The sequence below is a fragment of the Zootoca vivipara genome, chromosome 5 (assembly GCF_963506605.1).
Source record: "Zootoca vivipara chromosome 5, rZooViv1.1, whole genome shotgun sequence".
In the NCBI taxonomy this organism is placed as follows: domain Eukaryota; kingdom Metazoa; phylum Chordata; class Lepidosauria; order Squamata; family Lacertidae; genus Zootoca; species Zootoca vivipara.
In genome coordinates, this window is record NC_083280.1 from 4,419,739 (window position 1) to 4,553,675 (window position 133,937).

Consider the following 133,937-nt stretch of genomic DNA (forward strand, 5'->3'; position numbering starts at 1 on the left):
CATGTCACAACTACATTGTGTATTATTTATTACAACTATATTTATACCATGCCACTCAAGATACAATCCTTTCAAAGCAGCTTACAAGAATCATTCAAATACATTTAGTGGTTTTTAAAAAGGCTTTCCTACAGGATAATTGGTGGTAGTGGTAAGAGAAAGTCCAGCTGGATAGGCACTTGAGATTATGTTTACTAACCAATTCACACTTCGTGTGTAGCAATCTAATAAAAAAGCCAGATCAACAACAATAGTTTATTTGTATGCCACCCATCTGACTGTGTTGCCCCAGCCACTCTGGGCAGCTCCCAACAAAAAATAGTAAAAACTCAATAAGACATGACACACTAAAAAGAAAAACCTCTCAACTCAACCATGACTACAGCTGCAGTTATTGCCCACCAAGAAAATTGCCATGCAAAAGCATAGTAGTGGCATGAGGGATAAAGTAGCTGTGAATTGCTGAACAGCAAAAGATTACTAGTTAGGGCTTCTGTGAAGATTTTTCGTCCTTAAGCTCCGCTTTCCACCCCTAAAGTAACTCACAGTGAAATACTGTATGCACGTAGACTTGGCACTTCAGGCCATGCTTACACGGGAACTCTAAACAATTGTAACAGTATCTAAATGTAGATGTGTTAAAGGTCATCTACTCTGTATGTGACAGGTGAAGCTGTCACAAAGAAAGTCCTTGAAATTAGCGGGCATGGCTGCAGAACTGAGCTACTCGGGACAGAAATTCCATCCTGTCATGTGAATTAGACTTGTTTTATATATACAGTCATACCTCGGTTTAAGTACACTTTGGTTTGAGTACAGTACTTTCAGTTTAAGTACTCCCTGGACCCGTCTGGAACGGATTAATCCACTTTCCATTACTTTCAATGGGAAAGTTCGCTTCAGGTTAAGTACAAACTTCTGGAACCAATTGTGTACTTAAACCGAAGTACCACTGTATTTTTAGGTGTATATATTATTAATTTTCCAACAAAAAATAACAACAATACGTATTCAAACATAAAGAAAAAGAAAAGAGTTGACTTCCCCTTAGTCCCTTCCCTGGTTCCATTGTTTATCATACTGTATGCCCATTTTTAAATTAAAAAGTGATTGAAATTACTTAATTGTCCATTCATAATGTTCTTAAAAGGGACACGGGTGGTTCTGTGGTCTAAAGCACTGAGCCTCTTGGACTTGCCGATCAGAAGGTCGGCAGTTCGAATCCCCACGATGGGGTGAGCTCCCGTTGCTCGGTCCCAGCTCCTGCCAACCTAGCAGTTCAAAAGCATGCTAAAAAGTGCAAGTAGATTAATAGGTACCGCTCTGGTGGGGAGTTAAACGGCGTTTCTGTGCACTGCTCTGGTTTCGGTGTTCCATTTCGTCAGAAGCGGCTTAGTCATGCCGGCCACATGACCTGGAAAACTGTGGACAAACGCCGGCTCCCTTGGCCTCTAAAGCGAGATGAGCACCACAACCCGAGAGTCCTAAGCGACTGGACTTAACTGTCATGTCCTTTTAATGTCCTTACAAGTACTTGAATTAGACTTGTAATTAATTCCTGAGTTGCATCTTGTTTACAAAAGGTGCAGCTTTTAAGTTGAGATGGCACTTGAATGGCTTCAGTGGTTGCCTGGTGTCCTGGGGCATCTCTGGTAATGGGTGCTAGCTAGGGCCACTGCTTGTGGTAGCTGCCAGCATGTCCTCTTTCTGCAGGAAGAGCAGCACTGACAATGGGTAACAGGTGGTAAGTGAGCCGAGTAGCCATGTTGGAAAGCTACCTACTAGCTGGTGTTTATAAATGCCATTTCCTAAAACTATCTGGCTCAATAACGATAGAATGGAGTGCAGTACACCTGTATATCAAAGTGTTGCAGATAATCTGTCCATGTGGTTGTAGAGGCCTCTAGTGGTGACTGCAGCTTTTAGTTTTGATGGGAAGAGCTCTTGTGCCTTATACAGTAGATGTGGCCTTTACTGTCCTAATGAAGATCTTGCTTTGCTAAAATGTCTTCAAACATCTGTGTTTCAGTTACGTACCTGAAGGAGTGACCAGCTATGGATCATGCTAGGAAAGCAATATTTAACATGGTAAGGATGATCAAACTGCATTATCAGGTTTACTCAAATAATAAAAATACCCTGGCCAAAACCTTGATGCACCACTTAGTCCCTGTCTTTACATGTAGCTTGGTCTGCAAAAGCTGTTACAGCATGCAGAATTGGACCTGAGTGGCATTCTTAATTCTGGCCTCCCAGGTGGTGCTAAGATGTAGTTCCCACCATTCCTGATGATTGGCCATGCAGGCTAGAGATAATGGGGACAGGAGGGCCACTGGCTATCCACCCCACTTTAAGTCACAAAGAACTGTAGATAGCCAGTTGTTCAATGGAAACAAGTATTTGTGCCTGTACATGCCTGAAGTAGCTCTTCAACTGCTGAGCTTATGTCTAAGCCCTCCCATATACAGTGGTACCTCTGCTTACGAATAACTCTACTTACGAATGTTTCTACTTACGAATGGAGTTCCGTCCGCCATCTTGGATGCGGTTTAGATAGGATTTTTTCTACTTACGAATTTTTAGATAGGGTTGCTTCTACTTACGAATTTTTTCTCCCAATGCATTCCTATGGGATTCGACGTACAAATTTTTTCGACTTACAAATGTGCATTTGGAACGCATTAAATTTGTAAGTAGAGGTACCACTGTACTGCAATTACTATCCATGGGGCTGCCCTTGGTGGCAGCCTGGGAAATATGGTACATTTAGTACGCAGAGCAGTAACTGAGGCATGGGTTAATTATGACCACAGTTATGAATTAGCAGAGTCATGTCTATGTAAAAGCCTTGGACTGATTATGTCATGTTTGTTAATCTAATAAACCCAGATAGGTTGATGTTCTACAGCAGCTAATTTAAGAACCAAAAATACTGCATGCTGCCCTACCCCCAGAGACCTTGCTTTGGATGTCATGTTTTATATATTTCTGCCTCCTTTTCTTGATCCAGTCAAGATATACAGTAGGGAAAGAACAGCCAAACTTACTTTTCCTATTCATATGTACCAGATTTTATTCCAATCTCAGATATTCAATTACAGTGGTACCTCGCAAGACAAATGCCTCGCACAATGAAAAACTTGCAAGACGAAAGGGGTATGTGATTTTTTGGGTGACTCACAAGACAAATTTTTCTATGGCAGCACTTGGCAAGATGAATTTTTTTGCAATCCCCCCCCTCCCATTCCTATGGGAAACTGCGCTTCGCAAGACGAAATTATCGCAATATGAAACAACTCACGGAACGAATTAATTTCATCTTGCGAGGCACCACTGTATTACAAATAATTTGCAGCAAGGCTATTATATTATCAGAGTGCAGCAAAAGCAATCTTGAAAAGATCAGCAAACTTGTTAGGGCATAATTTTTTGTGAACTACATTCCTTTTCATCAGATGCTTCTGATGAAGTCAACCACAGCCTGCAAACTCTTAGGCCATAATAAATGTGTTAGACTTTAAAATGCCATAAAGCTGTTTTACACTCCGAAGTTCTAATAGGGTGAGTGGAATTAAAGTCCTCTCTTGGTGTTATCAGTACCAACAAATAAGCTTGACTTTTTGGAGAAGGGGACGACAGAGGATGAGATGGTTGGACAGTGTTCTCAAAGCCACCAACATGAGTCTCACCAAACTGCGGGAGGCAGTGGAAGACAGTGCCTGGCATGCTCTGGTCCATGGGGTCACAAAGAGTCGGACACAACTAAACAACAACATCATCTCTGATGGATTCTTTTTTCTATCTAGTTTGGAGGAGAGCCCCTCTCATACACCCGCTTCAGTCTGTCTCGACAGCCAGATGGAGACAACAGTCACGTGGAAATGAAACTGTCTGCTGAAGATGAGGAAGGTATTGAAAATGGAGGAATTGACCATCTTCATACCCGACCAATAAAACCAAGGAACAACAATCGACACCTCTGCTGTGTACTTACTGGGGCAGTTCTCCTTTTCCTTATAGGTAAGATGAATAGGTGAGAAGTACGGAGGAATTTGTTCTTTTTGTATTTTCCAAGGCACACTAAATAATGCATTCCCTCCGGTAGCACAATTCAGCAGTGTTTCCTACAAATAAACTTGGTGTATTAAAAGTTAAAATGGTGCCAGATGGGTATTAGATCTTCTAGGAAGGCTTTACTTATGGACATATACAGTAGCATCTGCATTACAGGAAAATAAAGAAAAAATGATACAACAATGGTATCAAACCACAGGAATATTCATAGACTTTAAAAAATCCACCCTGATCTCTGCTGGAATTGTAAAAAAAGTAAGAGGGGAATTTTATCCATTGGTGATCATGCTAGAAGTTCCTCTGAATTTTGAATTTCTTGCATTTGCATATGTAAAGCCAGCATCTATTCATCAACTATTTTAATTTTACAAAGTCTGGAATGCTATAGAGTGGTACCTTGGTTTTCAAACTTAATCTGTTCCAGAAGTCCATTCCAAAAGCAAGGTGTTCTTTCCCACAGAAAGTAATGCAAAAAGGATTAAGCCATTCCATACTCTTAAAAACAACCCCTTAAACAGCAATTTAACATGAATTTTCCTATTTAATGAGACCAGTGATTCATAAAATGAAAGCAGTATACAATGTACTGCAGTCACACAGTCAATCAGTAGCTGAACTGGGTTCCACACAATCACACACACACACACACAAAAAGCCACAAAAGGCAAAATAAATAGCGAAAACAGACCTCAGCATAACACTCAAAACGGAAGTGTGGCACTCAAATCGTCAGCATAATACTCAAAACAGAAGTATTATGCTGAAGTATTGGTGTATCTGAAGAAGTGTGCATGCACACGAAAGCTCATACCAAAATAAAAACTTAGTTGGTCTTTAAGGTGCTACTGAAGGAATTTTTTTATTTTACTCAAAACAGAAGTGTAACACTCAATGGAGCATGTTTGGCTTCTGAAAAGTTTGCAAATGGGAACACTTCCAGGTTTGCAGTGTTTGGGTTCCAAGTTGCTTCTCAAATGCCTTGGTACTCAAACAAGGTACCACTGTATTTGTAAAAAGCATATTGCATTTTATTTTGTATTGGCTTTTGATTTGTAAACCACCTTGAGGTGTATTTTTTTTTAAAAGAAAGGTGGTATATAAACAAAGTTCAATGAATAAATCTACACAAACAGGATTCTTAATTGGCTACCTGAGTTTCCGTGGAAGGATACAGGCAATGAAAAAATGTGAAGATGGTGTTGAACCATGCCATGGCTATCAATGTGCACCTGAACCTGAGGAACCGGCACCAGAACCTGTGCTATACTGGGGTGACCTCAAAAGCAAGTTGTCAGACAGGCTGCGCTCTACAAGTTTCATCAATAGAATCGGGTAAGCTTCTTTAGAAACCTCAAAAATCCTTTCTGAAAGAGCATTTCAGTAGACTCAAAATGATGGCTGGCTGCAATGCTTGGCTTCAGGAAACATAACTTGACTGGAATACCTCTGTGTTCAGGTCAGTCTTTTCTGATGCTGGCAGTCCAGGAGATGAGAACCTAGCCAATATCATTCATCAAGAGTTTGAGAAAATCAAGTTGGATAAAGTCTGGAATGATGAGCACTACGTCAGGCTGCAGAACCCAGGGTATGTGCTTCTTCAGTTCTTCAATACCAGAGCTCCTCTGGTCAGTCTCAAATATAAGAGCTGATTCTATATGAAGTTGTCAACAAGGTGTCTGCAGTATAACTTAGCTGGCAGATCTTCTGAGAATTAACCCAATGTGGAAAACCAAAATACAGGAAGTGAATATTCATATATTAGAAAAGGAGAACAGACTTCCTGTCTAGTAAGGTCCAGGTTCAAATTGATCTTAAGGCTGTGATTTCTGCTGTTGTTCTCCTGGTCCTAGGGTAGTGGTCACAGGGTTAGCTGTAACCAGTAAAAACTAGCACAGGCTTGCATTTCAAAGCTCCCCAAAGACTGATGGTCCAGGATATGTGCAGCCCTTAGTTGTGTAACTGGGACTAAAAACATTTTAAAATTCTGTGTTAACGCTTTGATTGACTGCTGTTATTCTTTCTTAGATCTAATGTAGTTTCCCTGGAACAGCCAAGTGAAACTTTGGAGACTCCTCAAGCTTATGTAGCATACAGTGAAAGTGCGGTGGTTTCTGTAAGTTGGCTTGGCTTGTTAGGTACCTGAAGTTCTGCTTTCAACATAGTGGCATGCTAGTTTGTACATTAAGTAAAACTTGCTTTGGCCAGTAAGCTGGTTTGCGATGGTCTAGATCAGGCATCCCCAACCTTTGGCCCTCCAGATGTTTTGGACTACAATTCCTATCATCCCTGACCACTGGTCCTGTTACCTAGGGATCATGTGAATTGTAGGCCAAAACATATGGAGGGCCGCAAGTTGGGGATGCCTGGTCCAGACCCATGCCTCCCAACATGGGGCACACGCCCTACAGGGGGACAATTTGATTTTTAAGGAGGGCAATTTGAGAAGGAATTATTTACAGTTAATGGCCTTTTAGGCTTCCTCCACGTGAGCCGTTCACTTTTTGAATAAGAAGAATTATATGTCATTTGTGTGGGGGGGATCAGGATTTTAGAGATGCTTAGGTGGGGCATGGCCAAAAAACCGGTTTGGGAACCACTGATCTAGAGTTAACTCAGTGTGTTACCTGGAAACAAAACTTCATCATTAATGTTGCCTATATAAGTCAATGGGCACGTGTAGCATGTAGGACACTAGTCCTAACTGTCCCATCCCTTCTCACGTCAAGAAGTGGATACAATCAAGGAAGGTCTCCAGGCCTTAGGAAATATTCCAAGCACACTGTTACTTTCTGTTGGGCCAGGGGTTGGACCTTATGCTCTGCTTAGACAGTTGGTATGGCTACATTTTCTCAGTCATGCTGCCTGAGATGCTTTAAGATCTCTAGGGTTGAAACAGGAACCGTTCTGCAGCATAGCTCAGGAAGGTCTCTCTAATGTGAAATCTTGTGGTCTGCTTGAAAGGAGATGCAGCAAGATTAGTTTGTCACTTAATTGCTCTTTTATAGGGAAAACCTGTTTATGCCAACTATGGGCGCAACGAAGACTTCTATCAACTGCTGCAGAAAAATGTCAACTTGACTGGAACAGTGATCCTTATGAGAGCTGGAAAAATTGCTTTTTCTGAAAAAGTAAGTTTTATGCTTTTAAGACAGGACCAGTAAAGATGCTGCATGATAAAGGAATTTGTAGGGACCCTGTGGTGGCTCTTCCAGTTCCCTGTTCAACTCCCATCTCTTTTGCATGTGTCACGAATGCTCAGGACTCACGAGCTGGCACTGTCTCCAGAATGGACATGCAACAGACACCATCCCCTGAGCCAAATTGAACTCTATGATCTATCTGGTGCTTCCCAGGTCATTCTTGTGCTCTGCAAAAAAATAGTCTGGCCACTACTCGATAAAAGCTTATGTGCTACTGTGGCTGTGAATGGACAAAAGCATGGGAAAATGACATATGGTGGGCTGTAGATCTTTTATAGATACTGGGCAATGGTCACAGTGGAATGGCTCCACTAATTTCCAGTTCCATTTAATACTTTACTGTTTTCTTTGGCACAAACATGCTAGTAAATGTGCTAAACGCTTCCTCCTAGGTGGCAAATGCCAAGAAAATGGGTGCTGTAGGAGTCTTGATATACCCAGATCCAGATGACTATGCGGAACTTGGAGACCAGACTTCCCAATTTGGACATGTGAGTGGTTTCCTATACCTCCTTGGGTGAATGTGGGTGCCTCTCCTGCAGGCCTCCTAGATGGATTCTGGAGCCTGCCTAGCACAGCAAATGAAAGACAAAGACAAATAGCTTCCTCTTGAGCAAACAGCGGCACAATCCCACCCTTTTAACTTGTGAATGCCCTGAAATAGACCTGTTTGAGCTGCTTTTTGGTCTCCATTTTTCATATAATTCTTGGATTTTGCCTTGGCAGGCTCACCTTGGGACAGGAGACCCTTTTACTCCTGGATTTCCGTCTTTCAACCATACTCAGTTTCCCCCAGTTGAATCCTCAGGCCTCCCACGCATTCCAGTACAAACCATTTCAAGCTCTGCTGCAGAAAAACTATTCAGGTAAGCATACTCTCCCCTCCCCTCAAGTTGAGCTAATGATAGAGTCAGTACCCTTTCTCAAGAGCCACTGTTACCAGATTGAGGATGATATGCAGTTTTAAAAAACCCAAATCGGAGCTGCTAGAAAAAAAACCCCTCACCTTCAAAAACAGATGGAAGTTTACTGGATTAAAGCTGCTATAATGCCTGGGAAAAATGTGTTTGGCTGGCACCTGAATGATAGCAATGCCACATATTCCTGGCTAGGAATTCCTACAACATAGTAGCATTTGGGGGAGAGGGACAGCCTCTGCCCTGACAAGTTACTCCTTGCACTCTGCTAGGCAGAAGCTGTAATGCTCTATAGCTGGTTGGAAGTAGGTGCCTCCCTATATTCCAAAGCTGCTGACTGTGTTGTGAGGAAGCTTTGTGCTTTCTAGGAGCTATCTCCAGTAGAAATAAACAGTTTGTTAGGCCCAGTAAAGCTGCTTGCTGAATTCCTTTTGTGATTTAAATCGCCAGGAGTCTGGAATTTGGTTTTTAGGACTGCCATTTCAGGAGGACCTTGGTAGGAGGCACTGTGTGCTTCCAATAACTAGTTTTCTCTCTCTTCAGCTCTATGAATGTGCCAGACTATCCAAATTCATGGAAAGGAAGACTTCGTACTTACAAGCTTCGGTCCGATTCTCATGGAAGAAGTGTGACGCTGCAGGTGAACAATGAGCTTGTGGAAAAGAAAATCCTAAACATCTTCGGTGTGATCAAAGGCTTTGAGGATCAAGGTAAAAGCTTTGCCAATCTGTTGTAGATGTAAAAGGGAAGGATTGGTGTCCCTTAGTTCATTACTTACCATTTCACGATTCAGATCTCCATGGCATTGGGAGGGACCTTGATGGGCATTCGGCCCACTCCCTACTCTGCAAATGATCTACAGAGATGCTGTGTGGGCAGCATGCCAAACTGCTTTCCCAGCCTGTGTTCAATAACAGAGCACGTTCCAGACTCGCAGGATGATGATACCTGTAATGGAAATACTGCAAGATGACTAACATGAAGCAGCCTAGCAAGATGATTCATTGAATGCATACTGTTTGGTAGTGAAATAACTGACTAAGACATTGCAGTTTGGTGCTGTTGAGCAGAAGAAGGTTGTGCTGCATAATATACTAGGATAAAGGCATAGGCTAGTCCCCAAGTCTGCAGCTGACTTAGTTGCAACACTGGTGTGCACCATAACACGGTGTGTGTTAAACATACCCTTAGACCTCTATCAGAATCTCAGGATGGAGAACTAACAGTTGATCCCTGCCTTGCAGATCGGTATGTAGTCATTGGAGCCCAGCGTGATTCCTGGGGGCCTGGAGCCGTAAAGGCTGGTGTAGGAACCGCCCTGCTTCTACAGCTTGCCAAAACACTCTCTGACATCGTGAGAATTGGTAAGGAGATTGGTACTGAGTGTCTACAAAAGGGATTCTTAGGCATGAATATAGAGCTGGATACAGCAGTTGTCCCCTCTCCTCTTTGCAGATGGGTACAAGCCCCGCCGGAGTATTGTATTTGCCAGTTGGAGTGCTGGAGCCTTTGGAGCTGTCGGTGCCACAGAATGGCTGGAGGTAAGTTCGGCTCCAGTGTATTGGTCATTTCAGAACAGCCAGATCATGCAAATAGCTAATTGCTGCTGTTTCCTTACTCTCTTCAGGGCTATTCCTCGTCTCTCCACATGAAGGCGGTTGCGTATATCAACTTGGATGCAGCAGTTTGGGGTAATGGACATTAAAGATTGCATGTGATAGAGGGCGTTCCCTGTAAATTTAATACTGTAAATATGATTTGATGATTGATGGATAATATAAACTGGATAAATGTGAACAACAGATGTGTCCAAAACAATCTTAAGAAGGGTGAGTGTGTTTGTGTTACACATAAAAAATAAACGATCCTGGTCATTTTCTAGACCAGATTGAATCAAAAGACTGAAGGCACTAAACTCTTGGTTTCTTTTGCTCTTTGGACTAAAAACACACTTTGAGGCTAAACTTCCCTTGGAGATCTTTGCCACTTTGATTTACTGAAATTCAGCCAATTGGGGTGGAGGCTGTGGCCTTTAACTGTTCCCTAGAACCAACTTGCATAAGAGCCTAAAAAGAGTGCTGGATCAGGTCAGTGTCCCATTTAATCCAGAATCCTGTTCTTGCATTTTCTCCCATGTAGAGAAAATGCAGGTGGGAAAGACAATGGAAGTTGTAAGATGAAAACCTACAAATGCTCTTGCTACAACCACATTATTATGGGAGCATCATGCAAAAATCCTATGGGACATGAAGCTTGTCCCTTACAGTCATATCAGAGTTGCACCCTCCTTTCTTCCTTAAGGTATTAGTTGAGAAGCATTTAGTGTCCTTGTTTCTTAGTTTTTTGCAAAAAGGAAAAAACTCAGCTTTCTTGCACCTGAGGTGTCTAACTAGTGCTTGCAGGTAAACACCTCCTCTCCACCCCAAAGGCTGATAATGATGATGTACTTTGTTGAAATTAAAATGGAAGTGAGGATGTATAGCCACAGTCCATAGCTTGCAATGCAGATCATCAGTCCATCTCAGTAGGCCTTGAACTAATACTTTTAAATTGTACTTCACAGGCTCAAAGGACTTCAGGTTCTCTGCCAGCCCCATGTTGAAAAGGTTGTTGGAAGATGCAGTCTCAGGAGTGAGTATCGTCTCTTGAAAGTTGCAGGCAGTGACCTGGAGAAGCTGAACCATAAACTTGGTACTGTGGCCATGTTCTGTTTCCCTGCACAGAGGGTCTTGATCAAAAGCTTGAGAAACACTCCACAGTTATATGTATGAGTCTTGCTACCTCAAGCTCTTTTATGGCAAAAGTGGCGGGGAATATCTGTTGACAACAATGCATCCTTCGGAATTTTGCAGAACACTAGAGTCTTCAGACGAAGGGGTGGAAGACTGTACTTTATCTGGGGAAGGTTTTATTGAAATGTGCATCTTTTATTCACTTTTAGATTACTGTGTCGTCAACTGATCTTCGTTCCACTTTGGCCAGAAAAGAGTAAGTATTATTACAGAAGGGTGGCTGGAGTGGGAAATCCTTTTGGTCCTGATAGTATAACGACCTGTAGTAGCTGCTCTGTTCCATCTGCAGCAGATGGGCATCAGTTTTGCTTCTTCTGCCCATCTCCAAGGCTGCCTTGAGATCTGTCAATTTAAATCATCAGAACATTGGTCTTACCTTGCCAGTGCTTTTTCTTGGGCAACGGGGCAGGCATGTGACAGTAACTTGGTTGTCGAACGCTTTGGTACTTGTACATTTCGGCTCCCGAATGATTGAAACCTGGAAGTGAATGTTCTGGTTTTTTAACTGTTTTTGGAAGCCAAACGTCCGATGCGGCTTCCACAATTGTTTCTGGTGTGCCTGCGCAATCGGAAGCCATGCCTTGGTTTCCGAACGTTTTGGAAGTCAGACTTCCGGACGCATTCTGTTCAAAAACTAGGGTACGACTGTACAAACTTTTGCAGCCCAAAAAGCGAGAAATATGCTCTTACCAAGAGCTAGAAATGTGCTCTCAGCAAAATCTGAACTGTGTGCCATGTGCATCATTCTGTTTGGTTTTTCTAACCTCTGTTGAAGTAAATGACTCTTCAATGCTGAGCACAGCAGCTGAAAACTACTCCTTTTGCAGGGTCCCGTTTCGTATTGATGACGCAGCCTTTCCTTTTCTGTCCTACTCGGGGATACCATCTATTTCGTTCCACTTCTGTGATGATGTAAGTTGGTTAATGCTGTTCTGCTTTCCTGGCCCCAAGCTCATCTATGTGCTACCTCTTGAACATTATCTAATAGCCACAGCAGGGCACAATACCTACTCTTGGGAGAAATTGACTGGAGCAGTCAATTATGCAGAAGGCCCATTCAGATTTTAAAATGTAAGCCAAATCATGGAGGCAGGTTGCAACCACCTCCTGAATTTGACCCTTCACTGGTTTGCATCCTAGGCCCCATTTGTAAGAGCCACCCTGAGGAATTGGGAAGAAAAATCATTGTTCGGTACTTTGTGACACGCCATTGGACCTAATAAAAATACCCTGCCCCTACAGCTTTTCTTTTACTTCTAATTGACAAGAACCTGCCATTTTCTGTCTTCTGAATGTGGAAGACTTGCTAGGACAATGTGAAGTATTTCAAATGGATGAGAGAAACCATTTGGGAAGTGTGGAGCACCAGGCAAAGAATCTTACTCTGTTTACTTCTTGCAGGATGGGAAAGAGTATCCCTTCCTTGACACCCAATTAGACAATCTGGGCAACCTGTTGACGAGTTTAAGCTCCTCCGCTGCACTGGAAAATACAATGCGCAAAGCAGCTGAAATCGCTGGTCGTATAGCTCTGAGGATGACGCATGACCACGAACTGTACCTGGACTATGAGAGCTACAATAACAAGCTGCGTGACCTTATAGGGAAGATAGTTCCATACCGGAAAGAGATGCAGGTAGTGCAAAATACCAAGAGGTGCTGGGGAAGCGGGGCTTTGTTTCAGGTTTGCATTGCCGTGCCTGGTCTTGCGGCAGCGCTTGTGGTGTTCACAGTGGTTTCTTGCAGTGTAAATGCTTCTGGCACTCGGTAGGGTTAATGTAGAGAAATGTCTATAGGGATAGGTGTTCATTTGTAGTGGATCAGTGGGGACCACTAACAGTAGGTTGTATTGTGTACTTGGGCTCTAACAGGAGAGCTGCTATTCAGGACTCTAGCCTGGATTAAGGCCCTTGTAGTGTTCAGCACAGGAGGGGAGGATTCCTAAAGGAGCATAAGGGAGAAAATTGTTCTTTTACCACCCATTTCAAATATTGCATAAAAGACTTGCCTGCTGTCTTTGCTTGCAGAATATGGGCTTGGGCCAACAGTGGCTGATGGTTGCCCGTGGAGACTTCAATCGAGCTACAAGCACCCTGGCACAAGATATCAGAAACACCGACCTCACCAACAAGGCTGCTTGTCGTGCTTTGAATGACAGGATCATGAAAGTGAGTTGTTTCCCTTCCTCCCCAAAGGGGTGAGAATCTTAAGGGAGCCTTTTCTGAGAGATTTTGTAAACCCTGGGGGAGTGAATAGCAGAAGACCCTGGTGACCTGTTGGAATCTGATCAATCCCCTGTGCAAATTACAATGACAAGGCTAAAAGCCCGAATCCATGATAACCATAAGCTAGGAGGTAGTCAACTCTGTACATGGTCCCTCTGCTCTAATCAGCTAGTAGTCTAGAATCCATAAATATTGGTCATCTTTCTTTACTATGTTGTAGCTTTGTCTTGTGTCTAGAGTCACTTTGAACTGTGTGGGAGAGGAGTTTTCCCCTTGCCCAGGGACTCTGGAGAAAGCTGCTCTGCTGGGAGAAGGAGATGTCTGAAGATTCTGCTGGGGCTCCGCGTACTCTGCTGGTTTCCACATGTCACCAGCAATTCAGAGTTTCCACCTGTCAGGGTTGCCTAATCCCAGAGCTCTCTTTCACTTGTGTTTCTCTCTCTCTCTCTCCTCTTAAGGTGGAGTACAACTTCCTCTCCCCATACGTCTCTCCAAAAGACACTCCTCTCCGGCACATCTTCTTTGGTTCTGGCTCCCATACTCTCCAGGTGATGCTGGACCACTTGGGTCTCTTGAAGACAAACAGGAGTGCCTTCAATGAAGATGTGTTCAGGAACCAGCTTGCTCTGGCAACCTGGACAATCCAGAGTGCTGCTAATGCCCTTTCTGGTGACATCTGGAACACAGACAATGAGTTCTGAAAAGGTTGAAAGCTAAAATTAATTCTCAAGTACAGCAACAGGGAAACCCCTTCCTTTTCAACCAGTAGCACATAACAAAGTCCCCTTAGGCCTTCAGAGGATTTTTAGTTGTCCAGGCTGAAACTTGAGCAATTCCAAGCAAGTTAAAATGTCCTGACCCAGAGAACATAGATGTATGTAGGTTCACCTTTTAAAATGTGCTGGCCTCTCTAACCCAAAATTTGAGAGGGCTGATCTTGGGCTGAGTAAAGCATTTCTTCCAAGGGTTGCACACAAAGCAACCACAGCATTGAACTCATAAGAATTGTAAGGGCTCCTGGATTCTTATGAATTCAACCTGACCTCCCAGACTCCTCTAAAGCAAAGTTGCCATGTGACTTGTGAGCCTAAAAGCTCCCATGTCTTATAATCCTATTAGGAAGTCTCTCCCCTGGGTACAGAAGCTCTTCCATAGACCCCTTGGCCTCTGGGATACAGCCAATACACCTTGACATAAGATCTGTCTAGCAAGGAATGAAAATGAAAACTTTCGCCTTCCCAATAGGAATTGAGAGAGTCCCAGGTGAAACACTCCTGTGACTTGCTTCTTTCCGTACTAAGGAAGGTCAAGCCAAAGAAATGAAGGCTATTGTACCTTGAGTGGTCCTGTGGTACTATTAAAAAAGTTAAATGACAACCGTTCCTCCTACGAGGAGACTGGTTGTACCCAAGCCCTTGCTGAGAGGCCTTTTCAGTAAACGAGAAGTCTCTTGACCTAGTCTTAACTTGCAGCACTTGTTTGAGAGACTGACTCTGCAGACTTGGTATCGAGGTATTTATTTATTTATTTATCAGTGGCAGTGTTCACTATAAATGGTATTTGTTTTTTCTACAGAATATAATTATCGGAAGCAGTGACTTCCATAATTATGACAGTTATACTGTCGTTTTTGATAAAGCAGCATCTGCTAGTACAATCCAACCATGATAGCTGGAATTTTTGCCACCAAACCTTCAGTGGTCTGCAACAGCACCATCCCTTCGGAAGATTATTTGGGATTCTGGGGGGTAGAGACTTTGTTTCATCTCTTGGATCATGCAGTCCAAGCAGGTGAGGGGAAGTCCCGGGAAGTGTTTCTCTTGCTTTTCACTCTCAGAAGATAGAGCGAAAGCTGTGAGATGCACCTTCTGCCGGATCCTTTCAATGAAAAGCTTCCTTTGACTGGGTGCAACCAGTATGTGATGGGGATTTCCTTGTGCTTCAGTAGGTCTGGAGCCCCATCATTTGGGCTTTCCATCAGTCCTCTGACTCCTGGTTGTGTTTAGGCTGATGCAAACCATTGCAGGCTTGTGTTGAGCTGTGTGAATCCAACAGCAGCTCTTATGCAAAACTTCCAGCACTGCGATGTATCATGAGAACTTGGGTCACATTATCGGGAGCAGTGTCTCCCATAATGTTAAAGAACAAGGTAGTTTTTGCCTACCACAGTGTTGTATCGGAGGCAGTGACCTCCATATGTTGCACTAAGGGTGTCTTAATTATCGGGGACAGTGTTTCCCATAATTTTTTTTGTAAATGCTCACCATGCAATAACACCTGCAGAGCATGATCGTTAGTATCTAACATGTATATTCAAACATCTGCAACAGTCTGTCTTTGTCTGGTCTCACTTTGTGCTGGATGCAATAACTACTTTAGTGGCTCTTGCCACACTGTGAGCAAGGCCAGGGTAGTAATTGGCTGCCACAATTAGTTTTATATTGCTGAGAACCTTGGAGACGACTGAGCAGTGGGCTTTTGCTGACTCTTGGTGAAGCCTGACCCTTCTTTCTCCTTCTTTTTTGCTCACATCTACTTCTAAGACTTCAAGAAATGGCTGGATGAATGTATATAAGAGTTGCTTATGGCTATAAAGAAATTTGTGTTAAAATGTGGGTGTCAGTTGGGAATGCTTCAAGAGCTTGAGTGGATGAATTCTGATCAGTTTCCTGCACTGAAATAACTGAATCTACTGTGATTGTTGCACTTCACTTTTTTTTTTACTTTGCTTCTGGTACAAAAACCTGGTTCAAACATCTGTGGGAACATCCCTTTAGATATTCCTCAACAGAGAAACAAGTTGCGTATTCTGGCTCTCCAAAAACTCAGGCTGATAAAGATGCTTTCTATACCTATTCATAAGTGCTGCTTTTAAGGTTCTTTGCTTAAATGAGCAGCTTCCACACACCGGGATTTCATGCTTTGTGCTGGAGAAAGCTTGATGAGCTGGGCACAAGGATGGAAAGTCATGTGTTCTTGTAAAATCTCTTCCACGTTGTAATTCTGTTTACCCCAACTTTACCCAGCTTGGTAGTGCAGCTCCAGGGACTCATGGGGATTGTAGTTTAAAAAAAAAACAGCTGGAGAGCACCACCAGGTTGGTTAAAGCTGGTGTAGATAAAAGTCAATTACATTTCAAACCTTTTGTGTGTGAGTGAAAAAAATCTAGCTTGGTAATTTCCCATGCGTGGTTTTCTTCCCTCCGTTTCATGAGGCCTGTGAATGCTGGGTCATCAAAGTAGTGGCGGTCTTCCCATAGCGCTGCATGCATCTTGGGTGGGTAATAAAGCATAGGCATAGTTACTGGGGGGAAAATTGGACTGAATCTCAACTATATAAGCTATGTGTATCTCTGAAATTTGTGTTTTGTGCTGTTGTGCTATGAGATTATTTAGAGTTGGGGGTTGTAATCTTGGTGTTATGGCTGATGAGAACTGCAAGATGACTGTCAATAAAGAACAAGGAAGACTTGACTGTGAAGTGGTTTCTTAAGCTACATTAGTGGACATGTAGGTTCCTGGGAAGCTGCTAATTAACGGCCTGTTCTATGGCCTGCCCAGAAATAAAAAGTGCAGACTACATTTTGAGTGTGCTTGATATCCCTACCAGTTAGTTACCGGTAGTTTGATTAAGAGTTTCCTGTCTAGCCCAAAATGTACTAATGTCAGAAGCATTGTGAACCAGAGAATGCCATTTCAAAGCCATTTCAGTTCCATTTTTATCCGAGTAGAGTCCACGTATGAAAAGGCATAACCTCACTGCATGTTACAAACTTGCATTTACAAGCCATACCAACTCCATTATGTAACGGCCAATTGTCAGGGGCTCATCCTTGCATAGATTCCCCACCTCATAGCAGCTTAGAGAGGTTTTTGCATTGTGTACCCACCTTATTGGGGGATATATTAGCAGGACAGACACCTCAGGTTGAAAGTGGGGGAATTTCAAAATTATGTTGCGATAAAAACATGTTACTTCATTTGAAAATACCCATTGGTCAGGGCTAAGATGGCCAAGCTTGATGTATGTCATTAGGTGTGGAACAGAGGCAGCTTGGCAAAAAGGATTTTTGTTACACTCCTGCAAACCTCCAAGTCCTGCATTTTACAAGGCCCAAGCATCTGTTCAGTAGGCTGTTTTGTAACTGCAGCCAGTCAGGGCCCTGTCCTCCCAAGCTAGGCATAAAGAGGTGAGCAAGGCAGGGGCAGGTCTCCCAGGACTGAAAGCCAAGATGCTTTCCAAATTATCCATCCTGGAGAGGAAGGCATGTGAGTTACTCATGTGCCCCTGGGAGCAAGGCACTAACTAGCCAAATTTTTCGGGCCTGTATGTGGGCTGAGTGTGTCTAAGCAAGCTAAGAAGATGCTCCTGGCAAGCGAAGTGTTTGGCAGACCCACCTTCTCAAGGCAGTGCCATGATCAGGCAGAGAAGGACAGGCCCAGTCTTGCACAACTGGAGCAGCTCTTGCTATAAAAGGAGCTGTGATCCTGTCCTGAGCCGGCTGTGTCTCTCGCACACCACCACCACCAGCAGCACAGACTGCACGTACGGTGCAGCAGCACAGAGCTATCTCCAGCCTCGTAGAGCCCCTTCTGGCGGATTTAGGGTAGTTGCTGCCCAATGTGCCAAGCCAGATCGCTCCTTTGTGGCTTGCTCCGAATCTGAGACCCGACAGGCTAGATCACAGGCCGTGGAGATGTCAACGGACTCCTTAGGGCTGTAGGGAAGCCTGAGGCAACGTACGTTCAACTTGCAGGACTTTGGTCTGGAAGGTGAAACTAGATTTGCCCCAGCTCTCTGTTTTTACACTCAAGGGGGAAAGGGATTGTGAAATGTGGAATGGAAAGACACCACTTTGCCTTTCACTGCTGCTCTGCCCCACATCCTGGCGCAGCTTCTAAGCCATGCCCATATACTATTGCTATAATTTATTACTCACCCTTCCCCCTAAGGTCCCAGGGCAGGTTAGAACAATTAAAGCACAGTTCAAAACAGTATTAAAAACAGTTCAAAACAACTTACACAGGAATCGGGTGGCTCCTAATAACATACACCTCAAGCAGTAATCAGTTGTATCTTCTTCATCCTCTTGGAGCTTTGCCAGATCCACCTCTGGTGGGAGGGAGTTCCACGGTTTAGGGGTTGCCAGACCCAAACTTCTGAGGATGGTGAAACAATCCAGTGTGGTGGTGTACTGGTAGTTAGTATCAGACTAGGACCTGAGAGCCGAGGATTCAAATCTACACTTGGCTAGGAAGTTCGCTGGGTGACCTTGGGCTGATCACTGCTTCTCAGGCTAACCTACCTTGCAGGGTTGTTGGGGAAATTACATGAGTGGAAGACCAGTTGCACCACCTTGCCCTCCTTGGAGAAGAAGGTGGGATCGGAATGAATGAATGAATGAAATGAAATAACTGAGAGAGCATCCTCTGCTGATCTTAGCACCCAAGAGGATCTGTAGGGAAGGAGATAATATTTCTGGTATTTGGGGCCTGGGTCATTTAAACTCTGTGAGCACTTTAAACTGGGCCTGGAAATGAACTGGCAGCCTGTGCAGCTGTTTTAAAACTGGAATAAACCTGTGTTTATTTTTTTGCAGTAACCTTACTAAGTTGATGCCTTGCAAATGCTTTGCACTATAATTCCCACCAGCTGGCAGAGCCTCTGTATGCTGGGAGCTGTACTCCAAAATATCTGGAGGGCGCCAGTTTGGGGAAGGTTGTCTAGTCCGACGGTACTCCTGTCAGCGACTGGGTAGATACACATTTGGGTCTCACAAAGAGATGAAACTTTTAGAAGAGTTGTCCGTGGAGTGGACTAGAGGCCACCCGATCTAGGGGCTCCTGACCTAGTCAGTTTCCCAGTTGCAGAAGGTGCCTTGTACAGACGAAAGAGAAAAGAACACCATGTTCTAACACCTTTTTGTCCTGCAGATGGCACTGCAGCACTGCTCATGGGAACATTTCTCCACTTCTGGCAAAAAGTCAAGGCATTTGCCAAGGGGAATGTGTTGTTGTTATGTTTATATGCCACCTTTAACTTCCAAGTATCTCAAAGTGGTGTACATGGTTCTGTTCCTCCCCATTTCATCTTCACAACAACCTTGCGAGGTTATTTTCCAGGTGAAAATAAATTATCAGTGGATAGGTTTGCTAGTGGTGCCTTTGACCCCAAGGCGGGGGGCGGGGGAGGAAAGCCTTTTCATGCAATCTCCAACCTGCAAGGCTCTGGTGGATAACCTTTTTTCAATCTGAGGGCCTTAGTCCCTTCTGGGGAACTTTCTGGTGGCCGCATGCCGGGGGAGGGGGCAGAAAGAAAAACAGGCAGAGCAATGAACACGAAGTTTACATTTGTGAGTTTCCACACACCCCTCTCTGTTTTGCATCCAGGCAAAGAGGCATTATCAGAGTTCAATGATATTTTCCAGCCAGGCAAACATTCTCAGGGTGGGTGCAGAGCAGGTTCATTGAGGAAATGATAATACATCTATCCACAATAGTTATCTGATTTTAACTTGTTAATCATATGTACAATTTGCTGTGAACCAAAGTGATATTTTTTTTAATGAGCACTGGCATATAAATAATTTTATAAATAAAAATACAAATGCAGTGTAATGAAACAAAGTTGAACCATGCCAAGTAAAAGAGCAATAAATCAGAATATAATCTTGGCACCAGCTAACACCAGGCCTGAAACAAAAGGTTTGACCAGACAACACGAGCACATAAGGGTTATAGCCACCCAAGACTGGGAGGAGGGTGTTGTAAAAATTTGCGGAGCTACACGGTTCTAGGAATAAGTGGATCCTTGACCCAGGTAGAGTCCCGGTATCCTGGCAGGCAGACAAATTTAAGCGTCTCCTGCCCACCAAATAACAGAGACCAAACCAGGACGTACGAAGCAAGGCACTTTTATTTTCGCTGTTGCAACAGGGTCCTTCCTCTCACGCAGGAGAACAAGGAAGGAACCCCAAACAAAGGTGTCCTGCCCTTAAAAAGAAATTTGAAAATGTAAGTGTAAGTGCCACTGAGAGACATCACACAGAAGAGCTACAAAGCAGAGCTACAAAGCAGAGACAGGGAGGCCGGAGGAGGGATCTGATACCCTGATTTGCAACGCATAATGATTTAAGAGTAGGGGACAGATTTAGGATGCGGAAGAACACCTGCTGTGCCAGTTTAGCAAAAAACAAAACAAAAAACCTTTCAGCACAAGAGGAGGTGCTTTCCAGGGAATTAGACTGATTTTGCAGCCAAGCTTATGGAGCAGCAGCACCAGATTAAGTTATTGAACGAGATGGTTCAGGTTCCATCCGTACAGCAGATGCAAGTCTGGGCACAGAAATGAGATCATTCCTGCTCCGTTTTTTCCCCCCTTAGGGGGTCAGAGGCTGTTGCAATAAATGCCTCCTCTTTGTGAGAAAGTCCGTAAACAGAGGCAGAGTGCAACACTCAAGGCTTTTCAATCCGCCTGCAGTTCTATGGAAAGCCTTATGGCGTATCACTCAGGCTATGTAAACATTAGTGGCTTAAAACGCAGCACATTTGAAGTTGCATTTACAAAATGTTATGCACACTGGAGAGCGGGGTGGGGATGTCTTCACCTGATGCGTGTGGCCTGTTTGGTTTCCCCAAACCTGCAACCCTGCCAAACTCCCATTCATAAAGCTGCCATCTAGGCATGTGCGACAGCTGTCTCAAATGCACACACCTCAGCTTAACTGCCGAGGGAATGTGGCTGATGTTTTCAACTCGGAGGCAAGCCAGTTTGAAGGAAGACATACGCAACAGGAGTAATCTTCAAGCAACTCTAGGATTGATGTGGATTACGGATAATGCCATGCATACTTGGCTTCAAACACCAGGGATTGGATCACACTGGAGACAGTGCAAAAGATAATGTGCCCACAAGTCTAAGGCTGTGAAGTCTGGGATGTTTTTGTAAAAGCGAAATGGTCATGCTCCAGTGGGAAGATCACCGGCACAAGCCTAATTAAAATGAATGGGAGCTGTGCAAGAGCACACTAGTCATTCTGTTTGAGTCCCCTTCATTTCAGCCAGGACTGGAGAACTTCTGTTGGACTGTGCCAAAAGCTTCTAGTCATCATGTCTGTAGAGTTCTCTAGAAATGCCTGGAATAAAATTGGCATTATGGAGCAAGATCTTCTACATCAGGCACCCCCAAACTGCGGCTCTCCAGATGTTTTGACCTACAACCCCTATGATCCCTAGCTAACGACCAGTGGTTGGGGAAGATGGGAATTGTAGTCCAAAACATCTGGAGGGCCGAAGTTTGGGGATGCCTGTTCTAGATCAAGGGTGGGTGACCTTTGACCCTTTCAGTGATGGAGGAGCATAACCCCCCACCATTCCTGGCAATTGGCTCTTCTGGATGGGGCTGATGGGAGTCTTGAGTCCAACCACATCTAGAAGGCAAGAGGGTGGCCAATGGCTGGCTTGTTCAGTATAGGACTGTTCCCTGAGTTGGCTAGAGATGCTGCTGTTCTTCAGGAATCATCACATGTGAACTGAGACTGACTATCTACCCACCCACCTATCTATCACCTACCAACTCCCCCTCCCTAAAAACCTCCCCACCCCCACCTTGAAAACTATTCATGTTTGTGAGGTGCTAATTGAAACAGGTATCTGTGTTTATTTAGCAAGGCTGAGATATTTCCCAGGCTGCTACTGGATTGGAATTGTTTTTTTAAAAAACGTTTTAAAGATTTTATTATTATTATTGCTGTTTGCTGCCCTTAGGGTAGGGGAGCGCAAGATATAATGTATCAAGTAAATAATATAGTGCTCCATGAAAAACAAACAGCCTCTAAGCAGTTTACCTAAAATACAGTAATATAAAATATCAATTAAAAAATAGCGATTAAAAGCAAGACGTTAAAAGCCGTAGATGTAATAAAATACACAGGGCAGGAAAGGTCATCCTGGGTGAGTCGAAACTTTTGCGGTCTGACCGTTGGAGGTCGCCGTTTCACGCCTGGATGGAGAGCCCCCCCCCCTTAAGACTCTCGGCGTGTCCCAAACCCCTTCAGGTCTCCCTCAGCCTTTGAAGTCTGCATCCAAAACCCAAAAGGCCATTAGCTATTGGCGGCCAGTCAACAACTTCCTCGTCGGCATCATCCTGGGGGTGGTAGTGGGCGGGGGGCGAGTTTCCCCAAGTGCGCGTCTCGCTGGGGCCGGAGGATGCAGGGATGCAGGAACGGCTGGACCACTCCGGCCTGGCGCCGCCGCCTCCTCCTCCGGGGGCTCGCCCTTCGCCTGTCCCGACGGTCTGCGCAGTCATCGCCGCCTGTTACATAACCCGGGCAGTGAGTGACTTAATGAATGGGGGAGGTTTGCCACCCCCACCCCCCTCCTTTTGGGCACAAACTCACGTTAACCCCTTCCTTCCAGCTCTCCCCGGGTCTCCTCGGTGCGCCCTGGGCGCAGAAGAGAAGCGCAGAGGGACCCCTTGAGCGAACCCCTCTCCTTCCTCTCCCTGGCCCTCGACACCCCCTCTTTCCGTGATCGGACGCCCCTTTGCCCGCTCGCCCTGCGGCCCCCCACTTTTTTATTTCCTTTGTTTTGCAGAGCCGAGGCTCCTTTAAGGGAGGCGGCGGAGGCGGAGCGAAGCGCGAAGGGAACAAGGCGACCCACGCTCCGGGCGACTTTGGCCAGCCGAGCCGGGCCGGGTGGCGCAGAGGCCGCGGCCGGGCAGGGAGGGCGACGCTCGGGCGCGCCCGGAAAGTGAGGAAGGGGCTGCTGGCAAAGGCGATAAGGGGAAAAAGTTATTTTTTTAAAATTGGGGGTACTTTTTGGGGGGCAGGAAAGCGGGTGTTTTTCGCGGGGGAGTCTTAGAAGGGAGAGAAGGGGAGCTTGGAGGAGGAAGGAGGGCGCTTTGCAGGCGTCAAGGTAGACTAGTGAAGAGGAGGGCCGGACGGAGCGCCCGGTGGGCCGGTCGGGGAAAGGAAGAGCGGCTGGGACAGGAGGGGGTTGGGGAGACTTTGGGGCGCAGGTGACAGAGCAGGAGAGGGAGTTTGTGGGGCTGGGCTGCCGTCCGGAGAAGAAGGGGTCAAGTGTCCCAAGGTGACCATTTTTATTTTTGAGGCGGTGGGGTGAGATGGCTCCCCCTTGAGCCATCCGGCGACCGGAGGTGCGGGCCAGGCGAGGGCTTTGCTGCCAGCAGGAGGCGCTGGGACTGGGGCAGGGGGTCCAGGAGGCGTGGGGCTTGGCGGTGGGGGTCCAGGAGGAGGCTTTGGGGGCGGGGGTGCAGGAGGAAGTGCTGCGTTGTGGGGTGCAGGAGCAGAGCCAGGCCAGGGAGAGAGAACCCCTTGGGGGGTGGGCAGGGGGAGACCCTTGGCTGGGGGTCCTTGGGGCTCAGCAGGAGGAGGCCGAGGAGTGGCTGCAGAGTGGGGTGGGGGAGAGGCGGGTGAGGAGCCCCCAGGAGCCCCCGGGGCAGGTGCAGTGGGCAGGCGAGAGGCGGCTGGCAAGGGGCGCTGGAGTGCAGGAGGGGTCAGCTGGCCAGCGGCCGGAGCGCTGTGGGGTGGAAGAGGAGCACCCGCCTTGGGGGGAGCTCTGGGAGGAGGAGGAGCAGGAGGTGCTGCTTGGGGGTCCGTGTGGAGCAGGCTTGCTGGAGGAGCAAGGTCTGGGCCAGGCAGGCCAGGAGGAGGAAGGCCCGAGCCTGGGGGGCCACCAGGAGCAGGAGGGGCGGGCCGGGTTGGGCCAGGAGGTGGGCCTGTGGGGCCAGCACCAGCCCCATGGCGAGCGGGATGTGATCCCGGCACCAGGCCTTGAGCCCGGGGGGCAGGAGGTCCGGCAGGCGGTGCAGCACTCGGCCTCGCAGGAAGGGGGCTTGGGCCAGGGGGTGCAGGAGGTGGGGGGGCTGAGGCGGGGGGTGCAGGAACAGCGGCAGGAAGTGGGCGGCTTGGGCTGGGGGCTGCAGGAAGGACAAGGGAACGCGGGCAGGCGGCAGCCCCTGCAGGGCTAGGAGGGTGCTGCCAAGGAAAGCCCCCCCCCCCTCCCCGAAGATCGAAGCCAGCAGACCCTGAAAGCTCAATCAGGGCCAGTTGGAAAACTGAGGGGCTCTTCGCTTTCCCTGCCATCTGCTGCAAAGGGGGCAGAATCCATTCCCGTTGTGGCAGAGGCTGCTGAGAGGTCCTGCCTGAACAGGCTAGATGACCTGAGGGCCCCTTCCAAGTCTGTGATTGCCATCACCTTTCTCTCATCTGCAAGCCTCTTTGCGCAGCTTTCCCGAGCCTCACCGTTCCTGGCCTGCTGTGCATCCTTTCCGCTCCAAGTCCTGGAAGTTTGAACACTGTGTGTTGCAAGCCGAAGCATCGTTCTGTGTGCGTTTCCTCCTACTTCTGCATGGACTGAACCTACTGCAGGAACGTCTTCCCTGCGGAAAGAAATCCCTGCAAATTCCTAGAAGTTGCATGAAGTCTTAAGCCCTTGCAGGGCATCTCCTTGCTGCTTGTATCTGAATTGCTCCAGCAGCCTCTTTCTCCGCCAGAGATCTTGGCTCTGCAAACTCCCAGCGGTGTGCCATGCAAAAAAGAGCCTGACAGTCGAGCTGGGGGGCCTCGCAATGGGCCATAAACCTCAGCCCTGGTGTTAAGCATCCTGGCAATCTAACAGCTGCCAGTGTGTCTGCCTGCTCTGGAAGCCACAACAATGTTATCTCGCTGTTTGCTGGGCTCCTCTCTAGATTAACAGCAGCAGCTCTACCTGAGCAGCCGCCTTGGCAGCGTGCGACCACAAGAGAGCGCATTGTCCCAGCCAGTGTGCAGCAGCCAAAGCAACCGAGAGAGGTTGTCTGCGTGTGTCAACAACACTCAGCTCGGGCCTCCTGGCGTGTAAGATCAGCAGCAGCGGCAGCCGGCCAGCACAGCAAAACAGCACAGCCAGAGTGTGCACACTGCAATTTCTGGAATTTGTTCCTCTCTCTGCTGGAGAACAGATGTGGGAGCCCCATGGCAGGACAAGGAAATAAAGAGCCGCAAGAGAAGGCAGAGGCTTTGGTGGGTAAGTGAAATGCTGGTAGGAAGATTTGGGGGGGGGGCTGAATGGTGCACCCCCTGTTGTGTTGAGTTCCTTGTCTTGTCTGTTCCTGTTAGCTGCTCAGGCAACAGGCAATCTCTCACTGTGCTCTGATCTGAAGGTTGCGTCGGTCAGATCGGACTGATTTAAGCCATATCTAGAGCCTGTTGGAGGAAGTGGGCTCCTGTGGGGTGCTTTTAAATTATATTTTATGAAATGTTGGCTCCACGGTTTGCAGCACGAGCGCAAAACTGCAGACCTTGTAAACCAAATCAGGAGTGTTTGGAAATCTCTCCGAATTTCTGTGGATTATAGCAGTACAGGAGAACATCTCATGCTAACAAATAATCTGCAAGGGGGATGAACAGACTCTGTATCTCCTGCTAAACCACCACCCCACCCCACCCCGCTTCTCTTCTCTCATAAACAGTTCTGTCTTGGAACGGATAATTGTACTGCTTTGTAGAGCCAGAGTTGTGGTGTCCACAGAGGGTGTTGCATGGGTAGCAGAAAGCGGACTGGGGGGGGGGGAGTCATAGAAACATCTGAGGTGGGCACCAGGTTGGGGAAGGGGCACCAGGGTGGGCTGCTTCTGAGCAGGCTGGTAGATGAAGATGCTTGTTTCAGACCTGCCAAGAGCTGCACAAACCGGCCCCGGCCCCTGCAGAATTTGGCTTTTGGCGTGAGCTTCCGTTTGAAACTGGAATGAGAAAAAAACCCATCTTGTTGGTCCTCATTATACACAATTTAACATCAACAACATGTGGCTCCTCTGCTAAGAGAATTTTGCTGTCTCTGGTACAGGTTTGCTTTTCTTCATGAATCTTAGATTTGGGATGTGCCAAGCCCAAGTACCCTGCCTGTGTGGCATAAAATGCTGCGATTCCCCCACTGCAAGAAAGAGGTTGGACAGATAACCCTTTGGGTGTCTTCCAACTCTGCAATTTCCCCCTGAAGAGCGTGTGGCTATACCAGTAGCTCCTTGCTCTGTAGCGAAGGAGGATTCCTGGGTACTGATAGCTCTGGAGCACTCGAGCAAGCGAGCCAAACCACAGGACCAAACTAGGCGTGATTGCTCTCCACCTGCTTTCCCTGTTCTCCTCCCCAGCCGGGCAGTTTGCCTCCTTCTCTCCAGGCTCCCTTTCCAGTATAAAAAGCAGAGACTTCTCTCCCTGCTTCACTCGCGAACAGGGATGTCTTTTGACGAAGCAAAGGAGGGCTGCCTTGTCCTGTGTTTGACTGTGCAAATCTGGTTCGAGAGGCCCGTTTCAACTCTTGCGATTTGGAGGCAATCTCAAGATTTCATAGAATTCCAGAGTTGGAAGGGACCTCAAGGGTCATCTAGTCCAACCCCCTGACATGCAGGAATCTCAACGAAAGCACCCCAGCCTTTGTCTCTTTTATTTTTTTGAGAGGGAGAGAGAGTTGCCTGAACTGTATTTGCACAAAACCCCTGGCAATCAATAAAGGTCAGTAAGCCTCCAGCTCCTGCGGATTTTGGACTTTTGCATAAGCTTCAGGTTGAAATTAGAAAGGGAGAAAAAGCAAGTGGTTAGTTCTCAATGTTTTGTGCAATTAAGTTGCAACAAGAGGACGTGGCTGCTTCGCTAGGAGTCGAGAATTTTGTTGTCCCTGGTACAACAGGGTTTTCTTAGATTTGGGATGTCCCAGTTCCAGACACCCTGCTCTTGTGACTTCAAATGTAGCCCGTCAGGGTCCTCCTGCCTGTGGAGAGGTAAGTTCTGTGCTGGCTCTTACAAGGAGGGAAGGTGTGAGCTGGGAGTTGGCGTGAGCTCTTCAGAGCTGCCATGCCCTTGTAAATGGCTCGGCAGTCACGATGCCGTCCTGAGAGTTCAGTTGTGGGACGGATTAAATTCCTGCATTTAGCTCCCAGGTTGACCTAGCTGCCTGGCCTCTTGAGCTGCCCTGTGCCCTTGGTGGAAAGGGCAAAGGGAGGATTAGGACCTGTAGCTTGGCGAAGAGAGTCATAGAACTCCAGAGTTGGGGGACCCCAAGGGACATCTAGTCCAACCCCCTGTAATGCAGGAATCACAGATGGCAGATTGCCATCCAACCTCTGCTTAAAAACCCCCAAGGAAGGAGAGGCCACCACCTCTCGTGGGAGTCTGTTCCATTGCCCAACAGCTCTTATCATCAGAAAGTTCTTCATGAAGTTTAGTCTGTATCTCCTTTCTTGTAACTTGAAGCCATCGGTTCGAGTCCTACCCTTCGGGGCAGCAGAAAGCAAGCATGCTCCCAGGGTCGTCTTAAGCGTATGGAGCGCCGGGGTGCAAAGACCCGCCTGGCGCCCACCCCCCACCCTGGTTGCCCAGAGTTCTTACAGGGCAGAGCCTGCCGCAACACTCTGACCGACGGGCAAACTCTTCCCCGGACTCCAACTCTCGGGCCCCGGACTCTCGGCCTGGCGCTCCTGAGAGCCCGGCGCCCAGGTGCCCTGCATGCTGCCATGTGATAGCCCTCAAGATATTTGAAGATGTCTATCGTATCTCCTCCGAGTCTCCTCTTTCCCAAGCTAAACATATCCAGCTCCTTCAAGCGCTCCTCATAAGGCTTCGTTTCCAGACCCTTGATCATCTTAGTCGCCCTCCTCTGCACATGTTCCAGCTTGTCAACATCCTTCTTAAATTGTGGTGCCCAGAACTGGACACAGTACAGTATTCCAGGTGTGGTCTGACCAAGGCAGAATAGAGTGGGGCTATGACTTCCCTTGATCTGGACACTGGACTTCGGTTGATGCAGCCTAGAATAGCATTAGCCTCTTTTGCTGCTGCATCACACTGTTGACTCACGTTCAGCTTGTGGTCCACCAAGACCCCTAGATCCTTTTCACACCTTCTTCTGTCTCCCATCCTATATTTGTGCACCTGGTTCTTCCTGCCTAAGTGCAGAACCTGGCATGTGTCTATTTGAATTCATTTTGTTACTTGTGGCCCAGTTTTGCAATCTTTTAAGGTCATCCAGATCCTATCTTCCCAGGTTTAAATTAGCCAACCCTCCCAGTTTGGTGTCGTCTGCAAATCTGATGGGCTTCCCCTGAATTCCTTCAGTTATATAACAATGTCGAACAGCACCCAGCACCCTGCGGCGCCCCACCTGTCGCTTTCTCCCCAGAATGATGAAGACCCCTTGCTGAGCACGCTTTGACCGGATTCTTCTCTTTCTGTAGAAGAACAAGCCTTAAAGAGGCCTCCTAGCCCGATCACAGGTCCTTTATAAGACCAGTGGTAACAGTTGGCCCTGGAGAATGTTAACCCCTCTCCATTTTACCCGTGGACTGCCATCTGTCCAGATTTTAATTTGCTCTGAACTAATTTTAAGAGATAAAGGGGCCCCTGACCATCAGGTCCAGTCGTGTCCGACTCTGGGGTTGCGGCGCTCATCTCGCTCTATAGGCCGAGGGAGCCAGCGTTTGTCTGCAGACAGCTTCCGGGTCATGTGGCCAGCATGACTAAGCCGCTTCTGGTGAACCAGAGCAGCGCATGGAAACGCTGTTTACCTTCCCGCCGGAGCGGTCCCTATTTATCTACTTGCACTTTGATGTGCTTTTGAACTGCTAGGTGGACAGGAGCTGGGACTGAGCAACGGGAGCTCACCCCCTTGCAGGGATTCGAACCACCGATCTTCTGATCAGCAAGCCCTAGACTCTGTGGTTTAACCCACAGCGCCACTTGGGTCCCCAATTTTAAGATGTATTTTAGTTAATTCATTGCCTGTTTTTATGTTCTTATATTCTTTGTATACTGTGAGTTTTATGATGTTTGCTGCCCTGCGCCCGGCTCTGGCCAGGGAGGACAGGGTACAAATAAAAATATTATAATAATAATAATAATAATAATAATAATAATAATAATAATAATTAGGGTTCAGATGGTCAACCAGCTACAAATCCTCCTAAAAGGAACATTGCCTGAATTTTACCAGCCTCCCTGCAAGAATATCATAGGGGACTTTGTCGCACGTATTGGTTTCCAGACCTGTTTGCTGGTTTGTGCTGGAATCCCATCCGTGAATTAGTGAGAAGCCTGGAAGTGGCTCTCCTTCCTCGGAGGTTTTTAAGCAGAGCTCGGATGGCCGCCTGCCACGAGCTGAGATTCCTTGCCTTGCAGGGGGTTGGGCTGGATGACCCTTGGGGGTCCCTTCCAAGCCTACAACTCTATGATTCTAAGCCTGGAGTTCAGTGGACCTGCTCCCCCCCCCCCCCGCGCGCAGCAATGTGCTTTGGCTTCATGCAAGCCCACATCCCACCCAACGTGGCGCCACTGGAACATGTTGTGTGGGGAGGGGGGCATATGGTTCCTGTTGATCAGAGCCCTTCTGTTCTCCTGGGTCTCCAGATGTTGTGCAGATGGTGCCCCAAAGCATTTCCTCCCTTTGTTTCCCCTTCCGCCCTCTGGGCCACATCCAGGCTGGCAGTTGGAGGCGGCTGTGCCTGAGAAAGTGCTGAGCGGCTTTGGTGAGCCTCCCTAATCTGACCCAGGAGGAGGCAGATGCTGGCAGGGGGAGCTTCTCATTTCGGGGGTCCAGAAATGGCGTAAAGTGGGAGGTTTTTTGGGTGCCGTTCTGCCAAGGAAAAGTGCAACGCAGGAGGAGCTGTCAGGGCAGAGTGTCCCAGTTAAGCCCTGCAAAGCCAGAACTTGTCTGTTGGCGTTCAACACAAGATTGTGGCGTGGATTGCGATCTGTGCAAGACCATGCCATATCATAGAAAGAGACCACAAGGGCCATCCAGTCCAACCCCCTGCCAAGCAGGAAACACCATCAAAGCATTCTTGACATATGCCTGTCAAGCCTCTGCTTAAAGACCTCCAAAGAAGGAGACTCCACCCCACTCCTTGGTAGCAAATTCCATTGCCGAACAGCTCTTACTGTCAGGAAGTTCTTCCTAATGTTTAGGTGGAATCTTCTTTCTTGTAGTTTGAATCCATTGCTCCGTGTCCGCTTCTCTGGAGCAGCAGAAAACAACCTTTCTCCCTCCTCTATATGGCATCCTTTTATATATTTGAACATGGTTATCATATCACCCATTAACCTTCTCTTCTCCAGGCTAAACATACCCAGCTCCCTAAGCCGTTCCTCATAAGGCATCGTTTCCAGGCCTTTGACCATTTTGGTTGCCCTCCTCTGGACACGGTCCAGCTTATCAGTATCCTTCTTGAACTGTGGTGCCCAGAACTGGACAGAACTACTCCAGGTGAGGTCTGACCAGAGCGGAATACAGTGGTACTATTACTTCCCTTGATCTAGATGCTATACTCCTATTGATGCAGCCCAGAATTGCATTGGCTTTTTTAGCTGCTGCATCACACTGCTGACTCATGTCAAGTCTGTGGTCTACCAAGACTCCTAGATCCTTTTCACATGTACTGCTCTCATTTGCTGCCCTCGGCATAATTCCCGAAGGCCTTGCAAGAATGTAAGAAGTGCCTTTTGGATCAGGCCTTTGGCCCACCCAAGAGGGCTAGGAATGACAACAACAACAACAACAACAACAACAACAACAACAACAGAATTTGTACCCTGCCCTCCCTGACAAAGGAGTCCAGGGCAGCAAGAATGGAAAGGCTCTTTTCCAACGGCGCTAGAGAGCCGTGGCTCGTTGGAGGAGACCAACCAGGTGTTGCCCTCCAGGTGTAGATGGGCATCCGCCAGGATGGCCAATGGTGAAGGGCGAAGGGAGATGCAGCTGAACAACATCCGGCTGGCACCAGGGAAGGCTGGTGCAGGTGATATTGGGACCGGGGGTTGAGTTCTGTTTTGTGACTCCTAACACATTACCTTGGAATTAATGTTATTATTTATTCAGTTTATATACCGCCCTTTATCCAAAGATACCAGAGCGTTGCATGACATTACGAACATATTACAGAGCATCAATAATAAAAATGTAATAAAAAGCATACCGGTAGTAGCGGACTGAATAATAATAATAATAATAATAATAATAATAATAATAATAATAGAATTGTAATAACAGCCCCCCACCAGCTTTAACAGGCCATAGATTATTCAATAGCCAAAGGCCTGGATAAAGAGGAATGGTTTTGCCTGGCGCCTAAAGTCATGTAATGATGGCACCAGGCAAGCTTCTCTGGGGAGAGCATTCCACAGCCAGGGAGCCACCACTGAAAAGGCCCCATTCTTGTGTTGCCACTCTCTGAAACACTCTGGGATGGGGGTCATTGAGAAGGGCCCCAGATAACAAGTGCAGGATCTGGGTCGGTTCGTATGGGGAGGAGCAGTCCTTAAGGTACAGTATTGAGATCCTGAGCATTTTATTCCCTATGATGCTGTGAGCCACTCGTTGAATTGAAATATTATTATTATTATTATTATTATTATTATTATTATTATTATTTATACCCCGCCCATCTGGCTGGGTTTCCCCCACCACTCTGGGCGGCTTCCAACAAATAGCAAAATACATTAAAATATCACAGATTAAAAACTTCCCTAAACAGGGCTGCCTTTGGGTGTTTTCTAAATGTCAGGTAGTTGTTTATCTCCCTGACCTCCGATGGAAGGGCGTTCCACAGGGCGGGCGCCACTACCGAGAAGGCCCTCTACCTGGTTCCCTGTAGCTTTGCTTCTCGCAGTGAGGGAACCGCCAGAAGGCCCTGGGCACTGGATCTCAGTGTCCGGGCTAAACGATGGGGGTGGAGACGCTCCTTCAGGTATACAGGACCGAGGCCATTTAGGGCTTTAAAGGTCAGCACCAACACTTTGAATTGTGCTCGGAAATGTACTAGGAGCCAATGTGGTCCCGGCGGCCACTCCCAGTCACTAGTCTAGCTGCCGCATTCTGGATTAATTGCAGTTTCCGGGTTACCTTCAAAGGTAGCCCCACGTAGAGCGCATTGCAGTAGTCCAAGCGGGAGATAACCAGAGCATGCACCAGTCTGGTGAGACAGTCCGCGGGCAGGGAGGGTCTCAGCCTGCGTACCAGATGGAGCTGATAGACAGCCGCCCTGGACACAGAATTATTAATAAAGTGTTAATAAAATCCTTTATTGTCACTTGTGCAACTTGTATACAGTGAGATTACACAGCCATGGAAAGGGGCAAAACAAAGAATCGTTGATGGCACTCTTCTGAAGAGCCTGAGTTAGCCTTCCCCAACCTGGTGCCCTCCCGAAGCCCCTGCGCCATGGCTGCCATCCTCCTGAGCCTTATCTTCTGCTGAGCCCATTGTGTCCAGGGCCCCCGCCTGACCCAGATGCCTCGAAAAGAAACAATCAGCGAGGGAGGAAAAGGCCCTGACGATAATGGCATTTGGTTGTTCTCTTTCTGTTCTGCTAATCCCTCTCTCCCACTCTCTGCTGATAAGCAAAGTTGCAGGAGGCAGTGATGGGGGCTTGGGGGTCACCTGTGGGGGATCTGGTGCATTGGCTGTGCTGGGGAAGGGTCGTGGCTCACTGGCAGAGGGTCCCAGGTTCAAATCAGGGTTAGAAATCAGCCAGGCGCCAGGAGGCGTTTTGCGACTGGCACAGGTCCAATTGCGGCCGCATGGAAACCTCTGGATGCCGGGTTGGCGACTGGGGAAAGCAAAAAGAGAAGCATCTGGAATATTTTCCTTGAAGCTTGAATTTGGATTGTATCATTTGATGTTTTAATGGGTGCTAAACTGCTTTGAAATTTTTCCCTTCAAATATAAAACGGTATAAAAATGAGATTGATAATAATAATCTCCATTGACAAAAAAAGGATGCCTAGACATTCCATTGTGGCAACCGTAACGTAGGTTTAAGGTGCTATTTGGCTGGGTTTTATATATATGAGTTTCTAGCACTGGGTTCACTCCCTGGTAGAGCTGGGAGAGACTTTTGTTTGAAATCCCAGAGAGCTGCTGCCAGTCAGCGTAGACAGTACTGAGCTAGATGGGCCAATAATCTGACTCAGTATTAGGCAGCTTTCAATGTTCCTATGAATTAGCATTCACTCACTTTTCTCCTGCCTGAGGCCTTGCCCTCAATCCCACCTTGTTCCTCCAAGGAGCTCAAGGCGGCCTGCAAGGTTCTCCTCCACCCTGTTTTATTCTCACAACAACCCTGTAAGGCAGGCCAGACTGAAAAGCAGTGACTGGCCCCCAAGGTCACATAGTGAGTTTCATGGCGGAGTGGGGATTTGAACTCTGATCTTCCAGGTTCTAGTCTGACACTCTAACCACTGGGCAACACGGGCTCTTGATTTGTAGAGGGCTACCGCACCTGCTGAATTTCTGCCTGCAATGCTGAACGTACAACAGAGAACTTAAGAAGAGCCTGCTGGATCAGGCCAGTGGCCCATCTAGTGTAGCAGCCTGTTCTCACAGTGGCCGAGCAGACGTCCATTGAAAATGTGTTCGGGTGGGGGGGAATTATTAGGTTGTTTTTGTTTGCATTTGCATTTTTGTATTTTATGTTGTGATTTTACAGAATCTTGTGAACCGCCCTGAGACCTGCGGGTATAGGGTAGCATACTACTACTACTACTACTGTTGTTGTTGTTGTTGTTTAGTCGTCTAGTTGTGTTCGACTCTTCGTGACCCCATGGACCAGAGCACACCAGGCACTCCTGTCTTCCACTGCCTCCCGCAGTTTGGTCAAACTCATGTTGGTAGCTTCGAGAACACTGTCCCACCATCTCTTCCTCTGGCGTCCCCTTCTCCTTGTGCCCTCCATCTTTCCCAACATCAAGGTCTTTTCCAAGTATTCTTCTCTTCTCATGAGGTGGCCAAAGTCTTGGAGCCTCAGCTTCACGATCTGTCCTTCCAGTGAGCACTCAGGGCTGATTTCCTTCAGAATGGAGAGGTTTGATCTTCTTGCAGTCCATGGGACTCTCAAGAGTCTCCTCCAGCACCATAATTCAAAAGCATCAATTCTTCGGCGATCAGCCTTCTTTATGGTCCAGCTCTCACTTCCATACATCACTACTGGGAAAACCATAGCTTTAACTATACGGACCTTTGTCGGCAAGGTGATGTCTCTGCTTTTTGTCTCTACTACTGTGGGCAAGAATCCCGTCGAAGAAATGGAGTGGCCCTCATAGTCAACAAAAGAGTGGCAAAAGCTGTAATGGGATGCAATCTCAAAAATGACAGAATGATCTCGATACGAATCCAAGGCAGACCTTTTAACATCGCAGTAATCCAAGTTTATGCACCAACTTCCGGTGCTGAAGAAAGTGAAATTGACCAATTCTATGAAGACTTGCAACACCTTCTAGAAATGACTACTACTACTACTACTACTACTAATAATAATAATAATGGGAAACCCGCAAGCAGGACCAAAGCACATGAACAACTCTCCCCTCCTGTGGTTTCCATAAACCAGCATTCAGAAGCATTGCTGCATTTAGAGCCACCATGACTAACAGCCTTCAATAGCCCCCCCCCCTCCTCCTCCTCTGTGAATCTGTCTAATCCTCTTTTAAAGCCATCTAGGTTGGTGGCCATCACTGTCTCCTGCAGGAGGGAGTTTCATAGTTTGACTCTGTTCTGCATGGAGAAGTCCTTCCTTTCACCTGTCCCGAATCTTCCAGCATCCAGCTTCATGAGCTGTCCCTGAGCTGTAGAGTTAGGAGAGAGGGAGAAAAAGTTTTCTGTATCCGAGGTTGGCGGAGGCTGGGCTAGGGAGCAGAGGTGGAGGAGCCCTGCCCTGGGAATAGCTGTTTTTTTGCTGGGTGTTGTTCGGAGCGGAGTGTTTTTCTGTGCTCTGGGGACCAGCCCTCCCAAAATGTTCCCAAGCAGAGCGACTGGCAGGCTGGCCGGAGGAGGAAGGGGATGGAGCGACAGGGCGTGGGAAATCTGCCCTCCTGCAGGTCCGGGTTGCTCTACTCACAAGAAATTACACAGCAGCATCCCCCCCCCCATTAGCAACAATAACTCTGTTGTTCTTTGCAGGCCAAGGAAGCATGGCTTTTCCCTGTTCCCTTTAGCTGTAGTAGCTGTAGCCGGGTGTGCGGGGGTGGGGGTGGGATCCTGGCCTTGTCTTGCTGGGGAAGACAGTCACTAGGCTGTGGCTGGGCATCTGTGTGACTAGGATCAGGCCACCCAAATGTCGGAGCAGCTCCACTACGAGGAACACTTGCAGTATTTGGGCCCTTGCAATGCAGTGAAATGGTTTTCAACCGGCAAAAATGCAAGTTCCGCAGACCAGAGTGGCACATATCCTAGAATCACAGAATTGTAGAGTTGGAAGGGACCCCGGGGGTCATCTAGCCCAACCCCCCTGCAATGCAGGAATCTCAATACACAGGTCCCCCCCATCCAATTTGAAATCAGACCGGACCCTGGTGGTCTGCAGCATGGCTCTGGATTTGTAGTTGAAGATGGAACATCTATAGTCACGTTGATTTTTCACTGTATTTTATTTTTATGCCTTATATTGTATGCTTACTGAATTGCAATTTGAAATCTATAGCATGTGAATTTGAATACAATATATAGAAAATAAAAGGAACAAAGAAAATACAATTTTAAAAATCATACTGCGCCCAGCCAGCACATTACAGTTGCTACAACAGGCACAAAAATCCCTAATCAGTCTACCAAGACTCTCAGCAACCTTCAAGTGGCCCATGAGAAAAGGTTTTGGAAGCACTGCTTTAGAGTGTTCAGGGAAGTTTTTAATGTTTGAAGTTTTATTCTGTTTTTAGTCCTCTGTTGGGAGCTGCCCAGAGTGGCTTGGGAAACCCAGCCAGATGGGCGGGGTATAAATAATAATAATAATAATAATAATAATAATAATAATAATAAAACTTATTATTATTATTATTATAGCTTTAATTGCAGGAATCACAACTAAAGCATCTCTTACAGGTGGCCATTTGCCATGGGAGGGGAAAACAGGGACCAACTATCTGTGTAGAAAATAGAAACCAAGACTAGGGAAGAATTCTTGGGGAAGGAGAAAACTGAGGACTAGAAGCTTTCAAGTGTCACAGAGCACGGCAGATAGTCAGGCCTCCGACTCTCTAATTTTATTAAATACAAAACCCCATATTTTGCTGAAGCCTCTTCTTGTTCTGTCTCAAACACTTGCAGCTCCAGACAGGAAATCTCTGGTGACTGACAGCTGTCTTCTCCATTCCCTTGCAGTTTGGGTGTGACTCACCTCCATGGACCACCCTGTGACGACTGGGATCCTGGGATCCTCTGCCTGAGGGAGACCCTAACCGTCTGAAGCAGCTGGGTGCTTAGATGGCCCCCTCTCAGTAGATCTCCTGCTCCAGGTCGTTCCTCTCTTGAGGGAGAAGAAGCAAGCCCTAAGGGAAGGTGGAGAATCAAAGGACTGACTCTTCTCTTCCAGAGCCTCCTGGAGAGAAAGCAAGCACTGGGATTGGGAGGCAGAAGATGACCCAAATAACACAGCCTCAGGTAGGTAAACAATCGTATGCGGGTTTACTCAGAAGTAAGCCTTGCTGAGCTTCATGGGGTTCTAAGTAGCTGCAAGCTTAGGCTGTCTAGCCTCGGAATGATCAGGGGTGACTTTCCAGGATGTACAATAAAGACCAGCCGGGTTTGCTCTGAAGTAGCACAGCTCAGACACAGGATTTCCGCCTCACTGAGGACCAGGAGCTTATTTCTCCCCTCCCGAGGTTTTAGCGTTTCCTCTGAGTTGAGACCATCGGACCTGGAAGTGCTAAGTCGTGTCTAGGTTTTTCTTAATAGAAAAAAATATTTCAGTGGCTTTTTTTGTGGACGGGATCGGACCGCTAAGGTTTTACTTATTTCTTGTTTTAACTGGTGAAAAAGTACATGGCCTGCTGCGTATGTTTCTGAGCATGGCATCTAACCAGGTGGAGAATTGCGCAAGTGGCTTCCTGAGTGTGCAAGCCGTTTTCAGGAAACCTGTCATTGAGGCTGGCAGAAAACGAAAGTTTAAGCAGGCTTGTGGGTGGCTTGCTCAAGACTCATTTGATCTCTGCCTGGCAGGGGTGGCATTTGAAACCTGGCCTCCCCAACTCGTAGCTCCATCTCATGGGAACTTAGGAATCATAGAACTGTAGAGTTGGAAGGGACCCCAGGGGTCATCTAGCCCAACCCCCCCAAAATGGAGGAGGTGCCTTATCTGGTACTCAGCGGCTCAGCATTGCCCACATAAATGGAGGAGACCTATTTTCGGTTTCGCGAGTCAGATGCTAATCAGGATCAGCATTATGGGCAGAATGTGACAGGTGGTTGGGACCCATGTGGCAGTCACATGCCCTCATTCTGATGCCATGTAATTGACAGGTGAGTTGCCCCGCCCACCGGTCCGAAATCCCTTGCAAATTGCGCTTGGCAACTGCTGCTCAAGAGACATTGTTTCCCATCATTTCCCAAAGCACCAAGCATGGAGCTAGCAAACCGTTTCTTTCTCTCCACCCTATGGGGAGGTGGGGACAAAGAAGGGGGCATTTTATGGGCATCGCTGCTGCGTGCAAGAGGGACCCCTCAAAAAAAGCAGGTTTCATCTCCCCGTGTTATCCACATCAGCAGAGAGAGAATAATTCCTATAAAACCCAAGATGCATGGCTTGAAAACTCACTCTTTCTCCCTGCTCAGACTCAACAGCAGCAGAAGATGGGGAGGGAGACTCTCCATTGAGTGGCCGAAGAACATCAGAAGAGCCCTTTAGCTGGATCAGGCCAATGGCCTTATTACTCCAGCATCCTGTTTTCTCAGTGGCCAACCAGATGCCCCACAGGGAAGCCCACAAGCAGGATTCGAACACAAAATCCCTGCTACAGTTTCCAGCAACCGCTATTCAAAATAATTTCCAGGGGGATGTCCTGCACTCGGTGCTCACTCCAGCTTGCCACTAGAGGGCACTATAGGAACAAACATGTGGGCACGGCTGGCGGGGGACGGATGACGACGCATGACACCTTTTTGGGGCACAGAACACAGCGATGGCCTTCTTCTTTGGCAATCCCTCGTAGCCGAGTAAGATTGTCTTCCATAAACACGATTTTAACAATGGGTCCGTAAGTGACTGTGGAGGCCAATTCTGGATCCACACGTCCTTCCACAGTGGGGACATTGGTTTCCAGGCGGGAGTTGATCACGGTGTGGATTTGCCAAGCGTGCCTTCCTCTTAGCACGTTTCTCTCTTGCGTCCTGAGTTCGAGTGTCTTCAAAGCCCATGACACCTTTGGTAAAGGCTGTTCTCCAACTGCAGCGCTCACAGGCAAGTGTTTCCCAATTGTTGGTGTTTATACTACATTTTTTTAGATTTGCCTTGAGACAGTCTTTGAACTTCTTTTGTTGACCATAAGCATTACGCTTTCCATTTTTAAGTTTGGAATAGAGTAGTTGCTTTGGAAGACAATCATCAGGCATCTGCACAACATGCCCAGTCCAACGAAGTTGATGTTGAAGAATCATTGCTTCGACACTGGTGATCCTTGCTTCTTCCAATACACTGGCATTAGTTCGCTTGTCTTCCCAAGTGATGTGTAGAATTTTTCGGAGACACCGTTGATGGAATCTTTCGAGGAGTTGGAGATGGCGTTTATAAATGGTCCATGTTTCACAAGCCAGTAAGGTTGGTAGTACAATAGCTTTGTAAACGTCCTTCCCCTCAAACACTCTGCACTTCAATCTGGAGAAAGCCACACTTGCAGAGCTCAGGCGATGCTGGATTTCAGCATCAATGTTGGCCCTTGTGGAAAGATAACTGCCAAGGTAGGAGAAGTGATCAACACTTTCCAACATCACTCCATTGAGTTGGATTTGTGGCACTGCAGAGGGGTTGTTTTGTGCTTGTTTGGATGTCGAGCAATAGGCCAAGTTTTGTAAGCTTCTGTGAAGATATTTAGGATGGTTTGGAGGTCATCAGCATACTGAAGCTCTATGACGGAAGTTACGGTAACCTTACTCTTTGCTTTTGGCCTACTCCTATTAAAGAGCTTTCCATCTGTTCGATATATGATTTCTACCCCTTCGACAAAGTGTAGGATCATGGCAGTGAAGATAATAGAGTTGGGGCGATAACACAACCCTGTTTAACATCTGATCCCACTGTGAATGGTTCGCTTTGAGAGCCATTGTTATCTGCGATTGTTGCTGTCATATTATTGTGGAGGAGCCGAAGGATCTTCACAAATTTATCTGGGCAGCCAATTTTCAGGAGGACAGTCCACAGGGCATTATGATTTACAGTGTCGAAGGCATTAGTCAGGTCAATAAACGCCATATACAGAGGTTGGTTTTGCTATCTGCATTTTTCTTGATGCTGTCGAGCAGTGAAAATCACATCTAGTGTCCCCCCAGAAGGTCTAAAACCATTTTGGGATTCAAGAAGGGTGTCCTCGTATATAGTTAGGAGATGGTTTTCTTAGATCCTTGCATCTTAGCAAAACTTGCACCCCAGTCATCCTAAGACTAGGCATTTATACGGTGCTTTGCAGCAGGTAGAGTGCCATATAAATGCTGGATATTAGGATGGGTTTTTTTAAAATTCCCTTTTAAGTGACTGCGTAGATCAGCATTTGGCTGCTTAAATCAGGGGTCAGCAAACTTTTTCAGCAGGGGGCCGGTCCACTGTCCCTCAGACCTTGTGGGGGGCCGGACTATATTTTGGAAAAAAATATGAATGAATTCCTATGCCCCATAAATAATCCAGAGATGCATTTTAAATAAAAGCACACATTCTACTCATGTAAAAACACCAGGCAGGCCCCACAAATAACCCAGAGATGCATTTTAAATAAAAGAACACATTCTACTCATGTAAAAACATGCTGATTCCTGGACCGTCTGCGGGCCGGATTTAGAAGGCAATTGGGCCGCATCCGGCCCCCGGGCCTTAGTTTGGGGACCCCTGGCTTAAATCCTGTGCAAGGGCCATAGCTCAATGGCAGAGCATCTGCTCTGCTTGCTGAAGGCCCCGGGTTCAATCCCTGGGATCTCCAGGTAAGACTGGGAGAGTCCTGCCTGAAACCCCAAAGAGCCGCTGCCAGTCAGAGTGGACAGTACTGACCTTAGGTGTGCCAATGGTGTGATGTCATATAAGGCAGCTTCCTCCCTATCAGCATTTGCTGCCAAGATATGAACCTGCCTTATACAAACTGTGAATCTCAACTGCATTTATGCCAGTGATAGGGAACCTGGTGGCCCTCAGGTGATACTCAGCTACTCCTTGCATCATCCCTGACCAATGGCCATGCTGGCTGGGGATGTTGGGAGTTGGAGTGCAACAGTGGAGTCTGCCAAACTCTCTCTATCCCCACTGGCAGCCTGTGTTGTCGGTTTTCTGGGGCAAGGTGACCCGGAATGTTTTCTGGCAGAACTCCCTATGCAAATTAGGCCCATTTTTGGATGCATTGAGTAAAGGAGGGCTGAAAGCTACGAAACGGCCGAGCTTGCGTAATATCTGTCTGCAGTTGGCACCCGTTCACCGTAATTAACGGATGAACTTACAAAACGTGAAATGAAATCGCTTGAAAATTTCCTGCCCCACTTCTCAGCTGGCAGAAACTCTCCCGGGGTTTCAGCCCTGCTGGCTGAGAGGCCTTGGACGTTAGATGCCGGGAATCTTCTGCACGCAAAGCTCTCTTTCTGAGCACCCACAGGTGAGCTGTTTATTCAGCATTCCTCCTGATTTGCGCACAACAAACGGATGCAGAGGTTAAACCATATCTGATCTTTCTTGAGCACTTGTTCTGATCCAAGCGTTGATCCTGATTTGCTTGTGCAGCGTTTACATGGAATCATAGAACTGTAGAGTTGGAAAGGGACCCCCAGAGTCATCTAGTCCAACCCCCTGCAGTGCAGGAATCATGGCTAAAGAATCCCTGATGGCCAAACAACTTCTGCTTGTAATCCTCTAAGGAAGGAGAGCCCAAAACCTCCCGAGGGAATCCGTTCCCCTGCGGGATGGATATCTTAAAAATGAGTAGGGGCTCTTCCCCACCTTCTGCTCCTAATGGCAGCTGTGAAAAAGGGGAAGAGGGTGCCCACGATGTGAGAAAGGAGGGGGAGAAGTCGAGCTGCAATCTGAGAGCATGGCTCAGGGTCGCCCAACTCGAGGCAGAACAGGCTTCTGCTGTTTGTCTGCCCAAATCCTCCCTCACTGCAGGGTTGGGGTGGCAGCGGCAGCGGAAGACATTGGATTTGGCGTATGGGAGGGATTTGCAGTGGTGAGGGTAAATATAAGAGCCTAAGAACATTAGGAGGGATGCGGGTGGCGCTGTGGTCTAAACCACAGAGCATAGGGCTTGCTGATCAGAAGTTTGGTGGTTCGAATCCCTGTTGCTCGGTCCCTGCTCCTGCAGTTTGAAAGCACATCAAAGTGCAAGTAGATAAATAGGTAACGCTCCGGCGGGAAGGTAAGTGGTGTTTCCGTGGGCTGCTCTGGTTCACCAGAAGCGGCTTAGTCATGCTGGCCACATGACCCAGAAAAACTGTCTGCGGACAAACGCCGGCTCCCTCGGCCTCTAGAGCGAGATGAGCAAGCAACCCCAGAGTCGTCCGCGACTGGACCTAACGGTCAGGGGTACCTTTACCTTTACCTTTAAGAACATTAGGAGAGACCCAATGGATCAGACCAAAGTCCCAACTAGTGGGGGACTCTGCAGCCATTAATGCTCCTATTGGGCTGGGGTTTGTGTGGAAGGAAGTCTATCCATTGTGAGGTCATTACTTTCTTCAGTAGGGCCGCTGCTTCTGCTTCTTCCTATTATTATTATTATTATTATTATTATTATTATTATTATTATTATCATCATCATCATCATCTATCTAAAATAAAAAAAATTCCTTCAGTAGCACCTTAAAGACCAACTAAGTTTTTATTTTGGTATGAGCTTTCGTGTGCATGCACACTTCGTCAGATACACTGACACAGAATCAACCAGACCCTTATTTATATTCAGAGGGTGGGGGGGTGGGAATGGGTGATGGGCTGATGGGAGTGGTAAACCTGTGGATGGCTGTTAACGACTGCTGATGACTACAATTAGTCCTGGGGGGGGGGGAAAAGCAAGGGCTTTCCCACCCACCCCCACCACCCTCTGTATATACATAAGGGACTGACTTCTGTTTCAAGTGTATCTGAAGAAGTGTGCATGCACACGAAAGCTCATACCAAAATAAAAACTTAGTTGGTCTTTAAGGTGCTACTGAAGGAATTTTTTTATTTTGCTTCGACTCAGACCAACACGGCTACCTACCTGTAACTATCTATCTATCTATCTGTCTGTCTATCTATCTGTCTATCTATCTGTCTGTCTGTCTGTCTGTCTGTCTGTCTGTCTGTCTGTCTGTCTGTCTATCTATCTATCTATCTATCTATCTATCTATCTATCTATCTATCTATCTATATCTTTTCCCCACAGGCTGCTCACACAGATTAAAACAACACCAATCAAAGACAAAAAGGTATAATAATAATAATAATAAGTTTATAATTTGTACCCCACCCATCCGTCTGGGTCGCCCACCTAAAAAGTAATTAAACTACAATAGAATTGAAATGATTTTTTTAAAAAACCCACACCACTATTGAAATATAGGTAATAAAAGCAGCACTTCCTCATCAGTAACATCTGGCAATGGTTCATCTCTCATCCGTGACCCCTCCAAAGAATTTGAGGATCAGGTGAAGTCCCAAGTCCTGGTGCAGGGTGGGCTTTTGGTGCCAGCAGCCGGCATTCCTGATGGGAGGGTCTTCCTGGTGGAGAGAACCTTCCTCCGGGTTGATCCTGAGGGATGGGAGAGGCACTGGCTTAGCCTCGGAGTGCCTGCCAGATTCTCTCTGGGATTTACGGGAGCCTCGAGGCTGCGAGTGTGCTGCACTATCCCCTTTTTCCTTCTTCGGCTTCTTAGTCTTGAGGCTGTCAGCGTGACTTTCCGAGGAAGCCAGCCACCCGGACCCCGGTGCGCCTCCCTGGTGAATGGGAGCCTGTCACTGAAACTCTGACGCCTGCTGATGAGTGAATGGTCACCTTCCTCCCTGCATGCCAGGATGGGTGAAGTCATGGTCATGTGACTGGCTGGCCAATTGGGAGAGAGGCAGCCTGGCTGCGAGAGAGGGAGGGAGGGAGGGAGGGAGGGAGGGAGGGAGGGAGACAGAGCAAAACTCCTGGCCAGATGTTTGCGATGGGCAACCAGCCACCTGAGCCTTAAGGCATCCCTCCGGAAGAGATGCAGGAGGTGAGTACCGACTCCAGGAGCCGCCCCTCATGCCCCCCCTCTGGCTCCGGGTGATGTGGGAGGCTGGCAACAGTGCCCGGGAGTTGCTGGAAGTGCGATTTCAAAGCAGCTGGGACAGGAAACTTTTGTTTTTCGAGCTCTCCGGTGGGCCCCAGGCCGCTTTCCGATGAGGTTGAAATCCCCAAGGCGACTAAATGCAGACCCTGAGACTTCATTGCCAATGGGGCAGGACTGAGAACAGACCACGGGGGCTTTCAAAAGCGGCGTTTCCTTCCTTAGTGGGAACTGGGTTGTCTTTGTATAGGTCAATAAGATCTTCCTTACATTGCATGTGTGTATTTGTTCATCAGCGCAGGGAGCAAAAGGGAGGCGTTAAAGCAACGTTTCCTTTGCTTTTAACAACAGCCGTTTTTGCTGCTCACTTGTTGTAACAAATAGGTGCTTTTTAGTGATTGGCCGCATGCTTCCAGGATCCGGAGCGGGCTTTTCTGAAGTGCAGTTTGATGCTTCAAAAATCTCGTGTGTGTGTATTTATGTAACAGGAAACAAGTGTTTTCAGTTTGAGAGGGTGGTACTTCTGTGGAAACGTGATTTGTCGCTTATTTGACCCAATTGGCCTTTTCCTTCTTTCTGCGGAAAGTTGGTCCCTTGGTGTGTAATGCATTTCTTACGCTTCAGCATCGGAAATTGCGTGCGGCCGGGGTTCCCTCATGGCACATGTGACTGACAGGTGTTTGTTTGCGCTGAGAAGGGATGAGGATTAGCAGCTCCCAACTTCTCAGCTTCTGTTTCAAAGGTTGCTTGCTCCATAGACTCACTTTGCGCCTTTCAGGACCGTGTCTCCCCATCCTCTCCTCTCCTGCCTCCCCCTCAGCCAAGTGTGTCATCATTATTATTTTATTAAACGTATTACGCGCCGTTCACCAGCTGGCTTGCCTTACAGGACTGTTGTAAGAATTAATGAAATTATGTCACTGTGAACTTAATTAGTTTTATCGATGATGAAGGGACCTCTCGCCAACAAGGATTCCCTGGGTTGCTTTCAAAACGAGAAGTGAAATAGAATCGTTTTTTTAAAGAAATATACATATTCAAATGCAGCACTTTGAACACTTGAAAGGTGTTCCAAAAATTACAACACGGTTCCTAGGTCAATTTATTAGTAAGAAAGCTGGGGAAGATCTGTCGCTCAGTGGGAAAGCTTCCTTTTCGCAAGGAGGAGGTCCCAGGTTTAATCCTTGGGATCTCCAGGTCGGGCTGGGAATGTTCCCTACGTCTGAAACCTTGGAGAGCCTCTGCTGGTGAGTGTAGACCAGTGATGGCAAACCTATGACATGCGTGTCAGACGTGACACGCCAGCCACATTGGCCCATTTGTACTCTTGTTGTTTCCCCCCCCCATTTGTTCTCCTGCTCCTCCTACAGCTTGTCTCCGCTGTTAAAACTCGGATTCTTTTTGTTATTGTTGTTGCTGGTAGCCAGAGATTGGTTTTTTAATCCTTTCTGTGCTGCTTTTTTCTGGTGCTTTGGCAGACTATGATTGGGTATAACAGCGTTCATTTTTTAACCCGTTCTGTGCTGGATTTTTTGGCGCTTTGGCAGACTATGTCGGTGCTGCGTGTTAGTTCCAACAAAGGTATTATTCGTCATTTATTTCTGTTCTCTTCCCCCCCCCAAAAAAAGCAAAACAACTTTTGCACCTCCCCAAAAAACCTCCAAAACTTTGGTCAGCAGCTCCCCCCAAAAAGCTCAACAACTCTGGGCACTTTGTGATAAATAAGAGGTTTTTGGTTTGGTTTGGTTAAATAATTAGTTTTTGGTTTATTAAATACAGTAATATATTATAAGTATACATTTTGTTATTTTAACTGTAAATATTGTGAAATTATGTTTTTCTCTCTCAAAGTGACAGACCACCCAAGTTATGCTCGGTTTTTGGGTGAATTTTGACACACCAAGCTCAAAAGGTTGCCCATCACGGGTGTAGACAGAACTGAGCTACATGGAACAATGGCCGGGCTCTGTTTAAGGCAGCTTCCTGTGTTCCTGGAGAGCCTCTGCCAGTCCGTGTAGACATTACTGAGGGACCAATGGTCTCACGTGGAGTAAGATTACATTATGCAGGCCTGCTCAGCTGTTGCTCCCATGTAAGGAGCCTCATGCCCTGTCACATGTGTGACGACAGCAGAGAGTTTTATGGCCTGTTTTGCAATGGGTACAGATGAGCAGCCCTGCCCTGTTAGGCCACAGTGCGAATACACACTTGAAGCAGATCTCCACGTGTTTGTCACGTGTGGCAATTACTCACATGAGAAGAAGCTACTGGATCAGGCCAATGGCCCATCGAGTCCGGCATCCTATCCTCACAGGAGCAGAACCAGATGCTTGTTGTGGGAAACCAGAAAGCATATAAAGTGGTACCTCGGTTTTCAAGCGTCTCCGTTGATGAACATTTTGGTTTACGAACGGCGTATATCCGGAAGTAAATGCTTCGGTTTTTGAACGCGCCTTGGAAGTCGAACATGCCCCATGGCTTCCTCTGAGTGCAGGATCCTGAGGCCTAGCTGTCAGCTACTGAGTTTTCTGTTTTTGAACATTTCAGAACTCGAACCGTCTTCCAGAACAGATTACGTTCGAAAACCGAGGTCCCACTGTAGTCGCATACAATTTCTAACACGATCATTTCACACCTGTGAAGCAAAGCTTTTAACTATTTTTTTCGTATTTCCATTTCCATGTATGTATGTTTAATACACGTATATGCCACTTCATAGTTCAACAGAAATCCCTAAGCTGCTTACAAAAAGGGGTCAAGAAATATGATGCAAATTCTGCATTCGAATAGCTGATACTCACAATTCCTCACTTTAAGTATATGGTAGGGCCTTTTCTAAGAGGGATTTTTGTCATGTCTGCAGCAACGCTGAATGATAGAATCATAGTATAGCTGGAAGGTACCCTGGGGGTCATCCAGCCCAACCCCCTGCATTGCAGGATCTCAACATGCGGTCCTCCATCCAATTCGAAACCATACCGGACCCTGCTTAGCTTTGCAAATGTGCTAACCGTTTTATGTCTCCTGGATGTGCAGTTCCCTGCCAGGGGCAGACAGTAGTGTGGAGTGCGGGGCAGGGAATATAGGAAGCAGAGGAAACTGCCTTATATATGGAGTAAGACCGTTGGTCCACCTAGCCCAGTGTTGCCAACACTGACTGGCAGCCCCTCTGCAGGTTTTTGACCTGGGTCTCCCTTATCCTCGTCTAGAGATGCCAGGAATTGGACCTGGGACCTTCCGCATGCAAAGCAGGTCCTCTTCCACTGAGCCACGGCCTCTGCAATGCTCAGTGACACCAAGGCGCAGGGTTACGATGCCTTCTGCATCATGGAACAGGATGTGGGGAGAAGTCAGCTCATGGCCTGCTTTCTTCATCCTGCTCACAAGGTGTAGTAGCTCTGGCGAGGTCACTGGCCTGGTTTGTCCTGACATCCCACAGGTCTCAGTTTCCCACTTTTGTTTGAGAAGGAGAATCTGAACTGGGGAGCCTCTGTTGAGGTCTGGGGAGGAGGGGCTGCCAACCAGAGACCGAATATTTGTTGTGGTTTAGTCAGTGGAGGCAGTGAGAGATTTTACCTTCTTGGGCTCTATGATCACTGCAGATGGTGACAGCAGTCACGAAATTAAAAGACGCCTGCTTCTTGGGAGAAAAACAATGACAAACCTAGACAGCATCTTAAAAAGCAGAGATATCACCTTGCCGACAAAGGTCCATATAGTTAAAGCTATGGTTTTCCCAGTAGTGTATGGAAGTGAGAGCCGGACCATAAAGAAGGCTGATCGCCGAAGAATTGATGCTTTTGAATTATGGTGCTGGAGGAGACTCTTGAGAGTCCCACAGACTGCAAGAAGATCAAACCCATCCATTCTGAAGGACATCAGCCCTGAGTGGTCACTGGAAGGACAGATCCTGAAGCTGAGTCTCCAATACTTTGGCCACCTCATGAGAAGAGGAGACTCCCTGGAAAAGACCTTGATGTTGGGAAAGATTGAGGGCACAAGGAGAAGGGGACGACAGAGGACGAGATGGTTGGACAGTGTTCTCGAAGCTACGAACATGAGTTTGACCAAACTGCGGGAGGCAGTGCAAGACAGGAGTGCCTGGCGTGCTCTGGTCCATGGGGTCACGAAGAGTCGGACACGACTAAACAACAACAAGTTGGTCTCCAGAGGATGGGAAGCTGAATCAATGCCCTGCAAAGAGCAGAATGGCAGAAACAGGGACACGGAAGCAAGAGCCATGGAAGAAGGAGGAAGATTAGGATTGTAGGGCAAGATGGCAGGGAACTCGTGGCTGGACCGCTGGCCATGATCGCTGGGATTGGAGTTCAACAACATATGGAAAGCCAAAGGTGACTCATCCCTGCCTTAGGTGAAACACAGCTTTAGCCCCCAACCCTACAATTCCGTGATTCTATGACTTCCAGCTTATTTATTCCACGCTGAGAAACCTCAAGTCCAGCAGAGCAATTTCACGAATGCTTTCCCCTCCCACACAAAGAAGTTCTGAGGACCGAGCTGACATTTCTCGTTTGTTTATTCCTCCACGGCCCTTGTCTGTTCCTCGTTCCTCTGGGGCTTGGGAGCCTGGAGCTGGCTGCTTTCCCGCCCCTCCATCCATCACTTCCGCCTGCCATGGCCTGGCGTGCGTCCTGGATTCCTGCTCTGCCGGTGCACTGACAGGCGTGGGTGGGCAGGGCCCCTTTCGCGCGTCTGCTGCCGCAGGACTCTTCCTGCCTCTGCCGATGAGCTGCGCTCTCTGGTATGACAGAGGAGAGCATATGGGACCTTTGAGGAGGCCCTGCATGGAACTGGAGGCACACACAGGTGTTCCCCGTGAGCACCTGGAGTCGGTGGTGCTTTGACGGCTCGAACAGATACCGCACCATGATCATCAAGGAAGGACAAATCTCTTACTGCTCTTCCAAGCGGGGAAAGAGAACTGTAGGAGCCGAGGGGATGAAGAAAGCTCTCATTGGGACTTTTTAATGCGTGATAGAAGCGTATAACATTATGAATGGCATGGTTAGGAAAAATAAAGTTTTCCTTCCTCTCTCCTACCAGTAAACATTCATGGGCATCTCATGGAGCTGGAAGGTTGGGGACAGATAAAAAGAAAAGGACTTATTCACGCAGTGCCTTGGGGAACTCCCTCCTGCAGGGGTTTGTGACGGCCCCCAACCCTGGATGGCTTTAAAAGAGGAGTAGACAAATTCATGGAGGAGAGGCGTTGTAATAATAATAATAATAATAATAATAATAATAATAATAATTTATTTATACACCGCACATTTGCCTGAGTTTCCCCAGCCACTCTGGGCAGCTTCCAACAGAACAGAACATTAAAATGCAATAATCTATTAAACATTAAAAGCTGCTAGTCACAGTGGCGATGGATGCAAGTTGCTGGAAACCAAACAAGGGGAGAGTGCTTTTGTGTTCGAATCCTGCTTGTGGGTTTCCCATTGAGGGCATCTGGTTGGCCACTGAGAGCAGGATGGGACACTGGCCTGATCCAGCAGATGCTCTTTCTCTGCTCTTACGAGTCACTCCACTGCAGATCAGGGTTGGGGAAACTGCCTCCCCCCAGATGTTTTATCAGATAGAATTATTATGGACTGTTTAGGGAGGCAGATTATTTTTCTGTTGGAAGCCGCCCAGAGTGGCTGGGGAAACCCAGCCAGATGGGCGGGGTATAAATAATAAATTTATTATTATTATTATTATTATTATTATTATTATTATTATTATTATTACACTGCCTGAGGCTTATGGGAGCCACATGTTCCTCTCTTGGACTTGGGCCCCCGTGTTCCTTAGGACCTGGTTCCTGCTTTTCCAGCTGGTGCACACAGCATGTGATGTCAGCCTCTCTTATCATAAAAGCATTTGCTGGATCAGGCCAATCTGGTCCAGCATCCTGTTCTCAGGGTATCCAGTCAGATGCCCCAAGGGGAAGATACCCTCAGGCAGGACATGAGTGTCCCAGACCATGCATGGTATGTTGGAAGTGGACAGAGATGTGTTTTTTCCTCCCTCTCTTGCAATACTAGAACCCAGTGGAGGTCATCGAAGGGAGATGACTGATGGGAGATTCAAGACAGAAGAAGACTCTTTATAGAATCAAAGAATTGTAGAGTTGGAAGGGACCACGAAGGGTCACCTGGTCCAACCCCCTGCAAGGCAGGAATCTCTGCTAAAGCATCCATGACAGATGGCCACCCAACCTCTGCTTTAAAACCTCCAAGGAAGGAGAGTCCACCACCTTAGGGAGCTGGGTATGTTTAGCCTGGAGAAGAGAAGGTTAAGGGGTGATGTGATAGCCATGTTCAAATATATGAAAGGATGTCATATAGAGGAGGGAGAAAGGTTGTTTTCTGCTGCTCCAGAGAAGCGGACACGGAGCAATGGATTCAAACTACAAGAAAGAAGATTCCACCTAAACATTAGGAAGAACTTCCTGACAGTAAGAGCTGTTTGGCAGTGGAATTTGCTACCAAGGAGTGTGGTGGAGTCTCCTTCTTTGGAGGTATTTAAGCAGAGGCTTGACAGGCATATGTCAGGAATGCTTTGATGGTGTTTCCTGCTTGGCAGGGGGTTGGACTGGATGGCCCTTGTGGTCTCTTCCAGCTCTATGATTCTATGATTCTATGACCTTCCTAATGTTTTGTCTTTGAGTCCTACCCTTGAAGCAGGAGAAAGGCTTGCTCCATCTTCCCTTGAGATATTTGAAGATGGCTCTCATATCTCATCTCAGTCTCCCCTAGGCTAAACGTACCCAGCTCATTCAACCGTTCCTCATATGGCTTGGTTTGCAGACCCTTGATCGTCTTGGTTGCCCTCCTCTGCACACCTTCCAGCTGGTCTTCTACACACACACACACACACACACACACACACGAGTTTTCTCCCCCAAGAGGCATTGATGGCCACTATTCTGGATGGCTGTAAAGCGGAGGAGACAAATTCGCAGGGGAGAATCAGGCTACCAGCAACCACTAGCCACACTCGCCATGTTCTCTGCTGTCAGAGACATGCCTGCTTCTTTGGCTTTTGCTTAAGAGGAGGATAAGGCCCTGAATGGGCCAGAGAAATGGTCCATACATTCCGTCCTCCTCCGTGGGGCCAGAGGCAGCATGCCAGGTTGGCAAAGCCTGATCTAGGCAGACGGATCCCCCTTTGTACTCCCCAACCCCCCCTGCTTTGAAGAAAGCAGCTGGCCCAGGTGGTGTGAGCCAGAAAAAGGCCCTCTCCCTCTCTGAGTCCTTGCTCATTGGCTCGCCAGGGGAAGGGGAGGGGGAGATGGAGCCACCGCAAGGGGAGGGAGGGGGGAAGAGAGCACAGCTGCAGGCAGGGGGTGTGTGGGGGCTGATCCTGGTTTCTATTCTGAGCAGCATCGCTGCCCCATCTTTTCTGTGCCACCTTGGTTTCGCACCGGGGCAGGATTTTAAGAAAGCCAGTTTCCTCCATCACCTTCCTCCTTGCCCAGTTGCCTGGAAAAAGGACGTTGCCTCTCCGACTGAATCTTCCGAATCTTCCGCCTCTTTGCTGGGAATCCTCCCTCCCTCCCTCCCTCCCTCCCACAATCCGCCACCTAGGATTAAACTCAGAGCATCACAGCATCCTCTCTGAGAGGCCTCCTTCTATCTCTCTCGCCATGGCGACGGGATGCAGGCGCAGGGAGGAGGGGGTCGGCCAGTGGGATGCCTGAGAGCTCTAGGGCTATCCTCCTGCCACCCACCTCTGGGAAGGGCTGGCTCACTCCTGACCAGAGGCTAAGATGGCCCCCTGATCCCTCGGCCAGGTGAGGCCGGGCCAGGCTCCTTGCATTCTGGGACTGCGGCACAGCACGCCTTGCTCTCAGCCAGGATCCGGCCTCCGGATTTTGCACAGCTCCACTCAGCCATGGGGGAGAAGTCGGATTATCAGCGGCTGGCGACTGGGGAGGACGAGGAGGTGGAGGGGTTCGCGGCTCCCCCAGACTCCCAGCCTCGGGCACCCAGGCCGGATCTGCTCGTGGTGCCAGGACAGAGGGTCAGTATGGCTTTGGCAAGGAAGGGGGAGTGCTGGAGGAGGGGGGTCCTATGGCAGTCCCCCACCTCAGCCCTGTGGGGTGCCAGGATCTGACGGATGGGTTGTGGGGAGTGCGAAGGTTGGGGGGGGGGTTGGTTTCCCTTTCCATTCGGCTCTGCAGGGGGGAAGCCCCAGCGCAGCTCTTATTTCTTTTCTTCCGGAAATGAAAGGGCTCCTCGTTTAGAGAATCCTCCTTATATTTGGAAGGGGTTCCAGTGCCCCCCGCCCAGCCATGTTGCAGGCTGATATCTCTCCCCCTTGCTGCCCTGTACATTTGTAGCTGTCTCCCAGGAATTACTACTATTGTGATTACTGTTGTGATATTATTATTATTATTATTATTATTATTATTATTATTATTATTATTGACTTTTAATCAGCCCTTTGCCCAATCTGGCCATTCCCCTTAAGGTCTCAGGGCGTCTCACAACCATATCGCCACATTAAAAAGCCAGCTAAATAAATTTGCAAGCCTACACAGTGCTTGTAGTGCCCTTAGCTCCGAGTCCTTCCTTAAAAGACATTTGTGAAGACTCAGCCTTAATCCCTCCCACTACTGAAGTGAAGTACTGTATGTGTAAATGCATTTACTCATATTCATCCTCTGTTATTCGCCCCTGCCTCATTTCCCGTCCTCCCCCCACTCTCTCAGTGATTCAGATTGTATTCTGAGAAGAGGGACTGGCTGTAAACCGCTCTGGGAATTGTAGCTCTGTGAGGGGGATAGAGGCCTCCTATCTAGCCTTTGCACCCTTGACAAACTACAACTCCCAAAAGTCTTTGGGGGAAGCCTGGACTGTTTAAAGTGGTATCACAGGGCCTTAAATGTGTGATGTTAGAGTGTTGGACTCGGACCTGGGAGAGCAGGGTTCGAATCCCCATTCAGACACAAAGCTCACTGGGTGATCGGGAGGCAGGCAGTGACTGTCTCTCATCCTGGCCTACCTCACAGGGCTGTTGGTGAGGATTAAATGAGGGGGGAGACTCATGCATGCCATCTCGAGTTCCTTGGAGGAGAAAGAAGTGGGATATAACTGCAATGAAATAAATAAAACGGCAATGGCATGCAGATGTGTCTTCCCCAACCTGGTGCCCTCCAGATGTTTTGGAATACATCTGGAGCACAGCTGTAGTTCAAAATGTTTGGAGGACACCAGGTCAGGAAAGACTGATATATAGACATTGATAATATTTACGCACCTTTTAAGTGGCACTCCTGTGATTGAATTACAGGATATGGTTGATAAAACAATTTCAAATCTACCTTTCACCCATATAGATCCTAATTTTATTTGCATGCCACCTTTCCGCATTTCAGACCATGCTCAAGGTGGCTCACAACATGAAAAAAGCACCCCTCCTGCAACGTAACAACATTAGTCGTAAACAAGAAATGAAACACTAACAAAATACTTTCACAGAATTTTTTTGCCATGCTTCTCCACATCACTGAGCCTTGCTTCCTTGTGCACGGCTGCATTCGGTTTTGCATCCCTTTGGCCACACATCCCTCCTCCTCTCTTGTGTTTTCGCTCCGCAGCTGAGTTTGCGGCCGCCGACTCCGGGCGGTGTGAAATCCCGCTTTTGAAAAAGAATTGGATCTGGATCCAAATTTGCCCGGGGGGATCTCTGTTCTCAGGAAAGCTTGTACGTGATTGGTTTCCCCTTGCATACTGAGCTCCAGTCTGCAATTATGCCAGGGCCATGGCAAGGGCTTTGTGACCAAGCGCATGCTTTCGTTCCAGGGGGTTGGGCTAGATGACCCTCGGGGTCCCTTCCACCCTAATCCCTGGGCTCAGCAGTTTAAACAGCTCTTGGGTAGCAGAAGCGGAACCTGATGCCCTCCGGATGTTGTTGGACTCCAACTCCCATAATTCCCAGGCAGCATGAACAATGTCTCATGGAATTATGGGTGTTGTAGTCTGGAAGGCTACAGCTCCTCTCTCCCTCTCCCTCTCCCTCTCCCTCTCCCCCCCCCCTCTCTCTCTCTCTCTCACACACACACACACACACACACACACGGCTTTAAGCCCTGGAGAGCTGCTGCCAGTCAGAGCAGGCGACACTGGTCTGGAGGGACCAGGGGCAGGTTCCTGTGCTCAATCCAAGGCCAAGGGGTCAGGCACATACCTTTGGCAATCCCGGCTGACTTAACAGAAGAACGCTGCCCCAAAGTGGACATGAGGGCTGGTTAGTCCGGATTGTATTTTTAGAAGAAGTGTAAACAGATCAAGTGGGGGGAACAGGACTGTCCAGATTCCAAAGTGGTTGCCGACCGGAGGGGAGATGGCGGTGTTGTTGATGTTCAGCAAGGGCAATGGAGAGAAAAAGTGCATTTTGGATAGGGACCGCATGCAGGTAAGTAGACATATTCCTATAAAACGGAGGATTGTCATGTTTCTCTAAGGGCCCTTTTCCCCTTTTGCTCTCAGACACCTTTTTTTTAAAAAAGAAAGCCTGCCTCACTAATCCAGATCTCGTAGATGGTCGTATTTGGGGTTGAGAGAATCCGTTCCTTCAGCTCAGATTGGTTGGTGGCAGAGGTGGCCCGGCCCTGGAGGGGGACGACGACAAGGTGGGTCAGTGGCCGGGGGGGGGGGCTCAGAAAGCAGGCACCGATATGGGCAGCAGCCTGGGACACGAATGGATCAGACCTCGGAGGCCAAACCGCCTGCTCTTCCCGTTCAGCTCCGGTTTGTGGGCATGGGAGTTTCTCACTGGTTTCTGCCCTGCCTCTGTTACTGGGAGGGAGGGTGGGTGCCGTGTTGCCCATTCTATGCTCAGCAAGTCCTGGTGGATTTGGTGGTCTCCACCAGGGGGTGTTCGCCAGGCGGTGCCGGGGGCGAGGAGGGCTGCGGCATCGAAATGTGGCTCAGCTGATTTGCTCTCCTCTTGGCGGAGACGGCCTCTGGATTCTTCGATTCTGCAATTGCGGGTTTACAAACAAGCATCTGGCTGACCCCTGTGAGAACAGGATGCTGGACTAAGGTGGGCCTCATCCAGTAGGCTTTTCTTCTGTTCTTGCCCCCGTGGATCTAGACCTAGCATTGCGTCCCGGGAGAGCTTTCCCAAACCAGCTTATCCCAGCCGCTATTGTTTTGGAGGAAACTCGTAGCACAGATTTATTTACCTAATTGTCGCAATTAGATCCCATGGAGCTCAATGGTTTTCTCCCCCCACCCCGGTCTCTATTTAACCCCCACAAAAACCCCGAGAGGTAGGTTGGGCTGAGAGGCAGTGATTGGCCCAGGGCTACACCCAGTGCGCTTCATGGCCGAGTGGGGATTTGAACCCTGGTCTTCAAGCACCTAGCGCAACACCCTGACCATTACACCACATTGCCCCTGTGGGAGCGTGAGCTTTTGTTCAAAAACGAGCAAGTTTCTAGCCCTCGTGACTGGAAGGCAGGCTTGGGAACGGGCGAGCGATGTGGGTGGGGGTGGGACTGAGTAGGCTCTCCAGGGGTCAGAGTGCAAAGCAAGGGGTTGAACTAGATGACCCTTGGGGGGCCCTTTCAACTCTACAGTTCTGTGATTCTGTGGTGGCGCTTCAGTGCCCAGGAGACTCCTGTGGTGATGTTCCTCATGGCTAGCAAAGCTAGGATGATTTGGGCCAGGAAGTAAACCTGTAAGGGGGGGAGGCCATTGGCAATGCTATAATTCCCAAGATGGGCTGTACTGGGTGCCCTCGGAGGACTTTGGCTGTGCCTGGCACAGCCTGGCAAGCATCAAACACCCCCCTGCCTGTCTCTTACGCCTTTAACGCATGCAAATCAGGTCAGCGCTAATTGTTACCGCATGTTCCATTGAACCGGCCTTATCACTTTGCAATTGTGTGCAGTGTAAGACTTGTTCATTCTCTCAGACTCTGCACATGTGCAGATTTCCCTTTGCCCATTCAGGACTGACTCCTCTGGAACAGAACCCGACCATTTCAGATTGATTGATTTCTTTGAGATTTCAAAAGCAACTCTCTAGCTCTTAAGGGTCACATTAAAGAATTGTGAGGGGAGGATCAGAGCCCGTGTCTGGAGTTGGATGTCGGACTAGGATCCGGGGGACCCAGGTTCGAATCCTCACTCGGCCATGAAATTTACTAGAGGATCTTGGGATTGTCCATCACTCTCAGCCTATCCCACCTTGCAGGGTTGCTGTGGGGATTAATTGAGGAGGAAGAGGAGGAAAACCATGCATATGAATGTATGGGATATAAATGCAATCAATAATAATAACAACAATTATGAGCAGGGGGGCAGTGCTGAGAAAGAGACTGCCTGTAGTTTGTTGCAGGATTTGTGATTTTTATTCACAAAGCGTGCCACTGCCAGCCAGCCTTAATGCTCCTGCAGAATGGCGGCAGATGCAAAAAATAGTTCATTATTGTTATATTATTCATTATTATTAGTTGTTCTGTGATCCTTTCTCAATATTAATTGCGCCATTGCCACCTGGGGGTGGGGGGCGACCCTAACCTCCACAGAAGTGGGACAACCTTCCTCTCCCCCTCCAAAACCCTTGGGGTGTGAAAAGTTACAGGATTGCAGCAGCAAGTTTCGAAACGGGCACAGATTGTTGTGTCCTGCCCGGAACTTTGGTAGGTGGAAACAGTACTGAAAGTTGTGTCGTGTCGAAAGCTGCCCTGATGAGCACAGATCATTTGGTTACTGTATTTATTTATTTATTGTGTTTTAATCCCCCCTTTCTTCTCCAGGAGCTCAATTCCCCGCCCGGCCACGAAGCTCCTTGGGTGACCTCTGGTGTTGGGTCACTGCCTCTCAGCCTCACCTACCTCACAGGGTTGTTTTATTAAATGAGGAGGGGGAGTGCTGAGTACGCCACCTTGAGCTCTTTGGAGCAAAAGGGAGCGGATGCAAATGGAGTAAATAAATCAGGTGGTCACATGGTTCTCCTGCTCCTCATTGAATCTCCACAACAGCCCTGCGAGGTAGGCCGCTGGCCTGAGAGCGTTTGACCGCCCCAAGGTCACAAAATGAGCGCCATGGCCAAGTGGGGATTTGAAACCTGGTCTCTCCCAGGTCCTGGTCCGACGGTCATAACTGCTGCACCATGTTGGCTGTCGTCATGGCTGCACGATAAAAAGGACATTTAGAGGGGACCTTAACCCTGATGATTTTTTAACAACAACCCATCCACTTCTGGCTGAAAATCTTAAACTTCTCACAAGGCTGATCCCCACCCTCCCTGCCCGATTCATTCCTGGTAGGAGCCCAAAGCAGTTTGCGGTATATCTTAGGAAAGGCAAAGAGATGGTCCATTGCCCCATCTACTTCAGTGCTGCTTGCACTGGCTGGCAGCAGCTCTCCAGGGAGTCTTTTCCTAGCTACCTGGAGATGCTGCCGTGGATTGAACCTGGGAACCTTCTGCATGCCAAGCGCATTTTCTCCCGCTGAGCGATGGGCCTTTGCGAGGACAGTTCTGCACATTTGGGGGGAAAGGGGCGAAGGTGGGGGCAAGGACTTCCTCTGCCCAGTTCCCTGCTTCTGACGCAGTTCCCCAGCCTTGTTCAGAACTGTTTGTGGGGCAGAGCCCTGCAAGAATTCTGGCTTGAATTAAGCCCCACACGGAGAATCCTTTTTCCTGACTTCTCTCAGAGGCACGGGAGGCTGCAAATAATTAGAGGGAGGGAAAACTGAGTTGTGGCACGGATTCAGGACACATGCGGGAGAGTACTTCTTTGCACGACACACTTAAACGGCGGGGTTCACTGCCACCAGATGTGGCAGCAGACTCCGGCTTGAAAATGGGATTAAACAAGTCTACAGAGGAGGAGGAGGGGAGAGGTCTGGCAACAGCTGGTAGATATAGGAAGCCTTCACATTCAGGATGAAGACATTCGATACAGAGCCAGGCCACTGGTCCATAGAGCCTATTGCAGCCTCTTCCGGCTGGCAGCATGTCTCCCAAGGGCCGCATTGCCTATGCTCTTGTAACCTCCAGCTTTGACGACTGGAGCACATTATACGTAGGGCTGCCTCTGAGGACGGTTTGGAAACATCAGCTGGTGCAACATTTAGCAGCCAAATTGTCACCAGGGCAAGACGGTTTGCACATATTATGTACTCTGATCCTGGCTCAACTGCACTGGCTACCAATTAGTTTCCAGGCCCAATTCAAAGAGCTGGTTTAGACCTATAAAGCCTTAAATGGCTCAGGACCGCAATACCTCAAGGAGCGCCTCTCCCCATATGAACTGACCCAGACCCTACAATCATTATCTGAGGTCCTTCTTTGTGTGCCTCCTCCACCAGACATCCGGAAGGCGGCAGCACGAGAACGGGGCCTTTTCTGCAGTGGCTCCCCATTTGTGGGATGCTCTCCCCAGGGAGGTTTGCCTGGCACCCTCATTATCTATTTTTAGATGCCAGGTGAAAACGTCCCTCTTCAGCCTGGATAGCTCAGTTGGTTAGGGCATGGTGCTGATAATGTCAAGGTTGCGGTTTTGATCCACGTATGGGACAACTGCAAATGTCCTGCATTGCAGGGGGGGTTGGACTAGATGATCCTCAGGGTCCCTTCCAACTCTACAATTCTATCATGACCAGGCCTTTGACTGATTAATATTCCAAGACCTTTCAAATGTGTTTGCGGGGGGGGGGGGGATTATTCCGTTTTGCTTTAACTATTTATTTTGTGCTCTTGTGAACATCTCCGAGATCTTCGGGTGACGGGCAGGGTATAAATTTAACAAAGAAATACAGTAATAAATAGAAGGCTCCACCTTCAGTTAGGGATGGATGAGGCCTCTGTCTGAAAGCTAGGGCAGTTGCTGCCAATCTCTAGGACCGGGGCGATCTCTGGCAATGGCTCTTCTGTGTGTGTGTGTGTGTGTGTGTGTGTGTTTTCGTCCCCGCTGTGCAAAGGGAAAGATGGCCCCGCCCACTCTTGTCTCTGGTCCCGCCCACCCCTGCCATGTGGCCCCTGGCAGGCTCCCCAGAAGAAAACATGGCCCTTGGGTTCTCCATATTTGGTGTAGGCACTTTTGAGTTTGATGGACCAATATCTTGGCATGATTTATTTATTTAATAAAGTATATCTACCACTTGGTTGTTTAAAAACGCCCCCAAAGCAGCTTGCAAAAAAACCAAGGCAATAAAATTATTAATGAAAGGAATTAAAATATTCCCAAAAAACCCAGAAATAAGCTAAAAGCACATCAGCGTTCTAGATACCTGGGTAGGCTTGTCGAAACAAAAATGTTTTCAGCAGGTGCCGAAAAGGGTACAGCGAAGGCGCTAGCTTGATATCAAGAGGCAGGGAGTTCCAAAGTGTAGATGTCGCCACTCTAAAAGATGGATTTCTTATGGGTGCGGAATATAAAACAGTTTCCTGCAACTCCCAGAGTTTTGAGGAGAGATCTTTGCCAGCTCTTCCGCCTGAGATTCCTTTTTAACTGAGGCTGCTTGCGATTGAACCCGAGACCCTGAGCTACGGAGAAGTAGCAGCAGAGGTTTGCTGGCTGCCTTTGCACTTTGCTTGCGATCTTCCTGGAAGCATCCGGCTGCAGCCAGTGGACCCTCCCTCCTATCTGGAACAGTGCTTCTTACATTCCTAGTACAGTTTTGGGGTCGATAAGGACTCCCTGATTCATTCTCAAACTGACTAAGGAACAGAGAAGAGGGTCAGGGGGTGGCCCTCCCTAGCTGCTTGCGGCTTGGCTCGCTGTCTCGAGTCACCTGGAGCTCTTTCCATGGCAGGCATCTGGTGGCACCTGCTGTTTTGCTTTTGGCACGCCGTGACCCGTGTTGCACTTCCTTCCCTGCAAAAGTGCAAGGCTGCAATTTGATCAGAAGCCAGCTGCAAAAATAAGCTTCCCCCTCAGTCTTTCTGCATGGCTCCCCCCCCCAACCCCCTTTTCAACAAAAATGCATACTTTTTACAAAGTGGGATGATTCAAACGGTGCTTGGTGTTTTTTGTTTTGTTTTTTACTGCCTTGAAAGTGTGGGAATTGTTCCAGGCGGATTGGTAAACAGGAAGGCAGGCCCCCGGGATCTTGCTAACCCCCCACCCGGAAAAAAAAACACCCCGAAACCTGTTGTTTCTTTCCCTCCTCACGCCTTCAGCATCCCTCTGCAGAGAAAATGTTTAGCTCCAGATCCGGCCAGCTGTTCTCCTTGGGGATGTGCTGGAAGACAAGAAAGCAGTGTTAAGGAGCCAGGGCACCGCGAAGGTCGCCCTGTTTTCCTCCTGTTTTTCTCCCCGCTTGGACGAGGGACAAGACCCTAGCGCTGGAGGAAGCTCCCTGCTCCTTCTCCTCCCCCCGCAGCCTCCCCGCCAGCCAGCTGTCAGGTGCAGAAGCTGGGAAGCCTTAAAGGAAGGGCTCTGCCCCATCCCCAGCAGGCCCAAGTGGGCTTCGGGGCAGGATGAGACCCTTCCCACATCGTTCCCTTGTGGCAGGCCTGGGAAGCAATTTTGGAGAGGAGGAGACTTCACTGTTTCCTGCAGTTCCAGGTCTCTCACATCGCCAGCGTTTTTCCAGGCCTGCCATCAAATTATCCCCAGTAAATAGTGGCTTTTGCCGCTGAGGACATTCTGCATGGCTTGGCACTTCCTTACGCTCCAGGCTCAAAATAGGTTTTTTTTTGGGTGGGGGGGTTGTACACACTGGAGTAGGAGAGGAAAAACAAACACTGACATTTTTGCATCAGCCCCAGATTCGACACCAAGGAAAGCGCTAACTGCAAATTAGGACAACGAAGCACACTTCTCCATTTTTGTCCAGTTCTGGGAATCACAGTTTATCGACAAGGTAGAACAGGCACCCCCAAACTTCGGCCCTCCAGATGTTTTGGACTACAATTCCCATCATCCCTGACCACTGGCCCTGTTAGCTAGGGATCATGGGAGTTGTAGGCCAAAACATCTGGAGGGCCGCAGTTTGGGGATGCCTGAGGTAGAATGTGTGCAGAGGAGGGCGACCGAGATGATTAAGGGCCTGGAAATGAAGCCGGTTGAGGGAACTGGGTGCGTTTGGCCTTGAGAAAAGAAGACTGGGAATTCAGATATTTGAAGATCTGATAGCCGTCCTCAGATATCTGAAGGGCAGTCACATGGAAAAGGGAGCAAGCTTGTTTTCTCCCGCTCTGGAGGGTAGGACTCAAACCAACGGATTCAGAGACGAGAAAGGAGATTCTGTCTAAACATAAGGAAGAACTTTCAGATGGTGAGAGCTGTTTGACTGTGGAGCAGACTCCCTCGAAAGGTGATGGACTCTCCTTCATTGGATGACCATCTGCCAGGGATTCTTTAGCTGTGATTCCTGCATTGCAGGGGGTTGGACTAGATGGCCCTTGGGGGTCCCTTCCATCTCCACCATTCTGTGATAATGTTGCAGGGAAACCAGGGTACCCCAGGATGCTCCCTGGCCAGCAAGGTCTGCCAGCAAGGTCTGAGCCAGACGGCTGGAGGAGGGAGAGCCTGAGAAGCGATTTGAAATCCCAGGCAGAGGCCCACAGGAAATTGCCTCTCCAGCCCACAGTTAAAGCTGACCTCTTGGCAGCCGGTCAAAGCTGCGTTCCCTGCGAATACCATAGAGTCTCTGTTCCAGGCTAGCGGGCAGGCGAGGGAGAGATTCCCTTGGGACCGGCCAGAGAGGAGGAAAGGGGAGGAGAGGATAAAGAAAACAAGCATGCGCGATTGCAGGCGCAGCGCGCACCAGACTCAACAGTGTCCTGTTGTGGAGAACGGCACAACAAGCTCTCTCTTGCCCTGGCTGCCCATAGGACCCCCAGATCCCAGACCTGTCAGGATTCGGATAACTTTTGGAGCCTGAGCTGGCTCGCTGCCTCTTCTTAGCATCGGAAGCTGAGCATGGAGATTTCAAGCAGGCCAGGACAGGCAATTTTGACATCCACGACCCTTGCTGAAGTCTCTGCTCGGTTTTTCCTGGGGGGACACCGAGGCAGCGTGGACGATGTCTGCCCCCAAAAGGTCAGACGCCTCTGCCATTGACTGCCTGGGACTGCATCAATCTCCGTCATCCACAGTGGTGGAATTCCTTCGGATTTCTCCTCGGGTGCATGCAAGTGTTCCCTGAAGCATTTTGAGGACCCTGCATTGATGGGTGCCTTTGCCCTCCAATGGAGTCAGCCTTGGTTGGAATGTGCTGCAACTCGGGTGGTTTTGGCGACTTTTGCTAGCCGCTGACAGTGCAAGGATCCTGCTGCAGCCTCTGGGAAGCCCCCCACCCCCCATTTATGTTGTGGGTCCCTTTCCAAAAGGTGCGTCGGTCATATCAAGACAGGAGGAAGGTTGGCAGAGAGATTCCTCTCTGGGTAGCAGAGATGCGCCGCTTTGAGGCTCTGCGGCGCTCCTTCCCGTTTCTGGCCCGCTTTCGCATGTACACGGTAAGAGAACGCTGCCCGTTTGCAATGAGGAAATGCCCTGCCTCCTCTCCCTTTCGGCGTTGGTCTTCCCCTGCTGCTTTTTACACAAGCGCGCAGCCTGGCTGGCTTACTAGAGCCACCTCTTTAGCAGCTTGCTCTGTAGGCGCTGTTCCGCCACACCCCGCTGTGGTCTGGGTTATGAAGGTACCAGTAGGAGTTTGGGTAGGGAACTTGCGGCCTTCCAGCAGGCAGCAGAACCAGTATTATGGGATGGCAGCAGCTGGAGTTCAGCAACACCAGGGCCCCCCAAAGGTCTAGGGACCCTCGTGAGAAAGCACCTTCCACGTAGGGTTAGTGCCAGAGACTGATGTAGAGACTGGTGCAAGCAAAACCAACCTGGGTCTGTGTATTCTCACACGTGACTGGCACAGCACATTGTATAAACCCTGCAGCAGTGGCGCACAGCAGAAAGCGTGTCAGAATCTGGACAAAAGGGACCCAACTTTTAAATCCTTTCTCGACCGTAAACTCACAGGAAAAACTCCTTGCAAGTTTTTTTCTCTGTAGACCTCAGTGCTCCTAATTTGTGTGACATCAACACAGATGCGGTGGCTCATCGCAGCCCTTCCTTTCCAGGTTCCAGCTTTTTGCTCTTCTGAATTTTGTTGGCAAAAAGGGCTCCCTTTTGCTGCATGCCAGCTTCTAAACTTCCTTCTCCGTTTGTGCTGTGAGAAGCAAATTTCAAAGCTGTAACCCTAAACAGGCTTCCCCTAAGGGAAAGACACCTCTGTGTGAACGCAAGCTAAAGGATTACATACAGCTTGCACATGGTGCTTTTGAGTGCTCAAAATGCTCCACATACATTGGCTGTGAACTTTGCTGCAACCCTGCAAGGCAGGCCACTGTCCTTAGTGCCATAATGCGGATTTTGGAGCGGTGTGATTCAGATCCAGAGCACAAGCTTTTGCATGTCTACTCAGAAGTAACTCCCACTGATTTCAGCTGGGCTTACTTCCAGGAAGGTGTACATAGGATTGCAGCCTCTGGTCCTATAGACACTTACTTGGGAGTAAGTCCAATAGAAATCACTGGGCTTTACTTCTGAGTAGACATGTCCTGGACTGCATGCTCTCTTAGCCACTGCTACCTCACCTGTTGTGGACTTGACCTGTCGGAGAGAGGGATGGAGATGTTTTCTCGCTGTATATCAATGGTGGAACAGCCAGATGGGTGGAATAATAATAATAATAATAATAATAATAATAATAATAATATCAGCTTTACATGCAGAAGGTCCCAGGTTCAGTCTCTGGGGCAGGGCTGGGGGACATCCTGTTTTGAGAACCTTAGAGAGATGCTGCCGGTCAGTGTAGACAATATCACACTAGATGGACCAATGGTCGGACTCAGCATGAAGCAGTTTCATTCCTTCCAAACAGTAGCTGCCATGTTGCAACTTTGTGTGAGCTGTGCAATGTATGATAATAATTTCTGCGGGGATAAGGAGTCCAGGGGAAGTTTGCGTACTTTGAACAGGGCCAGACAGGATTCCTATTTTATTATTATTACATTTGTATCCCATTTTCATTTCGTTTCACTTTTCATTTGTCTATTGCCTTTCCATGTTGCTAAACGCAAAGTAGTTTGCAAGCTGGAGAAGCAGCAAAGTTCACACACCGTATAACCATCTGACTCAATACAAAGAATTCATAATAAAAACATAACTTAAGAATGAACAACTCGTATCAGATAAAGTAATATTCCATTAGAACAGCACACAATACAATTAAATATTGTGAGATAATAACTGAACACAAATCCTTTCTTAACAATTACAAGAAAATAATTAGATTCAGGTAGGTAGCCGTGTTGGTCTGACGCAATCAAAATAATTTTAAAAATTAAAAAAAGTTGGTCCCCCTTAGAGACCAACTAAGTTTGTTCTGGGAAACAATTACTAAACAATAATCAACAGAAATAACAGCAACACACGATGCATAAAACGCCACAGAACAAAACTATGTGAAAGGATCAAATTGAAAAACAAAGAATCATAGAATTCTAGAGTTGGGACCCATGGGTCATCTAGTCCAACCCCCTGCAATGCAGGAACAACTCCAAGGAGTTTAAGGTGGCCTGCATATTTCTCCTCTCGTTTTTGTCCTCACAACAATCCTGTGAGGTACATTAGGCTGAGAGACAGGGACTGTCTCCAGGTGGCTCAGTGAGCTTTATGGCTGAGTGGGGATTTGAACCCGGGTCTCCAGCCCTGTCCCAATTGCACCACACTGCCTCTCAAATGGTCTCCAAACTTGAATGCTTCTTGCCCAGAAACTGGAACTCTCTCTTTCCCCCTCCTCCCTACCCCTCTTGCAAAAGGGACACCCACTTTCTCCCACTGGACGCAGCCCCATATATTTTTAGCCCAGGCTGCGCCACAGAGAATCCGTATTGTCGCGTGGCAGTTTGAAGTGGCTGCAGCCCAAGAATACCAAGGCAGCCTCTCCTTCCCCACCCCACAGGCAGTGGTGCCGCACTCTCTGTCTGGGGAGGCAGGGGAAGAAGGGGGGGGGGAGAAGAGGCAGGGAGGTTCTTGGGAAAGGCGAGCCAGGAAGGCAGGGAGGGGGCAGAGAAGCATTGGCGTGGCTGCGGGAGGCCAATGGATTGCAAACACACAGGCTGTTGCTTTTGTGGGCTGCCTTCCTTCATATCCTCCTTTTCGCTAGACTAGAGGCACCTGAGGGCTATTGCTCTTTTCAGGTGGGATTCAAGAACACGCTTGCAAATTCAGGTCCTGCCATCAAAGTGGATTTGTGGCACTTGGACTGCCACCCCCAATTGGTTTTGCAGTAAGGAAAGTTAGGCTGCTGGGATAGCTCAGTTGGCAGAGCAGGAGACTATTAATCTCAGGGTCGTGGGTTTGAGCCCCACATTGGGCGAAATATTCTTGCATTCCTGCGGGGTGGACCAGATGACCCCTGCAGTCCCTTCCAACTCTAAAATTCGAGGAGGAAATGTGTCGTGTGGCAGCGCTTGCTTTGATGCCGTCGCACCATCGAATCGGAACGGATGCGCACGGAAGAGGTCTGGAGGCAGCCGGAGATATATGCCCTATGGTCTGATCCTCATGGCTGTAAGTCCTTTCGCAGGGGCTTGTAAAATCTTTAGCACAATTGGAGTCCCAGGTAAGCGTGCGGCTGGGTGTCTGCCTTCCTAAAGGTGCCGTGGAAAGAGGTGGAACTGGAACCCAAGGCAGCCAATAGGTTCATAGGGAAAACATCTCTGCAACTGAATTATGCCTCTTTCTCCTATCCGGCTAAGTGGGGAAGAGGCTGTTTGAGCTCGTGTGCTCGGATCCTTGAAGGTTTCCTGCAAGCATCTTGGTTGGCCTCTGTGAGAACAGGATGCTGGACTAGATGGGCCATTGGCCGGATCCAGCAGACTCTTATTAATTCTCTCATGTTCTTGTGGTGTGTTTGCAGCTCTTGTCTTTGCCCCAAAGACCCTCCAGTTATGTTTGCTGCAACTAACTTAGGCTGTACATTATTATTATTATTATTATTATTATTATTATTATTATTATTATTATATTTTATTATATAAAGTAATAATCTTAAATAAATAAGAAAAAAATGTGCACCCCACCACCGAGACCATTCCATTGTAACGATCCAAGCTCCCAAAATTTCAACACCTCTTCCAATAGTTTGTCCCCTTTCTGTTTTAACAGTACAAATTCTACAAACACCCTCCATATCTCCTCAAAATCATTTCCCCTGCATATTCCCTATCTTACCTTAATGGCGCATGTTAATTTATCATTAATAGCTATATCCCCAAACCTCTTTATACCATTCTTCCATTTTATATTCCGCTTGCCCCTTCCACTTCCTGGCTACAGTGGTACCCGGGTTTACGAACCGCCCTGTTAACAAACTATTTGGTTTACGAACTCCGCAAAACCGGATGTAGGTGCTCTGGTTAGCAAACTTTTCCTCGGTCTATGAACGGAAGCCGAACGGTGGCAGGGCGCTGGCGGCAGGAGGCCTCATTAGGGATAGCGCGCCTCGGTTTAAAAACGGCTTTGGTTTAAGAACGGACTTCCGGAACGGATTAAGTTCGTAAACCGGGGTACAGTACCACTGTATTATAATTTGTGCAGCTGTCAATAAATTTGCGAGCAAGTCCTGCATAGCCTGGGAGCCTTCCACCCCATTGTAAATTGAGGATGTACATTTAAACCAGGGAGTTGGCCAAGCCCATTGAGTGCCGTGGGATTTAGTTAACATGCCCTCCATGCCTCGTGGCATCCATCTCAGCACAGCGACCGAGAATAACCTCTGTATCCTCCTTGTGTGAATGGGCCCTCCGTCTCGGGCTGCGAAGGGCTCCTCACTCCAGCAGACCAAGTGAGCACAGCTGGGATCGGAAAGCCAAACAAATGCCATTGTTGTTGCTTTCCCCTGAAATCGGGGCCAGATGTTCAACTGGGAGGGCAGTTTACCAGGGATTGGACAGCGAGCCAAGAATGGAGGGAGTAGCTCCGTTGCTCCGCTTGCAGATCAAGCCCAGATGGGGCTTTTAAAAAGCAGAGCAGAGCAGGAATCCCACAGCGGAGAATCCCGTCAAAAGGAAATGCTAACCTAGAGAAGGAAAATGCATTTGTTGTACTTATAGCATGTTTCTGGACCGGGACAATCCACATTCATTCATCCTAGAGTTTTTGTGGAATCACTGTCCCTCTTTAAAACCCGTTAGAGCAGTCTTCCCCTAACTGGAACCTCCCCAAATGTTTTGGCCCACACCTGTAGTTTATTATGATTGCTGAGAGGTGTCAGGTTTTGTGGGGCAGGCTCGGCAGCGCCCCCTCCATTTTCGCGCCCTAGGCAATGGCCTCGTCCGCCTAAATGGACGCACCGGGCCTGCCAATAAGGCACGCAAAAGAATTTGGTCCAAAAGGAGCTCCCTGCCACGGAAACACAGAAGGTCGGGGAGGATGCAAGTCTTGTCGTCACCTTGAAGAGCTAGTTTTCTGTGTGCAGGTGGATCATTCAAATGCGTACAGCTCAATCCTGCACATGTTTGCTTGGAAGCAAGTCCTGCTGAGTTCAGCGGGACAGTCGGGGCTCATTCACACTTTGGCAAACCCAGACACTCTAGGAAAACCCGATCTCACCTGCTGAATAGAAGCTTGGTTCCGCAAAATCTCTCTTTGGATTTTCCGCGCATCTGATAGGATTGCCTTACTATGTTTTTTAGTTTTTGGGAAGCTGCCCAGCACGGCGGCAGCCCAGTCTGATAGGCAGGGTACTATTATTATATTCAGTTTTATGATCTGTTTCTTTGGTTGATGTTTGGCTGTGAAGATGATCAGTGCGTAAAAAAGAACAGGATGGTGGATTGTTGCAAGGTACAGCCATGGAACGATGAGCTACTTATAAGGAAACAAGGGATACGTGTGGATCCGCCGGCCTTGGCTTGTGCAAATGCATTAAGTGTTGGCAGGGAGAGGTGTGCGCACGGAAACCTCATTGCAGAGATCCCCTCTTCCCTCCAACCTTCCGTGTGCACTGAGAGGGAAGTCTACTTGGTGTGCTCACTTGGACATCTGTAAAACACATGATCAGGGGCCTTGATAAAGCAGTTTCAGCATTTGTGTGCTCAAGCAAGCCGCTTAGCTTGCCTCCCTAGTCCCACCTCTCAAATGCACGCCATTCTCGTGTTGCTGTCACCTTCAGCCAAACAGGTTTCGCTGCCTTTTGCAAAACCTCGCAACACCCGTTTACCCGAGTCCAGTTTAACTCTATCTACATGCTGCTTTTCCATGGTAAAAATGTGCGGAGAATGTCCTGCAGTAAACATCAGCTTGTTGTCAAAATGCATCTACACCCATTGATTTGTCTCGCTGATGGGAGTGGTAAACCTGTAGATGGGTGTTAATGGCTGCTGATGGCTGCAATTAGTCCTGGGCTGAGGTGCTAAAGGAAGCTTGATCATGCATAATGAGATAAGAATCCGATATCTCTATTCATCCCAGGTGCTTCCATGGTTTTAAGCTTGGTAATGATTTCCAATTCAGCAACTTCCCTTTCCAGTCTGTTCCTGAAATTTCTCTGTAATAAAACAGCTGCTTTGAGATCTTGTATAGAATGTCCTGGGAGATTGAAGTGTTCTCCTACTGGTTTTTCAGTCTTATGGTTCCTGATGTCAGATTTATGTCCATTTATCCTTTGGCGTAGGGTTTGGCCTGTTTGTCCAATATAGAGAGCTGAAGGGCACTGTTGGCATTTGATGGCATACACAATGTTAGAAGATGAGCAATTAAATAGTCCTGAGATGGTATGTTGGATGTTGTTGGGGCCAGTAATGATGTTGTCCGGGTGTATGTGGCAGCCAAGTTGGCATCTGGGTTTATTGCAGGCTCTGGTACCAGTGTCCATGTTAAGTCTGGTGGTTGTATTATTGTGGGTGAGGAGTTGTTTAAGATTGGGTGGCTGTCTGTAGGCAATGAAAGGTCTTCCTCCCAGAGCTTGAGAAAGGGAGCTGTCATTGTCATTGGACATCAGCAGCCATTAACACCCATCTACAGGTTTACCACTCCCATCAGCCCATCTCCCATTCCCACCCACCCCTACCACCCTCTGTATATATATAGGGTCTGACACGTCTGTTTCTAGTGTATCTGAAGAAGTGTGCATGCACACGAAAGCTCATACCAAAATATAAACTTAGTTGGTCTTTAAGGTGCTACTGAAGGAATTTTTTTATTTTGCTTCGACTCAGACCAACACGGCTACCTACCTGCAACTAGTGCTGTGGAAGGGAGTTCCACTGTCTAGGAGCAGCCACCGAGAAGGCCCTGTCTTGCGTCCTCACCAAAAGTGTCTGTGAAGGTGGCAAACAGAGCCCGTAGTTCCTGGGTCTTGCCAATAAAACTCAGGAGCCAGGAAAAGATGGAGTCCAACGATTTTATTACTTTGCAAAGCAATAGGTTCAGCGAGATCACTTCCACAAAGGCTGAACCCCATCCCAGTGCCCTGTGGGGGTGGGGGTGGTGTTACTTATACTGTAGGTTTCTTACACAAAGCGTTAAAATCTCTTCCTTTCATGCATAGAAACATTCTCATTTCCTCATTCAAGGAAGCAAACTAGCTGTTGTTAATCAAAACTCATTTAGATACACTTTAGCACTCCCGCGCTTCAAGCGTAAGTATAAGCATTTGCTGACATAGCTTTAATTCACCGTGCCTGCTTGGCCTTCACATAAATACATTTTGTTACAAAAAGCTATTGCGCTTTGCATTGTGTGTGCTGTGAGCCTGCGTTTGTAGCAACTTGTGTTCTTGCGATAAGAGTAAAGGCTTTCCCAGCAGTTTCTTGAAGAGCTGTCATTTTTGAGGCCCTTGGGACAGCAGGAGTGAGAAATGGGCCTTCTTAGAAAATCTCAAAGCCTGGGCAGGCTCCTTTGGGGGAATACAGGGCTTCCGATACACCTACATTTATTATCAAAGTGTATTATAATATGAGGTAGACTTATGGGGTTCTGTGGGGGAAAATATTGAGTGGGGAAGGGTCTTTCTCAAAGGGCCGTCTTCTCATCCTGAAAACTGTCAATAATCCCCTCCTTCAGGATGGGACAGCAACCATTCGCTACTCAAATTCACCATAATAATTTTTTTAAATAACAATGTACAGTATTGAATTTCCAAATACTGTATAACAACAAAAACATCTTCAACACATTTTTAAACCATAATTTTGATTGAAAATCAACTATAATTTTTTGCTCTCTTACTTTGGTTGCTGTTTGGCTGCGAAGATACTAAGTGCGAAAATAGAAAAGGCTGGTGTATGCGGGCTCATATCAACAACCTCAGATATGCAGATGACACAACCTTGATGGCAGAAAGTGAGGAGGAATTAAAGAACCTTTTAATGAGGGTGAAAGAGGAGAGCGCAAAATATGGTCTGAAGCTCAACATCAAAAAAACCAAGATCATGGCCACTGGTCCCATCACCTCCTGGCAAATAGAAGGGGAAGAAATGGAGGCAGTGAGAGATTTTACTTTCTTGGGCTCCTTGATCACTGCAGATGGTGACAGCAGTCACGAAATTAAAAGACGCCTGCTTCTTGGGAGAAAAGCAATGACAAACCTAGACAGCATCTTAAAAAGCAGAGACATCACCTTGCCGACAAAGGTCCGTATAGTTAAAGCTATGGTTTTCCCAGTAGTGATGTATGGAAGTGAGAGCTGGACCATAAAGAAGGCTGATCGCCGAAGAATTGATGCTTTTGAATTATGGTGCTGGAGGAGACTCTTGAGAGTCCCATGGACTGCAAGAAGATCAAACCTATCCATCCTGAAGGAAAGCAGCCCTGAGTGCTCCCTGGAAGGACAGATCGTGAAGCTGAGGCTCCAATACTTTGGCCACCTCATGAGAAGAGAAGAATCCTTGGAAAAGACCCTGATGTTGGGAAAGATTGAGGGCACTAGGAGAAGGGGACGACAGAGGACAAGATGGTTGGACAGTGTTCTCGAAGCTACGAACATGAGTTTGACCAAACTACGGGAGGCAGTGGAAGACAGGAGTACCTGGCGTGCTATGGTCCATGGGGTCACGAAGAGTCGGACACGACTAAACGACTAAACAACAACAATGCGGGCTCATGCCTTGTTTCCTTATAAATAGCACCTCATTGATAGCCTCAGCCAGAAAATGGCCAGAAACCAATACTGTAGCGTGGCACAAAATTACTGTCATTTGTGCTGGTGAAGAGCTTCATAAGAATTATTTACTTCTTCAGTTATTCGGTAGTACGTATTCAGGAGAACTCTGGTGGCTCAGTTGGCAGAGCGTGAGACTCTTCAGGGGTCGGTTTGGTAGCAGCAGCGGGCATGGGAAGCTCGGAGGTCTGGGAGGGGGAGAATGCAGAAATGGTCCACCTCACAGGGTTGCTGTGAGGATGAAATGGGGAGAGGGAGAACTTAGGCCACCTGCCTCAGTTGAGAGAGGACCGTAGGGATCAACAGGATTTGTCCTGGGAGGAAGATTCCAGAGGTGTTGAATCATTTGGTGTCCCCCTAAGGATTATTTCTCCCTTCTCCCCATTTTTTTATTTTCAAAAAGGTTACTAAGAATCAATTTTATATTTATTTATGCTGTTCTTTCAAAGCATTTCTCTTCCTACTCTTCAGCCAGAAAGGCTCCAACAGTGGCTTATCTATTTGTACGAGTAGCAGCCCCTACCCTGAGGCTCGCACTCTAAAAAGACATTAAAGGAAAGAGCGATGGGGAGGGAAGAGGAATGCAAGCAAACTTGGCAGCCGATTGTTAATGTCAGCATGTGTATCTTTGTGTGTGTGTGTGTGTGTGTTATGTAAGTGTATTTGTGAACTAGTGATTAAGAGATTGGGTTATAGATCTGGAATATCTTTATCGCTATGAGCTGGCTAGGCTGCCTTAGGCTGAAATTTGAATAAGCCCCTCTGGATTCCGTGGGACATTTGTGAATAGGCGTGTATATCTGGGGTAGCCTAACCCTAACCCTAACCCTACACCCCCCAGGCCACCCTCCCTCTCGGTCCATCTTCAGTAATGGGACAAAAGTACTGCTCTACGTTACAAGGTTGTTGTAATGATTACATCATGGGAATCTGTGAAGTGCTTTGAAGACTTGGAAGCTAAGCATTTACAAGCTTGTGGAGCTGATCCTTTGCAAAAAGTGCTCTCTTAAGTGGTCTTGAGGGCCGTCCTAAATATAGTATTACTGAATGAAATTGTACCACTCTGCTTCAAAAAAAGGGGGGGGGAAAGGAATGCAAGATCTGAAAGTGTGATGGTGGGCTGGGGGTGTTTGATTACAGCATCTTTAATTCTCCGAAGGGCTGTGTGATATAGAAGTTGGACCAATGTTTTCTCTGCTGCTCCAGAGGGTGATGCCTGAACCTGAACATATTCAAATTGCAAGAATGGAGATTCCGACATTTGGAAGGGCTTCTGACACTAAGCCATTCAATTGTGGAAAGGCCTACCTTGGAAGGTGGTGAACTCATTTACGGGAAGTTGGATGGCCATCAGCCAGGGATTTTTCAGCTGGGATTCCTGCACTGCAGGGGGTTGGACTAGATGTCCCTTGGGGGTCCCTTCCATCTCTACAGCTCTGACTCTTGTTCATGTACGTCATCGTCTTTGCTTCCTCCGTGGCTCCTTGCTCCCCTCCACCTCCGCAACCCTCCCTGCGCCTTGTCTTCCCTGCCTGGCCTTTCCGGCTACCATCGCTTGTCCAGACGGTCTGCAGAGAGAGACCCCCGAAAACCACGGCTTCCTCCCGAGCAGCCCCATTTCCCACGGAGCGTGGCTCGCGGGTCTCTTCTCCCTCCACTGCGATGCGAAATCCAGACTCCTTTTGGCTGGGATTCCTTCCGGCCCCCGACTCCGCTGGCAGACTCCGGGGGACTGTGCCGCGAATGTGGAATCGTTCAGAGCGAGAACAGAAGGCCTTTCTGCGAGTCGCACGTTCCTCCGGGAGGCTGGGAAGCAGGCCAGGAGACCTATTACTGTGCATTAAGCAGGACCAGGGGCTAATGGGGTTTCGGCTGCCCTCTGGCAAAGGCCAAGCCCAAATGCGGCCCCCTCCCGTCTCTGTCCGACCCATTTGTGACAGCAGTGGGAGATGAGGAACCTTGGCTGTAATCTGGCTTCTTCCAAGCCTCCCGCAAGGGGCTTCTGGTCTTATCTGGAGGGCTGGTGCATCCTTCTCCCCCCCCCCCAGCCTCCCCCATCCCTGGACAAAGCCATGCTCTGTTTAAATCATTAATTTCCGCACAAAAAACCAGGGGTGTTTAAACTTCCAGATCGCCTTTGGATCACCGCAGTGGATGCACCAAGCAGCGCAGGAAGATGCCTTGCGTTGTGTCCACCAGACTCGGTTCTCAAACTTTCTGGGGGCCCCTGCCGCCCCGGCTTGGTCCCGTAAACACCCCCAGTGCCCCCTCCCTCGCCTATGACAAAGCATTGCTCAGAATCGTGGGTTCGCACAGCCCACGAAAGAAGATCATAACACAACAAGATTCAGTTACAGTGGCAGCTGATGGCCCATTTATCCAAAATCCAGCTAAAACTATTTATAGTTTAATTAATTTGATGGTAGCGGTGAACTGGAGGCAGGGATGCCGGCTTTTCAAAGACTTCTGGTCATTTACACCTCTGGAGCCCCTTGCCACCTCCTTGCCGCTTAGGCCCCCCCACCCCAGATAATCCCCATTGTGTACTTCCATAAAAGTTCTCTACTTTTGCGAGATCTGTTGACACCACCATAGCAGTTATTGATGAGCCTGACAGGCTGTAAGTGCCGGATTTAAAGTGTTTAGCGACAGGTTGCTTTGCTTTTGAGGACAAAATGGCAGGTCTATGATTCTATGATTTCTAACATGTTTGTGTGCGTCCCTTATAGTTTTAATCATAGAATCATAGAGTTGGAAGAGACCACAAGGGCCATCCAGTCCAACCCCCTGCCAAAGCATTCTTGACATATGCCTGTCAAGCCTCTGCTTAAAGACCTCCAAAGAAGGAGACTCCACCACACTCCTTGGTAGCAAATTCCACTGCCGAACAGCTCTTACTGTCAAGGAAGATCTTCCTAATGTTTAGGTGGAATCTTCTTTCTTGTAGTTTGAATCCATTGCTCCGTGTCCGCTTCTCTGAAGCAGCAGAAAACAATCTTTCTCCCTCCTCCATATGACATCCTTTCATATATTTGAACATGGCTATCACATCACCCCTTAACCTTCTCTTCTCCAGGCTAAACATACCCAGCTCCCTAAGCCATTCCTCATAAGGCATCGTTTCCAGGCCTTTGACCATTTTGGTTGCCCTCCTCTGGACACGTTCCAGCTCGTCAGTATCCTTCTTGTACCACAATGTACTGAATATGACATCCTCTCCTTTTTGCCCTTGATGGTAAATATTGATGGTTCACACCTAACCCGCCTGCCCAAAAGTCATAATTCTGGCTCTCCAAATTTCATGGGCCTCTGCCTGCTCCCCAGCCGAGGAGAAGTTGGAGTGACTGTTTCCTAAAACCATGACCCCCCCCACACCCTCACCTGCCTGACTTTGTTTCCTTCCGTTTCCCTGCAGAAGCTGAGCTGTGGCATGCAAGCAGATGAAGGAACAGACTGGCTCCTGGAACTGTTAACCGAGGTCCAGCTGCAGCAGTACTTTTTGCGCATCCGCGACGACCTCAACGTCACGCGCCTCTCGCACTTTGAATATGTCAAGAATGAGGATCTGGAGAAGATTGGCATGGGAAGGCCTGGTAAGTGAGTCCCCGCCACTTAATGCCGACTCAACCGGCAGCATCACGGGATCGGAAGCGAAAGGGAAGGAGGACGCTTTGGAGCAAACCCAGGTGTCCTTTTTATTGTGCGTCGGTGACGATTTGTGCTCACGGATGCTTTAGCTGAGACTCCTGCATTGCAGGGGGTGGGGCTGGATGACCCTCAGGGTCCCTTCCAACTCTACAAATCTCTGAATCTGTAAAGGTCTCAGGGTGGTTATATGAAATCCTGCTTTCAACAATTTCAAGGAGGACACACTGGTTCTCTCCAATCATTGCATGCCCCGTAACTTGCTATGGAAATCCAGTAATTTTTTGTACCACAAATGTCCAGCTTTATTTTCTGTCCCAATTTGGTTGCTCTCTAGCACCAGATGTGTGGATGATCCGGTATAGGTAAGGTAAAGGCAAAAAGGTAAAGGACCCCTGGACTTTGAGGTGACTATGAGGTGCAGCAATCATCTCACTTTTCAGGCCAAGGTTGCCGGTGTTTGTCCACAGACAGTTTTCCAGGCCATGTGGCCAGCACGGCTAAACCGCTTCTGGCGCAAAGGAACACCATGACGGAAGCCAGAGCGCACGCAAATGCCATTTACCTTCCCGCCGGAGCGATACCTATTTATCTACTTGCACCTGCGTGCTTTCAAACTGCTAGGTTGGCAGAAGCTGGGACAGAGCAACAGGAGCTCACCCCGTCGTGTGGGTTCGAACCGCCAACCTTCTGATCGGCAAGCCCAAGAGGCTCGGTGGTTTAGAGCACAGTGCTATAAACCAGCCACCAATTGTTATTATTATTTATTAAATTTGCATGCCTCCCTTCACCCGGATCTTAAAAAGCATCTTAAAAAGCAGAGGCATCACCTTGCCGACAAAGGTCCGTATAGTTACAGCTATGATTTCCCCAGTAGTGATGTATGGAAGTGAGAGCTGGACCATAAAGAAGGCTGATCGCCGAAGAATTGATGCTTTTGAATTTGGTGCGGGAGGAGACTCTTGAGAGTCCCGTGGACTGCAAGAAGATCAAACCTATCAGTTCTGAAGGAAATCAGCCCTAAGTGCTCACTGGAAGGACAGATCCTGAAGCTGAGGCTCCAAGACTTTGGCCACCTCATGAGAAGACTCGACTCCCTGGAAAAGACCCTGAAGTTGGGAAAGATGGAGGGCACAAGGAGACAGAGGGAACGACAGAGGACGAGATGGCTGGACAGTGTTCTTGAAGCTACGAACCTGAGTTTGACCAAACTGTGGGAGGCAGTGGAAGATAGGAGTGCCTGGCGTGCTCTGGTCCATGGGCTCACGGAAGAGTCGGACATGACTAAAAGACTAAACAACAACAACTTCACCCGGAAATCACAGGGTGGTTCACAACATAAAAATATAAAACAGAAACACCAAATACAGACTAAAACACAAGCAAAACAAACAAACAAACAAACAAACAAACAGATAACACCCTTCCACAGACATACTTAGAAGGTCATAGAATGTTAATGCCTGATATCAATAGCAGGGACTTCCAAAGTTAGGCAACATGGGTTATGGAACTCGTGAAGTGAAGGCAGAGAATAGGCAGAGCCAGAGGCCATGACAGGCGGAGCCACCAGTTCCCGTTTTGCACCTATCCTGCTCCCTGCTGAGTTTCACAAGGGCAAAACATAGAAAGCAGGATTGTGTATAACCGCCCCGATACCATCACGAGCATAAATCACCTTCAAATCTCCAAAGGGCTGTCACACGGAAGAGGGAGCCAAGCGTGTTTTCCGCTGCTCCAGAGGGATTCAAATTGCAGAATGGAGATTCCAACTAAACACGAGGAAGAACTTTCTGATGGTAAGAACCGTTTGACAGTGGAACGGACTCTCTTGGGGGTTGGACTAGATGCCCCTCAGGGGTCCCTTCCAACTCTCCAATTCTATGATTCTATTTTTAAAAACCCACGTCTGGAAGGCATTCTGAGGAGCACAGAACTCAGCCATGTGTAGGATTACACGTAAATGTGAAGTGTGTTATGAATTCTTATTTCCATGTATTTTTAAAACAAATGCATGACACCTTCTTGCCCCTTTTGGGGTCAATATTATAAAAAGAAGAAAATTGCCTTTATTTTGAAAGAGGCAGGCCTGAACGATGATCCCGGTCCCCTTTTACTTCTTCCCAACACTTAATAGCCACCTGCAGTTTAGAATGCCTAGCCAGGAATTTGCTGGGAAAACCTTTACGGGACAAAACGTAGGTGACACACAGGTGTATGAAATGAAGCCTTTCAGGTTTTGTGGGTTGGGTGTTATTTTAAAAAAAAATTAAATGAAAAGCAGGTCTTTTGGGAGCCTGAGTTTGAGTGGGAGAAGAGAGAAGGAGAGGAGGGGCTTAGCTCTGTCCCTGCCAGGCATTTTCTTGCTCAAAACGAACCTTCGCCCTTTCCCCACTAACTCCCCTCTAAAATAAGGTTACCAGAAGTCCCCGTTTCTCGGGGACAGTCCCCGGATTTACAAATCAGTCCCCATACAAAATCCACTGAAGTTGAAAAGTGTCCCCGGATTCATTGAAAAAAATCTGGTTACCTTACTCTAACAGGGTTCTGGATTTGTGTCTGCAAATCTGGAACCTCAGGGTTGGTTTGAGCGGAAGACTGACTGGCAGGCTAAGAACCTCCCCCCCCCCCTCCCCGAGTGGATCCGCTACTCAAAAGGAGAGTTTCCCCACACCGACTTAGCTGGTATTCATTTATGAAAAACACGCTGGGCCATGTTGCAAATGTTTGCTTGTACCGTGCGCTTTTTGCCCTGTAGTGTCTTGGAAGCTAAGTGGATTACAGGGTGTTTCAGCTACAATATTCAGTAAATCTTTGCAGAATTACCTGCCACAATGAAACATCCAGTATGGGGATGATTTCCTTGTGGGGCACATGCATGCAATGGGGATTGGGTGTGTGTGTGTGTGTGTGTGTGTGTGTGTACTTTGGGAACTGACCAGTCCTCCCCCCCCTAACTGGCTGACCCTCGCTTTTTGCTTTCACAGGTCAGAGGCGCCTCTGGGAAGCCGTCAAGAGGAGGAAGGCTGTGTGCAAGCGGAAATCTTGGATGAGCAAAGTAAGGGCAGCTATACTCACGAGGGCTAGAAACTTAGTTGTTTTTTTAAAGCTGTCTTTAAAATCCCCGCTGGATGGTTGTTTCTTAAGGACTGACTAGAGGCACATTGCTAGTCTCCCATTACCGATTTTTTAAGAAAGAAAGCTGAAATGCAACAGCAGGAGGTTGAGCTTGAAACTAGGAGACTGATCTGTCCATTTTCTAGCTTTCATCCTCTGTTTATTGGCTTATTCATTCCTTTAAAAAATGCACACCCAGCTGTGCCCCATGGGGTCTCTAAGGTGGCATATTTACAAAATGTGCAACAAAGCAGTGTGGAGTAGTGGTTAGAGCAGCAGGCTAGAGACCTGGGAGTCCAGGGTTTGAATTCCTACTCGGCCATGGTGACTCCGGGCGCCAGCTCCTGCCTCTCAGCCTAACCTGCCTCACAGGACCAATGAGGGGATTAAAATGAGGAGCAGGAGACAGACAGCCCTTCAGATATTTGAAGATGGCTACCGTGTCACCTTTGGGATCTGCGGCCAGGGGGTTGGACTAGATGGTGCTTGGGGGTCCCTTCCAGCTCTACAGTTCTGTGATTCTAGGACTGTTAAACCTTGAGCTCCTTGGGATATATATGCAATAAATAAATTACTAGTGCAAGAACAAAATGCAAAGTTGTTGTTGTTTGTTGTTGTTTAGTCGTTTAGTCGTGTCCGACTCTTCGTGACCCCATGGACCATAGCACGCCAGGCACTCCTGTCTTGCACTGCCTCCCGCAGTTTGGTCAAACTCATGTTCGTAGCTTCGAGAACACTGTCCAACCATCTCGTCCTCTGTCGTCCCCTTCTCCTTGTGCCCTCAATCTTTCCCAACATTAGGGTCTTTTCCAGGGAGTCTTCTCTTCTCATGAGGTGGCCAAAGTATTGGAGCCTCAGCTTCAGGATCTGTCCTTCCAGTGAGCACTCAGGGCTGATTTCCTTCAGAATGGAGAGGTTTGATCTTCTTGCAGTCCATGGGACTCTCAAGAGTCTCCTCCAGCACCATAATTCAAAAGCATCAATTCTTCGGCGATCAGCCTTCTTTATGCAAACTAAACCAGACTTAAAGCACCAGTAATCAAAGAAAGAAATCTGCATTAAGAGCAGATTAAAAAACTGTGCTTGTGGACAGATGCACCGAGGCCGCCACTGGCATGCAGACCTCTGTCCTCGGAAGGTTAATTTCCCAAGGCACTTTGGCTAATCGATTGCAGTTTTCAGGATTAGTTGCAAGCTCAAAATAATTAACCGCCTTCCTGCCTGCTGAACCGTCAGACGGGGAGCCAGGCGCTTTTTGTCCCTCTGGCGCCTCCCTCTGGCAGAGGCTTCATTGGGAGCAAATTTTCATCACCAGGCTGCATTGCTACTGGGGGACTGACTCTGCCACTCTGTTGTCATTGAGAGGGGGGTCCCTGCCCCCCCCACATGCACACAGACCCATGTACAAGCAGCAAGCCCGTGGTGGAAGTGATAAATAGCTGCAATTGGCCGTGATGTCTCCGAGCTCAACGGCAGCAAATTGAATTCACAGTAATTATCAGGAGAGCATTGGATTAACCTTCATGGCTGGCTTGGAGCCAGGCTTTTAACTGCTTGCAGATCATTGCAGCGAGAAGCCGCCCTTTTGCTGGAGAGGGTGGGAATCTGAAGGGGCATATCCCCTGGGATGCCTTATGAAATCAGGATCAGGCCAGAGACCCCTTTGAGGTCTAGCCTCTAGGAAGCTCCTGAGCGAGACATAGAGGCATTAACCCTGCCCAGTTCTCCCTCCATGCCCTACAGGGAGTATTCAGAGGTACCACTGGGACTGCAGCAAAATGTTGCAGCATGCAGCTCTTCTGTTAAGAGTTCCAGCCAGTCCGCTGACTCAGTTTCCCAGTATCCTGTGGCTGCCGAACATGCTTCTCCTGGTGACTTAATAGAAGCTGAAACAACCCCCGGTTAGAGGTTGTCTGTGATTAAGTGGCACATGAATAAAGGAAAACTAATTTGCCGCGGCCAGAGCCCTTTGGCTTCCATTCTTTACAGCACCCCAGGCAGGCTGGTTCCCTGATTGAATCCTGGGCACTGTGAGAATCTGTTTGGATGTTTTATGGGGAGGTAGGGATCATGAGAGAACCGTCCCTCCCACCCGGAACCTCCTGGCCAATAGGCCTCCTCTCTTGCTCAGAGACCCATTGGGTCCCTCACCAGTCCCTGAGAAGTTGGAGTGTTTGGGAATACGGCCTGACTTCCCTCTGAATCTCAGCCTATGAGATGAAGACGGGGAAGGGGCAGTCTTCTCAGGCCCTCAGCTGCCATCACCCTCATCCATCTCCCTGTGCGTGTCTAGAATCATAGAATCATAGAGTTGGAAGAGACCACAAGGGCCACCCAGTCCAACCCCCTGCCAAGCAGGAAACACCATCAAAGCATTCTTGACATATGCCTGTCAAGCCTCTGCTTAAAGACCTCCAAAGAAGGAGACTCCACCACACTCCTTGGTAGCAAATTCCACTGCCGAACAGCTCTTACTGTCAGGAAGTTCTTCCTAATGTTGAGGTGGAATCTTCTTTCTTGTAGTTTGAATCCATTGCTCCATGTCCGCTTCTCTGGAGCAGCAGAAAACAACCTTTCACCCTCTTCTATATTTTATATATTTGAACATGGCTATCATATCACCCCTTAACCTTCTCTTCTCCAGGCTAAACATACCCAGCTCCCTAAGCCATTCCTCATAGGGCATCGTTTCCAGGCCTTTGACCATTTTGGCTGCCCTCTTCTGGACTATATCTGGTCTATATCTTTCTTATTTATTTATATACTGCCCTTTGTTAAGAAAAACAAAATGTATCTCGAGGGGGTTAATGATCCTGATGTGTCTTTGTTTAATTTACTTCGGATGGTTGCATCTTGCCCTTCTTAAAAATGCATCCCAGGGCACCGTAATATAATGGCAATTTTAAAAAAATGCATTAGAGGAGAAATAAAACTCTGATCCTAAACCTCTGCTGCCTTGCGGCTATACTCATAGAATCATAGAATCATAGAGTTGGAAGAGACCTCAAGGGCCATCCAGTCCAACCCCCTGCCAAGCAGGAAACACCATCAAAGCATTCTTGACATATGCCTGTCAAGCCTCTGCTTAAAGACCTCCAAAGAAGGAGACTCCACCACACTCCTTGGCAGCAAATTCCACTGCCGAACAGCTCTTACTGCCAGGAAGTTCTTCCTAATGTTTAAGTGGAATCTTTTTTCTTGTAGTTTGAATCCATTGCTCCGTGTCCGCTTCTCTGGAGCAGCAGAAAACAATCTTTCTCCCTCCTCCATATGACATCCTTTTATATATTTGAACATGGCTATCATATCACCCCTTAACCTTCTCCTCTCCAGGCTACTCATTCGTGAGAAAGGCTTGGGGAGCAAACCCTAAGGAAAAGCCCCTTGCCGCTGTGTAAATTTTACAAAACAAATAAATAATTCCTCTCTCCTTCTGCGCAGGTCTTCAGTGGGAAGCGGCCTGACTCGGACTTCCAGCCCCTGGGGCAGTGCGGCCTGGGCAAGCAGTCCACCCCGCCCCCCCTGGAGGAGGGCCAGCAGCAGGCCTTGACCTGCCTGATCAGCGAAAAGGACCTGGTGCTCTTCGAGAAGCTGGGCGACGGCTCCTTCGGGGTGGTACGGCGAGGGGAGTGGTGCACGCCCTCCGGCAAGTTGGTAAGGGGGCCACCTTCCCCCAGACTTTCCTCCCTCTGGCTTCCTGCTGCGCTGGCCCTAATCGAGGTGCTGGGGGAGTTTAACCAGTATGGTGCTGCTGGGTAAATAGGTAAAGGACCCCTGGACGGTTAAGTCCAATCAAAGGCGACTCTGAAGTTGTGTCGCTCATCTCGCTTTTCAGGCCGAGGGAGCCGGCGTTTAGACAGCTTTCTGGGTCATGTGGCCAGCAGGACTAAACCACTTCTTGGGCTTGCTGATCAGAAGGTTGCCGGCTCGAATCCACCCGACGGGGTGAGCTCCCGTTGCTTTGCCCCAGCTCCTGCCAACCTAGCAGTTCTGAAGCACGCCAGTGCAAGGAGATAAATAGGGAAGGTAAACGGCGTTTCCGTGTTCTCTGGCTTTCATTACAGTGTCCCATTGTGCCAGAAGCGGTTTAGTCCTGCTGGCCACATAACCGAGAAAGCTGTCTCTGGACATTCGCCGGCTCCCTCGGCCTGAAAGCGAGATGAGCGTCGCAACCCTATAGTCTCCTTTGACTGGACTTAACCATCCAGGGGTCCTTTACCTTTTTTAAGGTAAAGGGACCCCTGACCATTAGGTCCAGTCGTGACCGACTCTGGGGTTGCGGCGCTCATCTCGCGTTATTAGCCGAGGGAGCCGGCGTACAGCTTCCGGGTCATGTGGCCAGCATGACAAAGCCGCTTCTGGCAAACCAGAGCAGCACATGGAAACGCCGTTTACCTTCCCGCTGTAGCGGTACCTATTTATCTACTTGCACTTTGACGTGCTTTCGAACTGCTGGGTTGGCAGGAGCTGGGACCGAGCAATGGGAGCTCACCCCGTCGCGGGGATTCGAACCGCCGGTCTTCTGATTGGCAAGCCCTAGGCTCTGTGGTTTAACCCACAGCGCCACCCGCGTCCCTACCTTTTTTACCATTGGGTAAATATTGGGGTTTGATGCACCTGTGGGTTTATCCTGGACTGGCCAATCAGGGCCGGCTCTAGATAGACCCCCGGTGGCGCAGTGAGCCAGGGCACCACCGCGCAGAAACCATGCTGCGCCCTGCGAGGGCGCCGGAGCGATCTCCGCCCCCTAGCACCAGGGCGCGCAACCTGCTCGAGACTGCCCTGCGGCCAATAGAATCCAGGCACCATCTGTCAACTGAACAGAATGTTTATGTAGGTTTTGCAAGGCTGGAGCAACACAACTTCAGCCTCTCTTGGTGGCTTCCAGCAAATTAACAGTGGGTTCTTCTTCTAATGTCATCCGCAACAACCGTGTTGGCTGCCCTCTGGGTTAAAGATTCCGCAGCAACCTCTTTGCCCAAAGCTTAACCTGGCGCTGCCCTCTCTTGCTTCCTCCGCCAGCTGAACGTGGCTGTCAAATGCCTCAAGACGGACGTGCTGAGCCAACCGGAAGCCCTTGACGACTTCATCCGCGAGGTCAACGCCATGCACTCCTTGGACCACCTGAACCTCATCCGACTCTACGGCGTGGTGCTCTCCAACCCCATGAAGATGGTGAGGACCAGGCTCCCTTCTGAAGAGGCTGAGGACTGACACCGCTTTTGGGCTCCAGCCACAGAAGGAAAGCGGTGTTTGGGGGGTGGGGCTGGTGGTGGATAATAATAATAATAATAATAATAATAATAATAATAATAATAATAATAATAATTTATTAATTATACCCCACACATCTGGCTGGGTTTCCCCAGCCACTCTGGGAAGCTCCCAACAGAATATTAAAAACACGATAAAACATCAAGCATTAAATACTTCCCTAAACAGGGCTGCCTTCAGATGTCTTCTAAAAGTCAGATAGTTCTTTATTTCCTTGACATCTGATGGGAGGGCGTTTCACAGGGCGGGTGCCACCACCGAGAAGGCCCTCTGCCTGGTTCCCTGTAACCTCACTTCTCAAAGGGAGGGAACTGCCAGAAGGCCTTCAGAGCTGGACCTCAGTGTCTGGGCTGAACGATGGGGGTGGAGACGCTCCTTGAGGTATACTGGGCTGAGACCCTTTAGGGCTTTAAAGGTCAGTACCAACACTTTGAATTGTGCTCGGAAACGTACCAGGAGCCCCCTGGTTTCCCCAGGATAGATGGGCTGGCTGCTTCTCTTTCATGTACTCTTCCTCCTCTCATCAGCCACCTTCTCCTGAGGTCCAGGGAGTTACCTGGCTCTCTACTCAGCCGCCATGCCCTTGTTCTAGCCTTCTGCAACCTAGTGGACTCTAAATGTTGCTGGACTACAATTCCCATCAGCCCCAGCTAGCATGGCCAGATGTTGCTGGGAATGATGGGAGAGCAGAAAGGGTTTTTTTTGGGGGGGTTGCCTTAAAAATACCCAAATGCAGTCTTAAGGTTTATGAGGGCACCATTAGCAGTTGTCATTGTAATCTTGCAATGTGAATTAAGTCAGGTGCCAACCTTTAATCAATTAATCGAATCGGTTTTTCATTGAACTGTGGGGAAAGATGTCTGCTTAAACCATGAGACAGAATCCCTCAGTGCCTGGAGCGAAAACCTTTGCCACACGCACAGATCTGGCCCCCAAACAGGTCCCATCGGAACCAAAGTGCCGAGTGAGCTGTGGCTAAGCTAATTTCAGTATCCAGCTAACTCGGTGTGGATCCAATCCAGTTCTCCACACATTTCAATACTGTCCTGTTCAAATTGATTACTTCATAGAATCATAGAAATGTTTGAGGGCTTTTGTGTGTGTGTGTTTGAATATTTTGTTGGAAGCCGTCCAGACTGGCAGCCCAGTCAGATGGGTGGCAGATTAATTTATGTATTTATTTATTAATAGTTGGAAGGGACCCAGAGGATCATCTAGTCCAACCCCTTTCAGTGCAGGGGCGGATTGAACACAGAACATTGCCGTTAACAGCAGCACCCTCTAACTCACTCAGAGTAATTCCTGTGGGGTTGGACTTGATGAGCCTTGGGGGTCCCTTCCCAACCCTACCGTTCTATGAATCAGTTCTGGTCTCTGTAACTGGGCAGTGGCCCTATCGCCAACCCCAAGCCGAGGGTCCCAGCCTCCGCTGTGCATGACTTCTTTCTGTCCCGCCTCCAAGGTCACAGAGCTGGCCCCTCTCGGCTCCCTGCTGGACCGGCTGCGCAAGAACCAAGGGCACTTCCTCATCGCCACCCTCTGCCACTATGCCATCCAAATCGCTCGCGGCATGGCCTACCTGGAGTCCAAGCGCTTCATCCACCGGGACCTGGCTGCCCGCAACATCCTGCTGGCCACCAACGACCTGGTCAAGATCGGCGACTTTGGGCTCATGAGGGCCTTGCCCAAGAATGATGACCATTATGTCATGCAGGAGCACCGAAAGGTGCCTTTCGCCTGGTGAGTCGCCTGCGCCCCGTCAAGGCTGGCTTAGCAGAAACCTGAGCTATAAAAAAGGCAGGATACAGTAATAGAATTATAGAATCATAGAGTTGGAAGAGACCACAAGGGCCATCCAGTCCAACCCCCTGCCAAGCAGAAAACACCATCAAAGCATTCTTGACATATGGCTGTCAAGCCTCTGCTTAAAGACCTCCAAAGAAGGAGACTCCACCACACTCCTTGGCAGCAAGTTCCACTGCCGAACAGCTCTTACTGTCAGGAAGTTCTTCCTAATGTTTAGGTGGAATCTTCTTTCTTGTAGCTTGAATCCATTGCTCCGTGTCCGCTTCTCTGGAGCAACAGAAAACAACCTTTCTCCCTCATATAGAGGATGTCATATAGACATCCTTTTATATATTTCAGGGGTGGCCAACTCTCAAGAGACTGCGATCTACTCACAAAGTTAAAAACTAGCAGTGATCTACCCCTTTTTGAAGTTCAGGTCAAAGTTGTTGAGTTTTTTCAGGGGGAAGGTAAAATGTTGAGCTTTTTTTAGGGGAGCCACAGTTGTTCAGCTTCTTTGGGGGGAGCCAATGATCTACCAGTGATCTACCACAGACGTCCAGTGATCTACCAGTAGATCATGATCTACCTGTTGGACATGCCTGATATATTTGAACATGGCTATCATATCACCCCTTAACCTTCTCTTCTCCAGGGTAAACATACCCAGCTCCCTAAGCCGTTCCTCATAAGGCATCGTTTCCAGGCCTTTGACCATTTTGGTTGAGCAGTGCAACACACACAACACGCACACACCACAAAACCCAGAAAGGAATCCATAATGAATTGAAAAAAATGTTTTAAAGTTATTTTCAAAAAAAACCAGAGTCCTTTTTGTTGAGAATAAGCCAGATGGAAATTCCCAGATGTCAGAAAAAGTTATTTAAGTATGCCACTACTACGGTCCGTGTTTTGTTAGCCCCAAAATGGAAAACGAGCCAGGTCCCAGCTAAAGAAAAATGCAGTTTAAACTGATGGAATAGGCGCAGCTTGCGGGCTTAACATACAGAATAAGAGAACAAGAAGAACATACATTTAGAGAAGATTGGAAAATGTTTATTGATTATATGGGTGAAAATTGTGTACACTTGGCAGCATTAAGATCAATTCAACAGTGTAAACAAGTTTTGATGGATGTAATAATGGAATACTGAATGGTGTTGTTCATGTGAAATATGCAGGGATTTATGATATGGACCTTTATGATATGGAAAATGAACCGTGGAAAGAGAAGAAGGGAAGTCACTGACATTTTAAGGTTGTTTAAATTAATATTCTAAATTGTAAAACAGAAAATTTAATAAATTTATATACAGAAAGGAAAACGAGGCCAGAGACTGAATTAGCAGCAAGAACCCTGCATATTTTACAAAAACTAAACCATTCAGTATTCCATTATTGCATCCATGAAAACATATTTAAACTGTTGAATATTTCTTAATGTTGCCAACGTTTTCAAGTGTACGCAGTTTCCTCCCATTTGGTCAATAGATGTTTTCCAATCTTCTTTAAATGTATGCTCTCCTCGTTCACTTATTCTGTATGTTAAGTCTGCAAGCTGTGCCATATTCTGTCAGCTTAAGTTGACATTCTTCTTTAGCTGAGACCTCGCTCGTTTTCCATTTGGGGGCTAACCACAACCCATCTCATTCTCCACCCACCATTGTGTTGAATTGCAGTTATACATGCCGCGCCCCCCCTTCAGATTGCACTCATGCGTCCTTCTCTTTCCTCCTGCCCACCTGCAAATCCAGGTGCGCCCCTGAGAGCCTCAAGACCCGCACCTTCTCGCACGCCAGCGACACCTGGATGTTTGGCGTGACGCTGTGGGAGATGTTCACCTACGGACAGGAACCTTGGATTGGCCTCAACGGGAGTCAGGTACGATCACAGAGGCCTGGTCTGCGTGGTGCCTCACCTTACCTCATGAGAAGAGAGCTGAAATTTCCTCACAAACGAGGGGGGTGTTGTTGTTTTAAAATGATGTGCGCCGGACCTCCTGCGTCACTCTCTGCATTGGCACCAAGCTCCTAGTCCTCACCGAGGAGGCTTGCCAGAAGGTCCGGTTCCGGCTTGCTCTCTCCTGAGCCCTGTTTCCTTTTCCTAGATTTTGCATAAGATTGATAAGGAGGGAGAGCGTCTGCCGCGGCCAGAAGACTGTCCCCAGGACATCTACAACGTCATGCTGCAATGCTGGGCACACAAGCCAGAAGACCGGCCCACATTTGTGGCTCTGCGTGACTTCCTCTTGGAGGTATTTGCCAGAGGTTTTGGGGGTTTTGGGGGAGGAATGCAAAATAATAGCCGCTGGGAAAATCAGTTTGTAACCTGTGCACCCAAACTAAATCACGTGTGGAGGATTGGGGAACCTTGGATGTTAGGTGAGAAAACTTGTTTTCTGCTGCTGTGGGGGGGGGGGGGGTAGCCCCAAACCAATGGCTTCAAGTTACAAGGAAGGAGATTCCGACTAAATATCAGGAAGAGCTTTCTGGTGGTAAGAGCTGTTCGATAGCAGAATGGACCCCCTCAGAAAGAAGGTGGCGGATTCTCCTTCCTTGGAGGTTTCTAAGCAGAGGTTGGATGGCCTACTGTCAGGGATGGTTTAGCGGTTCCTGCATTGCAGGGGGTTGGGCTAGATGACCACCGGGGTCCCCTCCAATTCTACAGTTCTATGATTCTACGACTCAGAAACCCTTGGAGGCATCTCTTATTTGGGTGTCCTCTGTGCTGCCACCTAGTAAGGGGGGGGGGCAACTGCCACAAGTTCTATTTTATTTTACAGTGGTACCTTGGTTCTCAAACTTAATCCATTCCAGAAGTCCATTCCAAAACCAAGGCACGCTTTCCCCTAGAAAGTAATGCAAAACAGACTAATCCGTTCCAGACTTTTAAAAACATCCCCTAAAACCGCAATTTAACATGAATTTTACTATCTAACGAGACCATTGATCCATAAAATGAAAGCAATAATCAGTGTACTGTACTATAAAATAAATAAGACAGTATTGTAGATGATAAAAATTAAAATTACTTTTTTTCCCTTACCTGCACTGATGATAGTCATTGTTTGGATGGGGGGGCTTTTATCCATTCCCGCAGTCACACAATCAATCAATCAATCAATCAGTAGCTAAACTGGCTCAAAAACAAAAACACAAAATAAATAGCAGTAACAAAAGTGCCAAACTTAATCTGTTCTGGAGGTCCAATTGACTTCCGAAATGTTTGAAAACCAAGGCGCAACTTCTGATTGGTGCAGGCGCCCCGAGAATAATAGCCGACAGCCGCATCGGACGTTCGGCTTCCAAAAAAACGTTCACAAATCACAACACTTATTTCGGGGTTTTCGGCGTTTGGGAACCAAGGTACCACTGTATTGCATTTTGTATTTTCGCATCTTTATCTCACCTTTCCCCCAAGATGGCATGCGTGGTTATCAGCCTAGTTTTATCTTCACAACAACCCTGCGAGTTCGGTTAGGGCTGAGAGACTGTGACTTGCCCAGTGAGCTCATCGGCGGCTAAGTGGAGATTCGAACTCTGGTCCCTCAGGTCCTCATCTTTGGCTGGGCGCCAGGGCAGATTCCCTCCCAGCAGATCTGCAAGCTTCTGGCTGGGTCGTCTCTTTGCCGAGCCTTCACGTCTCCCCTGCTTTCCTCCCCCAGGCTCAGCCCACTGACATGCGGGCCCTGCAAGATTTCGACGAGCCAGACAAGCTCCACATCCAGATGAACGACATCATCACGGTCATCGAGGGCAGGTAGTGTGGGGCGAGGGGAAGGCTGGGCAAACTTCAAGAGGGACCCAGGCGGGCAAATTCTGACCTCGCCTAAGAAACCTTATGACATAGCTGCCAAGTCTCCCGTATTCCCCGGGAAACCCCCGTTTTTCCAGCTGTTCCCAGCCAAAAAAACGGATTTTTTTTGTTTCCCCCCGGTTTATTCTGGCACGGCGGCCATTTTGGAACTGGGCGGAGCATGCTCAGAAGCGACTTTTGATGCTGCTCTGCCCAGTTCCAAAATGGCTGCAGCGTGACTTCTGGCGCAGCGGCCATTTTGGAACAGGGCAGAGCAGCATCAAAAGTCGCTTCTGAGCATGCTCCGCCCAGTTCCAAAATGGCGGCAGCGCTACTTCCGGTCTGCTACTTCCGGTCCAGGCCCTTATTTCTCAGGCAGGGACTTGGCAGGTATGCCTTATGAACTAAGGGCAGTGCGGCCCCATGCGCTTCTACCGAGAAAGGCAACTTATTCTGCAAGACGGTCGCCCAAATCACCCGAAGGGGGGGGACCAGCTTTGCAATGGCTTTTTCCGGAGGTTGTTGCAGGATAGCTCAGTCGGTCTCCCATGAGACTCTTGATCTCAGGGACGCGGGTTCGAGTCCCAGGCATTGGGCAGAAAATGTCCTGCATTGCAGGGGGGGTTGGACTAGATGATTCTTGGTGGTCCCTTCCAACTCTATGATTCTGGGATTCCAGCTGCCAAAAGAGTCCCTGGGAAGAGAGAGTCTGACCAGGGCATTGGCTCACTGTCTTGCCTTGGCCGAGATGCTTTGCCGTGGTCCCATCCCCACCCCGATTTTCAGAATAGGTGGCTTTGAGGGCAAGCACAGACAGAGATTGTCAAACAGCAGCAAAAACTCCTCTGATTGAAATCGCCCTGGATCATCATAAAATGTGAAGGATGGGCTCAGCATCCAGTTACATTTGGTTTCATGGCATCCAGTTACATTTGGAGTCAGGGCAGGGATCCTGGCCGACCCAGATGCTGGGTGCAAGTTTAAATAGGTTTTTAGTCTAGTGTTGCTTTAACTTTTCAAAAGCCTTACATTATCGCTGTTGACTTTTTCACATGGGTCATCTTATTGCCTTATCTTTTTTCGTAGACAGCTTTTGGGTGTGTGTGTGTGTGTGTTGTGTGTGTTGATTTACAATCAAGTGGTGCATAAATTTTATGGAATAAATAGAATGAATTAATACATAAAGCTTTGTGGGAGGGATGCTCGGAACGGCTTCGTTTGCTGAAGCTCAGCGTCGCTGGGACTATTCTCCATGTTGAGGCTGTGCGGAATTCCTTGGAGGCCTTTGGCGGAGATTGGGCAGCCATCTGCCAGGGGTTCTTAACAGTGTGATGCAGCAGCTAAAAAAGCCAATGCAATTCTGGGCTGCATCAATAGGAGTATAGCATCTAGATCAAGGGAAGTAATAGTACCACTGTATTCTGCTCTGGTCAGACCTCACCTGGAGTACTGTGTCCAGTTCTGGGCACCACAGTTCAAGAAGGATACTGACAAGCTGGAACGTGTCCAGAAGAGGGCAACCAAAATGGTCAAAGGCCTGGAAAGGATGCCTTATGAGGAACGGCTTAGGGAGCTGGGTATGTTTAGCCTGGAGAAGAGAAGGTTAAGGGGTGATATGATAGCCATGTTCAAATATATAAAAGGATGTCATATAGAGGAGGGAGAAAGATTGTTTTCTGCTGCTCCAGAGAAGCGGACACGGAGCAATGGATTCAAACTACAAGAAAGAAGATTCCACCTAAACCTTAGGAAGAACTTCCTGACAGTAAGAGCTGTTCGGCAGTGGAATTTGCTACCAAGAAGTGTGGTGGAGTCTCCTTCTTTGGAGGTCTTTAAGCAGAGGCTTGACACGCATATGTCGAGAATGCTTTGATGGTGTTTCCTGCTTGGCAGGGGGTTGGACTAGATGGCCCTTGTGGTCTCTTTCAACTCTATGATTCTATGATTCTACCTGTGATTCCTGCATTGCAGGGGGTTGGATTAGATGGCCATCAGGGGTCCCTTCCAACCCTACGAGTCTGTGACAGTGCCCTGCCCTTTGCCAGCCTGCATGCCATGCCAAAGCAGTGCCACCCGGGCTCTGGAGCGGCTGGCCTCCCTTGCCAGGGCCCCTCTCTGAGTCACTCCTTTCCCTGGAGTGTGATTTCTGCCTTGGCTTGCGTACCCTCCAGTGCTCGGCAAGCCACGTTCTCTCGCACGCCCCCGCTCTGGCTGCCACTCCCTGCCACCCACGCTCACCTGATCCTCATGCCCGCAGAGGAGACGGCACCAGCTGGCTGGCTGGCTAGCTACCCTGGGATGGCTTTCCCAGAAGATCTGGCAACCGCAGAAGGGTTTTCCGATAGAGACAATTGTCCTCCCCAGGGTGGCAGCAGCCTGGGCTGAGGAGGAGCAGGAAGGGGCGGAGGGGGCACCCCTATTCCTCTGCGTGCCAGGGGGCCCTGAAAGTGGGCATCCCAAGGGCACCTGGAAGGCCATTGTAAGGACAGGATTTTTTTTAGAGAAAAGGACAGTGAGAGAGTTGTATAAATACTATGCGGGGGGGGGGGCTTTCGATAAATTTGGATTTGAGGGGAGTGGGCCAAGGTTTTTGGGGGGAGGGACCCATCGGATTTCCATCCTCCAGGCCTCGCTTTGTGTACCAGTCCTGTCATCTCCAGATTCATAGAAGAGACCACAAGAGCCATCCAGTCCAACCCCCTGCCGAGCAGGAAACACCATCAAAGCATTCTTGACATATGCCTGTCAAGCCTCTGCTTAAAGACCTCCAAAGAAGGAGACTCCACCACACTCCTTGGTAGCAAATTTCACTGCCGAACAGCTCTTACTGTCAGGAAGTTCTTCCTAATGTTTAGGTGGAATCTTCTTTCTTGTAGTTTGAATCCATTGCTCCGTGTCCGCTTCTCTGGAGCAGCAGAAAACAACCTTTCTCCCTCCTCTATATGGCATCCTTTTATATATTTGAACATGGCTATCATATCACCCCTTAACCTTCTCTTCTCCAGGCTAAACATACCCAGCTCCCTAAGCTGTTCCTCACAAGGCATCATTTCCAGGCCTTTGACCATTTTCGTTGCCCTCTTCTGGACACGTTCCAGCTTGTCTGTATCCTTCTTGAACTGTGGTGCCCAGAACTGGACACAGTACTCCAGGTGAGGTCTGACCAGAGCAGAATACAGTGGTACTATTACTTCCCTTGATCTAGATGCTATACTCCTCTTGATGCAGCCCAGAATTGTATTGGCTTTTTTAGCTGCTGCATCACACTGCTGACTCATGTCAAGTTTGTGGTCTACCCCCTTGCGTTGCAGGGGGTTGGACTAGATGACTCTTGGGGTCCCTTCCAACTCTGCTGTTCTGTGATTCAGTGGCAAGGGTATCAGGGGGGCAGGACTAGGAATGGGTCTCTTTCTCTCCAAGGGTTTGGCAAGCTGCTAGGGCTACCTCCGCTGCCAGCTGGAGGAGATGCTCTTGGTCTGCCACCCCATCAGCCCCCACTGATGGGATTTGTGGTCCAACACATCTGCCTTGCTCAGACGCCCACCTGGAGTCCTGTGCCCAGTTCTGGGCGCCACAGTTTAAGGAGGATGTTGACAAGCTGGAAGGTGTGCAGAGGAGGGCCACCGAGACGATCAGGGTGAAGGTGCTGGGGATGTTTAGCCTAGGAAAGAGGAGACCGAGAGGAGATATGAGAGCCATCTTCAACTATCTCCAGGGCTGCCCCATGGAAGAGGGAACCAGCTTGTTTTCTCCTGCTCCAGGGGGTAGGAATCGAAAGAGAGGAGATTCCAACTGAACATCAGGAATGCCAGTGGAAGGACAAAACACAGAGGTTGGGCCCATCCCTGGAGCCCCCTTTCCTGCCCCTCTGCAGCTGGCTCCGTTGCCCAGCTGCAGGCTCTGTCCCTCTCCCCCTCCGAGCAGCGGCCGTGAGCCAGGGCGGGACAGTGTGTCTTCAGGGACCGGCTTTTGCAGCCGCCTGCCTCCCGGTGACTCTTGCTCCTGGGCTGGGCAGCCTTAATTGCAGGGAGTTGGCTCACAACCAGAGCCAGCGACGAGGGCGTAGCGCAGAGCATTACGTCATGGCCCTGCTGAGTGACAGGGCTGAGCACATAAACAGCCCTTCCTCCCCTCCTCTCTCTCACACTCGGGAGGCGGTGGTGCTGCTGGAGGTAGCGGGCAGAGACTCAGGCTTCCCTGCCGGCTGGATTTCCTCCGGCGTGGATTTCCTCCGGGGAGACCCGGCACAGGTGATGCTTCTTCCAGGGAGGGGTGCGGGGAGGGGAAACAGAGGCCGGTGGATGGAGGGAACTGCATTCCACCGCCGGAGGCAGTGAGAGCTGCTGCTCTCGCACTCGGGTCCTGCTTTGTGGTTTCCCATTGGGGCCTCTGGTTGGCCCCTTAGAGAACAGGCTGCGGGAGGAGAGCCAGGCTCTCCTCATGTTCTCAAAGGGCTCTGCATGCACAATGTTTCGCTGCCGGTTTGCCCAGCCGCCGCTTCGCTGGTGGAAATTGCTCTGCAAGGCAGCAGGTGAGCACACTTTGGAAGCAGGGGTTGCGGGTTCCAGTTCCGCCATGCCGCTTTGCTGGTGCCAGCCCTGCCTTGGCTCAACCTATCTGTTTGTTACCCCAACCCATTGCTTGGGCAGTGGGGAAATTGAGAACTAATTTGTGATGCTCAAACCAAATGCTTTAGCTGAGATTCCTGCATTCCAACGGGTTGGACTGGATGACCTTTGGGGATCCCTTCCAGCTCTGCAATTCTCTGATTCAAATGCAAGACAATCTTTGAATATATATTTTTTCTTTTAAGTGGACTTCCTTTGCATGTGGTTGGTTTAAGACATAGGAAGCTGCCTTATGCTGTGTCAGACCATTGGCCAGTATTGCCCGCACGGACTGGCAGCAGTTCTCCAGGGTTTCTTTCTCAACCCGACCTGGAGACGCCATTGGGGATTGAACCTGGGACCTTCTGCATGCAAGGCAACTGCTCTGCGCACTGATTTACAGCTCTAGGAAGCGCGAACTGCGCATGCCCCTTTGCACCCTGCCCTGGTCTCCTGCTCGCCTGCGCAGCAAATGCAGGCAAAAGTTGGCTTAAGACTGGCTGAAGTGGGGGAAATAACTAGAGGGCCAGCTCCTCTTCTATTAACTGACCTGGTGCAGAATCTGCTAGGAAGCTCACGTGCCTCTAGGTTAATTTTGGCGAGTCTTGTGGAGCGCTTCCTGTTGGTTTGCGACCCCCGGATCAGACCTCAGTCTGCTGTCTGGCTGCCCTGAAGAGGAGATGCCTCACTTCTTTTGCATTCAGTACTCGGCTGAGCCTTGGGGGCGGCACGATGGGAAGCCTTTGCTGTTTTCAGCTAACCGGAGTCCCCCCTGGAAACTTTGCCTCTGGTTGGTTCGGAATAAGCCAGGATCGAACTGGTGGTTGATAGAATTGCAGAGGACCCCAGGGGGTCATCTAGCCCAACCCCCTGGAATGCGGGAATAATGATCCTGGGTTGTACATTAACCACCATCCTGGCTTGTACATTCCACCCAGGCTCGGTTGGAAACAGAAAGGGGTGGCTTCTCATTTCCTTGCAGCCCTGCCAGAGGATGACAGATGGGTGCAAAGAGTACAGGAGTCCGAGGTTTATGCACATTAAGGCTTTTAAAAAAAAAACACCACATGGTCCAGCCTTCGTCATCTCGCCACTGAAGTCATCTTGCCTCATTTTGTCTCCTCTGACAGGCAGGGATCTCCAAACACTAACACTCTTTAATTGGAGATGCAGGGAATTGAATACTGTATATGAAGCTGCCTGTTGGGTCCATCTAGCTTAGTATTGCCTGCCCTGACTGGCAGTCTCTCTCCAGGGGTTCAAGCAGGGGGTCTTTCCCAGCACCACCTGCCAATGCTAGAGATGGAGCCTGCTCTACCACCGAACTGCGATCCGTCCATCTCTCTCACGCAAACCCCAGAGCCTCACCAAATTCTGCCTTGGTCAGAGTCCTGTTCCCAGTTCTGGGCAGCACAATTTAAGAAGGATATCGACAAACTAGATGGTGTGCAGAGGAGGGCAGCCAAGATGACCCAGGGTCTGGAAACCAAGCCTGATGAGGAACGGTTGAAGGAGCTGGGGATGTTTAGCCTGGAAGAGAGGAGACTGAGAGGAGATATGAGAGCCATATTCACATATTTCAAGGGCTTTCACATGGAAGATGGAGCAAGCTTGTTTTCTCCTGCTCTGGAGGGTAGGACTCAAACCAATGGATTCAAATGACGAGAAAGGAGATTCAGACATTAAACATTAGCAGATTTCTTTCTGACTGCAAGAGCCGTTCGAGAGTGGTATGGGCTCCCTCGGAAGATGGTGGAAACGCCTCCATTGGAGGTTTTTAAGCAGAGGTTGGATGGCCACCTGTCAGGGATGCTTTAGCTGAGATTCCTGCCTTGCAGGGGGTTGGGCTAGATGACCACCGGGATCCCTTTCTGACAATTCTGTGATTCTATGAAAACTGCTTTTAACCAGGCCTGGGTATAAAATGCAAGAGCCCTAGCCTTTTTCAGGGCTCGAATTGCCAGATGTAGAAATCAGCAGGAGACGCACAAGAGCCACTGGGTGATTAATCTGCCCAGTGTATCAGTTCTCAATTATATAATGTTCTTGGGGTCATTGTCTGCCTGACGTGTCTAAATCTGGCTGTGCTCTTAACTTCTCTTGTTCCCTCTTGTCTCGAGCTCTTATCGTTGTTGTTGCAATTTCTAATTTATCAAACGCGCTTCCTGCCCTACCTTCCAAGGAACTCCGGGTCTCCTCCTTCCCAGACCCCATCACAGGAATGTGGAATCTCCAACGGGAAGGATTATTCCTCATTCCCACTCATATCACCTGTACAGTTTAATGCAGAGGCGGGGAGCCTTTCGCCCAGCAGGTACGATGGGCACTGAGATCCTGCAACGCCTGGGCAAGCAGGTCCTCCCCTCCTGTTTTCGTGGCAGACCCCATGGCCCTGCCTGCCGAATTTGGCCCTCCTTTGAGGGAGTGACCTGCATGCAGAAGGTCAACCACTGGCACCGTTTCCAGGTAGGGCTGGGAGAGGCTCGCTGCTGCCAGTCAGTGTGGGCAACACTAGGTGGACCAATGGTCCGAGTCACTGTGTTCACATTTAAACAATGACTAGGATCTTACATTGCTTTTAGAGGAAGGGCTGTCGTTCAGAGGTGGAGCAGCTGCTTTTCATGGGAAGCAGAAGACTCCCTGCCTGCACTCCCGGAGAGCCGCTGCCAGTCAGAGCAGACAGTATTGAGGTAGATGGACCATAGGTCTGACTCAGTATAAGGCTGTTTGGCTCCGGCTATGTCGCTCTCCACTCTCTTTTCCTTCCTTGCAGCCGTGGGGAACAGGGAATGCAGTATTAGTGCCAAAGGGAGCTTATATAAGCAATAAAATAAAATAAAATAAAATAAAGAATCCAAACCTTTCAATAGCCGCCTGGGCTCTCCAGCACTGTAAATAACGAGGAGGACTGGATTACATTGGAGAGGTTGGGATTTTTCAGCTGTGGTTCCTGTGTTGCAGGGGGTCAGACTAGATGGCCCTTGGGGTCCTCTACAGCTCTATGATTTTATGATTACTGAGCAAAGCAGCAGTGAGTCTGAGCTTAAGCAGAGAGGCTTATTCAGATCCCCAGGGGAACTAAGTTCAGCATGCTCAGTCCGGCCGTTTGCTCGCGAAAGCATTCACCCTCCGCCCTCTCGTAAAATTTTGGGGCGGCACACAGCCGTGTGGAAAACGTAGAAGCCCATTTTAAAAAGCAGCACAGAACCGTGTTGGGTTGGGTGACTCTCGGGGCTGCCCCGAGCTCGGCTGCTCTCTGCTCTCTGCTCATGCGCTCATGGTGACTTGGCACACTTTTCAGGGACCCCTCCTCGCAACCTCTGTGGGCACAAATCACCCTCAGTAGCAACGTGGCTGCAAAGCTTTAAAAGTTAACTTCCTCCATGGCAGATTTCCCCCTGCCGTGGAGGGAAATAGAAAGGTTTTGAGCGTATGATCTAGTTTTAAAACTCTGCATAATCTCTTTGACATTAATGTCAATGGACCGGACTTGGTTGGTTGGTTGTTAGATATATATCCCAGGAGCTCAGGATGGGGGCTATATGTCCCTGCACCACCAACTTCCAGCTTTATCCTCACAACAACCCTATGAGGTAGGTTAGGCTGAGAGGCATTGAGCTTCCTGGCCGAGTGGGGATTTAAACCCTGGCCTGCTGGGTTCCAGCTCAGTCATCCAGCCGCTACACCAAACTGGAGATGAATGGGTTTTTCAAAAGAAGAAAAGAAACCAGACCCAATATTGATTCTAGAAATAGTTGTGTCATAGCTCATGGGGACTTATGGGAGCTGCTCAGGTGTGCAGGAGAAGTTCTCTAGCAGGCAGAAGACCATAAGACGAGCCCTGGAGCTGCAGGATCAGGCGAAAGAAGGCGCCCATCTAGTCCAGCATCCTGTTCCCACAATGGCCCAATGCTCCTAAAAAAACCTAGAAGGCTAGATAGAGTGCTTCTGGACCTGGAGGTTCAATAAGAACATCAGAAGAGCACCCTGCCCCAAATGGGAAGCCGTCCAAGTTGGTGGCCGTCACTGCCTCCTGTGGCAGGGAGTCCCACAGCTTAACACGGCTGCGGCCAGAACTCTGAGCAGGTGCTCTTCCGGCTGCTAACAGTGCAGGCTGGAGGACGGCTGTCTCCTGAAGTTACCTAGTGAGTCACCCGCTTGCAATCAGGGCTGGCTCACCCCCTTTCCTGTTTACCTTCTCGATGAGTCGTCTTTCTGTGCCAACTTATTACTCAGCGTGGAGAACGGGAGGGCGGCAGCGAGAGGTGGAGCCGGCGCCTCCTCCCTTGTGAACACAGAGCGGCAGGCCCTCCGCTCAGTTCTGGATTAACAGTCTCACACTCGGGGCACCGAAGAACTGAGCAAAGGTTTCCCAACTGTTGAAAGGCTGCTTAATCAGGCTGGATTTCATGGCACGCCGAAAGCAAAACATAGACTGTATGGCTTGCACACGCCATATAGTTAGAGCACGTTTAAAGCACCTTGAGAAGAATCCAGGGAGCTGTAGTTTATCCTCTCTCAGAGCGACAATTCCCCAAACCATTGCCAAACTACAGTTCCCAGGATTCTTTGGGTTTTGAATCACTCCAAGCCTCTTCAGGGGGGGGGAAGTTTCCAATGTATTTTGAACTTTAAAGCAGCCGCTGATATTTTCCCTACTCCATCAGTCAAATAAGAATGCATATTTCCATAGGACAGTCGTACCTTCGTTCTGGAACGCCTTGCCCCCCCCCAAAAAAGAAGAACCTGTTTTCAGAATATTCCGTGTCAGCTCACAGAAATCTTGAAAAGTGTGCCTCCCGCTTGCACCGATTCTCTTGTTCCTGCCCATTCTGGAACTTCTCCCTCGGAAGCATCAGGAAATTCCACCATGAAAGGCAGCCGATGTCACAGGGTTGCAAACCATCAATTTCTTACCGGAATGGTGACTCAGTGAATGGCTTTTTTCTCAGACTGTTTGGCTCGTTGCCACCCTTGGTTTGAGTCAGGGAGGAATTCCCCCCTGTTTCCCAGCCAGGTGGGGAAAGGGATGTAAGTCGCTCAGCGCTGGAGCATCTGTTTGGATGCAAAAAATAACCCAGGTTTGCAGCATCTCTGGGTAGGGCTGGGAAAGGCTCCCTGGAGGGCTGCTGCCAGTCATTGGTCTGACTTGTTAAAATGAAGCAGCTGCCTATATTCCTAAGGTCATGTTGGCTAGTGACTCTGTAGCGATTCTTTGAAGCCCCTCCTACCCCAGCGGGAACTTACTTAAAGCCAGGGGCTAGTTTAGAGCTTAGCAATACAGTTGCTAAGGAGTCTTGGTAGACCACAAACTTGACATGAGTCAGCAATGTGATGCAGCAGCTAAAAAAGCCAATGCAATTCTGGGCTGCATCAATAGGAGTATAGCATATAGATCAAGGGAAGTAATAGTACCACTGTATTCTGCTCTGGTCAGACCTCACCTGGAGTACTGTGTCCAGTTCTGGGCACCACAGTTCAAGAAGGATACTGACAAGCTGGAACGTGTCCAGAAGAGGGCAACGAAAATGGTCAAAGGCCTGGAAACGATGCCTTATGAGGAACGGCTTAGGGAGCTGGGTATGTTTAGCCTGGAGAAGAGAAGGTTAAGGGGGTGATATGATAGCCATGTTCAAATATATAAAAGGATGTCATATAGAGGAGGGAGAAAGGTTGTTTTCTGCTGCTCCAGAGAAGCGGACACGGAGCAATGGATTCAAACTACAAGAAAGAAGATTCCACCTAAACATTAGGAAGAACTTCCTGACAGTAAGAGCTGTTCGGCAGTGGAATTTGCTGCAAAGGAGTGTGGTGGAGTCTCCTTCTTTGGAGGTCTTTAAGCAGAGGCTTGACAGGCATATGTCAAGAATGCTTTGATGGTGTTTCCTGCTTGGCAGGGGGTTGGACTGGATGGCCCTTGTGGTCTCTTCCAACCCTACGATTCTATGATTCAGTTACAGTAGTCTGCCACCACTCCCAGTCGTGCTATTACTTAGAAGGTTTAGGGAGACTCCTTCTGCCCTTATCTGGGTTGCACAGTTTAACTCACAAATTATAACCCAAATTAACAACAAAATATCTAGTAGCGGTCGAATGGTCTGGCTCTGGATTCAGCTTCACTCATTCAAAGGCAAGTAAGACCAACCAAGAAATACTTTTCAGTATTTATTGTAACTAAAATTACTTATAAAGAGGGTGCACGTTTCTTACAAAGCATACAAATAAAAACAAAAACCTTTATTGATATTACTACTATCTAACATACTCACACATAAAAGTGCCGTCTTAAAATTAAATCACAAAGTCTCTCCCTCCGTCCCTGCACTCCCGCAAGGGGCATGGCAAACACTCTGGCAGACTTTCAGCAATCTTCTCAACTTCAGGCATTTGCTTCAACAAGGGAGGGCCATTTGCACCTCTAGACTCGAGTATACAGGTATATCCTCATTAACCCCACGAGGTATTGCGATTTTAAGCCAATGAAAGGAATACTTTAATCCAGGCATCCCCAAACTGTGACCCTCCAGATGTTTTGGCCTACAACTCCCATGATCCCTAGCTAACAGGACCAGTGGTCAGGGATGATGGGAACTGTAGTCCAAAACATTTGGAGGGCCGAAGTTTGGGGATGCCTGCTTTAATCAGTCAAGATCCAATGATTAAAGACCTAGCTCCTAATTTGGCATAGCAAAACAAGGTAATACAGCTGTGAGAATGTTAATTCACAAAGACCCTGGGATAGGAGCCCCTCCCAAATTTCCCCAGCTGTAGGGGATTTAGCTTTTAGCACCATACTCCCAGATAACATCTTCTTTCTTCCAGGCAGCAATTAATCACATCCAAGCAATTAAGGAAAACAAAGAGGGGAACTTTTCTCTTTAAAGGGGAACAAACACACACTCCTCCACCTACCAGGATTATACACCCCTGTAAGCTATGCAGGGTCAAAACCCAAGGTTTAATCCTTACCCAGAATTCCCCTCACACTACAGACTCGGTGCTATGTCCCTCTGTAATGTGTGGCTTGGCTTGCTTGCTCGAGCTTTTGCCCTGTAAGCACCACTTAAGATTGCCTTTCTTTGCACTGTGGATAGAGAAAAGCTTTCCTCCCTCTCTCCTAATACTAGAACTCGTGAGTGAAGCTGAATGTTGGGAGATTCAGGACAGGCAGCGCACAGTTAAACTATGGAACTCCCTGCCACAAGGGTCAGAGATGGCCACCAACCTGGGTGGCTTTAAAAGAGAATTGGGCCAACTCATGAAGGAGGAGAGGGCTCTTGATGGCTACTGGCCATAACGGCTATGCTCTGCTGCCAAATTTGGAGGCAGCAATGCTTCTGAATATCTTACGCTCCTCTGCTCAGGTCCTGCTTAAAAATCTCCAAGGAAGCACCACCTCTCAAGGGAAGTCCGTTCCACTGTCGAACAGCTCTTCCCATCAGAAAGTTCTTCCTGATGTTTGGTCGGAATCTCCTTTCTGTGATTCCCCATCCTATAATGTACAGGTGCTTGCTGATGCTCTGTCCCTGGGGAGAACAAACCCGACCTGCTTTCCTCCGGACCTCCTGTTGTTGTTGTTGTTGTTGTTGTTGTTGTTGTTGTTTAGTCGTGTCCGACTCTTCGTGACCCCATGGACCATAGCACGCCAGGCACTCCTGTCTTGCACTGCCTCCCGTAGTTTGGTCAAACTCATGTTCGTAGCTTCGAGAACACTGTCCAAACATCTCGTCCTCTGTCGTCCCCTTCTCCTTGTGCCCTCCATCTTTCCCAACATCAGGGTCTTTTCCAAGGATTCTTCTCTTCTCATGAGGTGGCCAACGTATTGGAGCCTCAGCTTCAGGATCTGTCCTTCCAGTGAGCACTCAGGGCTGATTTCCTTCAGAATGGAGAGGTTTGATCTTCTTGCAGTCCATGAGACTCTCAAGAGTCTCCTCCAGCACCATAATTCAAAAGCATCAATTCTTCGGCGATCAGCCTTCTTTATGGTCCAGCTCTCACTTCCATACATCACTACTGGGAAAACCATAGCTTTAACTATACGGACCTTTGTCGGCAAGGTGATGTCTCTGCTTTTTAAGATGCTGTCTAGGTTTGTCATTGCTTTTCTCCCAAGAAACAGGCGTCTTTTAATTTCGTGACTGCTGTGACCTCCTAACCTGTCCCAATTTTGTTCCCCAGGGCTGAGAATTACTGGTGGCGGGGTCAGAACAAACGGACCCTGAAGGTGGGCCAGTTCCCGCGCAACACGGTGACCTCGGTGGCAGGGCTCTCCGCCCACGACATCAGCCAGCCCCTCAAAAACAGCTTCATCCACACGGGCCATGGAGACACCAACCCACACCAGTGCTGGGGCTTCCCCGATAAGATTGACGAGTAAGAACATTGGCTCTTTTCTCTTCCACCCCCAGTTTCCTTCCCCCACTGCTGTGCGGGGGATTGCCGGAAGGACCGGCCGTAGCCTCGTGGCTGTGGGGGACGTGGCTGGTCCCAAGGTTGCCTGCCCCCTTGAACTAATGCCACTGGGGGGAAACATGCATGTTCCCACCCACAGCCGCTGGCCAAGGCTACCTGGCTTCTGGGCCAGTGGCCCAAGTCCCCTTACGGTCAAGAAATGGCCTGGGGAGCTGTTCCAGGGCAAGTTATGGGCCTGGGTAGGGCAGATGGGGGGCTGCCCCACCACGCTCAGTCTGCCCTCACCCTTGCACCTTTGTGGCTTCTGTCTTCCACCCAGTCCAGAGGGTAGCCCAGACTGCCTGCTTGCTCCTTCTCAGTCTCTGTGGGCAGGAGGATGGGAGCAAAACGAGACCGGCCTGGCTGACCTTGTCGTTGGCTCTCTGGCGCCACCTGCTGCCAGGCTCCCAACCTTCCACCCTACCAGTCCCAACGGACACCGCTTGCCACCGCTGGCAATGGAGCTTTTGGCTCAGGTGCACTCCTTCAGGGGGCTTGGTTCCTGCAAGCCATGTGGCGTGCAAGGACCAAGCCGTGGCCACAGACTAGTTGCAAATGAGTGGCACAGACCATGCACTAGTTGCAAATGAGTGGCACAGACCATCCGGGACAGAAATTTGCAACTGCATCAACTGCGACCAAGTTGTACCTTGTCCTGCTCATGTTTGGCCGGCACGCCCCCTCTCTGCAGAATTGTTGTCATTCCAATGCAGGTGTGCTCCAAATTCTGCCCACACTGTAAGGACGCCTTGCATTTTAAATCTTCAGATTGGCAATCCCGTGAGAGTTGAATCCTAAATGTCATTCGATATACATGTATTTTTTTTAAAGAATTGTTTGTCCATACTAAAGATTCTGCTGCCTGAGTGATACTCCCGCCCCCTGAAACAACAACAACTGCACACACACACACACACACACACACACACACACACAAAATGTGCTTCTAGATTCTCATATTCCCCCCCCCCTGAATTTAGATTTTGGCCATTTATTGCCAGGAAATCCAGAACTTTTCATAGTTTCAGAATGTTCAGATTCCAGTTTGACCTCTGAAAAGTCATGCTTGTTCCAACCCTGAGCCCCTCTGATGGGTCACGAGCACCGTTGCCATGGACTTTGCAGAAGTTGGGGCCTGTGGGTTATTGCTACGTGGCTTGTGCCTTTCAACAGTGTGGCGCAGCTGCAAGAAAAAGCTACTGGTATTCTAAGCTGCATCAACAGAAGTCTAGTGCCCAGATCAAGGGAAGCAATAGTCCCACTCTATTCTGCCTTGGTCAGGCCACATCTGGAGTCCTGTGTCCTGTTCTGGACACCACAATTTAAGAAGGATATTGACAAGCTGGAAGGTGTGCAGAGGAGGGCAACCAAGATGGTCAAGGGTCTGGAAACCAAGCCTTATGCGGGAGTTGGGTATGTTTAGCCTGGAGAGGGCTGAGATGTGATACGACAGTCACCTTCAAATATCACATGGAAGGTGGAGCAAGCTTGTCTTCTCCTGCTCTGGAGGGTAGGACCCGAGCCAGTGGCTTCAAGCTACAAGAAAGGAGGCTTTGACTAAACATCAGGAAGAACTTTCTGACAGTAAGAGCTGTTTGACCAGGGAACGGACTCCCTCAGAAGCTGGTGGACTCTCATTCCTTGGAGGTTTTCAAGCAGAGGTTAGATGGCCACCTGTCATGGATTCGTAAGTTAAGATGACCCTTGGGGTCCCTTCCCGCTCTACAATTCTATGACTCTAAGCCACGAATGTTGTGAGTTTGGCTTGGCCTCTCCCTCTCTTAACCAACCGCCTGCTCTTAACCAAGGCAGGCAGGCTTGTGTTGTGCCCGCTGCCAAGCCTCACACCTTGGGCTGGCAACTTTCCCATGCGTGAGCCCCCAGGACCTTCCTGCAGCTCAGAGGCAAAGGAGAGTCATGTTTACGAGTTGCGCCCTCTCTTTCCGAGGAACCGTCTCTGGGCTTAGAGTCTGTGTTTCGTCAGCTCTTGTGTGGGCGGCAGATGCAGCAGCGCGTTCAGGCTGTGCCAAGCCCGAGATGTTCCCATTGCAGCCGGCAAGGTGTACCAACACTGCCCTTGCCCTCTTGCTATGCCAGCCACACCTTGCCTGGCCTTCCCTGCTCCCCACGGCGCTGGTTGGATCGAAACTGGGGTGCCCGGCAACACCCAAAACTTGGGCTGGGTTTAACAGGACGACCCATGGAGCAGGGTGGGGCAGGTTTTTTTTTAAGTGTCCAGGAACAAACTTGGGTATAAGTGCAGCAGATTCAAACCCACCCCCCACCCCCCAGGTAGCTGTTGGCCTGGCAGAAAACTTTGCTTTTTGTCCCCTGGGCCAATTGTTTGAATTTCCCTCTAGGAGCTGTTTTTGTTAAGTATGGTTCCCGAAAGCATTCCTAAGGACAGAAGGAATATATTATTATATGCTGGAATGGCAGCGAGGATCTTGATAGCGCAAAAATGGAAGGGGGAAGAGGTACCGTCAGTGCAGGAATGGGAAGTTAAATTAATGGAATATATGAATTTGGACAAAATGATAGCCGCTATAAGGAACCTATCCAAGCAGAGAACACAGAAAGAGTGGAAACTAGTGGAGGAACACCTTAAAAAGGAGGGTATGAAAACTGACTTGGTAGTCTGCCTAGATTGAATATCGTTTAAAGAGAGAATTTAATTAAATAAGACAACGAAAGATGGATAATAAATGGATAATAAAATAAATATATTAAGAAAGCAAGGTACAAAGAGAGTCATAGGAAACGGTATGTTATCATTCGGAAGAATTTTTAATTGTTTTAATGTTTTTTGATCTTTTTTTCTTTGATCTTTTTTTTTTGTTCTGTTCTGTTCTTTTCTTCTTCTTTTTTCCTTTCCTTTTCTTTTTGCCAGATTGGAATTTATGTTGATGTTATATGCGAATTTTCTTTTCTCTTTTTGTGTTTGTTGATTGATGTACTGTATATGGAATGTTATGTTATTTTTTAAAGAAGGATAAATTTTTTAAATTTTTTTAAAAAGAATTTCCCTCTAGGAAGGCCGCTGCTATGGACATCACAGGGGGATCTGTAAGCCTTCTGTCCTGGCCTGGCTTGATGTAAGGGGGGGGGAAAGCAGTGGGAGGCAACAGCCAGGGAACCCCCTGGGGAACCCCCAAGGGAAGAAGGCCCAGAGCCCGGGCATTGGCGGCAGGATGATGACGAGTGGTCAGAGGGTAAAGAAGGAGCAGACTGGGAGGTGTCACGAGCCGGAGAGTCAACAGGGTTTAGTGAGCAGGAAGAGATGGTGGCAGAGGGCAGTCCAGACTCAGAGGCAGGAGAAGAGGGAGACAGAGTGGCGACAGGCTGCTGAAGAATCCAGGGAGCCTAACCCTCCTGCTGCGGCAAGCTCCCCTCCCTGCTGGTCTCCAAGAACCCCTGGAGAAATGAAATGGGCAGAGCAGTGGGTGTTTCTGGAGAGGAGGGTTCCTGGGAAGGTGGGCACCTTCAATCCTCGCAATTGCTGCATCAGGATCTCCCAAGAAAGAGTTGCTGAGACCACTAGGCCTGAACTGTGGTTTGTTTCCCGGAATAAAGATTTGGCTGCATTATTGTTTTGGCTGCTGACCCACACCTGACGCCAGCCCTGGTGGCTTTGGGGACAGAGACCACCATGCATTTGCATTCTGTGCAGCTGATCGTGCCTTAAGGGTTCAGAAGTTGTGGCGGTGAGACTGCCTTTTTTTAAAATCAGTGTTTCCGTTCCCAAAGTGGGCAGTACTGCCCCCTGGGGTGGGGGGTGGGGGTTGGGATTACCTAGGATGTGTAAATGACTATCAGACTGTAAGAAACTGGTATCCCTGGCTCAAGTTCGTCAGTTTTGTTGATTTAATTAAACTAAATGGCTTTAGTTGGGTTTTGAATGAATGTGCAGCTAATTGTTACTGCTTGGAATTTTGATGTTATCTTCCTGTAAACTGCTATTCTGAATCATGCTTTTTATAGGGTAGGGGGCCCTGGGGATGTATTTACGGAACCAACAGGTCCGTGGCTCTAAAAAGTCCGGGAACCACTGGTTTATACGCTTTTCTCCTTTCCGTCATTCTCTGCAGGCTCTACCTGGGCAACCCTATGGACCCTCCCGATGTCCTAGGAGTGGACTTAAATGCAGCCAGGCCCACGCAGCTCCCCGGGAGAGCGAAAAGTAAGGAGGTCCCTGTGCCCCCCAAACCCAATCCCTCACCCATCCGCTCCCCCCCCCACTCCTCTTGCCAGTGCTAGATCCTGCCCAGCTCAGCCTGAGCCTGGCATATCTGTAGTTATGGGTTTGGATGAATGCACCGTAACTACAAGACCCAGCATGCTTTTCTGTGTCATCACCCCCTGCACTGCATGCTGGGTGTTGTAGTCTCTATGTGTGATGTTGCAGCTGCACCTCAAGGAAGCCTGGCTAGCTTGAATAATTTCTCCCTTTGACACACGGTGATCCTGGAAGGTTTAAGAAGGTCTCGTGTTACCTGGAGATCAAACGGTGGTGTTGTCCTCTGGGCTTTTACTGGCTTTGCAATGGCTTCTTGGGCTTCCAATGTTTCTCCTCATTTCCCCCAAGCTTTTTGTTTTGTCTGGCTCCTCTGCTTCATAGATGTCAATTTCAGAAGGGGGCTGTTGTGGAAGTCTCTAGCGGGGGGGGGGGGGAGTTGCAGCAAGAATGTTTGAATCTGCCTTCACTTCCTGGGGGTCTTCCAGATATTTTGGCGCGAGTGGTCAGGCCCCAGGTTGGCGAAGGCAGATCTGCATCATCTAGTGTGTCATAGTGGTTAGAGTGTTGGACTAAGACCCAGGAGAACAGGGTTCAAATCCCCACTCAGCCCCATGAAGCTCAACGGGTGTAATCTTGGGTGCCAGTCAATGCCTTCTCTCAGCCTGATCTACCTCGCAGGGTTGTTGTGAGCATAAAATGGGGAGTGGGGAAGAACCCTGTGTGCCACCCTGAGCTCCTTAGAGGGAAGGGTGAAATAAACAATAGCTAAATGTAATAAACAAATGCAAGAATTAGTTACAGGTAGGTAGCCGTGTTGGTCTGAGTCGAAGCAAAATAAAAAAATTCCTTCAGTAGCACCTTAAAGACCAACTAAGTTTTTATTTTGGTATGAGCTTTCGTATGAAGTGTGCATGCACACGAAAGCTCATACCAAAATAAAAACTTAGTTGGTCTTTAAGGTGCTACTGAAGAAATGCAAGAATGTAAGTGGATAGTCTTAACCCCCTACGTTTAGAACCACTGACTATCTGCAGGCCATAGCTGCCAAGTTTTCCCTTTTCTCGCAAGGAAGCCTATTCAGCATAATGGAATTTCCCTTTTAAAAAGGGAGAACTTGGCAGCTATGCTGCAGGCTATAGTGCCAAAATATGATGCGGTTCCTCTATTCAATGGGAAGGCATGGGAAATTTGGTTGATCTTGAAATTTTTGAAAAACCAGTTCTGTGATTCCTGCCCTGGACGTCCCTTGGAAGTCCCTCCCAACTCTACAATTCTGCGATTCTTTAACCAGATGTACTCCATTTTCCTACCCCAAAACGGGTGTCAATTGCAGTGACTTCCCTGCCTTCATGGGACCGCTTTGCACAATTTGGGCATTTCCGCAATATAACCAAACTTTCACATCCCATTCCTTCCCATTCAGTCCTTTGCAGCGGTACACACCTGGATTATTTTTTACGTTTCCTCAGACTTCAGGGCGAATCCCGTGCGGCACCTGCAGCAACCGCCTCCTCTCTCCATGCACCTGGTGGCTTTAAACCAGAGGAGGAGAATTTGTGGCTCTCTGGAGGTTGTCAGACTCTTAACTGCCATCATCCCTTGTCCAATGGCCATGCTGCCTGGCGCTGATGGGAGTTGGAGTCCCACAACATTTAGGCAGTGTTTCTCAAACGTGGGTCTCCAGCTGTTGTCTGACTACAACTCCCATCATCCTTAGCTAGCAGGACCGGTGGTCAGGGATGATGGGAGTTGTAGTCCAACAACAAGTGGAGACCCAAGTTTGAGAAACGCCGGGTTCAGAACGGCTTGTCTGCACCGCCCCTCGCCTCTTCTCTAGCTGCTTCTTGCACCCCCACCACCCCTCTGCCCCACGCATGATGCTCACTGATGCTCTGCTCTCTCTCTTCTGTGGGGTCTCTCTGTTTCTCTCTCTCTCTTTCTCCTGCAGGGGAGCCACCGCCTCGGCCACCTCAGCCCTCGATCCTCCTAAAGAGTAAGTGGGGGCGCTTCTCAGGCTACCCTGCCCCCTGCGCCTGCTCTCTGTGCACTCTCTTAGCTCCTCTCTTCACAGGTACCAGGGTGTGCATGTGTGTGTGTGTGTGTGTGTGTGTGTGTGTGTGTGTGTGTGTCCCCCGGTGTGAGCTGGGAGAGCTCCCTGCCTTGCATTCAAACATCCCTGCCTGGCTGCATGTGGGGGACTCAGAGAGTTGCGCAAGCGAGAACACAGGAATACTTCTACCTAGGGAGGAATCGGCAGTGTGGCACAGCAGCAAAGAAAGCTGATGTGATTCTAGGCTGCAACTACAGAAGTCTAGTGCCAAGGGAAGCAGTAAAGGTAAAGGTAAAGGGACCCCTGACCATTAGGTCCAGTTGTGACCGACTCTGGGGTTGCGCGCTCATCTTGCATTATTGGCCGAGGGAGCCAGTGTACAGCTTCCAGGTCATGTGGCCAGCATGACAAAGCCGCTTCTGGCAAACCAGAGCAGCACATGGAAACGCCGTTTACCTTCCCGCTGTAGCGGTTCCTATTTATCTACTTGTATTTTGACGTGCTTTCGAACTGCTAGGTTGGCAGGAGCTGGGACCAAGCAACGGGAGCTCACCCCGTCACAGGGATTCGAACTGCCGACCTTCTGATCAGCAAGCCCCTAGGCTCAGTGGTTTAACCCACAGCGCCACCTAGTGCCGCTCTATTCTGCCCTGGTCAGGCCCCACCTGGAATACTGTGTCCAGTTCTGGGCACCACAATTTAAGAAGGATATTGACAAGCCGGAAGCTGTGCAGGGGGAGGGGGCACCAAGAGGATCAAGGGTCTGGAAACCAGGCCTTATGAGGAACGGTTGAAGGAGCTGGGCATGTTGAGCCTGGAGAAGCAGAGACTGAGAGGAGATATAGCCATCTTCAAATATCTCAAGGGCTGTCCTACGGAAGAGGGAGCAAGGTTCTTTTCTCCCGCTCTGGAGGGTAGGATTTGAACTAATGGCTTCAAGTTACAAGAAAGGAGGTTCAGGTTGTGGGCTTTCCTTCCTTGGAGGTTTTCAAGCAGAGGTTGGATGGCCACGTGTCAGGGATGTTTTAGCTGAGATTGCTGCATTGCAGGGGGTTGGACTAGAGATGACCCGTGGGGGCCCTTCCCAGGTGGACAAGCCCCACCTGCTCCTCACTTCCTTCTACAGCACATGCACCTTCTTGACTTAGGAAGAACTTCCTGACAGTAAGAGCTGTTCGGCAGTGGAATTTGCTACCAAGCAGTGTGGTGGAGTCTCCTTCTTTGGAGGTCTTTAAGCAGAGGCTTGACAGGCATGTGTCAAGAATGCTTTGATGGTGTTTCCTGCTTGGCAGGGGGTTGGACTGGATGGCCCTTGTGGTCTCTTCCAACTCTACAGTTCTATGATTCTATGACTCTTGGACCCACTCTTTGTCTCATCTTCTCAGTCCGCCAAAGCCTGTCTTCACGGAAAGACAGACAGACACATGCGCACACCCCTTTATCCTGCTGGGTCCCCATCCTAGCTCTGATTTCCTATGTCGTTATAAATTTGCACCATACTTTTCCATGCAGGTTTTAATTCAGTTTCTGCATTTGTTGTTGTTTAGTCGTCCAGTCGTGTCCGACTCTTCGTGACCCCATGGACCATAGCACGCCAGGTGCTGCATTAACACCCACTAAAGAATATTCCCTTCTCCCATACGCTTCGCCTAAGTGCAACCCAGTCTTTGTACGTTGTTGATGACGACTTCTCCCCAACCCAGTTCCACTTTGCTGTCTGCAGTTGGTGGAAACAGAAAACACACCGATAAGCCCAAACTTTGCAGCAGGAGTAGATCTCATGTTGCCCTCCAGGGGTTGTTAGACTACAACTCCCATCATCCCAGACCGTTGGCCATGCTGGTTAGGGCAAGTGGGAGCCATGGTACAAAATATCCTCTGGGTACCACATTTCCCAAAGTTGAGTTACGGGAAGAGGGTGAAAACCTCAGCACAGAACCTTGAGTAGAAGGAACATGAGAACGCAAGACAAGCCTGCTGGATCAGGCCAGTGGCCCATCTAGTCCAGCATCCTGCTCTTACATTAGGCAAAAAGATGCCCATTATGCAAAACTCACAAGTAGGATTCAAGCATGAGAGCAACTCTCCCCTCCCGTGGCTTCCAGCAACTGGGATTCACGAGCATTGCTGCCTCCAATTATGGAGGAAGTGCTGGGACATCATACTCATTGATAGTCTTCTCTTCCAGTAATTTGTCCAGTCTTCTTTTAAAGCCTTCTGTGTTGGTGGCCACCACTGCCTCCTGTAGCAGTGAGTTCCACAGTTTTAACTCTGCATTATGTGAAGGACTTCCTTTTATTTGACCTGGATTTTCCAACGCTCAGCTTCTCGGGGTATCCACAAGTTCTAGTGTTATGAGAGGCGGTGGGGCTGGGAGTAACCACTGCCTGAAACCCCAGAGAGCTGCTGCCAGTCAGTGTAGGTGATACTGAGCTAGATGGATCCATTCCTGCGTACCGGAGCAGAAAGCGACAGGAGCTTAGCTTAAGATGGTTTCATGGATCCACGTCCAGTCGCCAGGGCCAAAGCTTTCAAGTCCCTGCTTCCCTTTTGAGTTTAGGGGAGAAAAGGATGTCCCCCAAAGGCGTGTGAATCACACTGAGCTGGGGTGCACCCTTGCATCATGTACTAACCTTGTTACCTGGCAGAGGTAAGAACGGGGTGGGGGCGGGGGGAGGAAGCTAGGGCAGGTGGGAGGATGCATGGCTGTGTAGAGTGTGCAGGGAGGAAGCAAGGGGGTTGCATTTCAGGGGGCTGGACTGGATGACCCTTGGGTCCCTTTCCAACCTTACGATTCCATGGCTCTAAGAAGCATGTGTGTGTTCAATGCATGGATGGTGGAGACAGCAAAGCAGAACAGCGAGTAGTTCGGTCTTTGTGGCTTGGGGGAGGGGGGGTGCAGGATCGCTATTTTCAGCTGTTTGCCCCAGACAGATCTTTCTTTGTAGCAGGTCTGCTCTCTCTGTTTTCCTCCAGGCTCCTCCAGATCGGTGCTAGTTTGTTGGAGGGGTGTCTTCTCTGTCTCTGATGCAACAATAGTGTATCAGTGGTGGATTTAATACGGGGCTGTCCACACACATAATTCCACTATATTGGCTGTTCTGCGACGCTTCCCCAATGTTACCGCATTTTTGCCATCTACAAGGGCCCTCTTTCCCTATGGTGCAAGAAAGGGGGGACAAAAAATAATAATGAACTGGGACATTAGTAGTTTAAAAGGTTACAGGATCTCAGTAGGAAACTATGTGACATTCCCCATTTAGGAACAAAGCAGTACTTCTGCCCCAAAACAGTACTGACAAGCTGTGTTGCATATCATTGCATCCTGAGGCACGATAAAAATGACCTCTGGAGGGGCCCTGTTTCTCTCTGCTTGCGGAATATTGTGGTTTGGACTTCCATGGCTGAACTGCAGGGGGCACAGAATGAGCCATCCCAAACTGCAGTAGCAAGTTACGGTCAATCCCATCCAACTCTCTGATTCTATCACAGTTTGTTTATGGACCAAAGGGGATTCCCCACCACTGCCCATGGCCACCCTTGCTGTGGAAAAAAACAAAAGCTAAAAATCTTGACCTCAAATGATCACCTACCCCTAAATCCTTTAGGGATATCAAAGCTCTGTATCATCCTTTCAGACGTTGGTGAAACCAAAGGGTAGAGGAAGGGTTGGGGGTTGATGAGCAGGGGCAGCAATGGGGCAGTCATCAAAGTGTTGAGAGTTGTATAGGATATTATGGCAGTATCAAGCAACTTTTGCCAACCTGGTGCCCTCCAGATGTTTTGGGTGATGGGCCTGGTACTCCGAAACATCTAGAGGGCATCTGCTTGGCAAAGACACAACTAGAGGTTGGCAGGGTTATTGAGATGACCAGGGTTCCCCATAACCCAACCTTGTGAGTTCCGAGTGGCCTTCTTGGGGTCAGATGGTATGATTCCAGAAGGATGGGGACTCCTCTTCCTAGCTCAGATAGCCCATGAGCATCGGAGCGCCCTCTGCCCCCAGGACCTCACCCAGTCCCCTTTTCCCTTCCAGAGCCCTCGTACGACCCTGTGAGCGAAGAGGACAACCCCCTCTCCTTAGGCCTCAAGCACCTCTGTCTGAAGAAGCCCGGCACGGGGCGAGGTCTGCGCCCGGCCAAGCCATCGGCCCGCATCTCCGGCACCAAAGTGGGTGAGAGGCTCCTACTGCCCCGGACCAAGGGAGGCGCTCTGCCCGGCAGCGAGGTAACGCTGATCGACTTTGGGGACGAACCCGTCCCCACCACCCCGTCGCCCATTGGGGAGCTCTGTGCTCCGTCTCTGGCGAAGCTGGCCATGGAAGCCTTCTCCCTCTTGGACAAGACACCCCCTCAGAGCCCCACGCAAGCACTGCCCCGGCCCCTCCACCCGACGCCCATCGTGGACTGGGACACCCGGCCCCTCCCTCCGCCCCCCGCGTACGACGACGTAGCTCAAGACGAAGACGACTTCGAGGTGTGCTCCATCAACAGCGCAGAAGGGCTGGTGGGGCGCCGGGGCAGCTGCAAAAACTGGGAGAAGGGGGAGACCGGGGATGGCTTTGGGTCCAAGGAAGACCCCATGGCTCTCCCGCTGGAGGACAACCTCTTCCTGCCGCCCAAGGAGATCAAGCAGCCGAGCCCTGCCCAGACGACCGAGCTCTTCCAAGAATTGCAGCAGGAATGCATGAAGCACCTCAACGTGCCCGTGGGCGCTTCCTCTGTGGCCTCCATGCCCAGCCCAGGTGAGGACAAGCCCCAGATCCCCCCTCGCGTCCCCATCCTGCCCCGACCGATCCGCCGGAATGAGCACGGGCGCTGGTCCGGGGAGCTATCGCCGGCCTCGGCGGGCGAGGAGGACCGGCCGCCCCAGATCCCGCCACGAGAACCATTGTCCCAGCCTGGCTCCAGAACTCCCAGCCCCATGGCTCTGCAAGGGGGGTCCCCGCAGCCAAGGACCAACCTGTGCTCCCCGTTGTCCCTGGGGGCGTTCCTGTCCACGTCACCCGGGAAGCAGCCCATGCCCACCACCCAGAGCTTTGCCCTGGACCCCAAGTACGCCACCCCGAAGGTGATCCAAGCGCAAGGCAAGGAGGGCGCCAAAGGGCCCTGCATCCTGCCCATCGTCAAAGACGGCCGGAAGGTCAGCAACACCCACTACTACCTCCTCCCCGAGCGCCCGCCCTACCTGGACAAGTACGAGAAGTTCTTCAAGGAGGCCAAGAACCCCGAGGAAGCCCCGCCTCCAGCCAGGGTGGTCACCACGGCCACCGTCCGACCCATGGTCCAGCAGCAGCCTGACTACAAAGCCAACTTCTCCTCCAACAACAGCAACGTCCCTTTCAAGGCTTCCTGCGGCCTTCAGAAGATCATCTACGACAGCTCCGATAGCCCCAGGCCCTCGGAGAAAATACGGCTGGTGAGTGGCTCTCTTGGGTCGGGGACGCTTCGAAACCAACCTTTTTATTTGAAAACGTGACTTGTCGCATTGTCTGGGTGCACCATGTGCTAAAGGTAGACGCCCAAATTCTGTGCCCTGGTCCTGTGCCAAGGACTCCTGCGGCAACAAGGGTGCAGGATCTCAGGCCAATGGGCCAAAACGTGGCCCTCCGAGATTATCTGACCCTTGGAAGCCTCCCCAAGCCCCACACCTCCTTGCTCTTTGCCCTCCGGGAGAGCTTTTTCCTGGCTAGATTGTGTCCCTAAATGGCAATAATGCCTATCGGTTGCCTGGGTGGAGGGACGGCTGTGGGCAGAAACCTCTGACTCTTTTCAATTGGCTGGAATGTTGCCGGGTGTCCCCAACGGTAGGAGTCATATTGGTTGCTCGGCCCACATTCCACCACTGGACCCACACCCACCCTGCGGCATCACTAGTTATTATGTTCCTCCTTTTCCAAACTGCCCTTCGTCAGTTCTGTCCCCACGGTGTGACTGGGGATTACCATTTGGTGATCTGAAAGGCCCGAGAGCCATTGTGCTGTGGTGGAGGGACCAATGTTCTGCTTCATGTGTACAAACTTGACTCAAAGCTCCCCACTAGCCCTCATTTTTTGTGTTTAGGTGCTCTGGTCATAGCTGCCAAGTACCCCGTTTCCCCCGGGAAACCCCCGTTTTTACTTACCTTTCTCCCCCGTATCACTTCATCTCCCGTTTTTCTCTGTTATTTTCTCCTGCCGGCGGCCATTTTTTTTCTGATTTGCCCTTCTATGGGCACAAAAAATGGCCGCCGGCGGCTTCAAAAGTTGCATCTACGCATGACCGGAAGTGCGTAGACGCGACTTCCGGTGTCGGCGGCCATTTTTTGTGCCCATAGAAGGGCAAAGCGACACCGGAAGTTACGTCGACGCAACTTCCGGTGTCACACGGCTGCCAGTCCCGGATTCTGCAGTCCGGGACTTGGAAGGTAAGGCTCTGGTCAAGACTGGGAGAGGGCTGCTGCTCAGGGTCAGGGCATCTGATTTCTAAGCAGAGCTGCTATCAGTTCTTGGTGGCCATAATCGGCTAGATCAGTGGTTTTCAACCATGTGTCAGGGGTGCCACGGGCAACCCTGGCCTCTGTCCCTCTTTCTTTCTTTCCTTCCCTCCCTCCTCTGATGCCCTCTTGTGTCTCTCCCTCCCAAAGACTTACACAGCTGTTTGCTGCAGCAGCCCTGGCTACAAGCTCCCCAGGCAAATGGTGTCCCTGACACTGGCCAGGGGGTGCTGGTTGCCAGGAGCTGAGGCGGCCTCGGGGTAAGCAAGCAAGCAAGCGGGTGAGGAAGCCCAGCCAGCCAGTCTGCCAGCCCTTGCTGCTGGGAATGGACAGGCAAGGGGTGACCTAACTGGGCTCCTGAGCCCCACAGGGGAGCTGTAGAAAGAAGGTAGTTGGTCAAGGGAGCCGTGGACTCAGAAAGGTTGAAAACCTCTGAGCTAGATGGACCAAAACTAGTGCAGGCTGAGTTTCTGTTTCTAAGAACGGGTGGGAGTTTTAAACTGGATTCTTATTATGGTTTTGTTTCTCTGTGCTACATTTACGTAAGGGGGCCCGAATGGTGCGCAGAGAAATAATATTTTTTTTAAAAAAAACAGTCTCTTCCTACATTTGTGCGTTTCGCTGCAGGTCCAAGAGACGGTTCACGGCGTCACCACGGAGGAGTGCCACGCGGCACTGCAAAACCACAGCTGGAACGTGCAGAAGGCCATTCAGTACCTGAAGGTAAACGGCAGCCAGGGAGGTGTGCTTTGGGTGGGGAGGGCCGTGGCTCAGCTGTAGGGCATCCTCTCTGCATGCAATAGGCCTCAAGCCGGGAGAGGGGGTCCTTGCCTGAAATCCTGGAGAACCGCGGCTGGTTGACGGAGATGGAGGGAGGAATAGTCTGGGTACAAGGCCACTTCCTGTGTTCCTTTGCCATCCCCATATTGCTTGGCAAGATGGGAAGGAGCTCTTCCATCCAAATGCTGCCAGGACGACGTCTCCTTGTTGCACTGGGCTCACTGAGCCTCCTCCATTGGCCGTGGAGTGCCCAGTGCCCGTGAGTCTGTTGCTCAGAGCTTTACCTGCTTGCCTCCCCAGCTCAGCCTTGTGCCCTGTCCTTCCCCACAGGTGGAGCAACTCTTCTGCCTGGGCCTCAAGACACGGCTGGAGTGCCACAAGGTCCTGGAGATGTTCGACTGGAACCTGGAGCAGGCCAGCTCTCACTTGCTGGATCCCTACAGCGCCTTCCGGCTCAAGTAAGAGCAGGACACCGCTTTGTGCCACAGTACATCACCTAGAGCAAGCACCCCCAAACTTCGGCCCTCCAGATGTTTTGGACTACAATTCCCATCATCCCTGACCACTTGTCCTCTTAGGTAGGGATCATGGGAGTTGTAGGCCAAAACATCTGGAGGGCCGCAGTTTGGGGATGCCTGACCTAGAGAGCAGAGGGCAGGGGACTTTTTTCATCCTGGGGCTATGGGCCAGCACAAAAGTGGGTGGGGAAGCAGACACAAATGTTGAGCTTAGCAGCCCAAATGCTACCCTACATTTCCATCCAGTCGTTTATTATATTTCTATGCCCCTTTTCACTCGCGCGAGTCACAAAGCGGCTTACAAACAAAAAACACCAACAACACAACAGAATATCCCCATGACAACACAAACTGGTAAGGAATAATTAACAGATCGCCAGCAAAACCAGGACAAACCATCAGTAAAACAACCACCTTCTGAAAAATGCTATTAACGAAACAACTGAAGAATTGAGCTAAACAGCACAACAGAAGTCGTATTAAAGAATCACAAAGCACTGCAGCACTCATAATGCACAAAACAGGATTAACAACATTAACAAACTACCAAAAACAAGCTAAGCACTGTTGAAGTCACACACATACACACACACACACCGACCCCATGACTACTACTACTTTTTTGTTGTTGTTGTTGTTGTTTCAATTTATATACCACCTTTTATCAAAAGACATCAGGGCGGTGTACATTAGAAACCCACTGGGGGTTGGACTAGATTATGCTTGGGGGTCCCCTCCAAGCCTATGATTCTATGATTACAAAACACCAATGACAAAAACCTAATAAAGGCATAGTAAAAAGCATGGACCCAGGTGGCGCTGTGGGTTAAACCACAGAGTCTAGGGCTTGCTGATTAGAAGGTCAGCGGTTCAAATCCCTGCGATGGGGTGAGCTCCCATTGCTCGGTCCCAGCTCCTGCCCACCTAGCAGTTTGAAAGCATGCCAAAAAGTGCAAGTAGATAAATAGGAAGGTAAACGGCGTTTCCGTGCACTGCTCTGGTTCGCCAGAAGCAGCTGTGTCATGCTGGCCACATGACCCAGAAGCTGTCTGCGGACAAACACTGGCTCCCTCGGCCTATAGAGCGAGATGAGCGCCGCAACCCCAGAGTCGGACACGACTGGACCTGATGGTCAGGGGCGCCTTTACCTTTAAAAAGCACACTGGGAGACAGCCTAATCTTCCACTCCATTCAGCAAAAGACACAAGCACATAATACCCGTATCAGAAACTTCATCCTGAAGCCAAGGCAGGTGAAAAAGGCTATTGCCTGATGGTGGGAAAAGTCCTTGGCTGATGCTCAGATGCAATATCACATTGAAAGAGAGGAATCAATATGGACAGCTATCTCTCTCTCTCTCTCTCTCTCTCTCTCTCTCTTGTTTTTGGGAAGGGTTGGGGTACTCTCTGCTTCCTCAGAGCCCCACTCCACATTTACTGAATTCTTGCTGTTGTCCACTTACTGAGTCTTTGCCCTTGCATCTGAAGAAGTGTGCATGCACACGAAAGCTCATACCAAAATAAAAACTTAGTTGGTCTTTAAGGTGCTACTGAAGGAATTTTTTTATTTGCCCTTGCAGGCGGTGAGCTGCAGAGTACCCCAAAAGAGGAGTGGTTGACCCGACGTGGGTTCCCGTGGTTGGTGCTGCTCTGAGGAGCCCCTTCTGAGGAGGCGTACGGACCGAGCCTCAGCTGCTCCGAGGCAGAGGACGGCAGAGCAGAGGCACATGAGACTGTAGCTTGGTCCCGCTGGGCCAGACCCGCACGCGTTTACCCCGCGCCAGAGACTGGGCCGCTGATCCTCCCGTGTCCGCCGACCCCAGGCAGCTTCGTGTTCACTTGTTGTCGTCTCCCCCGCACCCCCCCCGCTTCCGACCATTATTCCCATTGCTTCGTGCCAGATTTATTTTGTAAAGAGAAGTGTTACATTAATATATAAATATTCTATTCTATTTTGGAGAGAAAGAAGTGGCGCTCAAATGGCAATTCATGTCCACAGGCAAATGGGGCGGGCAGGGTGGTGGAGAGTGTTTGGGCGAGGACTTCGTGGAAACTGGTTGCGTTGGAGTCCAGTAGGAGAAGGTGCAAGCCTAAGAATTCTGAAGATTTCTCTTCCTGGAAAGCATCCCTTTTTTCACGCAGTTGCTAGCCCTCGATAGTGTGAAAGAAGGCTCTTCAGTTCTCCATAGAACTACAGCTCCCAGAATGCTCTGGGTGTCTGCTTGCACTTTGCATTATGGGTAACGCTACTCAAATGCCGTGCTCTTCAACTGTCCCTCTCCCAACCTGGCGCACTCCAGAACCTTCAACCCCAGCCAGCAGGGCCAATTATCACGGGTGGCAGGAGTTGCAGTCCAAACAATCTGGAGGGCACCAGGTTGACGAAGCCTGCTCTGTTTGTACGTGCTGGAGCGTTTGCATGTCAGCAGCAGCCGCAAAGCCACAAGGTGAACATGACACTGATGTGCAAATATTGCACACATCTGGATCGCCAGAGGCACTACTCAGTGCTCACAGTAAATCACCACACGTCAAGACAAGGTGACCCACTGCATGAGAAACAAGTTTGGAAAGGTCCCTTGGGTCCCCTTCTAACCTGATGAGGTGGTAAAGGCAACAGGAAAACAAGATCAACACAGAAGGACTTGCCTTTGCACTTCCTTGTACGTATTTGGTGGGGCCCAGGCAACAGGATGTTGGGCTGAGCTCTGCCCTGCCCAAACATCTGCCCTGGGGCACTCAGCAATTTTCTGAAGTGACATAAACTCTGCTCTTAAACCATCAGGTTTTTTTATAAAAATAATAATTAAACATTTACATCATCATCATCATCATCATTATTATTACCGTATTATATAAAATTTATTACACATCCTTCACCAGCAGGTCCCAGAACAGGTGACAACAATTTAAGATTCGCAATCCAACATGGTTAAAGCAGATTACAACCACAGAAATAGGGTAGGCCCTGAAAACACACAAAAATCTCTGGTGTCAAAGGTCAGGGTAAGGATTTGTCCAAAAAGCGGGGGAAAGGGACACCCAGAACATTTTATACAGAACACGCAGGAGTTCCAGGATCCTACCCTAACATAACTAGGGAGCTCCTCCAGGCTGTCACCATTTAGCAAGAGGAATTCAATGGCATGCCGGCAAATTTAGGTTTGCACAATTGAAGGTGGATTAAAGCGCTTTGGCTGCCTTGCATAGCTGCCAAGTTTTCCCTTTTCTCGCGAGGAAGCCTATTCAGCATAAGGGAAAATCCCTTAAAAAAAGGGATAACTTGGCAGCTATGCTCCCTTGCATTGCAGACCCACACACTCTGACTGGCTCTCTCTTTTTTAAATGACTTCTTGCGGTAAGGAAAGCGACAGCATGATGCACTTGTACAAATAGGGTTCCATTAAAACCGGGGTGTTGTTGTTCCTTCCCCGTTTTATATCTGCACCACTAACTTTTCGTTTTTTGAAATTTTCGTAATTTGAACCTCCATGAAGCTCTCCGGAGGCAATACCAGCTTGGGAGGGAAACGTCCGTTGGAACAGAACATTCTATTGCCGTGTGCCATTGGTTGCCTGGTTGCCCGGCCATTTCCCTGCCATGGACACTTGATCTCAACCGCCGCCACCTTGCCTGGTTCAGTTGCTGGCAGTCCTTGGCTCAAACCAGTAGTGTCCAGAGCACATCTTCAGTTGCGTTGACCACCAACCCTTTCTACACTCATTTTCCTTTCATTTGTTGGCTTAGCTTACTATGGATTTGAAACAGTGAGACTTTAAGGGTGAAAAACACCTCTCTAGCCACTGTCCCAGGTTGGCAGTGAAATTCCCTCATATTTGCTCAGCAGGTATGGTAGGATGCAATCATTTCTTTTTCCTCGTTTTGTTTTCCATTCTTTTCAAAAGATGCAATAATAATAATAATAATTTATTATTTATACCCTGCCCATCTGGCCGGGTTCCCCCAGCCACTCTGGGCGGCTAGATGCAAGATTGTGGGTAAAGCACTTACTGGGCAGGGGTGGTCTCTTGCAAAATGACCCATTATTTACACAGCTGCGTTAGTGTTCGCTGTGTGTTGCATTGTGTCATATTGTTAAACTGCAGCCCAAATTCTGAGCGATATTTCAGGGTTTCCAATGTACACTCAAGGTCAGTTTCCTTCAAATGACATCATTGGAGGTTTGTGCCTATTTTGATATACTGTATGGTATTATTTGCCCAGATCTACGGGCTGAGCATAACAACTTCAAGAGATACATAATTAAATAATTTCTATATCATTTCATAATTCCCTCTAAGCAGTTTACATATTAAACAGAACGTTACGAAATACAACATTACAAAAGAAAATCAAATATAGAATATAATAAATATCCTAGTTTAAAGGTAAAGGGACCCCTGACCATTAGGTCCAGTCATGACCGACTCTGGGGTGCAGCGCTCATCTCACATTATTGGCTAGTTTAAATAAGTATAATTAACAGGAAGACAATATATTTGTGTACATATAACTTGGGGAGAAACATTCCAAATAAAAAACACATACAGACACAGATCCAAAATCGCTGATTTTGTGTGTCCAAAATCTGTCACTCTTTCGTTCTCTCTCACATGGACATTATAATGAGAAAAAAGATAGGAAGGCATCTCCGGTCATTGGCTCCTATGGCAACAAATCACCTGCACTTGACCACCTTCATTCAATGAAATTGAATTTTGGGAGAGTTGGGACAGATTAAAGGAGGTACTACCTTCACACGGTGCACAGTTAAGCTATGAAAGTTGCTCCTGCAGTCTCTTTTCCCACTGAGGGCCACATTCCCTTCTAGACAACTTTCTAGGGGCCACTAATGAGCTGTATTTGTTGCAGGATTTCAACAGGATGCTCTGTTGAGAATCTCAGGTGAGATCCACACTCAATGGAAGTCGCTCCCAGTCATAGCTGCCAAGTTTTCCCCTTTCTCGCGAGGAAGCCTATTCAGCATAAGGGAAAATCCCTTAAAATAAGGGATAACTTGGCAGCTATGCTCCCAGTACAAGTCACCACACAGAAATGGCTTAAGGTCCAAATAATTTACTGTTACAGAAGATAAGGCTCACTAAAACAGTTCTGGACATAGATAGACATAGTTTGTAGGCTATTGCAGATACAGATATACATAAAGATATGTACAAGTGCAAAGCTGTTGCTCCAAATCTCCAAATAAACTACACCAATTCAAGACGTAACGCTGGACAAGTAACACCAACAGACTGATGTCTCACATACTAACTGCAAGCTAACAGACAGACAACTGAGCCGGCACGCATTAATCACAGATACAGTCGGGGCACTGGGTGAATGCCCAGTGCCTGGGCTTCCTAGCATTCATGAGCCAATATCGACATTCCCCCAGCAGCGCTTCTGCTAAACGAATCGGAGAATGTTTCGGAGAGAGTCGTTGCAAGAGCTTAGCGCTGCTAACTGGGAAGACGCCGCAAGCTCCGTGTCTTCGCCCAAAAATGCAGGTAAGCTCATCTCACTGATGACACGGTCATAGGGTGCTTCCAGAGGGGTGTTCTCTGTGGTGATGTTCTTCCTCCACAGTTGGAGGCAGCAATGCTTCCGAATACCAGTTGCTGGAAACTGCAAGAGAGGAGAGGCTGCTTGCGTTCAAATCCTACTTGAGGGTTTCCTGTTGGGGCATCTTATGTCCTCATTCTTCAGAAAAGGAAGCATCGTTTTGAAAAGGCTCTTGAGCCTGCTGCCTGCAGAATAAGTTTGTCTTAATTGCCAGCACAAATCACAACTTTGCACATGGAGGCTTCCGCTATGTCGGGGTGCAGAACCTCCACAGTCTGCCAGAGGTCCATTTTGTCCCATCAGGCCATTTATCCCAAACCAGTACACCTGCCCTTCAGCTGACAAGACTGGTGGCATCACAGGTGGGAGGATAAGGTTTAGTTCCGTCTCTAGACAGTTCAGCTGCTTTAGAGCGTGGTGCGGATAATACCAAGGTCTCAGGTTCAATCCCCATAATGATGTAAGCCAAAAATGGCTTATCTTCTGAGTTAGCCCAATAAAACTCAGAGACAAGAGTTAGGAGTCCATTATGTTTATTGCAAAGCAATAAGGTTACAGTTGAATCTTTTCGGAATACTGCAACCCCGCCCAAAGGTCGGGCAGGGGTATTTATAACATTTCAGACAAAGGATTTCAATTTAACCAATCACATAAATCATTACATCATTTTATATTTAATATTCATCATCTCATTTCATATTTAATATGTATGTCATTACCTAATCTAATATGCATGCGCAATCAGCGTTGCTAACTAAACTTTGATTCTTACCGTGATCTGTTACATATTGTTAGTTTGCATGTATGGGAACCTGTGTTACGTGTGGATGTAACAATTTATGTTCTAGTTCATGAATTGCTTCTTTGTGATTTACGTATTAGCTGACCTTCTATCCCAGTAGGGACGGCTTCTTGCTGAATCATCAGTTTCTCTAAAGCAACAGGTTACAATAATTCACTAATATAAGCATATTCCAGGATTTATAGGGAATTACATTATTACCTTAATTGGGGCCCTTTGGCTACAATATGAGACAATATTCCTTTAGACGCTTGCTGAAAACTTGTCTGTTGTTTAATTGTGTTTCATTGCTTTTAGATGAGTTTAGCAGTTTTTAAATATTTTAAATTTGTTTTGTTTATAATTTTTTTAAAAAATGCTGGTGGTTTTTGTTTGTTTGTTTTTGCTCCTTTGGGCTCCTCTGGGAGGACAGGCGCAGTATTTACTGATTAAATTAATAAATCTGTTTCAGATTCACCCAGCTCAGACTCCTCCCAGTCAACATTTAGTGGTGCAGCTTCTGAGGGAGACATGATGGGCGTCATGCACTTCATGCGCCAGTTTCTCCACAAAAGCCACCAGGTAGCTTCACCCCCAACCCTGCCCTTGCTTTCCCTGCTACCGTGTGAGTTCCTTAAAAATGCGGGGGGGGGTGATTTCTTCCTCCAGTCACGTAATTCAGGAGTACTTTAAATTGGGCTTGAACCCAGCAAAGAAGGCACGGCACTGGAGCAAAACATTCCCTGTGGAACACCCCCAGAAGAGTCATAGTTTCCAAATCTTTCCGGGGGCAGCCCCGCAGAGAGCATGTTGTGGTAGTCAAGATGGCTTGCCGCTTTTGCTAGTCCTTCTTGAACTCATCTTCCTGTCCTTGGTTGGGGAGGCTAGGCATTACCTGAGAAGGTCAAGTTCCTGGGCTGCATAGACTTCATCTGCGCAAACCTCGACAGCAGTAAGGTGGGCTACACTGGTCAACATTACTACAACCCAACCCTCATAAGAGAAACTCTCATGGTGAGTAAGCCGACCCGTGTACATGTGAGTGCAAAAGATGAGAATAGCCCTTAAAAAAACTCCTTCTAACAGAGCCCAAGGAAAGATTAGCACTAGAAGCCCACAACTTTACAGTCTGCCCATTTTGACCCTGCCTTGGGCTCTTTAAGAATGGCTTGGTCTTGGTAATTGTATCTCTGTTTGGCTGTGGGGAAACCCTAGTAGAAAAACCTCAAAAAGGATATCATTGAGATAGGGCAGAAAGGGCCTAGACTAGAGGATGGAGCCACTCCCCAAGGAGGAAAGGTTACATCATTGGGGGCTCCTTAAACAAAAGATGATAGCTTATTTGGTAGAGCATGAGACTCTTAATCTCAGGGTTGCAGGTTCGAGCCCCACGTTGGGCAAAAGATTCCTGCATTGCAGGGGGTGAGACTGGATGAGCCTTGTGGTCCTTTCCGTCTCTACAATTCTATGATGGTATAAGTATAGGGCGAACATGTGCAGCCAAAACAGCACCACCCACAAATTCATAAAGAGAGATGTGTAGCCAAAACAGCACCACCCATTCATAAAGAGAGGTGTGTAGCCAAAACAGCACCACCCATTCATAAAGAGAGGTGTGTAGCCAAAACAGCACCACCCATTCATAAAGAGAGCTGGAGAAACACAAACCAAAAACACACCTCCCTGAGGGGGAGAACCTCCCGAAAACAGCCCAGAAAGGACTGGGCATGCTCAGGGGCTTTGTAATGCTTGCAGACCTTGTGGAGAGAAAGGGGGAAGCAGGTTGGAGTGGGAATAGAACAAAATGCCCTACTAGAGCACTTCACGCTGCAACTTTGGGTTGCAGCTCCCACTTGTGCTCTACAAGAATGCGTCTCATGAAACCTCCATGGATTCTGCTGCAGTACGCCGTCCTTTCTTTGCCGTTTCAGTACCTTCTTCCTGAAACGGGCTCCCCATTCGTCGAGGATCGGATCATGGCCTTGTCCAGAATAACCAAACTGGTCAGCTGCGTCACGTCCCATTGCACACCCAAAGTGAGTCCCAGTCGCCCATTCCCAGGGCTGGTTTGGTTTAGCGAGGTTTGAGGAAGTAGTTCAGAAAACCTCCAAACTACACCTGAAAGTAGTTCCCATAACTGCCAAACAATTCACCTGCAGTTTTTAGGGTTGCCATATTCTGAAGAGCAAAAAAAGAGGACACATTTGCAGATTTCCACTTTTAGCTATGAATTTGCTATGGCGACTCATGAAAAAGAGGACGTGTCCTGGAATTAAGGGACGGACGTGAACGGGAATAAGTTCATTTTGGGATGTGCCAAACTTGGATTAGAACTAGTTCCTTTTCAGAATGAGCTTTCCGAGCTCAGTTGACACCAGTCATCAGGAGTAAAATGCCCGTCATGATGATTGACAGTCTGTGGGGTTTTGGGGGGGGGATTTTTATATGTGTAAGGAGTGAGGACTTGTTTAGTGCAAAGATTACCCCAGGGGAGGCCTGCGGCGCTGAGCTGTACCCCCATTTTTCTACTTTCAAATTCCCCAAATGAGGGGTGCAAAAAACTGTAACATGACTTGGGAATTCAAAAGATATTTTGGTTAAATTAATATAGTTTAGTTTTGCTTGGTGAGTAAAATGTGTGCAAAATTGCACAGAAATCACTAGAAATGATTGCCAAGTACTTGCAGTTATACTATATATTAATATTTCATCATCATCATCATCATCATTAAGCAATACCTGGCATTTTCAGAAGGTAAAATTAAAATTCTTTGGTTTGCCGAAAGCCGTTTATGTGCTTCTTCCTCAAACGTACTTGCCAAGCTAAATGTTGTCCAGTAAAATAATACCAGGAATTTGAATCACACACAAAACCATTTTAAAAAAAGATCCCCCACTGAAGGAATTTGCAAAAATTAAGTTTCACCCCCTGTAAAACGACACTCTCTAGTAGCCCATGTCAGTGTAAAGGGTGCATTTGGGGATATCATGGGAGCAGGGTCCAAATCCATAGGGAAGTTGAAAAAGGCCATGGTGGGTTGCATGGCACAAAATGGCTGCTGTGGGGTGAGTGGCATGACACAAAATGGACGCCATGGAGCGCGTGGCAGAACACAAAATGGCTGCCATGGAGTGTGTGTGTGGCACAGCACAAAATGGCTGCTGTGGCGTGTATGGCGTGACAAAATGGCTGCTGTGTGGTGTGAGGTGTGACACAAAATGACTGCTGTGGTGTGCATGGGACAGCACAAAATGGCTGCTGTGGAGTCTGTAGCACGACACAAAATGGCTGCTGTGGGGTGCGTGGCATGACACAAAATGGCTGCCACACCACACTTGAGGAGGAGTAGGAAATGAGGTAGGCTACTGTAGAATGACCCCCCCCTCCTCTCCCGCAGGGACTGAAGGACTTCAAGCTGGGGAGGCTGGCGGGGCACCTGGCGCTTTGCAGCAAGGACTCCAGCGAGAGTGTGTGCCACTGGGCGGCCGACGCACTCCACTGCCTGTACACCCTGATCCTTCACCAGAAGAGTAAGAGCAAGGGAAAGGGAAATGGGTTGGCCTGTTGATAATAGCTGGGAGTAGATAAAGCACCCTTTGGTCAAGCAAAAAACGTTCTTTGCTTAGAGCATCTTCAGATTTGCAAAGGTGGCTTTGCCTTCTGAGCCTGTGTGGTGGAGGCTTGTTTTATGGCCGCTCCTGCAATTTCCCCTGGCTGCCTGCCAGCCTTCTGAGGCCCGGGCGGAGAGCCCTGGAGGGCCACATGCAGGGTCCATGTCTGAGCTTCCCTGCTGGCTGGCCTGAAGGAGTCTTGGGCAGCCTCCTTTCGCTCCTCCATCCCCTCTCCGCACCCTGCTTGGGGGTGCCCTTCACCCTTGAGCTGACCCCCAACTCCGCCAGCTCCACTTCCTGTTGGGGTGACCACTGGGGAAATCCGTGTTGCGTGGTCCTTCAAAATGCCACCGTCCCACCGCTAATCTGTGGTCGTGCAGATACACTTCATGGTGAGTATTGGCACCTATTTTTCGGGGGTGGGGGAGATCTATCTATCTATCTATCTATCATCTATCTATCTATCTATCTATCTAATCTCTGGGTTTCTTTGTACATTTCTTGAGGCCTGATGAAGCCTGAGAACGACAGAGAATTTATGGAGCTTATGCAGGATTGGAAAGAGGAAAAGATATTCTGGCTGGCCTGGTTCTCTGACATCAGCACCACCACCATGGTAAATCTTTTTCACCAGCTCCAACAAGTGTCTTCCTGACACCTGGCAATTTTGGGCATGGACCTGTTTTACAGGTGCAGCTGAAACGGTAATGTGCGAATGTAACCAACGCAGGAGTTTGGAAACACATCCAGTTAATCTAGATCAGGGGTACCCAAACTACGGTCCGCGGGCCAGATGCGGCCCAATTGGCCTCCCAATCCGGCCCGCAACGACCCCCGCCACCCACTGCCGCCGCCCGCTCTTATGGCGCACAGCGCGGCGGCGCACTTCCAGATCTGAAAAAAGCGCCGAAAATCGTTTGTGCGCATGCGTATGGGCCTCTCCCGACCCAGAAGAGGTCATTTCCGGTGCACTTCCGGGTCGGGTGGAGGCTCATACGCATGCACACAAACGATTTTCGGCGATTTTTCTGACCTGGAAGCGCGCCACCAAGTGTGTGTGTGCATGCGCACGGGCGCGCACTCCCCTGCCCTCTGGCCCGCCACGCGATCGGCGCGGCGGGCACTGGCCCAAAGCCGGGTAAGTCTGGGGACCCCTGATCTAGATGAATAAAATTATAGTGGGGTTTTTGTTTTTGTTTTTAAAAAGAACCACATCCAGTTGCACACAGGCACATGCAGAGAATTGGAATGTGTTGCGTCTTGGTGTTTAGTGTACAGGCAATGCCACACCTGGGTTTTGAGCTAATGACCATCTAACTAAAGTCCAGGACTGCCAGTGGCTCTTCAAAGGCCCTTCCCTGCTCCTCTGCTGTATCTGAGATCGTTTCAATGATACAGTTTTAAAAAAGAGAAATAATGCACATGAAAGATGCCCAGCACTCAGAACACTGAGTGATGGTGGGGGCAGCAGGGATTAAAAAAAAATAGAGAGAGAGAGGGAGAGGGGATGCAATGGAGTATCCAAGAAATGGCCCGGCTGTCTGGCTGTCAGTTTGGAATCCTGAACAGGACCATTTCATGCTGCAGATTTTTAATTCCTGGTCCCAGTCCCCACCCAGAGTGGATCCACTACATCCACTTGCCCCACAACTTTCCCCCAAGTAAAACTGATTTCCACTTCTGAATAAGAGCAAATTTCAATTGGGTTTTTTCCAGATTGATGGCCTCCAGTTTTAGCACTGGTTGGAAGTGTGGATGAGCCCTAACAATGCACTTTTTTCTATACCTAAGGGGAGAGCACTGTGACCATTCCTGCAGCATCAGAAGCATAGAATTGGAAGGGATCACAAAGATCATCTTGTCCAGTGTTTCCTAAATGTGGGTCTCCGGCTCTTTTTGGACTACAACTCCAAAATCCAAATCCTTGAGCACTGGTCCTGCAAGATAAGGAAGATGGAAGCTTTGGTCCAACAACAGCTGGAGACTCAAATTTGGGAAACTCCGATCTAATCCAACCCCCTGCAATGGAAGAATCTTTGGCCCAAAGTGAGGCTCAGACCCATGACATGAGTCAACAGTGTGATGCAGCAGCTAAGAAAGCCAATGCAATTCTGGGCTGCATCAATAGGAGTATAGCATCTAGATCAAGGGAAGTAATAGTATCACTGTATTCTGCTCTAGTCAGACCTCACCTGGAGTACTGTGTCCAGTTCTGGGCACCACAGTTCAAGAAGGATACTGACAAGCTGGAACGTGTCCAGAGGAGGGCAACCAAAATGGTCAAAGGCCTGGAAACAATGCCTTATGAGGAACGGCTTAGGGAGTTGGGCATGTTTAGCCTGGAGAAGAGAAGGTTAAGGGGTGATGTTCAAATATATAAAAGGATATCATATAGAGGAGGGTGAAAGGTTTTCTGCTGCTCCAGAGAAGCGGACACGGAGCAATGGATTCAAACTACAAGAAAGAAGATTCCACCTAAACATTAGGAAGAACTTCCTGACAGTAAGAGCTGTTCGGCAGTGGAATTTGCTGCAAAGGAGTGTAGTGGAGTCTCCTTCTTTGGAGGTCTTTAAGCGGAGGCTTGACAGCCATCTGTCAGGAATGCTTTGATGGCGTTTCCTGCTTGGCAGGGGGTTGGACTGGATGGCCCTTGTGGTCTCTTCCAACTCTATGATTCTAATTCTTTAAAAAATACATGTATATCGAATGACATTTAGGATTCAGCTCTCACGGGATTGCCAATCTGAAGATTTAATATGCAAGGCGTCCTTACAGTGTGGGCAAAATTTGGAGCATACCTGCACTGGAATGACAACAATTCTACAGAGAGGGGGCGTGCGGGCCAAACATGAGCAGGACAAGGTACAACTTGGTCGCAGTTGATGCAGTTGCAAATTTCTGTCCCGGATGGTCTGTGCCACTCATTTGCAACTAGTGATGATGAGTCTCGTGTTCTACCGAGTGATCTTAAGGAGGGCCCCATAGCGAGTCAGCTGATCCCGAAATAGGATCCCAAGCTCTTTGGTGTAACCGCCACCAGGCTTTCAATGGACCCCCCTCCGTTTTCAGAAATTCAAAAAATGCCTCCACGCTGAGGAGCAGGTGGACTTCCTCCTAGCAGCCATCAAGGGCATGAGGGACGACAACCTTTACCACACGAAGGCTGCCATCCTGATGCTGAAAGCCATGCTGAGGGACCCCCAGCCCCTTTTCATAAAGGTATGCTGCCTTGGAGCCTCCTGTTCCCCTTCTCCTCTCTCCCCAGTCACCTCTTCCCACCTCTTTCCCCCCACAGGTGCCCAAAACCACCAGGCTCCTGTATTTCAGTCTGGAGCACATCGGAGACCCGCAGGCCCGCCTGGAAGTCTTCAGGTACCTCTTGCTTCTGGGGAAGAGCCGCCCTCACGATGTGGTGAAGACCCTCCTGGCCTGCTCTGTCCAGTGTGACAGGTGAGCGGGGTGGACAGGGGGATAAAAAAAAAATCGATTTAAAAATCCTTTTCATATTGGCTGAATCAGTGGTTCACAAACTTTTTTCTCTGGGCCACACTTTCAGAATAAAAATTTGCCTGCGCCATGTTGATAAAAATATATTGGGAAACTAAAAGAAATAACTCCTAGCAGTGCTTGATTTATAACACAGAACACAGCTACTTTGTAATATGATCACGGGCTGTCCAAAAAGTATCAAACAATGCAGCTATGGAAGAAGGTGGATCATTTCCAAAATGTAATTATAAACAAGCATGAAACTTAAGTATGTATACAAACTCAGTGAGAGGTGTGAGCTAGCTTTTGCCAGGTAATCTCATTTATACCAGGGTGGAATCCAGACACACATTAAAAAACACTGTGAAAATGCTTTTTTTAAAAAAAAGCGTTTTGAAAAATATATTGAATTTGCCATAAGCTCATCACTGCCATCTAGTGTCATGTTTGTATGTTGCACTTAAAACGTTATATTTGCAGCTGTATACCGGTAGCTGAGTCCCGGGTCTAATTTAAGACAGGCAAACTCTCCTCTCCTCATCAACGCAAAAGCGCCTTTCTCCTTTCCGATCTCTCATATCTGTCAGAGCTGAACATCCCTGCTCACAACAATAGGTTGTGGAGAACTGTAAAAGAACAGCCAATGCTCTTTTCCTTTTTTAAAAAAATTAAAAGCACATTTATTCACAAGTTACACTCCATCTTTCTCCCCTCCCACAGAACGATCCCTCCAGTCCTAAGTCCCCCATCACTGCCTGAGACATAGCTTTTATCCAAGAGCGATTTCTGTTTTGAATGCAGCGAAAGGCAGTCTGTGAGGGAGGGTCTGTATTCAGTTGTGGGGCATCAGAGTTTTAGGGAGCAAATCAGGAGAGGTATTTAGGGGGTTAATTACGTGTAGGCGGGATGGGTAGCGAGTTGATAAGCATTTTTTGGATAGTAGGCTGAGGGTTGTTGTAAGTTTGATATAGATTCTGAATTTCGTTGTTCTGCGTGGGACAATGACAATAAAGATTATCGTATCGTATTGTATCGTAGCCAGTGCTCTTGAAGAGAGGGGCACCACACACATACTGGTCTAAATTGCCTTCCCCTTGTTTCGCCATAATCTGAACACATTTTGTGCGCCAACTGAAGCCCCTGCTTCTCTCTCTCTCCCTCCCCCCCCCCCCCCGCAGCACCGCCTCCGCCATGTGGAACAGCTTGACCTGCTTCTCTGACACTTCGCAGCAGGTCCTGGCCGTGGTGCGGCCCATCCTGCAGGAGCAGCCTATCTACTGGGAAGGCCACAGGCTTATGGCCTCCTTGAGACCCTTGGCTGTAAGTGCTGGCAGGACTCTGGCTCCCAAGAAAGCAGCCAAAGAGGAAAGCAGCCCTGTGTGTGAGACATCACCAAGGCCCATCCCCAGGGCCGGCCTGCCCACGAGGGAAGCGACCCGCCTCGGGCGGCGGACTTCCACGGGGCAAGCACAGCACCCACCCCTGCGTCTGCTGGGTCATGCAGTGGCAGCAGCTTCCGGCTTCCTCGCCTGAAGCCGCCACGCGACCCCAGCAAGGGAGGCAAGGTGTGTGGGGGGGGGCAGCAAAATGAAACAGACCCCAGAGATGCCCCTTTGGCCTCCAGGTGGCCATTTGAGGCACCTAAGGACGTGGCCGGGATGGGAAGTGGGCGGGGAATTCCTCTCCTTGCTCAGGTACGATCAGGGGCCTTGACTGACCTCCCAGGCCACCACAGCGTTTTACGAGATCTTGAGGCGCCCGTCGCCAGCCTGCCGGGAGGTGCTGAAAGAGATGTTCACCACGCTGTCCATAGCACTCCTCTGCCAGATCTCCTTTGCCGTGTACTTTACACCAGAGGAGATGGACGTCTACAAGAGGGCCTGCATCCGCCAGGAGATTGCCGTCCCTCCTGCTCCTTTCAGGTACGCTTCCTTCGGCTCATCCCAGACTTCCCCTGTTTGTCACAGGGAGAGTCGGCGGACACTGCGGTAGCCCTGTAGCTCCTCGTCCAGCCCAAGGTTGTTTTTTGGGGAATTGTCTTTTTAATTTGTGACATGACACACAGCGACAGAATGGCAGCTTCTGCATTGTCATGCCAGGCTGTGCTTTCACAAGTTTCTAGTCCTCAAGGCTGCATGCAGAAAAAAAAAGCCTGAAAATGCATGGGTGTTTTCTTCGAAATGCTTAGCGGCGTGGGGTTCTCACATGCGAGTGACGGTAGCCAGGATTGCTGTGATCAAGGGAACAACTTCAGCACAAGTTGGCCTCCGCACCCCAACACCTGTGGTGCCCGGGACTCTGTGAGAGCCAGCTATCTTTTACCAGCACAAACTCTGAGGCACAATGGCCTACCCAAATCACTGAGGGAATGCATCCCACCCTGCGGAGGAATTGCTGTAAACCCAGCACAAGAAATCCATTCTGATACGGATTTGGCTCTGTGCGCAGGTCTGCCTTGAAAACCTTCAAAGGCCTCATGAGGCGTGGAGGAGATGAGGACCACGTTCTCATCATGAACAAGAGGAGAGGTTCAGAACTCCTGTTGCACGGCAGGACCCACCTGAAAGGTCTCACTCTCTTTGCCAAGTAAGCACATCACTGTTAAAAGGAGCAGCGAGATCTGAAGATGTTCCAAAAATCTTTGGGGGTGGTCCTTAAGGCGTGGAACTTCATATCAGCCCCATAAGGGGCTGGGTGGCAATTGAATGTGGACTAAGGGGGCAGGGGACCTGGCAGCCAGGTGGGAGAGTGAATGGAACCAAGCACCTTGAAAGGGAGGTGGGAGATAGAGACTCTGAGGTCTAAAACCATCTCATTGTATCATTTCTCAGTTTGCACCAAGAAGCCATTTTCAAGTGTCTCCAAAACAGGAGCTGCCCATAGACTTTGATGGAGAAATCAAATATTTGATCATGACTGGGATTGGGCCACTAGCATGTCCAGCCCTCCCCCCTCAACCATTCAGAGAGAATGGAATCCACTCTGCAACAGTTTGTGGTAGGGCCTTCCTTGTGTATCCCAATAGCGAGCTCCGGTGGTGCGTTAGGACGGCTCTGTAGTCAAAGCAGGAGGGCTGAGAAGCAAGAGGGAGGGAGGGTCCGCACGTCCCCCGAAAATGGAACGGAATATCGGGAAAGAAGGCGAGGCTGGCTGGATCATGGGAGAAGAACACTCCATATTGCAATGCTTTGAACACCCAGTGTTTCTGTTTTTCAATGACAAGAGAGATAGTCAGGGGCGAGGGAAGCGAAAGGATGTTGCCTTACTTGCTGGAGATTCTGGAAAGCGAGGGGTACCCGAAACACATCACTGTGATGCCTTTCTTAGTGGAGGTGAGCCTTGTTTTATGGACATAGGTGGGTCTGGTTCATTGTACAGCTAATCCGCCCCGCCCCCTCTCAGACTCCCATCTGCTTCCCCCAAAAGCACCATCATTAGCATCCCAAAGCCATGCCCCCAACCCACATTTTTGGCAAATCAAGCTGTGCACAGTTGTTTTCAGCAGACTGCAAAGGCTTCCAGAGCCCAGCGCACAGCACCTGCCAAGCCACAAAACGTAACTGTGGTCACCTGTGCTTTGCAAGTCCTGCATCTTAGCTGCTTGAAGGAGTTTGCAGAGAGCTTTGCAAGCCCTGACGCCACGTATTTGGCCCTTGTTGGCCAAACAGGGAGGTCTGGCAAGCAGAGCTGGCCCCCCATGAGGCACGGTGAGGCAATTGCCTCAAGATGAGACATCCAAGGAGCATGCAGCTTGCCACCTCCTGGCCTCTTCCTTCTGCTCCTCTTTGGTCTGATCCTGCAGGCTCTTCTCGTGTTTTCATGCTCAGGGCCTGCTGCTGCCACTTCTGCATATTCTTCTTCTGTTCTAGCTCCTTCGCAAGGAAGCCTTAGAGCCAGCTATGGAAGATATCATCATTGAGCAGCTGTGCTTGCAGGTGAAGGCCAACCGATTGGAGCTCAGATCCCTAGCTCTCGACGGCATGATTTGCTTTTTGGATCATCCAGAGAAGGTAAGAGACACACAGTGATCTACCAGCAGACCAGTAAGTCTTCCCAGTAGGTGGAAGCCTACCATCCTCTAGATCAGGGTTTCCAAAACTTAGGTCTCCAGCTGTTTGAGGACTACAACTCCCATCATCCCTAGCTAGCAGGACCAGTAGTCAGGGATGATGGGAATTGTAGTCCCAAAACAGCTGGAAGCCCCCGTTTGGGAAACCCTGCTCTAGATATTGCTGGTTGCCTAATTATGCTTGCTGGACAGAGGTTGACCACCACTGTTCTGTATTCTCAATATCATCACCACCACCACCAGTTTTCAATTTATTATAGAACAACAAAGATAAATAAACAATAACAAAAAATCAATAATATATGCAACTAAAGGCAGGGCATGCAAAACCTAAATGAATTGAATAACAACACACAATCTAAGATCATGACAGCCACATTTCTCTAGAGGGCATGGGGAACGATAGATACCTGTAAGTCTGAACAGGCCCGGCTCTAGGTGTAGTCCCAGTGGCACCGGAAGCCGTTCTACGCGCTGCGAGGGCGGGGGCGCCAGAGCAATCTCTGCGCCTCAGCGCCAGGGGGCCCGACCTGCTCGAGACGGCCCTGAGTCTGAAACTAAACTATATGAAAGCAAATCCCTCCACACTGAGTAGAAATGACCAGAATATTCCTGTCCATTAGAGACCCATAGCTTACGCGTTACTTTTTCTGCAGTAACTAAATTCCAAAGATTTTTATACCATAACTAGTCTCATTCAGCCCATTAAGAAAACGGGCGCTAGAGGGGCCACGAGGCCACGGCCTTCCCTCCCTGCGCAATTAAAGCGCTCTCCCGTCGTGTCCCGCGGCCGAGCGCAGAGAGGGAGGGAAGGCCGTGGCCCCGCCGCTCCTCCCACGGGCCAGGTAGGGTTGTCAGGAGGAGGAAGCGGTGGACCAAGATGGCGGCATCGGGCTCCGGGGCCGCGGCGGCGGCGGCGGGAGCCGGACCGGGCTCCCGCCGCCGCGGCCCCAGAGCCCGATGCCGCCATCTTGGTCTGCCGCCGCAGGGGAACGGGAGGCAGAGGGTTGAGGAGGGGAGAGAGTGTGTGTGTGTTTACGTCCCGCCTCTTCGTCCAGTCCCTGTGTCCGTGGGGCACGTGCGCATTAGCGCAAACCCAGGGACACA

The 133,937-nt window shown here is 48.9% G+C and overlaps 2 protein-coding genes across 8 annotated transcripts in view; both read left to right on the forward strand.

Annotated features, from left to right (window-relative positions):
* TFRC (transferrin receptor) overlaps positions 1-16,675 on the forward strand; it is a 21,617-nt gene extending 4,942 nt beyond the window's left edge. For both annotated transcript variants that reach the window (XM_035133139.2, XM_035133140.2), the window contains exons 2-19: positions 2,030-2,088; positions 3,807-4,020; positions 5,208-5,406; positions 5,531-5,659; positions 6,100-6,187; positions 7,080-7,202; positions 7,667-7,765; positions 8,001-8,140; positions 8,735-8,901; positions 9,436-9,555; positions 9,647-9,732; positions 9,819-9,882; positions 10,755-10,822; positions 11,133-11,179; positions 11,811-11,895; positions 12,385-12,618; positions 13,010-13,150; positions 13,666-16,675. In XM_035133139.2, coding sequence (XP_034989030.1) covers positions 2,056-2,088; positions 3,807-4,020; positions 5,208-5,406; positions 5,531-5,659; positions 6,100-6,187; positions 7,080-7,202; positions 7,667-7,765; positions 8,001-8,140; positions 8,735-8,901; positions 9,436-9,555; positions 9,647-9,732; positions 9,819-9,882; positions 10,755-10,822; positions 11,133-11,179; positions 11,811-11,895; positions 12,385-12,618; positions 13,010-13,150; positions 13,666-13,908 — 2,280 coding nt within the window. In that variant the 5' untranslated portion in view covers positions 2,030-2,055 and the 3' untranslated portion in view covers positions 13,909-16,675. The remainder of the gene's footprint in view (positions 1-2,029; positions 2,089-3,806; positions 4,021-5,207; positions 5,407-5,530; positions 5,660-6,099; positions 6,188-7,079; positions 7,203-7,666; positions 7,766-8,000; positions 8,141-8,734; positions 8,902-9,435; positions 9,556-9,646; positions 9,733-9,818; positions 9,883-10,754; positions 10,823-11,132; positions 11,180-11,810; positions 11,896-12,384; positions 12,619-13,009; positions 13,151-13,665) is intronic.
* A 7,453-nt stretch (positions 16,676-24,128) lies between these two features.
* TNK2 (tyrosine kinase non receptor 2) lies at positions 24,129-121,692 on the forward strand. 6 transcript variants are annotated; one of them, XM_060274274.1, is made up of 17 exons: positions 24,129-25,233; positions 36,346-36,624; positions 73,998-74,175; positions 77,215-77,285; positions 80,786-80,998; positions 82,367-82,519; positions 84,081-84,358; positions 86,158-86,284; positions 86,511-86,657; positions 88,068-88,162; positions 100,984-101,178; positions 105,345-105,436; positions 107,442-107,486; positions 111,580-112,961; positions 114,645-114,740; positions 115,128-115,255; positions 116,895-121,692. In XM_060274274.1, exons 2-17 carry the CDS (start codon positions 36,601-36,603, stop codon positions 116,899-116,901), a joined length of 3,231 nt encoding a protein of 1,076 aa, XP_060130257.1. In that variant the 5' UTR covers positions 24,129-25,233; positions 36,346-36,600; the 3' UTR covers positions 116,902-121,692. The 6 variants fall into 6 exon arrangements, with proteins under 6 accessions (XP_060130257.1, XP_060130259.1, XP_060130258.1 ...); XM_060274276.1 differs by having other exon boundaries at positions 24,129-25,229; XM_060274275.1 differs by lacking the exon at positions 24,129-25,233 and adding an exon at positions 25,819-26,983.
* The last annotated feature ends 12,245 nt before the right edge of the window (positions 121,693-133,937 follow it).

Excerpts from the sequence above, each read along its gene's own strand:
- TNK2 (XM_060274272.1), top strand. The coding sequence starts at position 61,728 with ATGTTGTGGGTCCCTTTCCAAAAGGTGCGTCGGTCATATCAAGACAGG. Across the intron at positions 88,163-100,983 it reads ATCACGGTCATCGAGGGCAG|GGCTGAGAATTACTGGTGGC; the intron begins GTAGTGTGGGGC and ends TTTGTTCCCCAG. Across the intron at positions 101,179-105,344 it reads TTCCCCGATAAGATTGACGA|GCTCTACCTGGGCAACCCTA; the intron begins GTAAGAACATTG and ends CATTCTCTGCAG.